Source organism: Oryctolagus cuniculus, chromosome 14 (assembly GCF_051225735.1).
Source record: "Oryctolagus cuniculus isolate XC-2025 breed Fujian yellow rabbit chromosome 14, ASM5122573v1, whole genome shotgun sequence".
NCBI classification, from domain to species: Eukaryota; Metazoa; Chordata; class Mammalia; order Lagomorpha; family Leporidae; genus Oryctolagus; species Oryctolagus cuniculus.
Genome location: NC_142880.1, coordinates 34,431,025 through 34,534,530, shown reverse-complemented (window position 1 = coordinate 34,534,530; position 103,506 = coordinate 34,431,025). Strand labels below are relative to the sequence as shown.

The following is a 103,506-nucleotide window of genomic DNA, read 5'->3' as shown; positions in this document are numbered from 1 at the left end:
CAGAAGATCAGTTTAGCATACATTAAGTAAAGATTTCAACAGTTTGCTCCCACACAGAAACATAAAGTGAAAAATACTGTTTGAATACTAGTGATAGCATTAAATCTCAATGTACAGCACACTAAGGCCAAAGATCCTACATGAGGAGTAAGTGCACAGTGACTCCTGTTGTTGACTTAACAAATTGACACTCTTGTTTATGGCATCAGTAATCACCCTAGGCTCTTGTCATGAGCTGCCAAGGTTATGGAAGCCCCCTGAGTTCACTGACTCTGATCATTTTTAGACAAGGCCATGGTCAAAGTGGAAGTTCTTTCCTCCCTTCAGAGAAAGGTACCTCCTTCTTTGATGACCCATTCTTTCCACTGGGATCTCACTCGTGGAGATCTTTCATTCAGGTTTTTTTTTTATTCCCCAGAGTGTCTTGGCTTTCCATTCCTAAAATACTCTCATGGGCATTTCAGCCAGATCCGCATGCCTTAAGGGCTGATTATGAGGCCAGAGTGCTGTTAGGACATTTGGCATTCTATGGGTCTGCTATGTATCTGACTTCCCATGTTGGATCATTCTCTCCCTTTTTGATTCTATCAGCTAGTATTTGCAGACACTAGTCTTGTTTATGTGATCCCTTTGGCTCTTAGTCCTATCATTATGATCAATTGTGAACAGAAATTGATCACTGGGACTAGTGAGATGGCATTGGTACATGCCACCTTGATGGGATTGAATTGGAATCCCCTGGTATGTTTCTAACTCTACCGTTTGAGGTAATTCAGCTTGAGCATGTCCCGAATTGCACATCTCTTCCCTCTCTTATTCCCACTCTTATATTTAACAGCGATCACTTTTCAATTAAGTTTCAGCACTTAAGAGGAATTGTGTATTGATTACAGTATTCAACCAAAGTATTAAGTAGAAAAAACAAAAAAAATACTAAGAGGGATAACATATTAAGTTGTTCATCAACAGTCAGGGTGAGGGCTGATCAAGTCACTGTTTCTCATAGTGTTCATTTCACTTTAACAGGTTTCCTTTTTGGTGCTCAGTTAGTTGTCACCTATCAAGGAGAACAAGTGGTATTTGTCCCTTTGGGATTGGCTTATTTCACTCAACATAATGTTTTCCAAATTCCTAACAGGGATCACTTTTTAGTGTGTTAATTACAGAGTTCAACCAATGGTACTAGAACAAAAAAAAATACTAAAATGGATAAAGGATTCCATTGTACATTAACCGTCAGGACAAGAGCTGATCAAGTCACTGTTTCTCACCGTGTCCATTTCACTTCAACAAGTTTCCCCTTTGGTGCTCAGTTAGTGTCGCCAATCAGGGAGAACATATGATATTTGTCCCTTTGGGACTGGCTTATTTCACTCAGCATAATGTTTTCCAGATTCCTCCATCTTGTTGAAAATGACCGGATTTTATTGTTTTTGACTGCTGTATAGTATTCTATAGAGTACATGTCCCATAATTTCTTTATCCAGTCTACTGTTGATGGGCCTTTGGGTTGGTTCCAGGTCTTAGCTATTGTGAATTGAGCCACAATAAACATTAATGCGCAGACAGCTTGTTTGTTTTCCAATTTAATTTCCTTTGGGAAAATTGCAAGAAGTGGTATGGCTGGGTTGTATGGTAGGGTTATATTCAGGTTTCTGAGGAGTCTCCAGACTGACTTCCATAGTGGCTTAACCAGTGTGCATTCCCACCAACAGTGGGTTAGTGTCCCTTTTTCCCCACATCCTCGCCAGCATCTATTGTTGGTAGATTTCTGAATGTGAGCCATTCTCACTGGGGTGAGGTGAAACCTCATTGTGGTTTTGATTTGCATTTCCCTGATTGCTAGTGATCCAGAACATGTGTCTTTTGGTCATTTGGATTTTCTCTTTTGAAAAATGTCTATTGACGTCCTTGGCCCATCCCATTTTTTCCTGATTTGAGAAGAAATTCTTTGCTATCTTGATTGGTATTGCATAGAATCTGTAAATTGCTTTTGGGAGAATGGACATTTTGATGATATTGATTCTTCCAATCCATGAGCATGGAAGATTTTTCCATTTCTTGGTATCCTCTTCTATTTCTTTCTTTAAGGTTTTGTAATTTTCATCGTAGAGATCTTGAACGTCCTTGGTTAAGTTTATTCCAAGGTATTTGATTGTTTTTGTAGCTATTGTGAATGGGATTGATCTTAGAAGTGCTTCCTCAGCCATGGCATTGCCTGTGTATACAAAGGCTTTCGATTTTTGTGCATTGATTTTATATCCTGCTTCTTTTCCAAACTCTTCTATGAGTTCCAATAGTCTATTAGTAGAGTTCTTTGGGTCCCCTAAATAAAGAATCATATCATCTGCAAAGAGGGATAGTTTGACTTCTTCCTTCCCAATTTGTATCCCTTTAATTTCTTTTTCTTGCCCAAAAGCTCTGGCTGGAACTTCCAGAACTATATTGAATAGCAGTGGTGAGAGTGGGCATCCCTGTCTGGTGCCAGATCTCAGTGGAAATGCTTCCAACTTTTCCCATTCAATAGGATGTTGGCCGTGGGTTTTTCATAGATTGCCCTGATTGTATTGAGGAATGTTCCTTCCAAACCCAATTTGCTTAGAGTTTTCATCATGAAAGGGTGTTGAATTTTGTCAAATGCTTTCTCTGCATCTATTGAGATAATCATATGGTTTTCCTTTTGCAGTCTGTTAATGTGGTGTATCACATTGATTGTTTTACCCACATTAAACCCTCCCTGCATAGCAGGGATAAATCCCACTTGGTCTGGGTAGATGATCTTTCTGATGTGTTGTTGCATTCTATTGGCGAGAATTTTCTTGAGGATTTTTGCATCTATGTTCATCAGGGATATTGGTCTGTAATTCTCTTTCAATGCTGCATCTTTTTCTGGCTTGGTGATGGTGGATTCATAGAAAGAATTTGGGAGGATTCCCTCTTCTTCAATTGTTCTGAATAGTTTGATCAGAATTGGAGTTAGTTCTTCTTTAAATATCTGGTAGAATTCAGCAGTGAATCCATCAAATCATGGGCTTTTCTTTGTTGGGAGGGCCTTTATTACTGTATCAATTTCTGTCTCAGTTATGGGTCTGTTGAGGTTTTCTATGTCTTCCTGGTTCAATTTAGGTAGGTTGCATGTGTCAGGAATCTATCCATTTCTGATAGGTTTCCCTGTTTGCTGGCATACAAGTCCTTGTAGTAGTTTCTGATGATTCTTTTTATTTCTGTGGTGTCTGTTGTTACATTTCCTTTTTCATCTCTGATTGTATTGATTTGGGTCTTTTCTTTTTTGAGTTCGTTGGGCCAATGGGGTGTCAATTTCGTTTATTTTTTCAAAAACCAGCTCCTCGTTTGGCTGATATTTTGTAATTTTTTTTTGATTCAATCCTGTTGATTTCTTCTCTGATTTTAATTATTTCTCTTCTCCTACTAGATTTGGGTCTGATTGCTGCAGTTTTTCTAGATCCTTGAGGTGCGTTGAAAGCTCATCTATTTGGTGCCTTTCCAATTTCTTGATGTAGGCACCTATTGATATAAACTTTCCTCTTAACACTGCTTTTGCTGCGTCCCATAAGTTTTGGTATGTTGTGCTGTTATCCTCATTTACTTCCAGAAAATTTTTGATTTCTCTTTTAATTTCTTCTATGACCCATTGTTCATTCAGGAGCATGTTGTTCAATCTCCATGTGTTTGCGTATGCTCTAGGGATTCCTGAGTTGCTAATTTCCAACTTCATTCCTTTATGGTCTGAGAAGCTGCATGGTATGATTCTAATTCTTTTGAATTTGCTGAGACTTGCTTTATGGCCTAGTATGTGGTCAATCCTAGAGAAGGTTCCATGTACTGCTGAGAAGAATGTAAATGCTTTCTGTGTAGGATGAAAAGTTCTGTAGATATCTGTTAGATCCATTTGGGCTATAGTGTCGTTTAAATCTACTGTATCCTTGTTGATCTTCTGTCCTGTCAATCTGTCTATTTCTGAGAGTGGAGTATTGAAGTCCCCAGTACTATTGTATTGGGGGTCTAAGTCTCTCTTTAAGTCCCTTAATAAATCTTTTAAATAAACCAGTGCCCTGTAATTAGATGCATATACATTGAAAATAGTTATATCTTCCTGTTTAATACATCCCTTGATCATTATATAGTGCCCCTCTTTGTCTCTCTTAACAGTTTTTGTGGTAAAGTTTATGTTGTCCAACATTAAGATGGCTACGCCCACTCTTTTTTCATTTCTGTTGGCGTGCTATATCTTTTTCCAGCCTTTAACTTTCAGTCTGTATGCATCTTTGTTGGAAAGATGTGTTTCTTGTAAGCAGCAAATAGATGGGTTTTGTTCCTTAACCCAATCAGCCAATCGGTGTCTTTTCACTGGACAGTTCAGGCCATTCACGTTCAAAGTGACTAATGATAAGTGGTAACTTTGCCCTGCCATTTGCCAAAGATAAGTTCTAATATATGCTTTGAATTCCCTGTGATCTTTTGCTGTGAGATTTCTTTCCTTTACCTTCTTTCATATTGATGAGCATGTTTCTGTGTTTCTGTGTGCCACACATCTTAAACATCTTTTGCAGGGCTGGATGAGTGGCAACAAATTCTTTCAATTTGTTTGCTATGGAAAGTCTTTATTTCACCTTCATTCACAAATGAGAGCTTTGCTGGGTATAATATTCTGGACTGGCAGTTTTTTTCTCTTAGTACCTGGGCTATGTCTCGCCATTCCCTTCTAGCTTGTAGGGTTTCTGATGACAAGTCAGCTGTGAGTCTAATTGGAGATCCTCTGAGGGTAATCTGACATTTCTCTCTTGCAAATTTTAGGATCTTTTTCTGTTTCACTGTGGTGAGTTTAATTACACGTGTCATGGTGAGGATCTCTTTTGGTCATGTTTACTGGGGTTTCTATGACCTTCCTGTACTAGGATGTCTCTGTCCTTCTCCAAACTTGGGAAATTTTCTGCAAGTATCTCACTAAAAAGGCATTCTAATCCCTTCTCCGTCTCCATGCTTTCAGGAACTCCTAGAACCCGAATGTTGAGTTTTTTAATAGTATCCTGTAGATTCCCGACAATATTTTTAGATTTCAAATTTCCTCTTCTTTTCTTTTGTTCGATTGTATACTCTCCTCTGCTGTGTCTTCTAAGTCTGATATTCTCTCTTCTGCTTCACCCATTCTGTTTTTAAGGCTCTCTAATGTGTTTGTCATTTCATCTATTGAATTCTTCATTTCATTATGATTTCTCGTCACTATCACAGTTTCATGTTCTACTAGTTGTTTCATTTGATTTTGATTCTTCCCTAATATTTCATTTTCATGAGAAAGATTTTCTATCTTGTCCATTAAGGATTTCTGTAGTTCGAGAATTTGTTTTTGAGAACTTCTTGATGTTCTTATCAATTTTTTGAGATCTGCTTCTTGCATTTCTTCTATCTCATCATCTTCATAATCTTGAATTGGGGTGTCTATTTCATTTGGGGCGTCATAGTGTCTTTCTTGTTCTTGTTACCTCGGTTTTTGCGTTTGTTGTTTGGAATATTGGAGATATTCATTGGTTTCTTCGGTGTGGTGTTTTTTCTTGTTATACTATGACTCTAGATTAAGTGGACTGTCTGCTTTTGATGGAGCCTTAGAGGCTTGAGATGGCTGTGGCCTGAGAGCTCTGTTTGGTTCCTCAGGGTTAAGGGTGTGCCAAAGGTGACACTCCCAGGTTAGGCGTGGTAGATCTCTCTCTCTTTCTTTCTTTTTTTGATTAAAAGGGAAGTAATTCTGCACAGCTGAACAGAATTGGAGGTAGTTAGCAGGTGAATGATATACCCACAGGAGCCAGAGATCAAAAGCTCTTTCCCAAGGACCACACAGGGAATCTGTTCTGCCCTCAGTGTGGGCTCAAATTCTCCTGCAGTCTCCCACTGGGTTGCCAAGGTTACCAAATTGTAGTGTCTCTGGAGAGTACTCACGTGAATTCCGTGAGTTCTCTCCCCCACTGTCTCTTTTTTCACAGTCTCAGTTCAGTAGCACCACACATTCACTAGGTCCTAATCTCCTGTTAATTTGCCCCGCCCAGAGTCAGGTTTTGCTGCTAGGCTCAGGGCCGGTGCAGACCTGAGGTTGCCCTGCTTATGACGTATGTCCAAGATGGCGCCTGCTCTTTGTCTTGCTCGCCTTTGAGAGGTGAGCGGAGAGAGAGAAACTGGTGTCTGTATCAGTCACTTTTTTTTTTCTCTTTCTCTCTCTTCTAGTTAGCCTGGTGAACTTTTCCCCACGGGGTTTCAGGCCTCGTTCCCTCTAGTCTCCTCTTTCCACTTGCCTGCTGGTGTCTCGGGCTATTGAGGTTCGGCTCACCTCGCGTTCCAGCGCTGGTGTGTTGAGTCTGCTGCTGGTGTCCCGAACTGTGGGCTCCCACGCTCTCCACGCAGGTCCACTGTGAATCACTCGTTCCGGAAGAGTTTCTTCTGCTGTTTCTTCCCCTATTCTTCCTTGAATTTGCAGTATCTCCACTTTTATTAAACTGTCTCTCCCCGGACTATCAGTGTGCTCCCTTCCTATTCCGCCATCTTGCTGCTCCTCCAGAAAATGGTTTATTTTTTGAAGTTGAAAGAAGAGGTCAGATCCTCCATCTCCCAAGTCCATACTTGTTTCTACAATTTTATCTTAAGCAGTTATTTTTTATTAAATAAGATTTATTTATTTGAAAGGCAAAGTTACACACACACACACTCACAGGTTGGGGGAGGGAGGTCTTCCACCCACTACCCACTGGTTCATTCACCAAAAGGCCATGATGACTGAGGAGGGACCAGGCTAAAGCCAGGAGCCAAGGGCTTCTTCTGGGTCTCCCACATGGGTTCATGGCCCAAGGACTAGGGCTGTCCTCCACTGTGTTCCCAGGCACATTAGCAGAGATCTGAATGGGAAGTAGAGCATCCAGAAATCAAACTGGAGCCCATGTGTATTGTCTGTCCAGCAGGCTTGCATAACTCACTGTGCCAGTGCTGACCCCATAAAAGCAGCTCTACTTTGCTTTCTTCCTTAACAGAAAGGGATTCACCCATATGCTTGTAAGTTTGGCATGGATTTTCACTCCATCTCCTCCAGCACCCCTTGTATGGAAATGGACTTTGTTGAGGAAAAGGCTTCTCCTGCTCCTCTCCTCCCCAACTCCAATATTTTCTCAAATGACTGCAGAATGTGGGCTGGTGGATAAAAAATCAACTGTGTAACTGGAAAATTTCCCCACTGACCAAGGGAAGTAAAGGTCCTTCTTTTTCTTTTTTCATAAGAATTTTATTTTAAACTTTTTTAAGGTGAACAAGTTTCTTGCATTTCATATATACAGTTTTAGGAGCATAGTGATATTTTCCAGGCTCTCATACTCCTTCTTCCTTCCTTTATGATTCCCTCCTTTAATTTTTAGTTATCTACTCTATTTTACAGTCATGAAATTAACCCTACACTAAAAAAAGATTTCACCAAATATTAAGAAGAATAAAACTGCTTCTCAACAGTAAATGCAAGGGCTGTAAACAACCATCAAATCTGAAACTATCAATTTCATTCATGCAGATTATATTCTTTGGTACTATAATAGTTACCACAAATCAGAGAAAAAATACGACATTTGTCTTTTTGGTGCTGGATTATTTCACTAAGTGTGATGAATTCTAGATGCATTCATTTGATTGCAAAAGACAGGATTTCATTCTTTTATATGGCTGAGGAATGTTCCTACATATATACATACACACATGCACACACACACACACATATATATATATATATATAAATTTCTCTATCTAGTCATCAGTTCATGGACATCCAGGTTGATTGCATATCTTAGCTATGACAAATTGAGCTGCAATGAACATGGGGGTACAGATAACTCTTTCATATGCTGCGTTCATTTTGTTTGGGTAAATTCCCAGGCTAAGGATGGCTGGGTCATATGGTAGATCTATTTTCATCTTGCTGAGGCTTGCCATACCATCTTTGACAATCAATGGCTATACTAGCTTACATTTCCACCAACAGTGGAACACTGTTGGTACATGTGCAAGACTATGAGTCCAGGAAATAAACTTTAGTAGCCTAATGGTGAGAGAGAATAATTATTCCCTCTGGGCGTCATTCCTGCAGATGAATGCCATGGTCACTTGTAAGGAGGGCTCTCATTTTCCTACATGGGAAGGTTTGGAGACACTCAGAAGGGGAATTCTCTGTCTTTTCACAAAAATAACTATGGTAGTCATTCCTCAGATGGCTATGGAATCATATTTTCCTTATCACAGGCCTCACATTGGATGAAGGGTCTCAATAAGCCTTTAAATTAATGTTTCAGGGTAAAATCAGGGACTTATCATTTACATTGAGGAAGGATATGATCCCACCATTGTAGTCCAGGAAAACCCCCACTCATGTAAGGGGGAGTGTTGGAAAGGGGTTGATTCTGTGAGGGTTAATTACAAAATATGAATGTCCTGTCTCTAGTCCAAGGACCCAGTACCCATTGTCTGGAGATAAAGTCACATTCCTTGCTTTCCTGTCCAAATCTTCTCAGCACACTCCCAAGTACTATGCTCATTATGTACCACACTCACTTCCCAGTAATGTTCCCCTGCTTGAAAACTCTCCACAGTCACCACCCACTTCCTTATACATCTCTTATTCTTATAGGTTACAAATCTAAGATCAGAAATATAGAATTGTGGATAAGTTGTATCTCCCTGCAAAGTTATACTCAATGGTCAAATCAAAGGAAAGAGAAAGAACATAAATTACTGCGTGGGAGAGGGACTCAAACTGTTGCATGCTGACTCATGTTGGGATTAGATGAAGTCCAGGAGATAGTCTGCTTTGGACACAGGCCATTCAGACCCTTACTTTATCTTCAGTGCAGGCCAGGTACTCACCAGCTCCTGGAGAAGTCCAGCTATGAACTCATAAATTCCTGAATATCACCCTAACCCTACCACTATCCCTCATATAAACCCTTTATTTTACTTTGTGGGAGTTTGGATGACCTTGCTATCCAACATTCTCCCATCTGTCAGGTCCTGCCCAATTTCACGTATTTTCTCCTGGCTAGTAGCTAGTCCCTTCAATTTCCTGGAGATTTTACTGTGATTGACACCCAGGCTGAAGATCTCACCTTCTAGATCTAGGTTGAGAAGTATGTCTGAGGTTGTCTGTACCCTGGGGTTGATCACAGATTCATTATCTGAAGTTCATGAGAACCTGCATTAAGTAACTCCCATGTCTTTCAGTAGTCTGCTCCCTCTCCCATGTTCACCCAAGCCTCTGTCCACTGTCACCCATTCATCCATTTGTACCTGCATTGTTTTTTGGTTAAGATTTATTTTTGTTTATTCAAAAGACAAAGTTACAAAGAGAGATAGAGACAGAAAGAGAGAGAGTTCTTTCAACTGCTGGTTCACTAAAGTGGCCTCAACGGTCTGAGCTGAGCCAATACAAAGCCAGGAGTCAAGAGATTCTTACAGGTCTCCAATGTAGGTGCAGGGGCCCAAGATCTTGGGCCATCCTCTGCTGATTTCCCAGGCACATTAGCAGGGACCTGAATCTGAAATAGAGCAGCTAGAACTTGAACTGGCACCCATATGGGATCCTGGCACTACAGGCTGGGACTTTAGCCCACTGTGCCACAATGCTGGTCCCTTGTATCTGCATTTTTCTGGGCTTCCTTCCATTCTGAAAACAACAAAAAGAATATTCATTTCAGTACTCACATAGGAGGCAGGGAGGGAGGGGAGAGCAAAGGCAGTTTCTCTTTTGGGCCAGGGTTCCATGATAAATCTGATGAGGGTTTATGAGGTTTTTCTACAAAGTGTGCCTGCAAGAAGATGCAAAATCCCCATAGCCCAAAAGCCCATTTCAAGCTTGTTGTAAGAAAATGGGATTCAGAACAGAGAGGAGACAGGATGTGAACTCACAGCCAAAATGAATTTATTTGCAAAGTAGTCAACTGCCAGCATGCCAAACTGAACACATGGCATACAGTACAGTCCTTAGTGGGCTGGGCCTTAAAAATCTTAGGATGGGCTAAGGGTCCAGAGTGGGGAGGCATGATAGGCAGAATGAGTTTCTCCATACAAGTTTTTAAGCTTTCCAGGAGGTTTTCAATCCTGGAAAAGAATGCAGGGAATGGAGTGGGAACAATACAGAGTGTGTGACTGAACTGGCCTCTTGAAGGGATTTAAGGATAAGCGGTAAATTCCAGATTTCAAAGGATGCAGGGATAAGGGGTAAATTCTGATTTTATCTACTATTGGTCAATGAGCTGGCATGGAAAAGGCTTATGTCCTTGTTCCAGCATAAGCTAACAAAGCTTATGTCCTTGTTCCAGCAATTGTAATACAGGAACTCATTGAGAGAGAGAGAGAGAGAGAGAGAGAGAGAGAGAGAGAGAGAGAGGAGATACTTGGGGAAGAATGACCCTTCTCACCTGCTCTTCTGTGCATCTTCACCACTCTGAAACTAAAAACACAGAAGATCAAAATCACAGAACAGAGGCCCAGCAGGGAATGAGAGGAAATCTCTGTGTGTGATAATGTTCTTACCTGGTTCCAGGTGTTGTTCTAAAATAAAAAAGCAGAATAGTCAGTTTTTGACACAGGCCTGGATAAAAGCTCAAATAATCAGACCAGGGGGAAGCTGAGGGTGATGTTACAGAGGTACTTCAACATTCTTGGGCAACATACCCTTAGAGGGTTCACATAAATGATTATTCTTATCCCTACAAAAGTACCAATAAACAAAATTTGTAAATAATTTTAGGTTGTTCTCAAGCTCTGATTCCTATCCTAAAGTTCCCAAGTATCTAAGAATCAGCTCCTTATTAAAGAATGCTAAGTATAAACCAGCTGATCTCATTGTCTTCCCCATCTTTCTTTCCAACAAGATATGGAAAAGAGTTCAAATTGTGGAACAGGAAGGGATTTAAAGCTAGGAGTGGAAGGTTCCAAATATATCAAGTTACTTACTTAGTTCTCTTAGTTCTTTCAATTCTTTCTGAAGTTTCTCTGAAAAACAAAGAATTTTAAGTGGTTAGAAAAGAAATATGAAAGGTACTGACAAACTTGTCTCCTCACCCTGTTGGGAGTCAGAAGCTCACCTAGATTTCTCCTTTTATGCCCCATTTCCAGTCCCCACACTTAGCCTTTTTCTGAGGCAAAACAAGATAACAGCTTTGCTCACTCTGAAGACAGAGGTGGAATTTTAGGACCCTGTAGAGGTGAGATGGAGGTTATCAAGGAGAAGGTGGCTGGGTGGGGGGATACAGACTATAGTCTGTATCTGGAAAGTGAGTGTTACCACCCAGGAAGAAAATATTGGTCCTTGTGGGTGAAAATTCATTTTAGATGAAATATTATTTTATATTGTTGTCTTCACTATTATTTCTTCTTGTATAAATTCTTTCCAACTATAATGAAACTTTTTTAAAATAAAATCTTAATGCAACATTTAGATATTTCTTATGTAGAAAGGGCCTGGCTGAGCTGATGTTTCCTTGGGGAGTCATTTTAGGTAAACATGGAGGAGAAAAAGGACCATGTTCCTCACAGCCAAGGTGTAAGAACAGTCCCAGAAGAGGTAAGAGTCCCGAATTCTGGTCCTATTGGACAATAAATCAGCCCTGGTCCCAAGCATCTCTTTTTTCTCACTTACCCCGGGATCTGGAGAATGAGATTCTCATCCAAAGTAGAATACAGAATACAGCACAGCAGATAATAATCAGTGCAATGGAGACAAAAAGCCAGGGTGACTGCTGGAAAAAGAGCTCTGAAAAACAGTTTCATAGATCTCCTAAGTGTTTGCTAAAAGTGAAGGAATTTGATTTCTATATAGTCTCTTGTCTCAACATAAAAAGAACTTTTTTCATATAATTTCTTCTACAAGATAAAACTTTGTTTTTCTAAATATGGAATTTATCTTTTTAAATAAGAAGAGGTAGAGTTCTATTTCACTTTCTCCTATATGCAATACTGTCCCAGCATTATTTCTCGAATACTTGCCTTTACTCATTGCTACATGCCATATTACCTCTATGTTAATCAAATTTCTCTCTGGGTTTGGATATGTTTCCTGGCCCTCTGATTAGTGCCACTGTTCACTTGCCTGTCTCTGTGAACAAACTTTTGACTGGTTTAATTATCACAGGAATGTGATATGTCTTGATACATACTCTAAACTGATAATCTCTGAATGTTTTTATTTAGAAGTATCTAAACAATTATTTCCTTAAAATATTTATATATTATACATCAGGGACACAGAAGGAAAGAAGAAAGGAGGGAGGGAAGAAAGGGGGAGAGAGAGAGAGAGAGCGCTCACAGACCATTCACTGGTTCACTCACCAAATGCCCACAACAGCCAGAGCCAAAAAAAAAACCAGGACCTGAGAACACCATTGAAATCTCCCACATACTTGATTTAGTAGGAACAAAATTGTTTGAGACATCACCACTGCCTCCCAGGGTCTGCATTATCAGGAAGCTGCAATCACAAGCTACAGCAAGAATGGAACCAATATAATCTGATATGATGGCAGGCATCTTAACTGCTAGACTAAATGCCTGCTCCTGGACAATTTTTGACCATTTTCTCTGTCACATAAATTTCTAGAATTGACTTGTCAATTCCAATTGATTTCTGGAATGTAGGAATACTCTGATCAGGTTTTATATAGGATTACATTAAATCTGTAGATGAGGGGCAAGCATTGTGGCATAGTGGGTCAAGCCACCACCTGCCATGCTAGCATTACATATGGTCACTGATTGGAGACCTAGATGCTCAAATTTGAACCCAGCTTCCTGGTAATTTACCTCAGAAAGCAGCAGAGTGTGGCCCAAGTGCTTGGATTTCTGTACCTCTGTGGGAGGCCTGGAAGAAATTCTAGGATCCTGACTTTGGCCTGGCACAGTCTGGACTATTGCTTCCATTTGAGGAGTGAACCAGCAGATGGTAGATATCTCTCTATGTCTATGTCTCTCCCTTTCTCTCTGTGGCTCTGCCTTTCAAATAAAAGTAAATCTGTAAATCAATCCTGTATAGTATAATGAAATTAAAATATGAATTTTTGGATATATAAATAAAAAATTTTAAAAAGAAATCACAATTATGAAAAGCTACCTGAAATACAAAGGGGGTATCTCACAAAAAAAAAAACAGAAACAAGTTTTTAATATTTCTTATAAAAATGAATCTGAGTAGTTTCCAAGATGGTGGAATATGGAGGGAACTTATTGCTCTAGCCAAGAAGAAGATAGTTTTAAAAAGTAGAGATAGTGTAGTCTCAGGGAAGAGTTAGTGGCGGAAATGACAGAGGAAACTCTACTGAAATTAGAGGGACAAGGTGGACCAACGTGGAGGGCGTGGGCACCCATGGCTTGGAACTCCTATAGCTGAGAGCCAGCACTGGAAAGTGAGGTGAGACTAGACCACAGCAGCCCAAGCCAATGGCAAAAGAGCAGCAGGAAGAGCCTAGAGGGAACAAGCATTGAAGCCCCATGAGGGAAAGAGTTAGAAATGTGCCAGGGGATTCCAATTCAATCCCATCTAGGTGGCATGTACCAATGCCTTCTCACTAGTCCAAGTGATCAATTTCAGTTCACAATTGATCATAATGATAGGTCTAAGAGTCAAAGGGATCACATAAACAAGACTAATATCTGCTAATACTATCTGATAGAATTAACAAGGAGAGAATGATTCAACATGGGAAGTGGGATACATAGCAGACTCATAGAATGGCAGATGTCCTAAACAGCACTCTGGCCTCAGAATCAGCCCTTAAGGCATTCGGATCTGGCTGAAGAGCCCATGAGAGTAACTTAGGCATGGAAAGCCAAGACACTCTGGCAAAAAAAAAAAAAAAAACCTAAATAAAAGATCTCTGCGAGTGAGATCCCAGTGGAAAGAATGGACCATCCAAAAAGGAGGTACCTTTCTCTGAAGGGAGGAGAGAACTTCCACTTTTGGAGAGAACTTCCACTTTGACTATGACCTTGTCTAAATAAGATCGGAGTTGGCGAACTCAAAATGCCTCCATAGCCTTGGCAACTCATGACAAGAGCCTAGGGTGGTGGCTGGCGCCGTGGATTAAGTGTTGAAAACTAACTGAAATGTGATCCCTGTTAAACATAAGAGTGGGAATAAGAGAGGGAAGAGATGTATAATTTGGGACATGCTCAAGCTGACTTGCCCCAAATGGTAGAGTTAGAAACATACCAGGGGATTCCAATTCAATCCCATCAAGGTGGCATGTACCAAAGCCATCTCACTAGTCCAAGTGATCAATTTCAGTTCACAATTGATCATAATGAAAGGACTAAGAGTCAAAGGGAGCACATAAACAAGTCTAGTACCTGCTAATACTAACCAATAGAATAAATAAAGGGGAGAGTGATCCAACATGGGAAGCGAGATACTCAGCAGACTCATAGAATGGCAGATGTCCTAAACAGCACTCTGGCCTCAGAATCAGCCCTAAAGGCATTCGGATCTGGCTGAAAAGCCCATGAGAGTATTTCAGGCATGGAAAGACAAGACACTCTGGCAAAAGATCTCTGTGAGTGAGATCCCAGTGGAAAGAACAGGTCTTCAAAGAAGGAGGTACCTTTCTCTGAAGGGAGGAGAGAACCTCCACTTTGACTATGACCTTGTCTAAACAAGATAAGAGTCGCAGAACTCAGAGGGCTTCCATAGCCTTGGAAACTCATGACTGGAGCATAGGGAGACTACTGATGCCATAGACAGGAGTGTCAATTGGTAAATTCAACAACAGGAGTCACTGTGCACTTACTTCTCATGTAGGATCTCTGTCCTTAATGTGCTGTGTATTGAGATTTAATGCTATAACGAGTACTCAAACAATATATTTCACTTTGTGTTTCTATGGAGGTGCAAACTGTTGAAATCTTTACTTAATGCATACTAAACTGATCTTCTGTAAAAAAAAAAAGAAATTATCAATTCCCAACTTGACTCTCACTGGGATTAAACATGACATTAGGTCTGATCTGATTTCATCATCATTTAAAAAAATCATCTATTATTTTTCACTTTATGTTTCTGTGTGGGAGCAAACTGTTGAAATCCTTACTTAATGTATACTAAGCTGATCTTCTGTATATTAAGATAATCGAAAATGAGTCTTGATGTGAATGGAAGGGGAGAGGGAGTGTGAAAGGGGAGGGTTGTGGGTGGGAGGGACGGTATGGGGGGGAAGCCATTGTAATCCATAAGCAGTACTTTGGAAATTTATATTCATTAAATAAAAGTTAAAAAAAAATAGGCCTGTGGCACTGGCACCCCGGGTTCTAGTCCCGGTCAGGGTGCCGGATTCTGTCCTGGTTGCTCCTCTTCCAGTCCAGCTCTATGCTGTGACCCAGGAGTACAATGGAGGATGGCCCAAGTCCTTGGGGCCTGCACCTGCATGGGAGACCAACAGAAGCACCTGGCTCCTGGCTCCTGTTTCCTGGCTTCGGATCAGTGCAGTGTGCCGGTCACAGTGCACTGACCACAGCAGCCACTGGGGGGTAAACCAATGGAAAAGGAAGACTTTTCTCTCTGTTTCTCTCTCTCTCACTGTCCCCTCTGCCTGTCAAAAATAAATAAATAAAAAAGAGCCTAGGGTGGTTACTGACCCCATAAACAAGAGTGTCAATTTGCTAAGTCAACAACAGGAGTCACTGTGCACCTACTCCTCATGTAGGATCTCTGTCATTAATGTGTTGTACAATGTGAATTAAAGCTATAATGCAAACTGTTGAAATCTTTACTTAATTTATACTAAATTGATCTTATGTATATAAAGATAATTGAAAATGAATCTTGATGTGAATGGAATTGGAGAGGGAGCAGGAGATGTGAGGGTGTGGGTGGGAAGGAAGTTATGGGGGGAAGCCATTTCAATCCATAAACTACTTTGGAAATTTATATTTATTAAATAAAAGTTAAAAAATAAAAAAATAAAATCAGATATGAAAAAGGTAATGTAACAACAGACTTAACAGAAATAAAAAGAATCATCAGAAATTACTACAAAGAGTTGTATGCCAACAAACTGGGAAACCTAGCAGAAATGGATAGATTTCTGGACACATACACCTGATCTAAATTGAGCAATGAAGACATAGAAAACCTAAACAGACCCATAACTGAGACAGAAATTGAATCAGTAGTAAAGGCCCTTCCAACGAAGAAAAGCCCATGATTAGATGGATTCACTATTGAATTCTACCAGACATTTAAAGAACTATTTCCAATTATTCTCAAGTTATTCAAAAGATTTGAAAGAGAGGGAATCCTCCCAAATTCTTTCTATGAAGCCACCATCACCTTAATTCCTAAACCTGAAAAAGATGCAACAGAGAAAGAGATTTACAGACAAATTTGCCTGATGAACAGACTCTAAAATTCAACAAAATTTTAGCCAATAGAGTCCAAAAACACATCAGCCAACCAGACCAAGTGGGATTTATCCCTGGTATGTAGGGATGTTCAACATTCACAAATAAATCAATGTGATACACCACATTAACAAATGGCAGAAGAAAAACCATATGATTATCTCAATAGATAGAGAGAAAGGATTTGATAAAGTGCAACACCCTGTCATGATGAAAACTCTAAGCATTTTGGATATAGAAAGAACATTCCTCAAAATAATCAAGGCAATTTATGACAAACCCATGGCCAGCATCATTTTGAATGGGAAAAGTTAGAAGCAATCCCCCAGAGGTCTGATATGACACCAGACAGGGATGCCCATTTTCACCACTGCTATTCAATATAGTCCTGGAAGTTTTAGCCAGAGCCATTAGGCAAGAAAAAGTAATCAAAGAGATACAAATTGGGAAGGAAGAGGTCAGACTATCCTCATTTGCGGATGACACGATTCTTTATATGAGGAACCAAATAATTCCACTAAGAGACTAATGGAACTGATAGAGGAGTTGGTAAAGTATCAAGATATAAAATCAATACACAAAAATCAACATAATTTGTATACCCAATTCCATGACTGAGAAAGAACTTCTAAATGAATCTCATTCACAATAGCAACAAAAAATCAAATATCTTAGAATTAACTTAACCAAGGATGTCAAAGAACTCTATGATAAGAATTGCAAAACATTAAAGAAATAGAAGAAGAAATATGGAACAATCTTTCAGGTTGGTGGATTGGAAGAATCGACATCACAAAATGCGCATTCTTCTAAAAGCAGCTGAAGGAACATCTATATGGGAGAGAGGTTGAGGTCAGCTCATGCCCACGGTGGGGCAAGGGGTAAAAGCAATTAACAAATTCAATGTGATACCCATCAAAATACCAAAGACATTCTGCTCAGACCTGGAAAAAATGATGCTGAAATTCATATGGAGGCACAGGAGACCTCAGAAAGCTAAAGCAATCTTATACAACAAAAGCAAAACCAGAAGCATCACAATACCAGATTTCAAGGTATACCTCAGGGCAGTTATAATCAAAACAGTCCAATACTGGTACAAGACAGATAGACCAATGGAACAGAATAGAAACACCAGAGCTCAATCGAAATATCTACAGTCAACTTATATTAGATCAAGGAGCTAAAACCAATTCCTGGAGCAAGGACAGTCTATCCAACAAATGGTGCTGGGGAACCTGGATTTCAATGTGCAGAAGCATGAAGCAAGACCCCTACTTTACACCTTACACAAAAATCCACTCAACGAGATTTAAGATATAAATCTATGACCTGACACCATCAAATTATTAGAGAACATCAGAGGAACCCTGCAACATACTGGCACAGGCAAAGAATTCTTGGTAAAGACCCCAAATCCAAAATTAATAACTGAGATTACATCAGATTGAGAAGTTTCTGTACTGCCAAATAAATAGTCAGGAAAGTGAAGAAAAACCGACAGAATGGGAGAAATTATTTGCAAACTATGGAAATGATAAAGGATTAACATCTAGAATCTACAAAGAGATCAAGAAACTCCACAACAAAACAAAAAATCCACTTAAGAGATGGGCCAAAGACCTCAATAGACATTTTTCAAAAGAGGAAATCCAAATGGCCAACAGACACATGAAAAAATGCTCAGGATCACTAGCAATCAGGGGATTGCAAATCAAAACCACAATGAGGTTTCACCTCACCCCAGTTAGAATGGCTTTCATACTGAATCAACAAATAACAAATGCTGGGGAGGTGTGGGAGAAAAGGTACACTAATCCACTGTTGGTGGGAATGCAAACTGGTAAAGCCACCATGGAAGTCAGTTTGGAGATTCCTCAGAAACTTGAATATAGCCCTACCACATGACCCAGCCATACCACTCCTTGGAATTTACCCAAGGGAAATGAAATCAGCAAATTAAAGAGCTATCTGTGCCTACATGTTTATTGCAGCTCAGTTCACAATAACTAAGACAAAGAATCAATCTAAATGCCCATCAAGAGAAGACTGGATAAAGAAATTATGGGATATGTACTCTATGGAATACTACATAGTGTTAAAAAATGAAATCTGGTCATTTGGAACAAAATGAAAGAAACTGGAAAACATCATACTGAATGAAATAAGTCCATCCCAAAGGGACAAATATATGTTCTTCCTGATCTGTGACAACTAACTAAGCACCTAAAAGGAAACCTCTAGAAACTAAATGGACACCATGAGAAGCAATGACTTGATCAGCCCTTGTCCTGACTGTCGAGGAACAGTGTTCTATTTTATTCTTTTTGCTATTTTCTTTTTCTTATTAATACATTTGGTTGAACTCTTTACTTAACACAGAATTATTCTTAGGTGTTTAAATTCATTTGAAAGTTGATCCCTGTGAAAAATGAGTCTTTAAATAAGAGAAGGAGTAAATGAATAGTTCAGCACACGTTCCCACAAACTTACTTACTTAATAGTAAAGCTAAAAACTTTGCCATGGGACTCTAAATCCAATTATGTTGACAGGTACTAATGCCACCATACTGTGGGGAGCAACTCGGACTAGACTAAGTTACTGGAATTAAGACTTATTCTATGCATCTGCTCTCCCGCAATATGGCGCTGAGAAGGGAGTAAACAACTTCTACACAGCTGCCTCTCGCCAACTTGAGTGATGACCTGCAGGAGCTGATCCTGCTCCTGATTGGAGGAGAGCAGCATACTCGGCATGTGGGTAGCAGAGTTGGGATTGGTGGAAGAGGACTATAAAGGAGGAGAGAGACAACATGCACCAGGAACATCTAAAGGGAACATCCGGATAACATCTGAGCAGCCCCCGAGAGAGCCGGCCGGTGGTGGGCCACTCCTCCACGGAAGTGGGGAAAGTGGCAGGGGGAGCCGCCCTTCCATGGAGGTGGAAGGATTGGCAGCCAACCCGGGAAGAACCAGCAGCAAACCCGGAAAGGGCCGAGCAGACAAAAGAACAGCGCAGGGTCCTGTGTCGTTCCTCCACGAAGAGGGGGAGCGACACCGTACTAAGTAAAGTGATCATTTTAAGTGCATAACTAATCATAAAGATAGGAATAAATGTCAAGGGTTTCACCCATGGGGCTTCAAGCCTCATTCCCTCTAAGCTCTTCCTGCCACTTTTCCACCAGTTGTTCGGGCTACTGCAGATTCACCTCACCTCTCTTTCCAGTGCTGGTGCAGAGGCTTTCGGCAGCTGGAGTCCTGATCCATTGGTGCCCATGCCCTCCACATAGATCCACCGTGTCCCTCTAATTATGGAAGATTTTCCCCTGCCATTTTTTCCCCTAACTCTTCCCTGAGACTACACTATCTCTATTTTTATTAGACTATCTTCTCTTGGACTATCAATATACTCCCTCCGTATTCCACCATCTTAGAACCCTCCTCAGCCATAACTTATCTCATCTATCAGAACTATCAAATTTTAATGAAAGACACTACAGTAAACAGATAAAAGTAGAGATATAGCTCATATGAAAACATTCATTTTGTTCATTTCCTTTCCTCTTTTGCTTTTATTTTCTAAATATAAATTTCATACACACAGCTTTTTGGAATATAGTGGTTCTTCTCCCCCTACCTGCCCTCCCATCCACACTACCATCATACCTCCTATTCCTTCTCCCATCTCATTCTTTATTAAGGTTTATTTTTCATTATCTTTATATACAGAAGGTCAATTCTATACTAAATAAAGTTTTCAACAGGTTACACCCACACAGATACTCATAGTATAAAGTACTGTTTGAAGACTGGTTCTACCATTAATTCTCATAGAACAACTCATTAAGGACAGAGATCTTATGTGGGGAGCAAGTGCACAGTGACTCCTGTTGTTGATTTAACAATTGACACTATTATTTATGATGTCAGTGATCACCTGACTCTCTTGTTTTTTTTTTTTCTTGACAGGCAGAGGGGACAGTGAGAGAGAGAGAGAGACAGAGAGAAAGGTCTTCCTTTTCTGTTGGTTAACTCCCCAACGGCTGCTGCGGCTGGGGTGCTGCGGCCAGCGCACCATGCTGATCCGAAGCCATGAGCCAGTTGCTTCTGTTGGTCTCCCATGCAGATGCAGGGCCCAAGGACTTGGGCATTCTCCACTGCACTCCCAAGCCACAGCAGAGAGCTGGATAGGAAGAGGAGTGACCGGGACAGAATCCAGCGCCCCGACCAGGACCAAAACCAGGGTGCCAGTGCTGCAGGTGGAGGATTAGCCTATTGAGCCATGGCGCCAGCCAATCTGACTCTCATGTAATGAGATGCCAAGGAAGCCTTTTGAGTTCCAAACTCTGACATTATTTAGACAAGGCCATAATCAAAGTGGAAGACATCTCCTCCCTTCAGAGAAAGGTATCTCCCTCTTCTTTCCACCAGGATCACAAACAGAGATTCTTGTAGATCAGTTTTTGCAACAATGTCTTGGCTTTCCATTCCTGAAATGCTCCCATGGGCTTTCTAGCCATATCAAATGCCTTAAGGGCTGATTCTGAGGCTAGAATGCTGTTTAAGGCATTTGTCATTCTTTGAGTCTGCTGTGTGTCCTGCTTCCCAAGTTGGATAATTCCTTTCTTTTTAATTATATCTTGTTATTAGCAGACACTGGTCTTATTTATGTGAACCCTTGACTTTTTTTTTTTTTGGTTTCCTTACTTGTTTTTTTTTTTTTTGGTTTCCTTACTTGTTTTTTTAACTTTTATTTAATGAATATGAATTTCCAAAGTACGACTTATGGATTACAATGGCTTCCCCCCCATACCGTCCCTCCCACCCACAACCCTCCCCTTTCACACTCCCTCTCCCCTTCCATTCACATCAAGACTCATTTTCGATTATCTTAATATACAGAAGATCAGCTTAGTATACATTAAGTAAGGATTTCAACAGTTTGCTCCCACACAGAAACATAAAGTGAAAAATAATAGATGATTTTTTTTAAATGATGATGAAATCAGATCAGACCTATTGTCATATTTAATCCCAGTGAGAGTCTAGTTGGGAATTGATAATTTCTTTTTTTTTTTTTACAGAAGATCAGTTTAGTATGCATTAAGTAAAGATTTCAACAGTTTGCACCCACATAGAAACACAAAGTGAAATATATTGTTTGAGTACTCGTTATAGCATTAAATCTCAATGTACAGCACATTAAGGACAGAGATCCTACATGAGGAGTAAGTGCACAGTGACTCCTGTTGTTGAATTTACCAATTGACACTCCTGTCTATGGCATCAGTAATCTCCCTATGCTCCAGTCATGAGTTTCCAAGGCTATGGAAGCCCTCTGAGTTCTGCGACTCTTATCTTGTTTAGACAAGGTCATAGTCAAAGTGGAGGTTCTCTCCTCCCTTCAGAGAAAGGTACCTCCTTCTTTGAAGACCTGTTCTTTCCACTGGGATCTCACTCACAGAGATTTTTTTGCCAGAGTGTCTTGGCATGTCCCAAATTGTACATCTCTTCCCTCTCTTATCCCCACTCTTATGTTTAACAGGGATCACATTTCAGTTAATTTTCAACACTTAAGAATAACTCTGTATTAATTACAGAATTAAACCAGTCATATAAAGTAGAACAGACAAAAAAACTACTAAGAGGGATAATGTATTAAGTTGTTCATTAACAGTCAGGGCTATGCTGATCAAGTCACCATTTCTCATAGTGTCCATTTCACTTCAGGAGGTTTCCTTTTTGGTGTTCAGTCAGTTGTCACCAATCAGGGAGAACATATGGTATTTGTCCCTTTGGGACTGCCTTACTTCACTCAGCATGATGTTTTCCAGATTCCTCCATTTTATTGCAAATGACTGGATTTCGTTGTTTCTTATTGCAGTATACTATTCTAAAGAGTACATATCCCATAATTTCTTTATCCAGTGTACCGTTGATGGGCATTTAGGTTGGTTCCAGGTCTTGGCTATTGTGAATTGTGCTGCGATAAACATTAGGCTGCATACCGCTTTTTTGTTAGCCAATTTAAACTCCTTTGGGTAAATTCCAAGGAGTGGGATGGCTGGGTCGAATGGTAGGGTTATACTCAGGTTTGTGAGGAATCTCCAGACTGACTTCCATAATGGCTTGACCAGTTTGCATTCCCACCAACAGTGGGTTAGTGTCACTTTTTCCCCACATCCTCGCCAGCATCTGTTGTTGGTAGATTTCTGGATGTGAGCCATTCTAACGGGGGTGAGGTAAAACCTCATTGTGCTTTTGATTTGCATTTCCCTGATTGCTAGTGTCCTTGAACATTTTTTCATGTGCCTGTTGGCCATTTGGATTTCCTCTTTTGAAAAATGTCTATTGAGGTCCTTGGCCCATCTCTTAAGTGGGTTGTTTGTTTTGATGCTGTGGAGTTTCTTGATCTCTTTGTAGATTCTGGCTATTAAGCCTTTATCTGTTGCATAGTTTGCAAATATTTTTTCCCATTCTGTCGGTTGTCTCTTCACTCTCCTGACTGTTTCTTTTGCAGTACAGAAACTTCTCAATTTGATGCAATCCCAATAGTTGATTTTGGCTTTGACTGCCTGTGCCTCCCGGGTCTTTTCCAGAAATTCTTTGCCTGTGCCAATATCTTGAAGGGTTTCTCCAATGTTCTCTAATAACTTGATGGTTTCAGGTCGTAGATTTAGGTCTTTAATCCATGTTGAGTGGATTTCTGTGTAAGGTGTAAGGTAGGGGTCTTGCTTCATGCTTCTGCACGTGGAAATCCAGTTTTCCCAGCACCATTTATTGAATAGACTGTCCTTGCTCCAGGGATTGGTTTTAGATCCTTGATCAAATATAAGTTGGCTGTAGATGTTTGGGTTGATTTCTGGTGTTTCGATTCTGTTCCATTGGTCTATCCATCTGTTTCTATACCAGTAACATGCTGTTTTGATTACAACTGCCCGGTAGTATGTCCTGAAATCTGATATTCTGATGCCTCCGGATTTGTTTTTGTTGTACAAGATTGCTTTAGCTATTCGAGGTCTCCTGTGTCTCCATAGGAATTTCAGCATCATTTTTTCTAGATCTGAGAAGAATGTCTTTGGTATCTTGATTGGGATTGCATTGAATCTATAAATTGCTTTTGGGAGAATGGACATTTTGATGATGTTGATCCTTCCAATCCATGAGCATGGAAGATTTTTCCATTTTTTGGTATCCTCTTCTATTTATTTCTTTCAGATTTTGTAATTCTCATCATAGAGATCTTTAACGTCCTTGGTGAAGTTTATTCCAAGGTATTTGATTGTTTTGTAGCTATTGTGAATGGGATTGATCTTAGCAGTTCTTTCTCAGCCATGGCATTGCTTGTGTATACAAAGGCTGTTGATTTTTGTGCATTGATTTTATATCCTGCCACTTTGCCAAACTCCTCTATGAGTTCCAATAGTCTCTTAGTAGAGTTCTTTGGATCCCCTAAGTAAAGAATCATATCGTCTGCAAAGAGGGATAGTTTGACTTCTTCCTTCTCAATTTGTATTCCTTTGATTTCTTTTTCTTGTCTGATGGCTCTGGCTAAAACTTCCAGAACTATGTCAAATAGCAGTGGTGAGAGTGGGCATCCCTGTCTGGTACCAGATCTCAGTGGAAATGCTTCCAATTTTTCCCCATTCTATAGGATGCTAGCTGTGGGTTTTTTATAAATTGCTTTGATTATATTGAGGAATGTTCCTTCTATACTCAAGTTGCTTAGAGTTTTCATCATGAAACGGTGTTGAATTTTGTCAAATGCTTTCTCTGTATCAATTGAGATAATCATATGGTTTTTCTTTTGCAGTCTGTTAATGTGGTGAATCACATTGATTGATTTGCGAATGTTGAACCATCCCTGCATACCAGGGATGAATGCCATTTGGTCTGGGTGGATGATTTTCCTGATGTGTTGTTGTATTCTATGGCGAGAATTTTATTGAGGATTTTTGTGTCTATGTTCATCAGGGATATTGGTCTGTAATTTTCTTTCAGTGCTGCATCTTTCTCTGGCTTAGGGATTAAGGTGAGGCTGGCTTCATAGAAAGAATTTGGGAGGATTCCCTCTTCTTCGATTGTTCTGAATAGTTTGAGAAGAAATGGGATTAGTTCTTCTTTAAATGTCTGGTAGAATTCAGCAGTGAATCCATCTGGTCCTGGGCTTTTCTTTGTTGGGAGGGCCTTTATTACTGTTTCAATTTCTGTTTCAGTTATGGGTCTATTTAGGTTTTCTATGTCTTCCTGGTTCAATTTTGGTAGATTGCATAGTCCAGGAATCTATCCATTTCTGATAGATTTTCCTGTTTGCTGGCATACAGGTCCTTGTAGTAATTTCTGATGATTCTTTTTATTTCTGTGGTGTCTGTTGTTACGTTTCCTTTTTCATCTCTGATTTTATTGATTTGGGTCTTTTCTCTTTTAGTTAGTTGGGCCAATGGGGTGTCAATTTTGTTTATTTTTTCAAAAAACCAGCTTCTCACTTAGCTGATTTTTTTGTAGTGTTTTTTTTTTTTTTTGGATTCAATCCTGTTAATTTCTTCTCTGGTTTTAATTATTTCTCTTCTCCTACTAGATTTGGGTTTGGTTTGCTGCAGTTTTTCTAGGTCCTTTAGATGCAGTGAAAGCTCATCTATTTGGTGCCTTTCCAATTTCTTGATGTAGGCACCTATTGATATAAACTTTCCTCTTAACACTGCTTTTGCTGCATCCCATAAGTTTTGATATGTTGTGTTGTTGTCTTCATTTACTTCCAGAAAGTTTTCGATTTCTCTTTTGATTTCTTCTATGACCCAGTGTTCATTCAGGAGCATGTTTTTCAGTCTCCATGTGTTTGCATACTTTCTGGGGTTTCCTGAGTTGCTAATTTCCAGCTTCATTCTGCTGTGGTCTGAGAAGCTGCATGGTATGATTCTAATTCTTTTGAATTTGCTGAGACTTGCTTTATGGCCTAGTATGTGATCAATCCTAGAGAAGGTTCCATGCACTGCTGAGAAGAATGTGAAGTCTGTAGATGTAGGATTGAAAGTTCTGTAGATATCTGTTAGATCCATTTGGGCAATAGTGTCAATTAAATCTGCTGTTTCCTTGTTGATCTTCTGTCCGGATGATCTGTCTATTTCTGAGAGTGGAGTATTGAAGTCCCCCAGTACTATTGTATTGGAATGTAAGTCTCCCTTTAAGTCCCTTAACATATCTTTTAAATAGACCAGTGCCCTGTAATTAGGTGCATATACATTTATAATAGTTACATCTTCCTGTTGAATTGAACCCTTAATGATTATATAGTGTCCCTCTTTGTCTCTCTTAACAGTCTTTGTATTAAAGTTTATTTTGTCTGATATTAATATGGCTACACCTGCTTTTTTTTGGTTTCTGTTGCATGGAATATCTTTTTCCAACCTTTCACTTTCAGTCTGCATGATCTTTGTTAGAGAGATGTGTTTCTTGTAGGCAACAAATAGTTGGGTTGTGTTCTTTGAGCCAATCAGCCAAACGGTGTCTTTTAACTGAAGAATTCAGACTATTAATATTTAATGTGATTATTGATACGTAGTGACTTTGCCCTGCCATTTTCCCGGAAATATTTTCTAGTATATGCTTTGAGCTTCCCATGCTCTTTTACTGGTAGGTGTTCTTCCTTTACCTTCTTTCATATTGATGACCGTGTTTCTGTGTTTCTGAGTGTAGCACATCTTTAAGTATCTTTGCAGGGCCGGACGATTGGCCACAAAGTCTTTCAATTTCTGTTTGCTATGAAAGGTCTTTATTTCACCTTCATTCACAAGTGAGAACTTGGCAGGATATAATATTCTGGGCTGGCAATTTTTCTCTCTTAGCACCTGTGCTGTGTCTCGCCATTCCCTCCTAGCCTATAAGGTTTCTGATGAGAAGTCTGCTGTTAGTCTAATTGGAGATCCTCTGAGAGTAATCTGACGTTTCTCTCTTGCACATTTTAGGATCTTTTCTTTATGTTTCACTGTGGTAAGTTTAATTACCACGTGTCGTGGTGAGGATCTCTTTTGGTCGTGTTTATTGGGGGTTCTGTGAGCTTCCTGTACTAGGATGTCTCTGTCCTTCTCCAAACCTGGAAAGTTCTCTGCTAGTATCTCACTAAAAAGGCCTTCTAATCCTTTCTCTCTCTCCATGCCTTCAGGAACTCCTAGAACTCGAATGTTGTTTTTTTTTTTTTAATAGTTTCCTGTAGATTCCCAACAATATTTTTTAGATTTCTAATTTCCTCTTCTTTTCTTTGGTTTGACTGTATGTTTTCCTGTTCTCTATCTTCTAAGTCTGATATTCTCTCTTCTGCTTCACCCATTCTGTTTTTAAGGCTCTCTAATGTGTTTGTCATTTGATCTATTGAGCTCTTCATTTCATTTTGATTTCTCTTCACTATCACACTTTCCTGTTCTACTAGTTTCTGCATTTCATTTGGATTCTTCCTTAAAATTTCATTTTCAAGAGAGAGATTTTCAATCCTGTCCAATAAGGATTTCTGTAGTTCAATGATTTGCTTTTGAAAACTTCTAAATGTTCTTATCATAAATTTTTTGAAATCCGTACCTTGCATTTCTTCTATCTCATCATCTTCATAATCTTGGCTTGGGGTGTTTTGTTTATTTGGAGGCATCATAGTGTCATCGTTGATCTTGTTCCCTTGATTTCTGTGTTTGTTGCTTGGCATAGTTAATTCTTCTTTCGTCCTGTGTGTTTTTTTTTAATTTTTTTTTATTTTATACTATGTCCGTGTTAAGTGGACTGCCTGCTGTTGGAGGAGCCTTGGAGGCTTGAGATGTTTGTGGCCTGAGAACTCTGCTTAGTTCTTCCTGGTTACGGGTGTGCAAAGGTGACACCCTCAGGTTATGCGTGGTAAATCTCTCTTTTTATTTATTTATTTATTTATTTATTTATTTATTTATTTTATTTATTCAGGGGGTAAGTAATACCGCACGGCACCGCTGTGCATAATTGGTGGTATTTAGCTTCTGATCTGTGGCTTCTACCCAAGGAGTCTGTGTAGGCTTCTCCTCTGGACTCCCACTGGGTTGCCTATGCTACTGAATTGTAGTGACTCAGTTCCTTAGCTCTCCCCTGTTGATATGTAAATCCAGAGATGGGGCCTGCTCTTTGTTTCTTGTGAATTCTTCAAGCCTTGCAGTCTTGCAACCTTTGCAAGGTTGGCTGAGAGAGAAACCCCCAAGCTTTTTTTTTTCCTTCTTTCCAGTAGTGAGTCTGCTGCACTTTCCGGCCCCCCTCTAGATTGTGACCCCCATTTCCCCGCCAATGTCTCGGGTTATTGAGCTCACCTCCCCTTCCAACGACGATGTGTGGACTTGGAGCCCTGGACGTCCCAACTCTCCCCGCTGGTGTCTGTGTGACATGCACTCCCCTTCCTGCACTGGTGTGCAGACCCTGTGGCTCCCACGGCTCCCACGGCTCCCGCAGCTCGGCTTCCGCGCAGTGGGCGACCTTGTTCTCCCAGTAGGTCCTCTGATTCACAGCCACTCGATCCAGAAGTGTTTCCTCTGCAATATTTTCCTGGTTGTTTTTTCTGAGGCTACCGTAACTCCCCTTTTATTAAACTAAATTTTCCCAGACTATTGGTGTGCGCCCTCACAATTCCGCCATCTTGGCTCCACCCCCCGGTTGCCTTTCAATTTCCTGACTGTTTCTTTTTCAGTACAGAAACTTCTCAATTTGATGCAATCCCAAATGAGGATTGGCCCTTCCATACCCTGTTTGCTTAGAGTTTTCATCATGAAAGGGTGTTGAATTTTATCAAATGCTTTCTCTGCATCTATTGAGATAATCATATGGCTTTTCTTCTGCAGTCTGTTAATGTGGTCTATCACATTGATTGTTTTACGCACATTAAACCCTCCCTGCATACCAGGGATAAATCCCACTTGGTCTGGGTGGATGATCTTTCTGATGTGTTGTTGCATTCTATTGGCCAGAATTTTATTGAGGATTTTTGCATCTATGTTCATCAGGGATATTGGTCTGTAGTTCTCTTTCAATGCTGCATCTTTTTCTGGCTTAGGAATTAAGGTGATGGTGGCTTCATAGAAAGAATTTGGGAGGATTCCATCTTTTTCGATTGTTCTGAATAGTTTGAGAAGAAATGGGATTAGTTCTTCCTTAAATGTCTGGTAGAATTCAGCCGTGAATCCGTCTGTTCCTGGGCTTTTCTTTGTTGGGAGGGCCTTTATTACTGTTTCAATTTCTGTCTCAGTTATGGGTCTATTTAGGTTTTCTATGTCTTCCTGGTTCAATTTAGGTAGTAGGTTGAATGTGTCCAGGAATCTATCCATTTCTGATAGATTTCCCTGTTTGCTGGCATACAAGTCCTTGTAGTAATTTCTGATGATTCTTTTTATTTCTGTGGTGTCTGTTGTTACGTTTCCTTTTTCATCTCTGATTTTATTGATTTGGGTCTTTTCTTTTTTAGTTAGTTGGGCCAATGGGGTGTCAATTTTGTTTATTTTTTCAAAAAACCAGCTTCTCACTTAGCTGATTTTTTTGTAGTGTTTTTTTTTTTGGATTCAATCCTGTTGATTTCTTCTCTGATATTAATTATTTCTCTTCTCCTACTAGATTTGGGTCTGGTTTGCTGTAGGTTTTCTAGATCCTTGAGATGCAGTGAAAGCTCATCTATTTGGTGCCTTTCCAATTTCTTGATGTAGGCTCCTATTGATATAAACTTTTCTCTTACTGCTTTTGCTGTGTCCCATAAGTTTTGGTATGTTGTGCTGTTATCCTCCTTTACTTCCAGAAAAGTTTTGATTTCTCTTTTAATTTTGTGGGGAGCAACTCGGACTAGACTAAGTTACTCAAATTAAGACTTATTCTATGCATCTGCTCTCCCACAATATGGCGCTGGGAGAGGAGTAAACAACTTCTACACAGCTGCCTCTCGCCAACTTGAGTGATGAGCTGCAGGAGCTGATCTTGCTCCTTATTGGAGGTGAGCAGCGTACTCGGCATGTGGGTAGCAGAGTTGGGATTGGTGGAAGAGGACTATAAAGGAGGAGAGAGACAACATGCACCAGGAACATCTAAAGGGAACATCCGGATAACATCTGAGCAGCCCCCGAGAGAGCCGGCTGGCAGTGTGCCGCTCCCCCGCGGAAGTGGGGAAAGTGGCAGGGGGAACCGCCCCTCCATGGAGGTGGAGGGGTTGCCAGCCAACCCGGGAGGGACCAGCAGCAAACCCGGGAAGGGCCGAGCAGACAAAAGAACATCCCAGGGTCCTGTGTCATTCCTCCGTGAAGAGGGGGAGCGACAAATTTCTTCTATGACCTATTTTTCATTCAGGAGCATGTTGTTTAATCTCCATATGTTTGCATATGCTCTAAGGATTCCTGAGTTGCTAATTTCCAACTTCATTCCTTTATGGTCTGAGAAGCTGCATCGTATGATTCTAATTCTTTTGAATTTGCTGAGACTTACTTTATGGTCTAATATGTGGTTAGTCCTAGAGAAGGTTCCATGTACTGCTGAGAAGAATGTAAATGCTTTCTGTGTAGAATGGTAGAATGAAAAGTTCTGTAGATATCTGTTAGATCCATTTAGGCTATAGTGTCATTTAAATCTACTGTATCCTTGTTGATCTTCTGTCATGTTGATCTGTCTATTTCTGAGAGTGGGGTATTAAAGTCTCCCAGTACTATTGTATTGGGGTCTAAGTCTCCCTTTAAGTCCATTAACAAATCTTTTAAATAAACTGGTGCCCTGTAATTAGGTGCATATACATTGATAATCATTATATCTTCCTGTTGAATTGATCCCTTAATCATTATATAGTGCCCCTCTTCAGTTATAAAGTATAATTTTAAGTGAAAATGGAATATCATGTAATTCTCAGAATTATATCTACAAACTATATTGAAATCTGTTAAAAGCTAATTAAAAATTAAGAGAAAAAAGAAAAAAAGAGATGATCCAAAGAATGAAAATGGGTAAAAATAATGTTTTTGTTGATCATAGTAATACTTTTCTGTTTTTTTTTTTTGACAGGCAGAGTGGACAGTGAGAGAGAGAGAGAGAAAGGTCTTCCTTTTGCCATTGGTTCACCCTCCAATGGCTGCCATGGCCGGTGCATCGTGCTGATCCGAAAGCAGGAGCCAGGTGCTTTTCCTGGTCTCCCGTGGGGTGCAGGACCCAAGCACCTGGGCCATCCTCCACTCCACTCCCAGGCCACAGCAGAGATCTGGCCTGGAAGAGGGGCAACCGGGACAGAATCCAGCACCCCAAATGGGACTAGAACCTGGTGTGCCGGCACCACAAGGCGGAGGATTAGTCTGTTGAGCCATGACGCCAGCCTTTCTTTCTGTTTTAAGAGAGAGATGAAGAGAGGAAGGAGGAAGAAGGTTGGAAGAAAGAATAGGGTGGGAAATATCACTATGTGCCTTAAACTGCATATATGAAATACATGAAATTTATATACCTTAAAATAAATTTTATGAAATACATGAGATTTGTATACCTTAAATAAAATTTTAAAAAATTTGAAACTCTGTACCACGGACTTACTTTTTGATAAGAGAAACATTTAATTCCAATTCTAGGAATTGTAAATAATTCTGTTTCCACCTAATAAAAATTTTTATGATTTCCTTCCAATATTTCATTGACTTTGACTTTCAAAAGTAATAATTAAAATGTAGCAATGTTAAACAATTCTGTAATAGAGGTTCCTTTCCTCTGGACTGTTACAGTAGCATCCACTCAACCCTCCCTGATCCTAGCTCCTACTTACCTCCAATGAATATCCTGGCTTTCACTTCTAGACTCTTGTCAGAGAGTTGGATGGAACATGATATGCTTCCAGAATTTTTTCTGACTGTAAGGAATGTCTCCACATCAAACAGGCCATGCATGTTTCTAATAACTTTTGAGTCTGAAGGTAAATCATTTCCTTCTGAGCCTTTCCATCTCACTATGGGCTGGGATAACCAACCAGAGGACTGACAGTGTAGCTGGATGCCTCCATCAACATATCTCATCACAGAAATGAGAGGAGTTAAAGTCATCTCCATGTCTAGGAAGAAAACAGAAAAGATTAAAAACAAACATCATATCTCAATGCCACAGCTAAACCAAGCCAAGTTCATCAGTTCCTTCAACTTAACTATTCTCTATCTCTGTTTTACACAAAATGTACATTTATAACACTTCTTATAGTCCTTTCATACCCCTTTTATTGAGGTGAGGGGAATATTGGGGTCCAACTGTTTTGGTTTAGAGCTTGGACCCCATCACTGTCCATCATTTCTGAGGAACCTCAGGTAAGTCCCCTTAATTTTTTTTAAGATTGATTTATTGCAAGATGGTGGAATAGGAAGGGAGCACACTGAGAGACTGGGGAGAGACAGTTTAATAAAAGTGGAGATACTGCAGATTCAAGAAAGAGTAGGGGAGGAAACAGCAGAAGAAACTCTTCCGGAATGCGTGATTCACAGTGGACCTGCGTGGAGAGCGTGGGAGCCCACAGTTCGGGACACCAGCAGCAGACTCAACACACCAGCGCTGGAACGCGAGGTGAGCCGAACCTCAATAGCCCGAGACACCGGCAGGCAAGCGGAGAGAGGAGACTAGAGGGAATGACCCCCGGGGGGGAAAAGTTCACCAGGCTAACTAGAAGAGAGAGAGAGAAAGTGACTGGTACGGACACGGGTTTCTCTCTCTCCGCTCACCTCTCAAGGGCGAGCAAGACAAAGAGCAGGCACCATTGTGGACATATGTCATAAGCAGAGCGACCTCAGGTCTGCACCGGCCCTGAGCCTAGCAGAAAAACCTGACTCTGGGCGGTGCGAATTAACAGGAGATTAGGACCTAGTAAATTTGTGGTGCTACTGAACTGAGACTGTGAAAAAAGAGACAGTGGGGGAGAGAACTCACAGAATTCACGTGAGTACTCTCCAGAGACGCTACAAGTCTGTAACTTTGGCAACCCAGTGGGAGACTGAAGGAGAATTTGAGCCCACTCTGAGGGCAGAACAGATTCCCTGTGTGGTCCTTGGGAAAGAGATTCTGATCTCTGGCTCCTGTGGGTATATCATTTGCCTGCTAACTACCTCCAACCTCGTTCAGCTGTGCGGAATTACTTCCCTTTTGAATCAAAAAAAGAAAGAGAGAGATCTACCACGCCTAACCTGGGAGTGTCACCTTTGGCACACCAAACAGACCTCTCAGGCCACACCCATCTCAAGCCTCTAAGGCTCCATCAAAAACAGACAGTCCACTTAATCTAGAGTCATAGTATAACAAGAAAAAGCACCACAGTGAAGAAACCAAATATCTCCAATATGCCAAATAACAAACGCAAAAACCGAGGTAATAAAAACAAGGCAGTCACCATGACGCCCCTAAATGAAAAAGACACCCCAATTCAAGATTATGAAGATGATGAGATAGAAGAAATGCAAGAAGCAGATCTAAAAAAATTGATAAGAACATTAAGAAGTTCTCAAAAACAAATTCTCGAATGAATGAAGGTGAAATAAAGACCTTTAAAAACAAACAGAAATTGAAAGAATTTGTCGACACTTGTCCAGCCCTGCAAAAGATGCTTAAAGATGTATTGCACACAGAAACACAGAAACACAATCATCAATATGAAAGAAGGTAAAGGAAGGAAACCTCACAGCAAAAGATCACAGGGAATTCAAAGCATATATTAGAACTTATCTTTGGCAAATGGCAGGGCAAAGTTACCACTTATCATTAGTCACATTGAACGTTGATGGCCTGAACTGTCCAGTTAAAAGACACCGATTGGCTGATTGGGTTAAGGAACAAAACCCATCTATTTGCTGCTTACAAGAAACACATCTTTCCAAGAAAGATCCATACAGACTGAAAGTGAAAGGCTGGAAAAAGATATAGCATGCCAACAGAAATGAAAAAAGAGCAGGCGTAGCCATCTTAATATTGGACAACATAAACTTTACCACAAAAACCATTAAGAGAGACAAAGAGGGACACTACATAATGATTAAGGGATCAATACAACAAGAAGATATAACAATTATTAATGTATATGCACCTAACTACAGGGCACCGGTTTATCTAAAAGATTTGTTAAGGGACTTAAAGGGAGACTTAGACCCCAATACAATAGTACTGGGGGACTTCAATACTCCACTCTCAGAAGTAGACAGATCAACAGGACACAAGATCAACAAGGAAACAGCAGATTTAATTGACACTATGCCCAAATGGATCTAACAGATATATACAGAACTCTCAATCCTACAGCTAAAGATTTTACATTCTTCTCAGCAGTGCATGGAACCTTCTCTAGGATTGACCACATACTAGGCCATAAAGCAAGTCTCAGCAAATTCAAAAGAATTAGAATCATACCATGCAGATTCTCAGACCATAAAGGAATGAAGTTGGAAATTAACAACTCAGGAATCCCTAGGGCATACGCAAACACATGGAGATTGAACAACATGCTCCTGAATGAACAATGGGTCATAGAAGAAATCAAAAGAGAAATCAAAAACTTTCTGGAAGTAAATGAGGATAACAGCACAACATATCAAAACTTATGAGATGCAGCAAAAGCAGTGTTAAGAGGAAAATTTCTATCAATAGGTGCCTACATCAAGAAATTTGAAAGGCACCAAATAGATGAGCTTTCAATTCACCTCAAGGGTCTAGAAAACCTACAGCAAACCAGACCCAAATCTAGTAGGAGAAGAGTAATAATTAAAATCAGAGGAGAAATCAACAGGATTGAATCCAAAAAAAAATTACAAAAAATCAGCCAAACGAGGAGCTGGTTTTTTGACAAAATAAACAAAATTGACACCCCATTGGCCCAACTAACTAAAAAAAGAAGAGAAAAGACCCAAATCAATAAAATCAGAGATGAAAAAGGAAACATAACAACAGACACCACAGAAATAAAAAGAATCATCAGAAACTACTACAAGGACTTGTATGCCAGCAAACAGGGAAACCTATCAGAAATGGATAGATTCCTGGACACATGCAACCTACCTAAATTGAAACAGGAAGATATAGAAAACCTCAACAGACCCATAACTGAGACAGAAATTGAAACAGTAATAAAGGCCCTCCCAACAAAGAAAAGCCCAGGACCAGATGGATTCACTGCTGAATTCTACCAGACATTTAAAGAAGAACTAATCCCATTTCTTCTCAAACTATTCAGAACAATCGAAAAAGATGGAATCCTCCCAAATTCTTTCTATGAAGCCACCATCACCTTAATTCCTAAGCCAGAAAAAGATGCAGCATTGAAAGAGAACTACAGACCAATATCCCTGATGAACATAGATGCAAAAATCCTCAATAAAATTCTCACCAATAGAATGCAACAACACATCAGAAAGATCATCTACCCAGACCAACTGGGATTTATCCCTGGTATGCAGGGATGGTTTAATGTGCGCAAGACAATCAATGTGATACACCACATTAACAGACTGCAGAAGAAAAACCATATGATTATCTCAATAGACACGGAGAAAGCATTTGATAAAATACAACACCCATTCATGATGAAAACTCTAAGCAAACTGGGTTTGGAAGGAACATTCCTCAATACAATCAGGGCAATCTATGAAAAACCCACAGCCAACATCCTATTGAATGGGGAAAAGTTGGAAGCATTTTCACTGAGATCTGGTACCAGACAGGGATGCCCACTCTCACCACTACTATTCAATATAGTTCTGGAGGTTTTAGCCAGAGCTGTTAGGCAAGAAAAAGAAATTAAAGGGATACAAATAGGGAAGGAAGAACTCAAACTATCCCTCTTTGCAGAAGATATGATTCTTTATTTAGGGGACCCAGAGAACTCTACTAAGAGACTATTGGAACTCATAGAAGGTTTTGGCAAAGTAGCAGGGTATAAAATTAATGCACAAAAATCAACAGCCTTTGTACACAGGCAATGCCATGGCTGAGAAAGAACTTCTAAGATCAATCCCATTCACAATAGCTACAAAAACAATCAAATACCTTGGAATAAACTTAATCAAGGACGTTCAAGATCTCTACGATGAAAATTACAAAACCTTAAAGAAAGAAATAGAAGAGGATACCAAGAAATGCAAAAATTTTCCAAGCTCATGGATTGGAAGAATCAATATCATCAAAATGTCCATTCTCCCAAAAGCAATTTACAGATTCAATGCAATACCAATCAAGATAGCAAAGACCTTCTTCTCAGATCTGGAAAAAATCATGCTGAAATTCATATGGAGACACAGGAGACCTCGAATAGCTAAAGCAATCTTGTACAACAAAAACAAAGCTGGAGGCATCACAATACCAGATTTCAGGACATACTACATGGCAGTTGTAATCAAATCAGCATGGTACTGGTACAGAAACAGATGGATAGACCAATGGAACAGAATTGAAACACCAGAAATCAATCCAAACATCTACAGCCAACTCATATTTGATCAAGGATCCAAAACCAATCCCTGGAGTAAGGACAGTTTATTCAATAAATGGTGCTGGGAGAACTGGATTTCCACATGCAGAATCATGAAGCAAGACCCCTACCTTTCATCTTACACAAAAATCCACTCAACATGGATTAAAGACTTAAATCTATGACCTGATACCATCAAATTATTAGAGAGCATTGGAAAAACCCTGCAAGATATAGGTACCAGCAATGACTTCTTGGAAAACACCCGACAAGCACAGGCAGTCAAAGCCAAAATCAACTATTGGGATTGCATCAAATTGAGAAGTTTCTGTACTGCAAAAGAAACAGTCAGGAAAGTGAAGAGACAACCGACAGAATGGGAAAAAATATTTGCAAACTATGCAACAGATAAAGGCTTAATAGCCAGAATCTACAAAGAGATCAAGAAACTCCACAGAAACAAAACAAACAACCCACTTAAGAGATGGGCCAAGGACCTCAATAGACATTTTTCAAAAGAGGAAATCCAAATGGCCAACAGGCACATGAAAAAATGTTCAAGGACACTAGCAATCAGGGAAATGCAAATCAAAAGCACAATGAGGTTTTACCTCACCCCCGTTAGAATGGCTCACATATAGAAATCTAGAGTTTAGCCATTTTTATTTGGGAAACTTAGGTGAGCACTCTTTACACAGTTAATAACTAATTCATCATTTGTTATTACCTATCTCTCTATTCCAGATATAATTCACCCTTCACATGTTTTTCTATGCCATTTCCCAGGTGTTGACCAGTGCACAAAGTTTATAAATTTTGAGTGAATATATGAATAAAGTGTGTAAGTTCTAAGGAAGAGAGTCCATGTAAGTTGTACACAATCATATCTCTCTTTGCTTCTACGTAAAACCAGACAACAACACAGAAAACAGCCACAGAGGGAACTGTGAAATGGGAAAAGAGAAAGGCAGAATGATTAGAAACTTAGAACTGGAGGTAAAACACAGCAGCTGAGCAGTTTACCATATATCCCACATTCAGCAACAGGAATTGGAGTGGGTTGCCTCACTTCAGATTTTGCACAATACCAAGTAGATCCAGTGGTACTGGCAAATGGAATAAGCAGAAGCCTCACTTCCAAAACCCAAGGGGAGTACCATTTGCACCTTTGAATCTCCCCTCTATTACCTAGAGACATCATAAAGTGGATCAAGAAAGTGAGTTCTGGGGGCTTGCACTCTGGCGTAGTGAGTAAAGTCTCAGCATGCACTGCTGGCATCTGATATGGGCACCAGTACATGTCCCGGCTACTTCACTTCTGATTCACTCTCTGCTATGGCCTGGGAAAGCAGTAGAAGATGACCCAAATCCTTGGGCCCCTGCACCTGTGTGGGAAGACCCATGGGAAGCCCCTGGCTCCTGTATTTGGATGGGCGCAGCTCTGGCTGTTGCAGCCAATTAGGGAGTGAACCAGTAGATGGAAGACCCCCCCCTCTTTCTCTCTCTCTCTCTCTGCCTCTCTTCTCTCTCTGTGTAACTCTTTCAAATAGATAAATAAATATTTTTATTTTTATTTTTTATTTATTTTTTGACAGGCAGAGTGCACAGTGAGAGAGAGAGACAGAGAGAAAGGTCTTCCTTTTGCCGTTGGTTCACCCTCTAATGGCTGCCGCGGCCAGTGCACTGTGGCCGGCGCACCACGCTGATCTGATGGCAGGAGCCAGGTGCTTCTCCTGGTCTCCCATGGGGTGCAGGGCCCAAGTACTTGGGCCATCCTCCACTGCACACCCTGGCCACAGCAGAGGCTGGCCTGGAAGAGGGGCAACTGGAACAGAATCCGGCACCCCGACTGGGACTAGAACCCAGTGTGCCGGCGCCACAAGGTGGAGGATTAGCCTAGTGAGCCGCGGTGCCAGCTAAATATTTTTTTCAAAGTGAGTTCTATTCCTACAGGTAACACTACAAATGATGTCAGGAACCTCAGGGTTAGAAAATTAGTCAAACATACAAAATAATCAACAAAATTCTGAAGATAAATTATCTTTGGAACTACAACAGATGAAACTAGACTATAACCTGAGAATAAAAAATAAACATCTAATGAAAGAAAAATTTTAATTAAAATCCATAATTTTCTAAGATAATAGTCAAAATGTCCACATTTCATTAAAAATCACTCATCATACTGAAAAACTAGAAAATATCAACTTTATCAAGAATAGACAGTCAACTGCTAGCAAAACTAAGATGAATCAGATGTTGGAATTATATGACAAATGATATCAAATAACTATCATAAAATGCTCTAATAAATATTGTTTTCTTTTTAAACAAGAAAAAAATAGAATTGGTTATAAAAAGATGTTACAAAAAAGAACCAGATATATTATATAACTAAAAAATGTATTGAATGGGATTAGTAATTGTGTGGAGATGACATAGGCTAGAATCAATAAAAATGAGTATAGAACAATAGAATTAATTGATTCTTAAAAACAAGGAAAATACTTTTTAAAAAGTTATACCCTTGGGACTGACAATACACAGAACTCAACTCAAGGAGCCAAATTGTGGTACAGTGGTTTGAGCCGCTGCTTGTGATGACAGGATCCCATATTGGCATGCCAGTTTGAATCTTGACTGCTACACTTCTGATCTACCTTCTTGCTAATATGCCTGAGAAGGCAGTAGAGCATGGTCCAGATATTTGATCTGCTGCCACCCAAGTGGAAGGGCACAATGGAGTTTCTGGCTCCTGGTTTTGGCTTGGCCAAGATCTGCTGTTGATGTTCTTTGAGGAATTAACCAGTAGAAGGAATATATCTCTCTATGTATCTTGCTGTTTGTCACTCCATGTTTCAAGCAACTGGATGAAGCATGGATTACTATTTAGCCTTAAAAAAGGAATGAAATTGCACAATTTGATGAACCTAGAAGACACTCTGTGTTAAGTAAAATAATTCATGTCCACAAAGCACATTCAGCCTAATCTTACTTATACATGGAATCTAAAATTCCTGAACTTATAAGAGCAGGGGAATTAAGCTGTGTCTCTTTGTGAGTGAATTATTTCACTTAACACAGAGTTGTTGAAGTGAAATGGACACTATGAGAAACAATGACTTGATCAGTCTTTGTCCTGACTGTCGAGGGACAACTTACGAATCTATTCCTTTTAGTATTTTTTGTTCTACTTAATACCATTGGTTGAACTCTCTTTAATTATCACACAATTATTCTTAGGTGTTTAAATTTAACTGAAAAGTGATCTCTGTTAAATATAAGAGTAGGAATAAGAGAGGGAGAAAATGTACAGTTCGGCACCTGCTCAATCGGACTTACCCCTAATGGGAGAGCTAGGGGATTCCAATTCAATCCCATCAAGGTGGCATGTACCAATGCCATGTCACTAGTCAAAGTGATCAGTTTAAGTTCATAATTGATCATAATGGTAGGATTAAGAGTCAAAGGGATCTCATAAATCAGACTAGTGTCTGCTAATACTAACTGATAGAATTAAGAAGGAGAGAACAATCCAACATGGGAAGCGGGATACACAGCAGACACATAGAATGGCAGATGTCCTAAACAGCACTCTGGCCTCAGAATCAGCCCTTAAGCATTCGGATCTGGCTAAAAAGCCCATGAGACTATTTCAGGCATGGAAAGCCAAGACACTGTGGAAAAAAATGAACTAAATCAAAGATCTCTGTGATTGAAATCCCAGTGGAAAGAACGGGCCATCAAAAAAGGAGGTACCTTTCTTGGAAGGGAGGAGAGAACTTCTACTTTGACTATGACATTGTCTAAATAAGATCGGAGTTGGTGAACTCAAGAGGCGTCCATAGCCTTGGCAGCTCATGACAAGAGCCTAGGGTGATTACTGATGTCATAAATAAGAGTGTCAATTGTTAATCAACAACAGGAGTCACTGTGCACTTACTCCCCATGTAGGATCTCTGTCCATAATGTGTTGTACTATGTGAACTGACGGCATAACTAGTACTCAAATAGTACTTTATACTTTGTGTTTCTGTGTGGGTGCAAACTGTTGAAATCTTTACTTAGTATATACTAAATTGATCTTCTGTGTATAAAGATAATAGAAAATGAATCTTAATGTGAATGGGTTGGGAGAGCGAGTGGGATATGGGATGGTTGTGGGTGGCAGGATGGTTATGGGGGGAAAAACCTGCTGTAATCCAAAAGTCGTACTTTGGAAATTTAAATTTATTAAATAAAAGTTAAAAATTACTAAAATGGATTTTGTGCTATAATCTTACACATAGGTAATGGGATAATCATGTATTAGCTTGATTTAATGACTTTATTGTACTCACATGTAAAAAGCCATGCTGTTCACCAAATATATGTACAATTAATTTGTAAAATAAAACAATTATTTAAAATATGATGAAGAAAATAGTGGCAAAAAATTTTCCCTAATGGGGAAAGATGTTAACATTCATGTACATAAAGCTCACAGCTTGCCAATGATATTTAATCTTAAGAAGAATTTTCCATACAAATAGAAGTCCAGAAAATCTATCACTAGAGCTTTCTTACAATAAATGGTAAAGAAGTTCTTCAAGATGAACTAGAGGAGGAGGCAAGAAGGCGGAATAGGAAGGGAGCACACTGATAGTCCGGGGAGAGACAGTTTAATAAAAGTGGAGATACTGCAGATTCAAGAAAGAGTAGGGGAGGAAACAGCAGAAGAAACTCTTCCGGAATGCGTGATTCACAGTGGACCTGCGTGGAGAGCGTGGGAGCCCACAATTCGGGACACCAGCGGCAGACTCAACACACCAGCGCTGGAACGCGAGGTGAGCCGAACCTCAATAGCCCGAGACACCGGCAGGCAAGCGGAGAGAGGAGACTAGAGGGAACGACCCCCGGGGGGGGGAAAAGTTCACCAGGCTAACTGGAAGAGAGAGAGAGAAAAAAAAGGTGACTGGTACGGACACGGGTTTCTCTCTCTCCGCTCACCTCTGAAGGGCGAGCAAAACAAAGAGCAGGCGCCATCTTGGACATATGTCATAAGCAGAGCGACCTCAGGTCTGCACCGGCCCTGAGCCTAGCAGAAAAACCTGACTCTGGGCGGTGCGAATTAACAGGAGATTAGGACCTAGTAAATTTGTGGTGCTACTGAACTGAGACTGTGAAAAAAGAGACAGTGGGGGAGAGAACTCACGGAATTCACGTGAGTACTCTCCAGAGACGCTACAATTCTGTAACTTTGGCAACCCAGTGGGAGACTGAAGGAGAATTTGAGCCCACCCTGAGGGCAGAACAGATTCCCTGTGTGGTCCTTGGGAAAGAGATTCTGATCTCTGGCTCCTGTGGGTATATCATTTGCCTGCTAACTACCTCCAACCTCGTTCAGCTGTGCGGAATTACTTCCCTTTTGAATCAAAAAAAGAAAGAAAGAGAGAGATCTACCACGCCTAACCTGGGAGTGTCACCTTTGGCACACCAAACAGAGCTCTCAGGCCACATCCATCTCAAGCCTCTAAGGCTCCATCAAAAACAGTCCACTTAATCTAGAGTCATAGTATAACAAGAAAAAGCACCACAGTGAAGAAACCAAATATCTCCAATATGCCAAATAACAAACGCAAAAACCGAGGTAATAAAAACAAGGCAGTCACCATGACGCCCCTAAATGAAAAAGACACCCCAATTCAAGATTATGAAGATGATGAGATAGAAGAAATGCAAGAAGCAGATCTAAAAAAATTGATAAGCACATTAAGAAGTTCTCAAAAACAAATTCTTGAACTACAGAAATCCTTAATGGACAAGATAGAAAATCTCTCTCGTGAAAATGAAATATTAAGGAGGAATCAAATGAAACGAAACAACTAGTACAACAGGAAACGGTGATAGTGACGAGAAATCATAATGAAGTGAAGAATTCAATAGATCAAATGAAAAACACAATAGAGACTCTTACGAACAGAATGGGTGAAGCAGAAGAGAGAATATCGGACTTAGAAGACAGAGAACAGGAAAGGATACAGTCAGACCAAAGAAAAGAAGAGGAAATTAGAAATCTAAAGCATATTGTCAGGAATCTTCAGGATACTATTAAAAAGCCCAACATTCGGGTTCTAGGAGTTCCTGTAGGCATGGAGAGGGAGAAAGGATTAGAAGGCCTTTTTAGTGAGATATGAGCAGAAAATTTCCCAGGTTTGGAGAAGGACAGAGAAATCCTAGTACAGGAAGCTCACAGAACCCCTAATAAGCATGACCAAAAGAGATCCTCACCACGACACGTTGTAATTAAACTCTCCACAGTGAAACATAAATAAAAGATCCTAAAATGTGCAAGAGAGAAACGTCAGATTACTCTCAGAGGATCTCCAATCAGACTCACAGCTGACTTCTCATCAGAAAACCTACAAGCTAGGAGGGAATGGCGAGATATAGCCCAGGTACTAAGAGAGAAAAATTGCCAGCCCAGAATATTATATCCTGCAAAGCTCTCATTTGTGAATGAAGGTGAAATAAAGACTTTTCACAACAAACAGAAATTGAAAGAATTTGTCGCCTCTCATCCAGCCCTGCAAAAGATGCTTAAAGATGTGTTACACACAGAAACACAGAAACACAATCATCAATATGAAAGAAGGTTAAGGAAGGAAAGCTCACAGCAAAAGATCACAGGGAACTCAAAGCATATATTAGAACTTATCTTTGGCAAATGCAGGGCAAAGTTACCACTTATCATTAGTCACATTGAACGTTGATGGCCTGAACTGTCCAGTTAAAAGACACCGATTGGCTGATTGGGTTAAGGAACAAAACCCATCTATTTGCTGCTTACAAGAAACACATCTTTCCAAGAAAGATCCATACAGACTGAAAGTGAAAGGCTGGAAAAAGATATAGCATGCCAACAGAAATGAAAAAAGAGCAGGCGTAGCCATCTTAATATTGGACAACATAAACTTTACCACAAAAACCATTAAGAGAGACAAAGAGGGACACTACATAATGATTAAGGGATCAATTCAACAGGAAGATATAACAATTATCAATGTATATGCACCTAACTACGGGGCACTGGTTTATCTAAAAGATTTGTTAAGGGACTTAAAGGGAGACATAGACCCCAATACAATAGTACTGGGGGACTTCAATACTCCACTCTCAGAAATAGACGGATTCACAGGACAGAAGATCAACAAGGATACAGTAGATTTAAATGACACTATAGCCCAAATGGATCTAACAGATATCTATAGAACTTTCAATCACAGCTAAAGATTTTACATTCTCCTCAGCAGTACATGGAACCTTCTCTAGGATTGACCACATACTAGGCCATAAAGCAAGTCTCAGCAAATTCAAAAGAATTAGAATCATACCATCCAGATTCTCAGACCATAAAGGAATGAAGTTGGAAATAAACAACTCAGGAATCCCTAGAGCATACGCAAACACATGGAGATTGAACAACATGCTCCTGAATGAACAATGGGTCATAGAAGAAATCAAAAGAGAAATCAAAAACTTTCTGGAAGTAAATGAGGATAACAGCACAACATACCAAAACTTATGGGACGCAGCAAAAGCAGTGTTAAGAGGAAAGTTTATATCAATAGGTGCCTACATCAAGAAATTGGAAAGGCACCAAATAGATGAGCTTTCAACGCATCTCAAGGGTCTAGAAAAAATGCAGGAAACCGGACCCAAATCTAGTAGGAGAAGAGAAATAATTAAAATCAGAGAAGAAATCAACAGGATTGAATAAAAAAAAATTACAAAATATCAGCCAAACGAGGAGCTGGTTTTTTGAAAAAATAAACAAAATTGACACTCCACTGGCCCAATTAACTAAAAAAAGAAGAGAAAGAAGAGAAAAGACCCAAATCAATAAAATCAGAGATGAAAAAGGAAACATAACAACAGACACCACAGAAATAAAAAGAATCATCAGAAATTACTACAAGGACTTGTATGCCAGCAAACAGGGAAACCTATCAGAAATGGATAGATTCCTGGACACATTCAAGCTACTACCTATATTGAACCAGGAAGACATAGAGAACCTCAACAGACCCATAACTGAGACAGAAATTGAAACGGTAATAAAGGCCCTCCCAACAAAGAAAAGGACAGGACCACATGGATTCACTGCTGAATTCTACCAGACATTTAAAGAAGAACTAACTCCAATTCTTCTCAAACTATTCAGAACAATCGAAGAAGAGGGAGTCCTCCCAAATTCTTTCTATGAAGCCAGCATCACCTTAATTCCTAAGCCGGAAAAAGATGCAGCACTGAAAGAGAATTACAGACCAATATCCCTGATGAACATAGATGCAAAAATCCTCAATAAAATTCTCACCAATAAATGCAACAACACATCAGAAAGATCATCCATGCGGACCAAGTGGGATTTATCCCTGGTATGCAGGGATGGTTTAATGTGCGCAAGACAATCAATGTGATACACCACATTAACAGACTGCAGAAGAAAAACCATATGATTATCTCAATAGATGCAGAGAAAGCATTTGATAAAATACAACACCCGTTCATGATGAAAACTCTAAGCAAACTGGGTTTGGAAGGAACATTCCTCAATACAATCAAAGCAATCTATGAAAAACCCATGGCCAACATCCTATTGAATGGGGAAAAGTTGGAAGCATTTCCACTGAGATCTGGTACCAGACAGGGATGCCCACTCTCACCACTGCTATTCAATATAGTTCTGGAGGTTTTAGCCAGAGCTGTTAGGCAAGAAAAAGAAATTAAAGGGATACAAATAGGGAAGGAAGAACTCAAACTATCCCTCTTTGCAGAAGATATGATTCTTTATTTAGGGGACCCAGAGAACTCTACTAAGAGACTATTGGAACTCATAGAAGGTTTTGGCAAAGTAGCAGGGTATAAAATTAATGCACAAAAATCAACAGCCTTTGTACACAGGCAATGCCATGGCTGAGAAAGAACTTCTAAGATCAATCCCATTCACAATAGCTACAAAAACAATCAAATACCTTGGAATAAACTTAACCAAGGACGTTCAAGATCTCTATGATGAAAGTTACAAAACCTTAAAGAAAGAAATAGAAGAGGATACCAAGAAATGCAAAAATTTTCCAAGCTCATGGATTGGAAGAATCAATATCATCAAAATGTCCATTCTCCCAAAAGCAATTTACAGATTCAATGCAATACCAATCAAGATAGCAAAGACCTTCTTCTCAGATCTGGAAAAAATCATGCTGAAATTCATATGGAGACACAGGAGACCTCGAATAGCTAAAGCAATCTTGTACAACAAAAATGAAGCTGGAGGCATCACAATACCAGATTTGAGGACATACTACATGGCAGTTGTAATCAAATCAGCATGGTACTGGTACAGAAACAGATGGATAGACCAATGGAACAGAATTGAAACACCAGAAATCAACCCAAACATCTACAGCCAACTCATATTTGATCAAGGATCCAAAACCAATCCCTGGAGTAAGGACCGTCTATTCAATAAATGGTGCTGGGTAAATTGGATTTCCACATGCAGAATCATGAAGCAAGACCCCTACCTTTCACCTTACACAAAAATCCACTCAACATGGATTAAAGACCTAAATCTACGACCTGACACCATCAAATTATTAGAGAGCATTGGAAAAACCCTGCAAGATATAGGTACCAGCAATGAATTCTTGGAAAACACCCCAGAAGCAGAGGCAGTCAAAGCCAAAATTAACATTTGGGATTGCATCAAATTGAGAAGTTTCTGTACTGCAAAAGAAACAGTCAGGAAAGTGAAGAGACAACCGACAGAATGGGAAAAAATATTTGCAAACTACGCAACTGATAAAGGGTTGATAACCAGAATCTACAAAGAAATCAAGAAACTCCACAGCATCAAAACAAACAACCCACTTAAGAGATGGGCCAAGGACCTCAATAGACATTTTTCAAAAGAGGAAATCCAAATGACCAACAGACACATGAAAAAATGTTCAAGATCACTAGCAATCAGGGAAATGCAAATCAAAAGCACAATGAGGTTCCACCTCACCCCAGTTATAATGGCTCACATTGAGAAATCTACCAACAATAGATGCTGGCGAGGATGTGGGGAAAAAGGGACACTAACACACTGTTGGTGGGAATGCACACTGGTTAAGCCACTATGGAAGTCAGTCTGGAGATTCCTCACAAACCTGAAGATAACCCTGCCACTCAACCCAGCCATCCCACTACTTGGAATTTACCCAAAGGAAATTAAATTGGCAAACAAAAAAGCTGTCTCCATTTCAATGTTTATTGCAGCTCAATTCACAATAGCTAAGACCTGGAACCAACCCAAATGCACATCAACAGTAGACTGGATGAAGAAATTATGGGACATGTACTCTATAGAATACTATACAGCAGTCAAAAACAACGAAACCCGGTCATTTCAACAAGAGGGAGGAAATTTAAAACATCATGCTGAGTGAATTAAGCCAGTCCCAAAGGGACAAATATCATATGTTCTCCCTGATTGGCGACAACTGAGCACCAAAGGGGAAACTTGTTGAAGTGAAATGGACACTGTGAGAAACAGTGACTTGATCAGCTCTTGTCCTGACAGTTGATGTACAATGTAATACTTTATCCATTTTAGTATTTTTTTTTTGTTCTAGTACCATTGGTTGAACTCTGTAATTAACACACAATTATTCTTAGGTGTTTAAATTTTAACTGAAAAGTGATCCTTGTTAGGAATTTGGAAAACATTATGTTGAGTGAAATAAGCCAATCCCAAAGGGACAAATACCACTTGTTCTCCTTGATAGGTGACAACTAACTGAGCACCAAGAAGGAAACCTGTTAAAGTGAAATGAACACTATGAGAAACGGTGACTTGATCAGCCCTCACCCTGACTGTTGATGAGCAACTTGATATGTTATCCCTCTTAGTATTTTTTTTTGTTTGTTCTACTTAATACTTTTGGTTGAATACTGTAATCAATACACAATTCTTCTTAAGTGCTGAAACTTAACTGAAAAGTGGTTGCTGTTAAATGTAAGAGTGGGAATAAGAGAGGGAAGAGATGAGCAAATCGGGACATGCTCAAGCTGACTTACCTCAAACAGTAGAGTTAGAAACATACCAGGGGATTCGAATTCAAACCCATTGAGGTGGCATGTACCAATGCCATCTCACTAGTCCCAGTGATCAATTTCTGTTCACAATTGATCATAATGATAGGACTAAGAACCAAAGGGATCACATAAACAAGAATAGTGTCTGCAAATACTAGCTGACAGAATCAAAAAGGGAGAGAATGATCCAACATGGGAAGTGAGATACACAGCAGACCCATAGAATGCCAAATGTCCTAACAGCACTCTGGCTCATAATCAGCCCTTAAGGCATGCGGATCCGGCTGAAATGCCCATGAGAGTGTGGGGAGCAATCCGGACTGGACTAAGTTACTGGAATTAAGACTTATTCTATGCATCTGCTCTCCCACAATATGGCGCTGGGAGAGAAGTAAACAGCTTCTACACAGCTGCCTCCAGTTCAGCTAATAAACTGTAGGACTTGCTACTGATTGGAGGAGAGCAGCGTACTCGGCGTGTGGGCAGCTGAGTTGGGATTGGCGGAGGAGGACTATAAAGGAGGAGAGAGACGGCATTCACCAGGAACATCTAAGGGGAACATCTAGCTGAAGGAACACCTGTGCAGCCCCCGAGACGAGCCGGCCGGCGGTGTGCCGCTCCCCTGCGGAAGTGGGGAATGTGGCCAGGGGGAACTGCCCTTCCACGGAGGTGGAAGGGATAGTAGCCAACCCGGGAAGAACCAGCAGCAAACCCGGGGAGGGCCGAGCAGACGAAAGAACAGCGCAGGGTCCTGTGTCGTTCCTCCACGAAGAGGGGGAGCGACAGAGAGTATTTTAGGAATGGAAACCCAAGACACTCTGGGGGAACAAAAAACCTAAATGAAAAATCTCCGTGAGTGAGATCCCAGTTGAAAGAATGGGTCATCAAAGAAGGAGGTACCTTCCTCTGAAGGGAGGAGAGAACTTCCACTTTGACCATGGCCTTGTCTAAAAATGATCAGAGTCAGTGAACTCAGGGGGCTTCCATAGCCTTGGCAGCTCATGAAAAGAGCCTAGGGTGATTACTGATGCCAAAAACAAGAGTTTCAATTTGTTAAGTCAACAACAGGAGTCACTGTGCACTTACTCCCCATGTAGGATCTTTGTCCTTAGTGTGCTGTACATTGAGATTTAAAGCTATAACTAGTACTCAAACAGTATTTTTCACTTTATGTATCTGTGTGGGAGCAAACTGTTGAAATCTTTACTTAATGTATGCTAAACTGATCTTCTGTATATAAAGAGAATCAAAAATGAATCTTGATATGAATGGAAGGGGAGAGGGAGTGGGTAATTGGAGGGTTGTGGGTTGGAGGGACGTTATGGGGGGGAAGCCATTGTAACCAATATTCTGTACTTTGGAAATTTATAGTCATTAAATAAAAGTTAAAAAAAGATGAACTAAAAGCTGCTAATTAACAACAGGAAAACACTTGAAAGTATAAAATTCACTGCTAAAGGTAAATATGTTGTCAAATTCAGAATACTCTAATTCTGGATTGGTAGTGTATAAGTAGTTTATAAATGTAGTAAAAAAACACCAAAAGAGAAAAATGTTGCTATATTAACTTACTGATGACAGATAATCTAAAAAGGTGTAAACAGCTCTCTGTGCTGGACTCCAGACTTGGGAGCCTGCAGTTGCTGCCATATCCCACCAGACTGCATCCAAGGAAATGATGTTAAAGAATTCTTTGCCAGAGCCAGAATGGAAACTACAGGCTCCTAAAGATACATACGGAGAATGAGCAAATTGTTATTGGCCCAAGGCCTCAATATTCAGACTGCAGGGTTAAGGATTATAAACCTTTTTCTCCACCCAAAGAAACATTTTATTTAAGGAATACAAACTTCATGCACTTTGTAAGTACAACTTTAGAAATATAGTGATTCTTCCCAGCATATGTGATTTCCCACCACATGCTCACCCCTCCTCCTTCTCCCATTCTCAATCCCATTCTCCACTAAGAGCCAATTTTAATTAACTTTACACAGAGAAGACCAACTCTATACTAAGTAAAGAATTCAACAAGTCACACGAAAAATAAAAACTGTTCCTCAACAGTCAAGGGCTGTTTGAAGTCATTGTATCTTGAAGTTAATTTCATTTCTTTCTTTTAGAAACTTAATTAATGTTAAAGAAGCATGCAAGAATGATGCATCTTTTGCAAGCACGTAGACATAATTATAATACAACTATTTCAGGACAGAGGTCCTGTGTGGGAAGTTAGTGCACAGTGACTCCTGTTTTTAATATAACAATATGACATCAGTGACCACCCAAGGCCCTTGACATGAGCTACCTAGGCTATGGAAGCTTTTTGAATCCACAAACTCCATCGGTTTTTAGACAAGGCCATTAGCAAAGTAGAAATTGTCTGCTTTCAGAGAAAAGTACCTCCTTTGATGACCACTTCTTTTCACTGGGGTTTCACCCACCAAGGTCCTACATGTAGGATTTTTTTTTGCCACAGTGTCTTGGCTTTCCATGCCTGAAATGCTCTCATGGACATTTCAACAAGACCAGAATGCTTTAAGGGCTGATTCTGAGGTCAGAATGCTATTTAAATTGATTGTCATTCTATGAGTCTGCTGTATGGATTGCTTCCCATTTGGTGCACTCACTCTTTTTTAATTCTATCTATTATTACCAAACACTTAGTCCCATTTATATGATCACATTAACTCTTATCCTATCTATATGATCACTTTAAAACTTAATCCTATTCCTAGGATAATGCTAACACTGAAGATGGCATTTTTACCACCAGCTTAAGGGGGTTTGGGGTCTCATGGCAAATTTTTAAACTGTACACTTAGAAATTAGTCCATATTATGTATTCCATCATTTTTGTTTGTTGATTTCTGTATGAAAGCCATTCTAACTGGGGTAAGATGAAAACTCATTGTGGTTTTGATTTGCATTTCCTGAAAGCTAGTGAACATGAGCATTTTTTCATGTGTCTGTTGGCTACTTGGATTACCTCTTTTGAAAAATATCTATTTAAGTCCTTTCCCCATCTCATAAGTGGTTGTTTTGTTGTTGTGGAGTTTCTTGATTTCTTTATATATTCTGGTTATTAATCATTTTTAATTTCATAGTTTACAAATAAAATGTAAATTTTTTCTGAATATGAGAAGAATGTCCTTGGTATGTAATTGGTATTGCAATGAATCTGTAAATTGCTATTGGAAGTATGGACATTTTGATGATATTGAATCTTCCAATTCATGAACATGGATGATTTTTCCATTTTTTGGAAACTTTCCCATTCTTTCAGTTGCCTCTTCACATTCCTGAGTATTTCTTTTGCAGTACAAGAGCTTCTCAATTTGATGTAATCCCATTTGTTCATTTTGTCTTTGGCTGCCTGTGCCTCAGGGGTCTTTTCCAAAAAGTCTTTGCCTATGCTAATAGCCTGCAGGCTTTCCCCAATGGCCTGTAATAATTTGATGGTATCAGCTCATAGATTTAGGTCTTTAATCCCTTTTGAGTGGATTTTGGCATAAGGTGTAAGTTAGGGTCTTTCTTCATACTTCTGCATGTGGAAATCCAGTTTTCCCAGAACCATTGGTTGAAGACACTGTCCTTGCTCCAGAGTTTTAGCTCCTTTGTCAAAGATAAGTTGGTTGTAGATGCTTAGATTGATTTGATTTCTAACATTTCTATTCTGTTATTAACTGCCTTGTAGTATGTCTTGAAATCTGGTATTGTGATTCCCCCAGCTTTGTTTTTGTTGTCTAACATTGCTTTAACTATTTGGGGGACTCCTGTGTTTTCATATGAATTTCAGCCTCATTTTTTCTGAATATGAGAAGAATGTCCTTGGTATGTAATTGGTATTACAATGAATCTGTAAATTGCTATTGGAAGTATGGACATTTTGATGATATTGAATCTTCCAATTCATGAACATGGATGATTTTTCCATTTTTTAGTATCTTCTTCTATTTCTTTCTTTAATGTTCTTTAATGTTTTGCAATTCTCATAATAAAAATCTATGTCATCCTTGCTTAAATTTATTCCAAGGTATTTGATTTTTTGGTAGCTATTGTGAATGTGATTCATCTTAGAAGTCTTTCTCAATCATGGTATTGTCTGTGTATACAAAGGCTGTTGATTTATGTGTATTGATCTTATATCTTGCTAATTTATCAAACTCTTCTATGAGTTACATTAGTCTCTTAGTGGAGTTATTTGGTTCCTCTGTATAAAGAATCATGTCATCTGCAAATAGGGATAGTTTGACTTCTTCCTTCCCAATTTGTATCCCTTTGATTATTCTTTCTTGCCTAATGGCTCTGGCTAAAACTTCCAGTACTATATTGAATAACAATGGTGAAAGTGGGCATCCCTGTCTGGTAGAAGATCTCAGTGGGAACGCTTCCAACTGTTACAGTGGATTAGTTCTGAGAGGAGGAATGAGAGGGACAAGAGGTGTGGAGTCACCACACAGACCCCAGGAATCATGTGAAAGCGGGCCAGAGGCGAGAAGCCTGCAAACTCATTTATTTCAGTTGGTACAGCAGCTTATATAGCCAAGGCAGCCAATCCAGTCAAGGGGTGGTCTATGCCCTAACCAATCACAGCCTGTTGCCAGTCAGACTCCATTGTCATGTGCTTTCTGAAGCCATCCAATTACAGCCTGTTGCCAGGAAGTTTCTGTTGCCAGCAGCCATCTTGGCATGGCCTTCTCATTTGACCACATCCAACTTTTCCCCATTCAAAATGATGCTGCCCATTGGTTTGTCATAAATTGCCTTGATTGAGGAATGTCCCTTCTATACCCAAAATGCTTAGAATTTTCATCATGACAGGGTGTTGAATTTTATCAAATGCTTTCTCTGCATCTATTAAGATAAACATACAGTTTTTGTTTCTCAGTTTTTTAATGTGATGCATCATTGATTTGAAAATGTTGAACCATCTCTGCATACCAGGGATCAATCCCACTTGTTCCACATGAGTGATCTTTTGGATGTGTTGTTGGAATGATTGGCTAGAATTTTATTGAGGATTTTTGCATATATATTCATCACGGAACTTGTTCTGTAGTACTCTTTCTCTTTTGCATCTTTTCAGGTTTAGAAATTAAGGTGATGCTGGCTTCATAGAAAGAATTTGGGAGGATTCCCCCCCCTTAAATCGTTTTGGGTAGCTTAAGATGAATTGGTGTTATTTCTTTATTAAACATCTGGTAGAATTCAGCAGTGAAGCCATCTGGTCCTGGGCATGTCTGTTTTGAGAGGGTCCTTATTACTGATTCAATTTCCATATTGGTTATGGGTCTGTTTAGATTTTCTGTGTTCTTGGATCTATTTAGGTAAATTGTATGTGTCCAGGATGTATCCATTTCTTCTGAGTTTCCCAGTTTGTTGGCATACAGCTATTTGTTGTAATTTCTGATGATTCTTTTTATGTCTATGGTTTCTGTTGTTACATTTCCTTTTTCATCTCTAATTTTATTAATTTGGGTCATCTTTTTCCTTTTTTTGGTTAGACGGGCCAATGGTGTTTCAATTTTGTTTATTTTCCAAAAATCCAGCTCTTTGTTTTGCTGATATTTTGTATTTTTTATTTCAATTTTGATTATTTCAACTCTAATTTTAATTATATCTTTTCTCCTACTAGTTTTGGATTGGCTTGCTGTTTTTTCCTAGATATTTGAGATGCATTGATAGCTTATTTATTTGGTGCCTTTCCAATTTTTTGATGTAGGCACCAATTGTTATAAACTTTCCTCTTAACACTGTTTTTGCTGTATCCCATAAATTTGATATGTTGCATTGTCATTTTGTTTCAAGAAATTTATTTGATTTCTCTTTTGATTTCTTCTATGACCCACTGTTCATACAGGAGCATGTAGTTCAGTCTCCATGTGTTTCCATATGTTCTAGAGATTCCTGAGTTGCTGATTTCCAGCTTCATTGCATTGTGGTCAGAAAAGATGCTTAGTAAGATTTCAAGTTTTTTGATTTGCTGAGACTTGTTTTATGGCCTAGCATAAGATCAATCCTAGAGAAGGTTCCATCATCTGTTGAGAAGAATGTGTATACTGTGGCTTGGGATGGAAAGTTGTGAAGATAAATGTTAGACTCATTTGTTATATAGTGTCAATTAATTCTGTGTTTTCCTTACTGATTTTCTATCTGGTTCTTATGTCCATTGCTGAAATTCGGGTATTGAATTCACCCATTTCTAATGTATTGAGTGTATGTCTCCCTTTAGATGCCTTAACATTTGTATTAAATAACCTGGTGCCCTGTAATTAGGTGCATATACATTTATAATCATTACGTTTTCCTTTTGAATTGATCTCTTTTTTTTAACTTTTATTTAATGAATATAAATTTCCTAAGTACAGCTTATGGATTTCAATGGCTTCCCCCCCCCCATTAACATCCCTCCCACCCTCAACCCTCCCCTTTCCCACTCCCTCTCCCCTTCCATTCACACCAAGATTCATTTTCGATTCTCTTTATATACAGAAGATCAGTTTAGCATACATTAAGTAAAGATTTCAACAGTTTGCTCCCACACAGAAACATAAAGTGAAAAATACTGTTTGAGTACTAGTTATAGCATTAAATCTCAATGTACAGCACACTAAGGACAAAGATCCTACATGAGGAGTAAGTGCACAGTGACTCCTGTTGTTGACTTAACAAATTGACACTCTTGTTTTTGGCATCAGTAATCACCCTAGGCTCTTGTCATGAGTTGCCAAGGCTATGGAAGCCCCCTGAGTTCACCAACTCTGATCATATTTAGACAAGGCCGTGGTCAAAGTGGAAGTTCTCTCCTCCCTTCAGAGAAAGGTACCTCTTAATAATTACATAGTGCCCTTCTTTGTCTCTATTAAGAGTTTTTGTATTAAAGTCTACTTTGTCTGATATTAGGATGGTTATACCAGATCTTTTTTGGTTTCTGTTAGGATGGAATAATTTTTCCATCTTTTTACTTTAAGTCTGCATACATCTTTGTTAGTGAGATGTGTATCTTGTAAGCAGCAAAAAGATGGGTTTTGTTTTTTAATACATTCAGCCAGTCTGTGTCTTTTAACTGGAGAGTTCAGGCCATTTTCATTCAAGGTGACTACTAATAAGTAAGGACTTTGCCCTGCAAATTTTCCATAAATATTCCTGCTATTTTCTCTGGATTACACTTTTACTGAGAGATTTTCTAACTTCCTCTTTCATAGCGATGACCATGTTTCTATTTTTCTGTGTTCAGCACATCCTTAAGCATCTTTTGCAAGGCTGAATGGGTGGTCACAAATTCTTTAAATTTCTTTTTGTTATGGAAGGTCTTTATTTCACTTTCATTCATAAATGAGAGCTTTTCAGGGTACAGTATTCTGGGTTGACTTTTTTTTTTAATTTGGAATATCTCTCATCATTCTCTCTTAGTCTGTAGAGTTTCTGATGAGAAGCCAGCTGTAAATCGAATTGAAGATTCTCTGAAAGTAATCTGGCATTTCTCTCTTGCACATTTTAGAATCTTTCCTTTATGTTTTTTTCCTGTGGAAATTTTGATTACAATATGTCATGGTGATGATCTTTCTGCAAATCTCTATTAGGAGTTGTATGTGCTTCCTGTACTTGGATGTCCCTTTCTTTCTCCAAATTAGGGACATTTTCTGTTATTATTTCACTAAAATGTCCTTCTAATCCTTTCTCTCTTTTCACACCTTTAGGTACTTTCAGAACCTGTATGTTGGTAGTATCCTATATATTCCCAATAGTGTTTTTTAGTTTTCTAATTTCTTCTTGTTGTTTTTGGTCTGACTGTATAATTTCTTGTGATCTGTCTCGAAGTCACATATTCATTCTTCTGCTTCACTGATTCTGCTGTTAAGGCTTTCCACTACATTTTTATTTTTTCTATTGAATTCTTCATTTCCAATATTTCATTTTGATTTTTCCTTATGGTCTCTATTTTGTTGGTGAAATTTTCTAGTCATGTACTGATTTCATTAGTTTGTGCATTTGCTTCTTATTACTTCTAAGGAATCCTATGACCAATTTTTGAATTTCATTTGTGGCATTTTTTTCAGTATCTTCATCTTCACAATGTAATAATGAATTGTTGTGTTCTTTTGGAGGTGTCATGCTGTCTAATTCTTGAATTGGTGTGTTTGTTATTCGGCATTTGTGTAGATACTCACTGGTTTCTTTGTTTTTTTTTTTTTTTTCACTCTGGTGGCTTTTATCTTTGTACCGTACCTCTGTGGATTAGTGGAGTGTCTGTTTTCATTGAATACCTAGAGGCATGTGTTGAGTATGGCCAGGGATCCCTGTTCAGTTCTTCAGGGTTTAGGGTGTGTCTAAGGTGACACACCCAGGTTGGGCATGATAAATCTCCTTTTTTTTAACCAGAGGGGAGGTTTCCTCTGCTCTGTTGGCATAGACTCAGCTTATTTTCTCTCCTCAATAGAGATCAGTGTCGGTGCTAGCCCAGTGGGTATAATAAGTCCTCTGCTCTGCCACATGAACCAAGCAAAGGATATGTACAGTCTTCAGTGTAAGCACATATCCCCCAGCAGTGTCCCTCACTTGGTGACATTGGAGCCCTGAGCATGTGGAGCATCCCACAGTGATTGCCCAAAGTTGTAGCCACAGCCTGAGACCTCCTATGTAGCTTCAGTATTTTCAAAGTCCTGTCACACAAGCCTTCCACAATACAAGCACCCATGCCCCTGTCAGTTCTTTCCAGACTCAGGCATCTCTGCTAGGCTTATTGCCAGGCATAGACATGACCTGGAACAGTTGTTATGTATGTCCAAAATGGTGCCTGCTCTCTATCAATTTGTTTCAGGGTGACATTGTGTGGTGATCTGGGAGAGAGAAAAAATGTCCCCCTTTTTTTCTCTCCTCTCGTTTGGCAAGTACACTATCCCCCTATAGGGCTCCAAGTTGGGTCCCCTCCAGACTCTTCCTGAAGCTTTATCAACAGTGGCTTGGCTGCTGCAGTATGGACTTATCTCACTCTTCTACACTGGTGCAGAGGCTCTCAGCTGCTAGGGTCCTAAGTTGTGCATGTCCACACCCTCCACATAGGTCAAGTGTCCCTCTGATTTGCATGGAATTTCCCCTGCCATTTTCTCCCTAACACTTCTCTGAGACTGCACTGTCTCCACTTTTTTTAAAACTATCTTCTCCTAGATTAGAGCAGTAAGCTCCCTCCCTACTCTGCCATCTTAATCCAATCAGAACCTCTTGTTTTGCCTCTGTTGGAAGACCAACAGCTATTCTACATATTATTGAGGTTAGATTCTCAGAATGCCCAGGGCATGTGGAAGATATTCCATTGTATGAGCTCCAAATCATTCTCACGTTCATCAAAATTATATATAGCAACAAAAGCAACTCCACATTAAAGATGAAGTATTTGGAACAGTGAAAGATTTATTCTTACATGGATACAAAAAATATTTGCTATTACAGTCTTCTCATGTTTCATTGACTGCAGCTGAGGAAGAGTTACAGCAGATTAAAATCAATGAGATACAGACCGTGTCTAAACAAGATAAGAGTCGGAGAACTCAAGGGGCTTCCATAGCCTTGGAAACTCATGACTGGTGCATAGGGAGATTACTGATGCCATAAACAGGAGTGTCAATTTGTAAAGTCAACAACAGGAGTTACTGTGCACTTACTCCTCATGTAGGATCTCTGTCCTTAATGTGCTGTACATTGAGGCTTAATGCTATAACGAGTACTCAAACAGTATATTTCACTTTGTGTTTCTATGGGGGTGCAAACGATTGAAATCTTTACTTAATGTACACTAAACTGATCTTCTGTAAAAAAAAAAAAGAAAGAAATTATCAATTCCCTAATTTACTCTCACTGGGATTAAACATGACAATAGGTCTGATCTGATTTCATCATCATTAAAAAAATCATCTATTATTTTTCACTTTATGTTTCTGTGTGGGAGCAAACTGTTGAAATCCTTACTTAAGGTATACTAAGCTGATCTTCTGTATATTAAGATAATCGAAAATGAATCTTGATGTGAATGGAAGGGGAGAGGGAGTGGGAAAGGGGAGGGTTGTGGGTGGGAGGGACGGTATGGGGGGGAAGCCATTGTAACCCATGAGTCGTACTTTGGAAATTTATATTCATTAAATAAAAGATAAAAAAAATCAATGAGATACAAATTGATGTAGGTGTGAACACTAAGCATCAAACACTACAAGGAGTAGTATTTATTATTTCTTGAAAAGTTTCCAGGCTTTGGGAAAAGCTGAAATAAGACAGCTCAACTATGTCCAGTTGGAAATAGATATAAAAATAAAATTATAATTTTGGCCAACAGAAGAAATGTGAACTAAACGATTTGCCAAACAGGATTTCAAAGGATTCAGTACACGATCATTTCTTTCTGTATAAGCATTCCCATGAAGGAGACTATTCAGAGTCCATAGTTTTATTTGTTCAGTACCTAGGCACACATGCAGTATAAGAGAATGGATGCTGAATTCCAGTTGCAAGAACCCTCTGCTGAAAATTGTAGAAAGACAACTACAAATAGATGTAATATGAAAGATGGAGATAGACAGTTGGGATAAGCTGACTGCAGATTTCCTTTTATGAAGAAGTGCACCCCAAGCAGCACCCACACAAGCAGAGTTTTGTAAAAACCAACAGGTTCTACAGGAAAAAGAAGAATCCAAAGTCTAATTAGGGGTCTAACTGAGGAATCGAAAGACTAATTAGGTTTCCAGCTGAAATGGAAACCACTGCCAATTAATATTGCTGCATTAAACATTGCAATACTCATTTTTCAAAAGTTTAATGTTTACTACACGAGAAGCAAAATCATTTCATGTTGCTACACATTAGGGGAAAATTGTGCTTTTGGGAAAATTGTGCCTTTTAAAAATAGCATTTTTTCACTTTGGTGCATTTTTTAAACTTTTATTTAATGAATATAAATTTCCTAAGTACAGCTTATGGATTACAAGGGCTTCCCGCCCATAACTTCCCTCCCACCCACAACCCTCCACTTTCCTTCTCCCTCCAGACTTCAATTCACATCAAGATTCATTTTCAATTCTCTTCATATACAGATGATCAGTTTAGCATATATTAAGTAAAGATTTCAACAGTTTGCTCCCACACAGAAACACAAAGTGAAAAATACTGTTTGAGTACTCATTATAGCATTAAATCACACTGTACAGCACATTAAGGACAGAGATCCTACATGAGGAGTAAGTGCACAGTGAATCCTGTTGTTGACTTAACAAATTGACACTCTTATTTATGGCATCAGTAATCACCCTAGGCTCTTGTCATGAGGTTCCAAGGCTATGGAAGCCTTTTGAGTTCACCGACTCTGATCATATTTAGACAAGGCCATAGTCAAAGTGGAAGTTCTCTCCTCCCTTCAGAGGAAGGTACCTCCTTCTTTGATGACTTATTCTTTTCGCTGTGATCTCACACATAGAGATCTTTCATTTAGTTTTTTTTTTTTTTTTTGCCAGAGTGTTTTGGCTGTCCATGCCTGTAATACTCTCATGGACTTTTCAGCTGGATCCGCGTGCCTTAAGGGCTGATTCTGAGGCCAGAGTGCTGTTTAGGACATCTGCCATTCTATGGGTCTGCTGAGTATCTCACTTCCATGTTGGATCGTTCTCTCCCTTTTTATTCTATCAGCTTGTATTTGCGGACACCAGTCTTGTTTATGTATTCCTTTTGGCTCTTAGTCCCATCATTATTATCAATTGTGAACAGAAATTGATCACTTTGACTAGTGAAATGGCATTGGTACATGCCACCTTGATGGGATTGAATTGGAATCCCCTGGTATGTTTCTAACTCTACCGTTTGAGGTAAGTCAGCTTGAGCATGTCCCAAATTGCACATCTCTTCCCTCTCTTATTCCCACTCTTATTTTTAACAGCAATCACTTTTCAGTTAAGTTTCAACACTTGAGAATAACTGTGCATTGAGTACAGTATTCAACCGAAAGTATTAAGTAGAACAAACAAAAAAATACTAAGAGATACAACGTATTAAGTTGTTCATTAACAGGGCATGGGCTGATCAAGTCACCATTTCTCATAGTGTTCATTTCACTTTAACAGGTTTCCTTTTTGGTTTTCAGTTGTCACCGATCAGGAGAACATATGGTATTTGTCCCTTTGGGACTGGCTTATTTCACTCAGCATATGCTTTCAAAATTCCTAACAGGGATCACTTTTCAGTTAAAATTTAAACACCTAAGAATAAAAATTTGTGAATTACAGAGTACAACCAATAGTATTCAGTAGAGCAAAAAAATACTAAAAGGGATAAAGTATTACATTGTACATCTACAGTCAGGACAAGAGCTGATCAAGTCACTGTTTCTCATAGTGTCCATTTCACTTCAACAAGTTTCCGATTTGATAATCAGTTAGTTGTTGCCGATCAGGGAGAACATATGATATTTGTCCCTTTGGGACTGGCTTAATTCACTCAGCATGATGTTTTCCAAATTCCTCCATCTTGTTGCAAATGACCGGGTTTCATTGTTTTTGACTGCTGTATAGTATTCTATAGAGTACATGTCCCATAATTTCTTTGTCCAGTCTACTGTTGATGGGCATTTAGGTTGGTTCCAGGTTTAAGCTATTGTGAATTGAGCTGCAATAAACATTAAGGTGCAGACAGCTTTTTTGTTTGCCAATTTAAATTCCTTTGGGTAAATTCCAAGGAGTGGGATGGCTGGGTTGAACGGTAGGGTTATATTCAGGTTTGTGAGGAATCTCCAGACTGACTTCCATAGTGGCTTGACCAGTTTGCATTCCCACCAACAGTGGGTTAGTGTCCCTTTTTCCCCACATCCTCACCAGCATCTATTTTTGATAGATTCTGAATGTCAGCCATTCTAACCGGGGTGAGGTGAAACCTCATTGTGCCTTTGATTTGCATTTCCCTAATTGCTAGTGATCTTGAACATTTTTTCATGTGTCTGTTGGTCATTTGGATTTCCTCTTTTGAAAAATGTCTATTGAGGTCCTTGGCCCATCTCTTAAGTGGGTTGTTTGTTTTGATGCTGTGGAGTTTCTTGATTTCTTTGTAGATTCTGGTTATCAACCTTTTATCTGTTGCATAGTTTGCAAATATATTTTCCCATTCTGTCGGTTGCCTCTTCACTTTCCTGACTGTTTCTTTTGCAGTACAGAAACTTCTCAATTTGATGCAATCCCAAATGTTAAATTTGGCTTTGACTGCCTGTGCTTCTGGGGTGTTTTCCAAGAAGTCATTGCTGGTACCTATATCTTGCAGGGTTTTTCCAATGCTCTCTAATAATTTGATGGTGTCAGGTCGTAGATTTAGGTCTTTAATCCATGTTGAGTGGATTTTTGTGTAAGGTGAAAGGTAGGAGTCTTGCTTCATGATTCTGCATGTGGAAATCCAGTTTTCCCAGCATCATTTATTGAATAGACTGTCCTTACTCCAGGGATTGGTTTTGGATCCTTGATCAAATATGAGTTGGCTGTAGATGTTTGGATTGATTTCTGGTGTTTCAATCTGTTCCATTGGTCTATCCATCTGTTTCTGTTCCAGTACCATGCTGATTTGATTACAACTGCCATGTAGTATGTCCTCAAATCTGGTATTGTGATGCCTCCAACTTTGTTTTTGTTGTACAAGATTGCTTTAGCTATTCGAGGTCTCCTGTGTCTCCATATGAATTTCAGCATGATTTTTTCCAGATCTGACAAGAAGGTCTTTGCTATCTTGATTGGTATTGCATTGAATCTGTAAATTGCTTTTGGGAGAATGGACATTTTGATGATATTGATTCTTCCAATCCATGAGCATGGAAGATTTTTCTATTTTTTGGTATCCTCTTCTATTTCTTTCTTTAAGATTTTGTAATTCTCATCGTAGAGATCTTTAACGTCCTTGATTAAGTTTATTCCAAGGTATTTTATTTTTTGGTAACTATTGTGATTTGGATTGATCTTAGAAGTTCTTTCTCAGCAGTGGTATTGCCTGTGTATACAAAGGCTGTTGATTTGTGCATTGATTTTATATCCTGCTACTTTTCCAAACTCTTCTATGAGTTCCAATAGTCTCTTAGTAGTGTTCTTTGGGTCCCCTAAGTAAAGAATCATCTCATATGCAAAGAGGGATAGTTTGACTTCTCCCCATTCAGTAGTATGTTGGCCGTGGGTTTTTCATAAATTGCCCTGTAGTTAGGTGCATATACATTGATAATTGTTATATCTTCCTGTTTAATTCATCCCTTGATCATTATATTGTGCCCCTCTTTGTCTCTCTTAACAGTTTTTGTGGTAAAGTTCATGTTTTCCGATATTAAGATGGCTATGCCCGCTCTTTTTTCATTTCTGTTGGCATGCTATATCTTTTTCCAGCCTTTCACTTTCAGTCTGTATGGATCTTTATTGGAAAGATGTGTTTCTTGTAGGCAGCAAATAGATGTGTTTGTTCCTTAACCCAATTAGCCAATCGGTGTCTTTTAACTGGACAGTTCAGGCCATTAACATTCAATGTGACTAATGATAAGTGGTAACTTTGCCCTGCCATTTGCCAAAGATATTTTCTGATATATGTTTTGAACTTCCTGTGATCTTTTGGTGTGAGAATTCCTTCCTTTACCTTCTTTCATATTGATGATTGTGTTTCTGTGTTTCTGTGTGTAACACATCTTTAAGCATCTTTTGCAGGGCTGGACGAGTGGCAACAAATTCTTTCAATTTCTGTTTGTTGTGAAAGGTCTTTATTTCACCTTCATTCACAAATGAGAGCTTTGCAGGATATAATATTCTGGGCTGGCAGTTTTTCTCTCTTAGCACCTGGGCTATATCTCGCCATTCCCTCCTAGCTTGTAGGGTTTCTGATGAGAAGTCAGCTGTAAGTCTGATTGGAGATCCTCTGAGAGTAATCTGACGTTTCTCTCTTGCACATTTTAGGATCTTTTCTTTATGTTTCACTGTGGTAAGTTTAATTACAATGTGTCGTGGTGAGGATCTCTTTTGGTCATGCTTATTAGGGGTTCTATGAGCTTCCTGTACTAGGATTTCTCTGTCCTTCTCCAAACCTGGGAAATTTTCTGATAATATCTCACTAAAAAGGCCTTCTAATCCTTTCTCTCTCTCCATGCCTTCAGGAACTCCTAGAACCCGAATGTTGGGTTTTTTAATAGTATCCTAAAGATTCCCAACAATATTTTTTAGATTTCAAATTTCCTCTTCTTTTCTTTTGTTTGATTGTATACTCTCCTCTGCTCTGTCTTCTACGTCTGATATTCTCTCTTCTGCTTCACCCATTCTGTTTTTAAGGCTCTCTAATGTGTTTTTCATTTGATCTATTGAATTCTTCATTTCATTATGATTTCTTGTCACTATCACAGTTTTGTTTTCTACTAGTTGTTTCATTTCATTTTGATTCTTCCTTAATATTTCATTTTCACGAGAAAGATTTTCTATCTTGTCCATTAAGGATTTCTGTAGTTCGAGAATTTGTTTTTGAGAACTTCTTGATGTTCTTATCAATTTTTTGAGATCTGCTTCTTGCATTTCTTCTATCTCATCATCTTCATAATCTTGAATTGGGGTGTCTATTTTATTTGGGGGCATCATAGTGTCTTCCTTGCTCTTGTTACCTCGGCTTTTGCGTTTGTTTGGCATATGGGAGATATTCTTTGTTTTTTTTTTTTTTTTTCTCGTTATACTGTGACTCTAGATTAAGAGGTCTGTCTGCTTTTGATGGATCCTTAGAGTCTGTGATGGGTGTGGCCAGAGAGCTCTGGTTCTACAGGGTTAAGGGTGTGCCAAAGGTGATTCACCCTGATTGTTCTCTTGCTCACTCTCGCGCTCTCTCTTTCTCTCTCTCTCTCTCTGTCTTTTTTTTTTACTCAGTTGCAAAGTAATTCCACACAGCTGAGTGGAATTGAGAGTAGCTGATGTATGAAATCTGGCCCCTTTGGGTATTCGTTTGCTTACCAGAGTCAGGTTTTTCTGCTTGGCTAATGAGAGACACCTGCTTTACATATGCAAAATGGCACGGACTGCTTTACTTATGTAAAATGGCACCTGCCCTTTGTCTTGCTCGGCTTTGTAAGGTGAGTGGAGAGAGAGGCTAAATGTCCATGCCAGTTCCCTTTATTTATTCAATTTTTTCTCTCCTCCAGCCAGCCTGGTGAACTTTCTCCAATGGGGTTTCAGGCCTTGTTCTTTGCAGGCTCTTTCTGCCTTTCCCCGCCAATGTCTTGGGTTACCAACAGAGAGGTTTTTGTCTCACCTCCCCTTCCAGTGCTGGCACGCAGACTCTGCAGCTCAGGTGGGTCCAGTGGCCCTGGCGGCTCCTGTGGCTCAGCTTCCACGCGGTGGGCGACCTTGCTGTTCCTGTAGGTCCTCCAAGTCACCACTTTGGTGCATTTTTTTAACATTAATGCTATAAAAGACTTGCAATAACTATGCAACAGATAAAGGGATAATAACCAGGATCTACAAAGAGATCAAGAAACTCCACAAAAACAAAACAAACAACCTACTTAAGAGATGGGCCAAGGACCTCAATAGACATTTTTCAAAAGAGGAAATCCAAATGACCAACAGACACATGAAAAAATGTTCAAGATCACTAGCAATTAGGGAAATGCAAATCAAAAGCACAATGAGGTTTCACCCACCCCCGTTAGAATGGCTCACATACAGAAATCTACCAACAACAGATGCTGGCGAGAATGTGGGGAAAAAGGGACACTAACCCACTGTTGGTGGGAATGCAAACTGGTCAAGCCACTATGGAAGTCAGTCTGGAGATTCCTCACAAACCTGAATATAACCCTACCGTTCGACCCAGCCCTCCCACTCCTTGGAATTTACCCAAAGGAATTTAAATTGGCAAACAAAAAAGCTGTCTGTACCTTAATGTTTATTGCAGCACAATTCACAATAGCCAAGACCTGGAACCAACCTAAATGCCCATCAACGGTACACTGGATAAAGAAATTATGGGATATGTACTCTTTAGAATACTATATCGCAGTAAGAAACAACGAAATCCAGTCATTTGCAACAAAATGGAGGAATCTGGAACACATCATGCTGAGTGAAATAAGCCAGTCCCAAAGGGACAAATACCATATGTTCTTCCTGATCGGTGAGAACTGACTGAACACCAAAAAGGAAACCTGTAGAAGTGAAATGGACACTATGCATAGCCCTATTTGTTAATGAACAACTTAATACATTATCCCTCTTAGTAGTTTTTTTGTCTGTTCTACTTAATACTATTGGTTTAATTCTGTAATTAATACACAGTTATTCTTAAGTGTTGAAATTTAACTGAAATGTGACCCCTGTTAAACATAAGAGGGGGAATAAGAGAGGGAAGAGATGTACAATTTGGGACATGCTCAAGCTGACTTGCCCCAAATGGTAGAGTTAAAAACATGCCAGGGGATTCCAATCCAATCCCATCAAGGTGGCATGTACCAATGCCATCTCACTAGTCCAAGTGATCAATTTCAGTTCACAATTGATATAATGAAAGGACTAAGAGTCAAAGGGAGCACATAAACAAGTCTAGTACCTGCTAATACTAACCGATAGAATAAATAAAGGGGAGAGTGATCCAACATGGGAAGCGAGATACTCAGCAGACTCAAAGAATGGCAGATGTCCTAAACAGCACTCTGGCCTCAGAATCAGCCCTAAAGGCATTCGGATCTGGCTGAAAAGCCCATGAGAGTATTTCAGGCATGGAAAGCCAAGACACTCTGGCAAAAAAAAAAAAAAAAAAAAAAAAAAAAAAAAAAAAAAAAAAAAAAAAAAAAAAAAAAAAACACCTAAATGAAAGATCTCTGTGAGTGAGATCCCAGTGGAAAGAACAGGTCTTCAAAGAAGGAGGTACCTTTCTCTGAAGGGAGGAGAGAACCTCCACTTTGACTATGACCTTGTCTAAATAAGATAAGAGTCGGAGAACTCAAAAGGCTTCCATAGCCTTGGAAACTCATGACTGGAGCATAGGGAGATTACTGATGCCATAAACAGGAGTGTCAATTTGTTAAGTCAACAACAGGAGTCACTGTGCACTTACTCCTCATGTAGGAACTCTGTCCTTCATGTGCTGTACATTGAGGCTTAATGCTATAATGAGTACTCAAACAGTATATTTCACTTTGTGTTTCTATGGGGGTGCAAACTGTTGAAATCTTTACTTAATGTATACTAAATTGATCTTCTGTAAAAAAAAAAAAAAGAAATTATCAATTCCCAACTTGACTCTCACTGGGATTAAACATGACAGTAGGTCTGATCTGATTTCATCATCATTTAAAAAATCATCTATTATTTTTCACTTTATGTTTCTGTGTGGGAGCAAACTGTTGAAATCTTTACTTAATGTATGCTAAACTGATCTTCTGTATATTAAGAGAATCGAAAATCAGTCTTGATGTGAATGGAAGGGGAGAGGGAGTGGGAAGGGGGAGGGTTGCGGGTGAGAGGGATGGTATGGGGGGGGGGAAGCCATTATAATCCATAAGCTGTACTTTGGAAATTTACATTCATTAAATAAAAGTTAAAAAAACAGTATTTTACACTTTGTGTTTCTGTGTGAGTGCAAACTGTTGAAGGCTTTACTTAATACATGCTAAATTGATCTTCTGTATATAAAGATAATTGAAAGTGAATCTTGATGTGAATGGAAGGGGAGAAGGAGCGGGAAAGGGGAGGTTTGTGGGTGGGAGGGAAATTATGGGGGGAAAAAGCCATTTTAAACCATAAGCTGTACTTTGGAAATTTATATTCATTAAATAAAAGTTTAAAAAAAGATATATCCTTCATCTACTTTCATAAAAAAGGTACAAAATACAAAAATCAACAGAGAAAAATTAAACTGAATTAATTTTTTTCACATTTATACATGTGAAAAATATGAAATAAAAATTATCATGAATGTTTAAAAATCTAAATATAAGTTAAAACTATAAATCACTTTTAAGAAAACATTGAGAGAAATTCATGACTTTGGATTTAGCAATTATTTCTTACATATGGTACCAAAAGCACAATCAAGGAACAAATAATAAATTAGACTTTTGAAACTATAAGAAATTATGTATCCAAAGACACTATGAAGAAAGCAAAACTAATGTAATGGTCAAAAGTATTTGCAATTCAGACATCTGATATGGTTGAAATCTGTAGTGTGTAAAGTACTCCTGCAAATTAACAAGGAACAATCCCGTTTATAACAAGGAACAATCCCATTTAAAAATGGGCAAAGTTCTTCAAAGATATTTCTCCAAGAAGTTATGGAAATGCCCAGAAAATACATGAAAGGTGCTTAATATTACTATTAACAGAGTAAATCAAATCAAATACACAATGAGATACCCCTTCACAACCATTAAAATGCCTATTACCAAAACCAAACAGAAAATAGTAGGTTTTAGCAAATGTGGGGGAAATCGAATCCTTGTAAACTGTTGGTGGGGATGCTGCTTTAAATAACAATATTCTGGTTCCTCAAAAAACTAAATGGAATCATTATATGATCTAGAAATTCCAATTCTTTGTAATTACCAAAACATTGAGAGCCGAGAATTGGACAGATATTTCTATACGAGTGTTCATAGTAGCATTATCCACACTAGCAAAAGATGGAAACAACTCGAATGACTATTAATGAATGAGTTGATGAATAAAAGTTCTTATATAATACTAAAGGATCATATTAAGCCTTCAAAAGTAATAAAATTCTGAGGCAGACATTTGGCACAGTGGTTATGACACAGCTTGGGACTCCTGCATTCCATCTGGGACTTACTGGGTTTTAGTCACAGCTTTACTTGAAATTTCAGCTTTCTGCTGCTGCACACCCTGGGAGGCAGCAGTGATAGCTCAAGTAGTTGGATACCTATCACCCATGTGGGAGGGATGGACTAAGTTCCTGGATCCTGGCTTTGGCCTCTCCCAGGCCCTGTTTTTGGGAGCATTTTGGCAATAAACCAACAAGTGGAAGATGTCTTTCTATGTCTCTTTCTTTTATGTGCGTTTACTTTTCAAACAAAATGGAAAAAATACATAAATAAACTTAAAAATTTTAAAAAGTAACTGAATTCTGTTATATGCTTCAGTATGGATGGGCCTTGGAAACTTTATGCTAGGGGAAACAACTTAGACATAGAAGAACAAATATTACATTATTCCACTTATATGAGGTATCTATAATACTCAATTCACAAAGTTGGAAAACAAAATATTGATTACCACAGAGATGGCTAAAGAAAAAAAGGGTATCTTTTAGTGGTTTAGATTGTAAAATGTTCTAGGTATTGATAGTAGTGATGATAATAGTGCAACATGATTGTAGTTAATGCCATTTATTATACACTTTAAAAGAATGAAGATGGAGCAGTTTGTTACCTTTATTTTACCATAATAAAAAAGAGCTATCAAATTATAATAACTCATTCAGGAGCTTGAATACAAGCTGATAAGTGAAAGGACCCAACTAACAACACTACAGATTGTATATGGTATTCCATTAATTGATATTCTGTAAAGACAATTATTTGGAGACAGAAAAGGACCAGTGATATTCAGAGGCTTGAGATTTGGGGCAGGGATGAATAGATAGATTTTTAGGTCAATGACATTGTTTAAAATTCATAGAATACAGGCCGGCGCCATGGCTCACTAGGCTAATCCTCCACCTTCTGGCGCCGGCACCCCAGGTTCTAGTCCCGGTCGGGGCGCCGGATTCTGTCCCGGTTGCCCCTCTTTCAGGCCAGCTCTCTGCTGTGGCCAGGGAGTGCAGTGGAGGATGGCCCAAGTGCTTGGGCCCTGCACCCCACGGCAGACCAGGAGAAGTACCTGGCTCCTGCCATCGGATCAGCGTGGTGCGCCGGCCGCAGCGGCCATTGGAGGGTGAACCAACGGCAAAAGGAAGACCTTTCTCTCTGTCTCTCTCCCACTGTCCACTCTGCCTGTCAAAAAAAATTCATAGAATACAAAACATAAACTGAATCCAATGATTGCAATAGTAATAGTAATGTACCAACATGGACTCTTCAGTTGTAATAAATTTACAACAACGATGCAAGAAGTTAACAATAAAGGGGAAACAGAAGAAGTGAATGAGGGATGTATTGGTTTTCTGTTATTATAATGAAATACCTGAGACTGGGTACCTTATATAGAAAATAGGAGTATTTAGCTCACAATTCTAGAGGTTCAAGAGCATGGCACAAATATTCACAAGTGGGTGTCATTACAATGGCAGGAGTGTGAGAGAGGGAGAGACCACTTGATGGAATCTGAAGCAGGGGATGGGGATGCCATGAGAATATTAATCCTTTCCAAGTATAGTATGTGGTGCTAATAAGTTTCCATTAGGCACCACCTCTTAAAAGTCCTATCACTTCTTGATATCACCACACTTTCAACTCATTAATCTTAGGGAGACACATTAATAGCCAAACAATAGTATTGGGTACAGCAGAATTATATATTTTGAGTTTGCTGGTAAATACAAAACCTCTCAAAAAAATAAAAATTATAAGCAATGTACTAGTGCACTCCCTGAAAATACTCTTGGAGTCCTAACTTCCAATGTAATAGCATTAAGGACGTGGTCTTTGGGAGGTTGAATACATATTACCGGGTATAGTGCTTTAACAAAGGGAATCCCAGGGAGTTTTCTTAGTGCCTTGTGAAGTTACAAAAAGAACTGCGCAGGCTGCAATCTGGATGAGGACCTTCACCAGAATGTTACCATGCTGGTATACTTATTGTCTCCTGAAAAGTGAGGAATAAATTTCTTTTCTTTATTAACTATCCATTTTATGGTATTTTGTTCTTGCCCAAATTAAGCCACTATAATAAAAAACAAATCAAATATATATATTTGTAGCTTCCAGAAACCACATTTATGGACATTTATCAGAACAATTAACACTTTTGTCCATGCAAAAATATGTACATTATTATATTCAGCAATAAAAAAGAATAAACTTATACAAGCAATGATATGAATGGAAATTAAGGTCATTACACAAAGTTAAAAACCCAATCTCAAAAGGTCATATGTATGCTTTTATATAATTGTACAACATTATTTAATTGTTAAAATTTAAGTTATGGAAAGCAGATTAATGATTTCCAGGATTTAACTAGGGTGGTGGGACAGATGAGGATGGGCATGAATATAAAATGGTAGCAGAGGAAGATTTTTATGGTGGTGGGACAGCTCAATGTTGTGATAGTGGTTTTGCATAAATTTATGTACATAATAAAATGGCATAGCACTACACATATAACATGTAACAAGTTGGCAATGTCTTCTAAGCAAATATCTAAAATTAAAAAAACCTTCACTTTCTAGGGTCCAGCACTGTGGCACAGTGGGTTAACTCCCTGGCCTGAAGTGCCAGCATCCCATATGGGTGCCGGTTTGAGATCTGGCTGCTCTACTCTCTATACAGCTCTCTGCTATGGCCTGGGAAGGCAGTAGAAAGTGGCCCAAGTCCTTGGGTCCCTGAGCCCATGTGGGAGACCCAGAGGAGGCTCCTGGCTCCTGGCTTCAGATCAGAGCAGCTCCGGCCATTGCGGCCAATTGGGATTGAACCATCAGATGGAAGGCCTTTCTCTCTCTGCCTCTCCTCTCTCTGTGACTCTGACTTTCAAGCGAATAAATAAATATTAAAAAAAAAAAACTGCCGGCCCCACGGCTCACTAGGCTAATCCTCCGCCTGTGGCGCCGGCACACCGGGTTCTAGTCTCGGTTGGGGTGCTGGTTCTGTCCCGGTTGCTCCTCTTCCAGTCCAGCTCTCTGCTGTGGCCTGGGATAGCAGTGGAGGATTGCCCAAGTGGTTGGGCCCTGTACCTGCATGGGAGACCAGGAGGAAGCACCTGGCTTCTGGCTTCAGATTGGCACAGCGCACCAGCAGTGGTAGCCATTTGGGGGGTGAACCAATGGAAGGAAGACCTTTCTCTCTGTCTGTCTCTCTCACTGTCTAACTCTTCCTGTCAAAAAAAAAAAAAAAACTCACTTTCGAAAAATTCTTTATAAAGTTCAGGATAGTACTATGAGACAACTAGGTCATAAGTCATTTGAAATTAGCAACTGACCTGACACCTCTAGCTCCCAGGTGGCCTCATCTTCATAAGTCTGAGAGCTGAACCAGCATCCATACAAGCCAGCATCTGAGGGAATGACTTTCTTTAGCCTCAGTAACACTTGCCCATTTACAATGCCGTCCTTCACCAACTCAGTTCTTCTTTGATAGTCTGGCATCTGCTTATTTTCCTGGTCTTTTCCATGCTGGTAGAGGTGGACTATGGCAGAGAACCGTTGCTTGAAGAACCGCACTTCCATGAACTCTGCATTTGTCTCAGGAGAGAGAGAGCAGGAGAACACTGTGTCCTGCCCCACGAAGGCCTTGACACGGTTTTCTGGCCCAATCACCTGCCATTGGCCTGTAGGAGGAAGCACAACAAATAGCAGAGCAAAACCCTTGTCAGTGTGTCCTGCTTAGGGCTGCAATAAACTGCTGATGTATGAGGTTGTATAGTCGTTATGATCTTTATCAAACCCAGTGGCTTGCACTTGATAGAACATCAATTACTTTACTCATCCTTACAAACACCTCTAGAAGTGTGTCTTATTAATATTCCCGTTTTCCAGATGAGAAAACTGTCTCAGAGACACTTTATTTTCCAGAAGGCACTTTCCAAATGGAGATTCTCTGGCCAGACTGGATTCTATATCTACATTCTCTCCTCTCTGTCCCTATGCTTTACTACAAACTTAAAACAGCCTCTTTTCTATTTCCTTTGTTTAAAACCAAAGAACTACCCTTTTCCCAATAACTCGAGGGGGATGGATGACATTATCAATCTCCAGTTTGAGGCAATTTGCTTAGGTGTCCTTCAAACATATGATTAGGTTTTGTAAATATTACATTAGTGTAATATAGGAGTAAATATCTCAGACCACAGATTAAACATGTAATTATGCTTCCTTAATTTTTTTTTAATTTCTATGCTTCCTTAATTTTTTATCTACTTTTTCTACTAAAGTTGGAAAGACATGACCCAACCTTGCGATGAATAGATTCTGTGATTTTTATTTCAGAGATCTGTGTTCTTTCGAGCATTCATGTTTGGTGTATCTTTTCTATAACAAGTACCTTTTATCTACACTTATATAATGTTTTTCCACTTTAAGATTTCTGGTCTTGGATAGCACTTGATTTTATACCTTATCAACATATTCTGTTTTTATTTCTTTCATATTGCTTGGTACATATTTGACCTCATTTGCATTTTAGAAATTTCCTCATCATTGATTTTCTAATGTGATGAGAATTTTCTCTATGCATCTCTCCTGCATTATTCTCAACTCCATGGAGGATAGGACCTACCTCTTTTGCTCAGCATAATATCTCCTATGTCCAGCACAAAGTATTGGCTCCAGAAACAATGGTTACATGTTTGACTCCTGGACTGCATTTTCTTCTCTCACTTCCTCACCTATTTAATGGTCACTTTAGTAATTTTCCTGATGTAAAAACACAATTAGCATTTTAAGGCCTGCTACCTTCAATGTATATGTATACATTCTCTTGGGAAATGTCTTTTGGTGAATTCACATGTTCTTATTTACTAATTTATGCATGAAAGTATGTGTGTACATATGGCGCACTGCATGTAAATTGAAGGTAAAATGGGTCCAAATAAATGTAAAACATTTACCATCATTTTTTTACTTTAAATTTTTATAAATCTTTCTGAAATGTATTCCATAATTCTTTTTTAAAAGAGTTTTTGTGGGGCTGGCACTGTGGTATAGTGTATAAAGCCACTGCCTACAGTGCTGCTGTCCCATATGGATGCCAGTTCGAGTCCCAGAAGCTCCACTTCCAATCCAGCTCTCTGCTATGGTCTGCAAAAGCAGTGCAAGATGGCCTCCAAGTCCTTGGGTCCCTGTGCCCACATCAGAGACCCAGAAAATCTCCTGGCTCCTGGCTTCAGATCAGCACAGCTCTGGCTGTTAACAGCCAATTGGGGAGCGGACCAGTGGATGGAAGACCTCTCTCTCTCTGACTCTCCTCTCTGTGTAACTCTGACATTCAAATAAATAGACAAATCTTCTTTTAAAAAAGATTTCTTGTTTATTTAAGTGATACAGTAACAGACAAGGAGGGAGAGACAGAGAGAAATCTCTTCCTTCTGCTGGCTTACTTCCCAAATGGCTGCAACAGCCAGAAAGGAACTGATCCAAAACCAGGATCCAAGAGCTTGTTCTTCTCCCACGTGGGTGCAGGGGCCCAAGCACTTGGGCCATTTTCCAGACCTTCCCAAGCCACACAGAGCTGGATAGGAAGAAGAGCAGCTGGGACATGTATGAGGGAGGCTTAACCTAATATGCTTCAGTGCTGGCCCCTCCACGATTCTTTTCATGTCTGAATTAAATCACTTTTATTTTGCTAATTTATAAACTTAATTTATACAATCAAATCTGTATAATTTGTTGATTCTAAAAATGACTTAAATGCTCTAGAAAATTACCATTGTTCACAATGCCCACCAAGAAGCAAGACTTTGCAGAGTATTTCCCTGTATTTTTATTTGATGTGGATAAAGAGAACAAAGAACAGCAAGTCTAGCTTTCTTCATTTAGGCACATATGTCAAGGAGTAAAGGCTGGTAGGAAGTTTCTGCATTTGATCAGTGCTTGTTTCTTCACAATATAACTTCAATTCAAAGTTACTGTCCTTCATTTTCTCATTGATTTGGGAAAGGAGGTAGAGGAGGAGATTGCCAAGATCTGGCACCTGAATGCAGTGCCACTCATTTTCCAAGTACAGCACAGCATTCCTACTAGGTTTTCTTTGGTCAGTAGTGAACTATGTGTGGCAGTAAAGTTAATTGATATTAATAATAAGTACTACTGATGGTGATTTAAGACCTATAATTATGGTCATTATTTTATTAGAGCTTTCCAAGAGCTCTGAGATAGCTGCAATTTCTATTTTGGAGGGAAAGAAATAGTGCTACATGTGCTGTGGACCCTGCAGAACTACAGGACAGACACCCATTGTGTGTGATCTGCCACTTGCAGCACTTCCCCCAGCCTGATCGTTACCAATTAACCTCCTGCCTTGGATTCTCCTTCATGCATGACCCATACCAGCTGCCATTCACCTGCCTTACCCAAACCAGAAAAACCACCTGGACACAGTTGCATATCTGGCTGTGTCTCAGCCTGGGAGCGAAGAACAAGGCTGCCCAAGTTTTCCCAACAAGGAGTTACCCAAGAACTCAGACTATGCACTGTGTAATTGACTCAGACTTTCACCTCATCCCATCTCAGTCACCACTGAAGCTCCCAATCTCTGGGTTGATAGCCCCATCCTTCACAGGCTTATTTCACAGTCTTTTATATACACCCTCTTACATGGGTTTATATTATATATAAATACCTATTATATGATTTTTATTTTATTAATTTTATTAAAATGCAGTATTTGGATGTTGTGGGGGTCAGTATAATATTTCAACACGTGCACACAGCATTAACTAATTAAATGACCAATCATCATCTCCAACTCCCCTCACCCCACATTCTACTGTGTTGAGGCTATTTGCTCCTATCCTCCAATTCTTCGTGTGATATACAATTCATTACTATGAAAAGGAGGCAGTTACTAAATGAAATCTGACTTTTCAGAATAAACTGATCAGCTGTTGACCTGAAGAAGCAGATGCTTCAGAACTGCTTCTCAACTCACAACTCCACCTGAGTCCCCCTACATAGCAATTGGTGCTTCTTCTGCCCACTGAAAGCTCCACCTCAGAAACCTGACCTTTGAGCTGTAACCCTCCTTCCTACTCTTTGGGACTGAGTTAGGGCAGGACAGCCTAGAAGTACCAAGATTTTAACCATCCTGAGGATACATCATAACCAGTGGGGAACAGCATGCAGTAAGTGAGCACCAAACATCTTTTAGGTCTTACTGAGATTATTCTGAGCCATTGTATACAGAATTCCTCAAAAAAATTTCTCAGATTATCTCAATGAGACTGAATCCCAGTTGCCCTCAGCATTAACCTACCCTTTAACAACTCTCTATGGCATTCCTACCTTTGTGCTTCACTCTCCTCAACTTGTTCTGGGCTACTATACTAGTGTCTCTAGTGCCTGAGTTCTTCCCACTGCCCCATGTCTCCCATAGCCCTTTGTATTGGTAAATACCAGGCTCGGGTTAGGAGAAGCTGGAAGAATACAAATAACAAATCTGCCCAACTCCATTGCAGTACAATGATTGCAGGTAACGAATTCAATCTGTTGGTCTTCAAAAGCATATAGAGAGAAATTGTTCTGGATAGCTTACCTGACCCCAGCTCGAGAAGACTGAAAAACAATATCAGCACAAGGGCCACATACGGATTCCAGTGCAGTGATTTCATGCCATGGAAACAGATGACAGCAGGGATGGATTGGATAATTTAGTGAGAGAGAAGGAATGAGAACAGCTGTCCCAAGTGCAGGAGCCAAGGAGAAGATCCGGGTGAGCTGATGGCAAACTGTGCTGTCCTCATAGTCTTCCGGACATAGAAATGGCTGTGTGCTTGGAGTATCAAGACTCTGGTCTTTCAGTCACTACATTTATTGCCAGACCATCAAGGAAACAGAAAGAATGTTGAGGGGACTTTGTCCTGGGTGGCGGCAGAACAAGGGAGGTTGATTTAGCAGAAGATTGTAATCATTCGAAAGGTGAGGTGTTCCACGAGCTGCTGTGGTAGTCCTGCTCATTCTTTTCCTGTTTTGAGTTGAGAGACAGGACTCTGATTGTGAGACTAGACAGGGAAGAACTTTATAAAATGAAACAGTCTTAGTGTCAAGGAACTCAAGATGTTGAGGAAGATATCAGTTCAGGTTCAGGTAAGGGGAAAGACAAAGAATCAATCAGTCAGTCACTCATTAGAAACTCTAAGCAAGACATCCACAATTAGAGATTTTTTTTTTGGACAGGCAGAGTTAGTGAGAGAGAGAGAGACAGAGATAAAGGTCTTCCTTTTCCGTTGGTTCACCCCTCAAATGGCCACTACAGCCGGCATGCTGCACCAAAGCCAGGAGCCAGGAGTTTCCTCCTGGTCTCCCATGCAGGTGCAGGGCCCAAGCACTTGGGCCATCCTCCACTGCCTTCCCAGGCCACAGCAGAGAGATGACCTGGAAGAGGAGCAACCGGGACAGAACCGGCGCCCCAACCAGGACTAGAACCCGGTGTGCCGGCACCACAGGTGGAGGATTAGCCTAGTGAGCCGCGGCGCCGGCCCACAATTAGAGATTATGCAGTCTTTTCAAGCTTATGGAAACGCACAGGGATTGATCACTTACTAGATCAGAAGCTAAATTTTTCACCACAATTCTACCAATAAAAAGAACACATTTTCTTACTACAAGGCAATTAAAAACAAAAACAATTTAAAAATACAAAACCTTATATGTTAAGAAATCATAAACAACTCAGTTTTAAATAACTCAAAATAAATGGTAATAAAAACCACAAAGTGGAGTAAGTATAAAAATAAGAAAATAACATATTTGGCTAAAATCCAAACACTGGAAATGATAATATTTGACAGGATTGCAGAGAAACAGGATTCTCATTTATTGCTAATGGAAATGCAAATACTCTTAGTCTTTGGAAATATGTTCAGCAATTTTATACAAAGTTAAACATGTTTTTTTATTTTACTTAAATTACTTGAAAACTTATCTACACTCAAAAGCTAACACAAAATGTTTAGAGCTGATTTAACCATAACTGACAATAATTGGAAGAACTAACATGTCCTTCAATAAAGCAAATTAGTACATTGATACACTTAACTATGTTCAGTGACAAGAAGAAATTATCCATTAAACCACAAAATGACATAATGGAAACCTAAATGTATGCAATATCTTGAAAAAGTAATAGAAAATGTGTATTATGAAAAAATTTCATGTATTTGACAATTTTCACAAAAAAATAAGATTTTAATTTCATTTTTCACATGGAATTTTTGAAGTATCCTCATATATTGTTAAGTGAAAGCAGCTGGAATGAAAACACCCTGTACAACTTTAACACGAAAACTGTTAAAAGAGGCAAAGAAGGATACTATGTAATGATCAAGGAATCAATTCAACAAGAATATGTGACTATAATAACTATATGTGAACCCAATTACAGGACACCTGGCTATTTAAAAGAAATGTTAATAGCTCTAAAGGGAGGCATATATTCCAATACAATAGTAACAGGGGGCTTCAACACTTCACTTTCATCAGCAGAAACATCTACAAGACAGAAAATCAACAACAACAAAAAAAAAGGGAGAGCTTCCAGGATGGCAAAGGAGGGAAGGACCTTATTTAGAAGAAGATAGTTTAAAAAAAGTAGAGAGAGTGCAGTCTCAGGGAAGAGTTAGGAAGAAAATGGCAGAGGAAACTCTACCCAAATTAGAGGGACACAGTGGACCTATGTGGAGAGCATAGATACCCACAACTCTAGACCCCAGCAACCAAGAGCCTACCCATCAGTGTTGGTGAATGAGGTGAGATCAGACTGCAGCAGCCCAAGCCACTACCAAAAAATCTACAGGAAGAGCCTAGAGGGAACTCAGCTTGGAGATCTGTGGGGTACAGTGTACCTGCCAAACTAGAGAAAGAAAAAAAAAAAGGGAGGAACACATTTCTCTCTCCCTGATCACCTTACAATGGTGTCCTATAACAAGCTGATAGAATGGATGCCATTTTGGATAGACATAACAGCTGCACCAGCTCATGCCCATGCCCAGCAACCAGCCAAGTTAGTGGAGACACCTAACTCTGGTGGGGAGGACTAACAGGGGCTCTGTTCCTGTGATTGTGGGAAGGTTGTGTGCCAGGACTGCGAAAAAAACCTGAGACTGTGTGGGAGGATTCACAGTGTGGCTGGGACATGGGGAAGTCACAGTGGGAGACTTTAAACACTCAGGGCTGGGGAATCTGAACTTTCACTGAGGACTGCACAGATCCTTTGTGTGGTCATTGGGACTGACCAGATGAATATTAAACCCACTGGGGCTAGCACTCTGGCTCTGGTCTCCTTTGAGAAGAGAAGCTCAGCTGAACAGAATTAGCCTCATTTATGATTAAAATAAAAAGAGGAGATTTATTGTACCAACCTGGGTGTGTCACTTTAGAAAGGCCTTTCACCCTAGAGAACAGAACAGAGCTCCCTGGCCACACCCACCACGTGTCTGTAGATATTCACTGAAAGCAGATATTCCACTTAACGACAGAGTCATAGTACAAAGATAAAACCTGGGGCCAGCACAGTGGCACAGTGGGTTAACGCCCTGGCCTGAAGCACCGGCATCCCATATGGGTGCCGGTTCGAAACCCTGCTGCTTCACTTCCAATCTAGCTCTCTGCTATAGCCTGAGAAAGCAGTAGAGGATGGCCCAAGTCCTTGTGCCCCAGTACCCAAGTGGGAGACCTGGAAAAATCTCCTGGCTTCTGGTTTCGGATCAGTGCAGCTCCGGCCATCGCGGCCAATTGGGGAATGAACCAGCAGATGAAAGACCTCTCTCTCTGCCTCTCCTTCTTTCTCTGTGTAACTCTTTCAAAAAAATTAATTAATTAAAAAAAGCCTTATGGGATACAGCAAAAGCAGTGTTAAGACGAAGGTTTATAGCAATTGCTGCCTATATCAACAAATTGGAAAGGCACCAAATAAATGAGCTATCAATACATCTCAAGGATCTAGAAAAATGACAGCAAACCAAGCCCAAAGCTAGTAGGAGAAATGAAATAATTAAAATTACAGAAGAAAGCAACAGAATGGAAACAAAAAACTACAAAAGATCAGCAAAACAAAGAGCTGGTTTGATTTTTTGAAAAAGTTAACAAATTTGACACATATTGACCAGAAAACCAAAATGGGAAAGAGTAGATTGAAATCAATAAAATTATAGATGAAAAAGGAAATGTAACAATAGACAACACAGAAATAAAAGAATCATCAGAAATTACTACAAAAAGCTGTATGCCAACACACTGGGAAACTTAGAAGTGGATAGATTCTTGGATGCATACAACCTACCTAAATTGAGCCATGAAAGATATAGAAAACCTAAACAGACCCATAACCATGACAGAAATTGAATCAGTAATAAAGACCCTCCCAACAAAAAAAAAGCCCAGACTAGATGGCTAGTTAGTTGAAATTTACCTTTGTGTCATCTACAAAATCAGGGGTTGTAGAGTAAATTGTGAAAGCAAATCAATCTGCAGGCCAAGGTTTAAAGGGAATAAACCAGTTTCAAACAAACACTTAAGCATTTCACAATCAGCTATTTACATGTAAGCAATTAATGCCACACTTACAAATCATTCTTACATTTTCATTAAAACACAGTCCCCAAGGGCTGGAATGAGGACTATAAATTGTCTACACTTGAAAACAAGCATACCCCACTGCTCACCCTCATGAGCCCAGCTTGTCCCTTGTGTGGGGTATTCTGATGTCTTGGGAACTCAGAGTGACCCCTCAGAGTATTCGAGCAGGTCACATTGTGTGTCCACAGAAGAGAAAGTCATGTTTGTGATGTAATTTAAGTGATCGCTGTGGTTTGCATGATGAATGTCCTCCCATAGGCCCTTATGTCAGAGGCTGGCCCCCCGAGTGGTACTCCTGGTGGCTGGTGGGTCCTAGCTGCAGGGAGGAGTCCCTAAATCACTGGGTGCATGCTCTCCAGCGTAGCTGCCCCAAGAGGACTGTTCTCAAACCTGAGTGTGGGCCTGGGCTTACCATGTGGTCCTCCCCCTACCCCCTGTGTGTTTTACCATCTACCGCAGGCCCTTGGCAGACCTCTGGTCTCTGAACCTGCAAGGCTGTAGCTGAAGGTCCTCTTTTCTACCAGTTAGCTGCTCAGGTGCTCTGCTGGCAAAAAAGGAAGAAAACCGCAGCCTGTGTGTACCCCACCCCACCCGAGCCCTGAGCTAGCTATGCCCAGCCACAAAGAGGGGCAGCCCAGGAATACCTTGGTACTGGCTGCAGCTAGCATGAAGGCCTCTGCTGCTCTCTGAGAGTGTCCCAGCCCTTGCTGGCCTTTAACTCTCACTCCAGAAATAGCTCTGATGTGGGATCTGGGTGCCAAACTCTGCTCTGTTGATTCACAGTCGGTAACTGCAGGCTCTGAGCCCTCGCCTTGGCTGGGTTCACCATTGGCTTCATCCTTGTTAAATCTTTTGTCCTCACTTCTTCCATTCCTGATCTAGCTGGCACCTGCTATGCTCTCTCCAGGCCCATTTTCTACCTCTGTTTTCTTTTCCCAAGGAGTGCTTGCACAACCTGAGAAGCTCACCCTGAAGACATAGGACACGATCACAGGAAACATAGGGAGACTGAGTTAGACTCTAGGAAACTCCCAGGGAGCTCAGAGTCCCCCACCCATCATGAAGGTTGTGTGCAGGTGCACAATCCTGGACACGCATGGCTGCTGAGTGATGGTGGTGATGGGTGTGACCACCTAGGGGCCTGGCCTCCTACAAGGGGTGGGAAGAGGTGCACTGTTTGGGGTCAATGCCAACTGCAGTGTGTGATGGCTTGAGGAAGCCATGTCTGGTGTGAAGCAGGCCCCTCATTCTCAGACGCCCCTGGGTCCCATGATAATGGGGGATGTTTCTCTGTGTTCCAGGAATATTTCTGATCATGATTGACTCTGAGCTCTCGAAGCCTATGCCCATGGGCAGGAGCATGGCACGCAGCTGTGCATTACATAACTTGGAGCTACTCTACTTGTGTTCTTTATGCTGTCCATGGCCTATCACTTTCTTGGGGGGCAGACACAGTTGGAGGCCTCATTTTCACCTTTGTAATAAAATACACTAAGAACTTGTTTTCTGTGATGATGAGATGTCCCAAACTACTCAAAAGATGATATCTATTTTCCTAAAAATTATAAGGCTGGTCAAGGAGAAGAAGGAAATTCTTGCCAGCGCTGTGGCTCAATAGGCTAATCCTCCACCATGCGGCGCCGGCACCCCGGGTTCTAGTCCCGGTCGGAGCGCTGGATTCTGTCCCGGTTGCCCCTCTTCCAGGCCAGCCCTCTGCTATGGCCCGGGAGTGCATGGAGGATGGCCCAAGTCCTTGGGCCCTGCACCCCATGGGAGACCAGGAGAAGCACCTGGCTCCTGGCTTCGGATCAGCGCGATGCGCCGGCCGCACCACGCTGGCCACGGTGGCCATTGGAGGGTGAACCATCGGCAAAAAGGAAGACCTTTCTCTCTGTCTCTTTCTCTCTCACTGTCCACTCTGCCTGTCCCAAAAAAAAAAGAAAAAAGGAAGGAAATTCTAGGTCCAAGTGGCTTCGGTGAGCATTGCCATGTAATGTTGGCAGTTTGGGATTTTATTTAATTCTTGATTAAAGCTTGTATTGATTTCCCTGAGAGGTAGAATCTATCAAGGGGCACACGGAAGCAAGAAAAACATAAAAAGACTCAGCTACAGAAGACCGTGCTTTATTTTAAAATTTGAGGATCCTGTCACTCTGAACAATGCAGGTATGTCTGTGGGGCTGGGTGTGCAGAGTGAGTCCCTCAGGGTGCTAGTTCAAGGGCATCAGGCTGGAGAAATGCTTTGTGGCAGTCATGAGAGTTTCTCCTTTGCCATCAGATTGGTCATATCCAGACCACTGTAAACCATATACACCTCTTCCTCTCCCTACCCCAGATGCCCTGCCTACTGGCCTTGTCCTGTGCTCAGAGTTGGAGCTGAATTGGAGTCTCCTGCTGGAATGTTCCCCGCCCCCCCAACTCTGGGTAGTGTAGGAAACTCTGAAGGAAATATATGGTTTCTTTTAAAGTTAGACAGGGGCCCTGAGCTCTCCAAGTCATCCAGGCTTCCATGTTCTCTTTGCTTCTCCCCTGCAGACTTGAACAAGATGCCTGCTCTCTTGTGTGTTGATTCTGGGGGACAGCATGGGGGTATCCCCTTAGGACAGAACTGGTGAACAGAGAGGGCTAGCTCTGGGTCCTTCCCACTCACAGGTAAGGTATGTGCTGCACAGGGGACTCTGACCCAGCCCTGCTGACAGCACTGAGGGGAGACCCCCTGGGCTGCTCCACCAGCAAGGAAGCTGAGCCTGAGGTCCTTAAAGATGTGCTCCAAGGGGCCAGCCACATGGCACAATAGGTAAATCTGCCACCCCATATGAGCCCTGGAGAATCCCAGTTGCACTGCTTCTGATCCAGCTCTCTGCTACTGTGCCTAGGAAAATGGCAGAGGATCACCCAGGTGCTTGGGCCCTTGCCACCCATGTGGGAGACCAGGATGAATCTCCTGGCTCATGGCTGAGCTTGGTCCAGCCCTGGGTGTTGCAGCCATTTGGGAAGTTAACCAACAGACAGAAGGGCTCTCTCTTGATCTATGTCTTTCCTCTCTCTGTAACTCTGACTTTCAAATATATAAAAAATATTTAAAGCAAACAAAAATAAACAAATTGACAAATCATTGGCCCAACTAACCAAAAAAGAGAAGACCCACATCAATAAAATTAGATTTGAAAAAGGAAATGTAACCACAGAAACCACATAAATAAAAAGAATCATCAGAAATTATTAAAAAGAGCTGTATGCCAAAAAACCGGGAAACCTAGAAGAAACGGAGTGGTTCCTAGACACATACAATGTACCTAAACTGAGCAATGAAGACAGAAAACCTAAAGAGACCCATTACCAACAGAAATTAAATCAGTAATAAGACCCTCCAAACATAGAAATCCCAGGAACAGATGGGTTCACTGCTGAATTCTACCAGACATTTCAAGAACTAACTCCAATTCTTCTCAAAATATTCAAAACAATTGAAAGAGAGGGAATCTGTCCAAATTCTTTCTACGAGGCCAGCATCACCTTAATTCACCATCAAATTATTAGAGAAGATTGGAGAAAACCTGCAAGATATAGGCACAGGCAAAGACTTCCTAGAAAAGACCCCAGAGGCACAGGCAGTCAAAGCCAGAATTAACAATTGGGATTACATCAAATTGAGAAGTTTCTGTACTACAAAAAAACAGTCAGAAAATTGAAGATGCAACTGACAGAATGGGAGAAAATATTTGCAAATTATGCAACTGATAAAGGATTAATAACCAGAATCTACAAAGAGATCAAGAAACTCCAAAACAACAAAACAAACAACCCACTCAAGAGATGGGCCAAGGACCTCAATAGACATTTTTCAAAAGAGGAAATCCAAATGGCCAACAGACACATGAAAAAATGTTCAGAATCACTAGCAATCAGGGAAATGCAAATCAAAACCACAATGATGTGGGGATGTGGGGAAAAAGGGACACAAATCCACTGTTGGTGGGAATGCAAACTGGTAAAGCCACTGTGGAAGACACTTTGGAGATGCTTCAGAAACCTGAATATAGCGCTACTAGACAACGCAGCAATCCCAGTTCTTAGAATTTACCCAAAGGAAATGGGATCTGGAGTCCCATGGCAAGTTTCTAGCTATACCAGTAGGGGTAAGTCCGAGTGAGCGTGTCCCGAACTGTACATCTCCACCTTCTCTTATTCTCAGTCTTATTTTTAACAGGGATCAATTTTCAGTTAAACTTATAACACCTAAGAATAATTGTGTGTTAATTAATGAGTTCAACTAATGGTATTAAGTAGAACAAGAAAATGCTAAAAAGAATAAAGTAGTAAGCTGTTCCTCGACAGTCAGGACAAGGGCTGATCAAGTCATTGTTTCTCAGTAGTGTCAGTTTCACTTTTACAAGTTTCTTTTTAGGTGCTTAGTTAATTGTCATAGATCAGGAAGAACATATGATATTTGTCCCTTTGGGACTGGCTTATTTCACAACATGATGTGCTCCAGATTCCTCCATTTGAGGAATGACAGGATTTCATTTTTTTACTGCTGTATTCTATAGAGTACATGTCCCATAATTTCTTTATCCAGTCTACTGTTGATGGGCATTTAGGTTGATTCCATGTCTTAGCTATTGTGAATTGAGCAGCAGTAAACATTGAAATGCAGATAGCTCATTTATTTATTTCTTTTAATTTTTGGGGGGTAAATTCTGAGGAGAGGGATGGCTGGGTCATGTGGTAGGGCTATATTCAGGTTTCTGAGGAATCTCCAAAGTGTCTATCATAGTGGCTTTATCAGTTTGCATTCCCACCAACAGTGGATTAGTGTGCCTTTTTCCTCATATCCTCGCCAGCATCTGTTGTTAGTTGATTTCTGTATGTGAGCCATTCTAACCGGGGTGAGGGGAAGCCTCATTGCGGTTTTGATTTGCATTTCCCTGATGGCTAGTGATCCTGAACATTTTTCCATGTGTCTATTGGCCGTATGGATTTCCTCTTTTGAAAAATGTCTGTTTAAGACCTTTGCCTATCTCTTAACTGTGTTGTTTGTTTTGTTGTTTAGGGTTTCTTGATTTCTTTATATATTCTGGTTATTAATCCTTTTCAATTGCATAGTTTGCAAATATTGTCTCCCATTATGTCATTTGCCTCTTCATTTTCCTGAGCATTTCTTTTGCAGTACAGAAACTTCTCAATTTGATGTAATCACATTTGTTAATTTGGGCTTTGACTACCTGTGCTTCTGGGGTCTTTTCCACAAACTTTTTGCCTGCGACAATGTCTTGCAGGATTTCCCAAATGTTCTCTAATAATTTGATTGTGTTGGTTTATAGATTTAATTCTTTAATCCATTTTGAGTGGATTTTTGTGTAAGGTGAAAGGTAAGGGTCTTCATCCCTCTGCATGTGGAAATCCAGTTTTCCCAGCACCATTTGTTGAAGAGACTGTTCTTGGACCAGTGATTGTTTTTAGCTTCTTAATGAAATATAAGATGATTGGATTGATTTCTGGTGTTTCTATTCTGTTCCATTGATCTGTCCATCTGTTTTTGTACCAGTACAAGGCTGTTTTGATTTTAAATGCCTTGTAGTATGACTTGAAATCTGGTATTGTGATGCCTCCAGCTGTGTATTTGTTGTATAAGAAGGCTTGAGCTATTTGACGTCTCCCATGTTTCCATATGAATTTCAGCATTGTTTTTTCTAGATCTGGGAAGAATATCTTTGGTATTTTGATTGCTATAGTATTGAATCTGTAATTGCTTTTGGAATAATGGACGTTTTGTGAAATTGATCCAATTCATGAACGTGGAAAATTTTTGCATTTTTTGTATCTTATTCTATTTCTTTCTTTACTGCTTTGTAATTCTTGTCATAGAGATATTTGCCATCTTTGGTTAAATTTATTCCAAGATATCTGTATTTTTTTAGCTATTGTGAATGGGATTTACCTTAGATGTTCTTTCTTAGATGTAGCATTGCCTGTGTATAAAATGACTGTTGATTTCTGTGTATTGATTTTATATACTGGTATTTCACCAAACTCTTCTATGAGTTCCAATAGTCTCTTGGTGGAGTCTTTTGGATCCCTATATATAGAATCATGAAATCTGCAAATATGGATAGTTTGACTTCCTCCTTCGCAATTTGTATCCCTTTGATTTCTTTTTCTTGCCTGATTGCTCTGGATAAAACTTCCAGGAATATATTGAATAGAAATGGTGAGAGTAGACATCCTTGTCTGGTTCTGGATCTCAACAGAAATGCTTCCAACTTTTCCTCATTCAATAGCATGCTGTCTGCGGGATTTTCATAAATTGTCTTGATTGTGTTGATGAATGTTCCTTCTATACCCAAAATTCCTAGAGTTTTCATTATGACAGGGTATTGTATTTTATCAAATGCTTTCTCTGCATCTATTGAGATAAACATACGGTTTCTTTTATTCAGTTTGTTAATGTGATGTGTCATATTAATTGATTTGAGAATGTTGAACTATCCCTGCATACCAGGGATAAATTCCACTTGGTCTGGGTGGATGACCTTTTGGATGTATTGTTTGATAATCTGATAGAATTTTGTAAGGATTTTTGCATCAATGTTCATCAAGGATATTGGTCTGTAATTCTTTCTCTGCTGCATCTTTTTCAGGTTTAGGAGTTAAGGTGATGCTAGTCTCATAGAAAGAATTTGGGAGGATTCCCTGTCTTTCAATTGTTTTGAACAGTTTGAGAAGAATTGGAGTTAGTTCTTCTTTAAATGTCTGGTAGAATTCAGCAGTGAATCCATCTGGTCCCGGGCTTTTCTTTGTTGGGAGGGCCTTTATTACTAATTCAATTTATGACACAGTTATGGGTCTGTTTAGGTTTTCTATGTCTTCATAGTTCAATTTAGGTAGATTATATGTGTCCAGGAATCTATCCATTTCTTCTAGATTTTCCAGTTTGGTGGCATACAATTCTTTGTAGTAATTTCCGATGACTCTTTTTATTTCTGTGGTGTCTGTGATACATTTCCTTTTTCATCTCTAATTTTATGTATTTGGGTCTTCTCTCCTTTTTTGGGTTAGTGGGCCAATTGTGCGTCAATTTTGTTTATTTTTAAAAAAACCAGCCCTTCATTTTGTTGATCTTTGTATTTTTTAATTCAATTCTGATTATTTCTTCTCTAATTTTAATTATTTCTCTTCTCCTACTAGTTTTGGGTCTGGTTTGCTCCAGTTTTTCTAGATCCTTGAGATGCACTGATAGCTTATTTATTTGGTATCTTTCCAATTTCTTGATTTAGGCACCTATTGCTATAATCTTTCCTCTCAACACTGCTTTTGCTGTATCCCGTAAGTTTTGAAATGTTGTGTAGTTATATTCATTTGCTTCCAGAAAATTTTTGATTTATCTTTTGATTTCTTCTATGACCCAGTGTTCATTCAGGAGTGTTCAGTCTCTACGTGTTTGCATATGCTCAAGGGATTCCTGAGTTGCTAATTTCCAGCTTCATTCCACTGTTGTCTGAGAAGCTGCCTGGTATGATTCAAATTCTTTTGAATTTGCTGAGACTTGCTTTATGGCCTAGTATGTGGTCAATCCTAGAGAAGGTTCCATGTACTGCTGAGAAGAATGTGTATTCTTCAAGTGTAGGATGAAAAGTTCTGTAAATATCTGTTAGATCCATTTGGTCTAGAGTGTCAATTAAACCTGCAGTTTCCTTGTTGATTTTCTGCCGGTTGATCTGTCCGTTGCTGAAAGTAGAGTATTGAAGTCCCCCAATACTATTGTATTGGAGTCTAAGTCTCCCTTTAAGCATCTTAACATATATTTTGAAGAAACCGGTGCCCTGTAATTAGGTGCATATACATTGATAATTGTTATATCTTCCTGTTGAATTGATCCCCTTAATCATTATATAGTGCCCCTCTTTATCTCTTTTAACAGTTTTGTGTTAAAGTCTATTTTGTGTGATATTAATATGGCTATGCTAGCTAGCTCTTTTTTGGTTTCTGTTGGCATGGAATATCTTTTTCCAACCTTTCACTTTCAGTCTGCATGCACTTTTGTTGGAAAGATGTGTTTCTAGTAAGCAGCAAATAGATGGGTTTTGTTTTTTAACCTATTCAGCCAGTCTTTTAACTGGAGAGCTGAGACCATTTACATAGAATGTGATTACTGATGAGTAGTGACTTTGCCTTGCCATTTTTCCAAAAATATTTCTAATATATAGTTTTAACTTCCTGTGATCTTTTACTGAGAGATTTTCTTCCTTTACCTTCTTTTGTATTGATGACCATGTTTCTGTGTTTCTCTGTGTAACACATCTTTGAGCATCTTTTACAGGGCTGGATGAGTGGTGACAAATTCTTTCCATTTCTGTTTGCTACAAAAGGTCTTTATTTCACCTTCATTCACAAATGAGAGCTTTGCAGGATATAAATTTTTGGGATGGCAGTTTTTTTCTCTTAGTACTTGGGCTATAACTCGCCATTCCCTCCTAGCCTGTAGGGTTTCTGATGAGAGGTCTAATCCAAGATCCTCTGAGAGTAATCTGGCATTTCTCTCTTGCACATTTTTGAAACTTTTCTTTATGTTTCACTGTGGTGAGTTTGATTACAATGTGTTGTGGCAAGGATCTCTTCTGGTCATATCTATTGGGAGTTCTGTGTGCTTCCTGTACTTGAATGTCTCTTTCTTTCTCCAAACCCAGGAAGTTTTCTGCTAGTATCTCAAAAAGGCCTTCTAATCCTTTCTCTCTCTCCATGCCTTCAGGAACTCCTAGAACCCAAATGTTAGGTTTTTAATAGTATCCTGTAGATTCCCAACAATATTTTTTAGAATTCTAATTTCCTCTTCTTGTCTTTGGTTTGACTATATACTTTCCTGTGCTCTGTCTTCTAAGTCTGATATTCTCTCTTCTGCCTCACTGATTCTGTTTTTAGGCTCTCAACTGATTTATTTGTTCTATTGAATTCTTCATTTCATCTTGATTTCTCTTCAAAATCTCAATTTCAAGTTCTACTGAATTCTTCATTTCATTTTGATTCCTCCTTAAAATTTCATTTTCATGAGTGATATTTTCTTTCATGTCCTGAATAGATTTCAGTAGTTCATGCATTTGCTTTTGAGTACTTCTAAGCATTCTTATCATCAATTTTTTGAGTTCCATTTCCTGCATTTCTTCCATCTGTCTTCATAATCTTGTATTGAAGTGTCATGTTCTTTTGGGAGCATTATGTTGTCTTCCTTATTCTTGTTTCTTGGATTGTTGCATTTCTTGTTCGGCATTTGTGGAGGTACTCATTGGTTTCTTCTTTTTTCTGCTTGGCTGCTTTTATAATTGCACTATAACTTTGTAGATAAGTGGACTGCCTGCTTTCAGTGAATCTAGAGACTTTGGTGGGTGTGGTCAGAGTGCTCTGTTTAGTTCTTCAGGGTTAAGTGTGTGCCTAAGGTGATACACCCAGGTTTGGTGTGGTAAATCTTCTCTCCCTCTTTTTTGTTAATCAGAGGGGAAGTAATTCTGTTCAGCTGAGTTCTTCTCCTTGATGGCAATCAGTGCCTGAGTGCTAGCCCCAGTGAGTACAATATTCGTATGCTCTGTCCCAAGGAATACACAAAGGATCTGCGCAGATCCTTTTTTTCCCACAGTCCCAGTTCAGAAGCTCCACACCATCACTAGGTCTTAGCCTCCTTCCCCACCAGAGTCAGATTTCTCCGCTTGAGTGACTGCCAGGTGCAGACATGAGCTGGACAGCTGTTACCTATGTCCAAAATGGTGCCTGCTCTATTGGCTTATATTCCTTTGTAAGGTGACTGGGGAGAGAGAATCGTGTCTGCACCATCCCTTTTATTTTTTCTCTCCTCTAGTTAGGCTGGTGTACTTTTCCCCACAGGGCTTCAACCCCCATTCCCTCTAGGCTCTTCCTGCTGCTTTTCTGCCAGTGTCTCGAGCTACTGTGCTCTCATCTCACCTCACTTTCCCGCACTGGTGTGGAGGCTCTCAGCTGCTGGAGTTCCGAGCTGTGGGCACCCATGCCCTCCACGTAGGTCCACTGTGTCCCTCTAATTATGGAAAAATTTCCTCTGCTGATTTTTCCTAACTCTTCCCTGAGACTACACTATCACAATTTTTATTAAACTATCTTCTCCTGGACTAGATCAATAAGCTCCCTCTTCCTTCTGCCAGCTTGGAATCTCCCCACTATATTTTCTTTTATTATTTGTGCTTCTGGGGTCTTACCCAAGAATACTTGGCCTATTCAATGTCTTGCAGTACTTCCCCTGTACAAGAACTGTTTTCCTCTAATAATTTCATAGTTTCAGGTCTTACGTTCAGATCCTTGATCCATTGTGTGTCAATTTTTGTATAGTGTATACTACTCAAACAGTACTCTATACTTTGTGTGTCTTTGTGGGTATAGTCTGTTGAAATCTTTACTTAGTATATAGTAAGTTGATCTTCTGTATATAAAGAAATGAATCATGATGAAGAATTGGATGGGAGAGGGAGTGGGAGTTGGGATGGTTGTGGGTGGGAGGGAAGTTATGGGGGAAAAAGCTGCTATAACTCAAAAGTTGTACTTTGGAAATTTATATTTATTAAATAAAAGTTGAAAGGAAAAAAAATTAAGGACGTCTATTTAACAAAACCAGTGAGAGGACAAATGCTGGGGTGGGTGAGGGGTGAAGTCTATGGATTATTTAGAAATGCATTGTTTAATTTCCAAATACTTAGAATCTTCCAGATATCATTGTTATTATTTCTACTTTGGTTTTATTTTTGTTGGACACCATAGTGTTTATATATTTGCAATTCTCTTTAATTTTTAAGGTTTGTTTATGTCCAGGATATTGTTCCCATATGCTTTTGAGAGTAACATATATTCTCTTACTGATGTCTGAATTTTCTAGAGATGGGAATTAAGTCAATTGCTTGATAATTTTGTTCAATTCTTCTACAACTCTGCAAGTTTTTCTAAAAGCACGCTAATGCCCCTTTGTGATTCAAGCATCCTTGAATGACCACTGATTTTCTTTATCAATATTATTTTGTTTTAGTTTTCTAGAGTTTTATATAAATGTAATAACAGAATACAGTTCTCGACTTCTTTTCATAATTTTCCCATGTAAGGATTAAATACTATAGGCAGACTAAAAGGAAGAATATTCTGTATATAAAGATAACTGAAAATGAATCTTGATGTGAATGGAATGGGAGAGGGAGTGAGAGAAGGGAGGGTTGTGGGTGGGAGGGAAGTTATGGGGCGGCGGGAACCACTGTAATCCAAAAACTGTACTTTGGAAATTTATATTCATTAAATAAAAGTTTAAAAAGGAAGAATAATCTTTTTTGTATCCTTAGAAGAGCAAAACAAGCATTATAGAAAATATAGATATTTATTACTGAAAGAAATCAGGACTGGCTTCACAATAAAGAGGAAAGAGATTTTCTTGGGATGCCAAAATTTGGGGGAAGGAACAGAGATGAAACTGATTCCTTTCAAAATGTGAAATTGCAGAACAAAAGTAAAAGAAGCAGTAACTGGAACAGATTCAGATATATTTATGTAATTGCTTCAGTTCTTAGCCAAACTGATTGAGTTTTGTCAAAATACCTTAGGATCTGAGACCGAAGTGTGCAATTCCTCGAGTGCCTTGCTGAGGCTGTAGGTAAGCCTTTACCAACATCTACTCCTCATAAGCCCATCTGTCCTTTTTTATTTTTTTAACTTTTACTCACAGGCTGTAATGAGGTGCTCCCACCACTCCAAAAGAAACAATAGCACAGAAGACCAGTACTGAGCACGTCCTTCAATAGCCACAGGATTAGATCCTGGAATTTCATGCCTTAATGAGGCATCCCTTGCCTTCCTCTTGGGCTGGTGTTAGAGAAGGGTGCCTGAGAACAGTAAGGAAACCAGGGTGGTATCCGTGGAGCCTAGTGGGAAGTTACGTAGTCATGAAGAGCCCCTTCCCACCTTGGATGTCAAGGAAGTAGAGTGGGGAACCTGGACTTATTCCTGACAGTAATGAGCCAGCACTTTCTGCTGTTTCTCTGTCTTTATCATCATCTGATTGAGTAACATGAACTAGATTGTGCCCATCCTCCAAACCAACTTCAATTAGTTGTTTTTAACTTTCACTTTTAAAATGTTCAAATATATAAAGCAAAATATGATGAACTTAGATCATCACTAGCTTCAAAGATTACCAACTCCTGGCCATCTCATGCCATCTAAATTCCCACCTACATCCCCTCAAACATCCACATACTTTTGAAGCAAATTTGAATTATTTCACCCCTAAATACTTCATGGATAACTTTAGAGTTATTTAAAAAATAATTAGCCACAATTCTGTTGTCCGTTGTTTAAAATAATAATAACACTTCTTATTATCCAGCAGCCATTGTTCTCATTTCCACACTTGTATACACAAATATTTAGCTTGTGTTTAACCAGCATCCAAATCAATTTCGAACCTAATAACTAATTGCATTATCTCTTAAGTGTCTTTACAACTTTTTGTTGAAGAGTCGTTTTTTGGTAATTTCCCACCATGATGCCAGCTAAATATCTTTAACATGTTCCTCAGTTTCTTTATTTCCTTGGATTTAGAGGCTTTATGGATTCAGGGATTTTGTTTGCTTGTTTGTATGTTTGCTTTTGTTGTATCTACAGCCATTCATTCATTATGGGTGACAATGTTATCTTAACCCCAACACTTACCTCACTGATTATCAGGAAAGTTTCATAAGAGCGCCTCAAAATATTTGATTGTATTCAGATATGGGAAAAATGCTTGATTTTTCTCCACTTTCTGTTTTCCTAGTTTTAAAATAATGAGGCGATTCCTTAGCACCCTCCATAGGATTGACAATGCGGTTATTAGGAGTTTTCAGCGCCATTCGGGGTTTGTGGATTTAAACGTATTAGGTGTGTTGCGGTCCACTGCAAATACTTGTCTTCTTGAAACAGGCTCACTGGGAGCCTCTGTGCTCTGTGGATCAGGCCCGGTTCCTCTCCATACCCAGAATCAGTCATTTCTCCAAGAATCCGTAGTTCTTTTGCGTGAAGAACCACGTTTATATGTCGTCATTTCTACAAGGCCTAACTCAGAAAGTGGCGGCCTACATCTTTTGACGACTTCAGTCCTTTTCTAACTACGCACAGCCATCCCGAATTCGCGGTTTAATTAGGAGCAATCCTCACTGAGAGAAACTACCAGAGATCCAACCTGCATAGTGTAGAAGACAGCAGGGCAACCAAACCAGGGAGCCTCGGTCCACTCACTCTCCTAGCACCCAATGTGAACTGTGACGGAGGTGCTCTTGTGCTTTATGCCATGGCAACCCGTTTGCCTTGCTCCACATTCGCAGGGCCGGGAGCGCGGGTCTGGGTGCAGGTCCATGGTAGGGGTCGCGCGCCAGCCCTCCTGAATTTACTAGAGGGTACAGGGAGGGAACAGCTGGCGAGGGAGGGTGAAGGGCTGAAGAGGGTAGGGCTCTGGCTTGTCCTCCGGGACATAACAGAGCCTTCCGTGATGCCTGTGATCTTTGCTGGTTGGAGTGGGCCCAGCTGGAAGCTTCTTTGCAAGTCCTGGAGGCCAGCAGTGATAGGACTGGAGCCAGGCAGGAAGAGAACCTGGCATTTCAGGCCTGCTTTAGCTGGTCCTAGAGAAATTTCCCAGTGACAGCATGGAGTGTCAACATTTTAACTTAAAAATAATAATTTATTTGAAAAATACAGTGACAGAGAAAGAGGGAGAGAAAGAGATCTTCCACCTGCAGGTTCACTCCCCAAATGGCCCTGATACCCTGGCCCATGGAAACCAGGAACCTGAAACTCTGTCCAGGTCTCCTATGTAGGTGCAGGGGCCCAAGCACTTAGACCATTTTCCTCTGCCTTCCCAGGTTCATTAGCAGAGAGCTGGATGGGTAGTGAAGACAATCCTCCAACCCTACTCTGATAACTGCATTGCAATTTCCCTTCTTCAGCTCAGATTTTTAAAGTTTTATTCCTGAAAGGTTATAGGATTAGGTAGGGCTAAAGCACAGGAGAGATTTTTGAATTTTGCCTTCTTTGGGTGATGCATCTGAAGAAGAGATCAATCTTGCTGATGCTGTAACAGGTCCTTTAGCAGGCTAGGGAGCACTGGTTACCTGCAGTCTCAGATTGCACCTCCCACCCGCTCCCACCACCAAGCTTCTGTTCTCCCAACATTTTCTTACTTCTGCAGTTTTAACATTTTCTCCAACGTTTTGTCTTGTTTTTTTTTTTTTTCACCTGAGTCTGCACCTTTGAGATTAGTGGTGTAATTCCTAACAAAGTCATGTGTTGACCCAACCTGTGTTGCCAGTCCAGTTCTGGTTGTCCTAGAGATTAAATGAGACCATCTGTGATGTAGTAGGTGCTTAGCTGACGTTCGTTGCAGTTAGTGGGGATGTTGTGTACAATCTTCCCTGTTTCTAGGTCTTACCTGGCCTCAAGCTAGAGTCTAGATGTAAGATTCTGAATCTTGTTCTTATCTGACTCACAGCTTGACATAGAGCCATTTTAGTTCTTTGCCTAAATGACTTAAAGTAGATCCAACTCCTCCCCTCCCACAAGGGACTTCCCTTCCCCCTGCTTTCTTCTCCAACCAAGCAGTCCACAGAGAGGAAGGCCAGCCAAGTTTGAAAAGCCAGTGCCAGGGGCTCACTACCCAACACCCTCCCCACCACGGCCCTCGGCTTCCTCTACTATAAGCTCCAGCCTGTAAAGGGGCTCTGCTCTCTGCCATGTGTTTGCCCAGTGTGCTCTCTGCAGTGAGCCCCTCTCAGGTTTATTCTCTAAATAAGCCTGTCTGGTTGGAGTCCCTATTCTATCTCCTCTTTGTGCTGCTCTCCTATCCTTACATAGCTGATATATCAACATAAGTGTTAATTTAATAATTTATGGTGAGAAAACATGTGTCAAAGGCTGAACTATTTCCATAGAGAAGCTTGTAGATAGTCCTTTTGATTTTCCTTGGTAATTGGGAAACTGAATTAGTTGTCTGATGGTCATATTGGTTCTTCCTGCATAACCACACACAGGAATAAGGAGAGATTTGTTTGTAAAGGAAATGAAAAGCAAGCAAACAAAAAAGTCAAAATCACATCACTTTGAAGCAACTGATCAACACTTTGAATTTCTTTCTAGATTTTTGCCCATTTAGAATACTATTTAGCTACACCATTTGAAGTAAATTTAGCCTTTTATCTTGTTCTTTTAAACATATATGTTCTATCTTTAACTATCATGCTTGCTATCTCCCTCTTTTCTACAGTCCAGGATTCTCAGAGGCTAACAATTCTTTGGGAAGTTTATAACAAATGCATTCTTAGGCACTACCCAGAGCTGTTAAAACATTTTTGGAGGATGGAGTCCTAGGGTGATTGGTTTTTATGCCTCAGTTGAGCACTGGAGAAGAGTTAGTGCAATAACTAGGGACCATTAGGAATATTTTTTTATTGGAAGAAACAAAAGACTGACTAAATGGCTAGAACAAAAAAGACACTTAATTTTTGTCCTTGTCAAAAGAATGGACATGGGTAGGTCAGGTCTGCTGCAGCAGACCAGCAGCATCAATAGAGATACAAGATTACCCACGTATTAATGAGGAGTCTCCAGAGAAACAAAACAAATAACATATATGGAAGTCAGCGGGAGGGGGAGAGAGAGAGATGTGGGAAACAGAGACAGAGATGATAAGGAATTCGTTCATAAGGTTATGAAGACCAGTGAATTCCAAGATCTGCACAGAGAGTCAGTAATCAGAGACTCAGGACAGCCAGTGATGTAGTGGTTATCTGGAGGCTGGTAGGCTTGAGACCCAGGAAGAGGGTACATTTCAGTTCCTAGTTCCAAGACTGTCAGGCAAGAAGAACATTCTTGCATGAATGTGGGGTGTGTGTAAGCCTTTTTATTTTTTTTAGGCCTTCAGCTTATGGGATGGGGCCATCCACTTTAGGGAGGGCAATCTGCTTGATGCAGTCTACTGATTTAAATGTTAATCTCATCTAGAAACACCCTCACAGAAACCCAGAATTAGGTTTTACCAAATACCTGTGATCCCTGTGACCCAAAATTATGCATAAAGTTGGTTAGCATACCTCAACTTCCTAACCTGCTCTCATCATCCCCAGCATGCCTGTGGATCTCCCTGTGTGTTGCTTCATAATTATAAGACTAAAGGAACTCCAGGTATCCAGGAACCTAAGCAGGAAGAAGAGGGAAGAGGCAGTGCCAATCAATTCTTATACCCTAATTTTCTTTTTTCTATTTAAAACAAACTCCTAAAATCTACAGTAGAGTTCTCTACACATCTCAATAGCCCAAACTGATCACCTTTGACTAAACTGGCTTCCTATGACTCCAAGGGCCAAAGAAGATGTGCATCTGGAAAAGGAGAATGAGGGTCATTGTGCTTAGTGGTCTTACACCCATTATGATTGGTATGGGTATATTTCTGCCTCTTACAATCTGGGGCTGTGTTCACCAAGAAGAGAGTTAGGAATGTCCACTGGAGAGGCAAATAATAACATCAGCCACAGTTCCAAGAAAATCCTGATCCAGGTCTACACTCTTGGCTTCTTTGGGAGTTTGGGGTGTTTATTAACTCAACAATATTTGAAGATAGTTTCTGGGCTTATTATCTCAAAAGTTGCTTCTCTTTATTATGCCTGACATTTAATACTTTAATTGTCAGATGTTACCCTTCTTCCTCCTGTTTCTCTGTTTCATGGGGTTGGGGGAGGATATTTTGCTCTGGACTCCATGTATAGCTGAACTGAAATTTCTCAAGGTAGAAGAAAGAGGTCCTGGAACCAAGCATCAGCTTTAGTGGCTCTGTGGCTCTGTCCCAATATCAGGGGCAAACTACTCAGCTCAGAGCATGTCTCTTCCTTGCTTTAGTCATAAACCTCACCCTGGTCCTAGCAAGTGTCCTAGATATGTTTATATGTGATGCCTGTGCCTCCTGCCAGTCTCACATGCCACCTTTTTGCTCTGCTGCTGCTGCTTTTTTCTCTCAGATTTATTTATGTGAAAGAGTTACAGAGAGAGGAGAGAGAGAGAGAGAGAGAGAGAATCTTACATCCCACTGATTCACTTCCCAGATGGCTACAATAGCTGGGGCTGGGGCTGGGCCAGGCTGAAGTCAGGAGCCAAGAGTTTCACCAACATCTCCTACATGGGTAGCAAAGTTTCAAGTACTTGGACAATCTTCTGCTATTTTTTCTAGGCCAGTAGTTGGACTGGAAGTGCAGCAGCCAGGACTCAAACCAGTATTTCATACTCAGTGACTTTACCTGCTATGCCACAGTGCTGGCTGCCATAGGCCATCTTCTTGTTTTGTCTTGGACTGTTCCACAGGCCATCTCTATGGAATACAGATGATGATGTATTCACAATTCAACTCTTTAATCAGATAGTACACTATACTTCACAAGCTGAGAGTTTGGGATTCTAACAAAAGATGAAGTTCAGCTGTAATTCTTGGCCCCTTCCCCTATTTGATTTGTCGTCAAGTCCTGTGTATTGAACTCTTCCCCACCCCAACTCCATCCCCTGCCATCCATCCACACCATCAATTGCTACCATCAATTCATCAATATACACTCACTCTAGTTCACTTCACTCTCAGCATGACCAAGGCCTTCCCTGAGCCACAGCTTGTATCCCTCTCTTGCTACTGCACTCAAGGATAGACGGTGTCAGCGTCCTTTTTTTGGGAAGCCATTACTAACCACCTCCCCCTATTCCTCAGCTTGCTACTACTTTATTGTTACACTTAGTATACCATATTATAGTCACTCTAAAAGATAGAAGTGTTTGTAACCTGGCTTAAAGTTTTATGAATACTTCAGTAATTAAAATTTCTTGCATATGACAATAACAGGTCAATGTAAATAAATATAATGTGGTCCATAATAGGCTCTTTTCTATCTATATATTGATATGAGAAAATTAGGTAGCTCAAGTCAATGGGAAAGGTAAATAACCAGTAAGTGATAATAGTTCAACAAGTTCTTTGCCAAGGAGGGAAATTCATTTGCTAATCTAAGTTCTAGGAGGATTGTGGTTGCTTTAAAACTTGTCCAGGATTCTTTCCTACTGCTTTTTTAGGCCAGCGCCGTGGCTCAATAGGCTAATCCTCTGCCTTGCGGCACCGGCACACTGGGTTCTAGTCCCGGTCAGGGCGCTAGATTCTGTCCCGGTTGCCCCTCTTCTAGGCCAGCTCTCTGCTGTGGCCCGGGAGTGCAGTGGAGGATGGCCCAAGTGCTTGGGCCCTGCACCCCATGGGAGACCAGGAGAAGCACCTGGCTCCTGCCATCGGATCAGCACGGTGTGCCGGCCGCGGCGGCCATTGGAGGGTGAACCAATGGCAAAAGGAAGACCTTTCTCTCTGTCTCTCTTTCTCACTGTCCACTCTGCCTGTCAAAAAAAATTGTCCAGGATTCTTTCCTACTGCTTTTTTAAAGAGATGGTTCCCCTCCTCTTTACTGTGGGCTACACTTAGTGATTTGCTTCTAACAAATGGCATACAGAGGAAGTGGGAGTGCAACTTCATAGACAGGGCATAAAAAGCACAGCGACTCTGTCTTGCCATATCTAAGGTCACTTGCCTATCTAGTGCCACAGGAAACTCAGAATCCAACATGGACTCAAAAATACCATGGAGAAAGGCACCAATATGCCAAGAACTCACCTTCCAAATTAGGGAAGCAAAGGAAAGCTATTTGGTTCTCAGTTTCCCCAAGGTTTCATAAAGCTGTGAGTTATATGTAAACAGCAAGAAGTCAAATTACTTTAAAAAAAATTCCCTTTCCCTGACAAGTTGGAAGAGGCCTTCCTGCATCCTTGTGACCTCTAGAGTTAGATCCCAAGTGGTCTGTGAAAAACAGCTACAGAACAGCTTCTCCAGGGGAAAAAAAGCCAGCTGGACTTGGTTTTGCATGTTCTAAAGATGTTTTTAGTACACAGCATTTTAAAAATGTCAAAGATACAAACTTCAAGTCTGCCCACCTATGTATGCTTGGGTGGTTTGTTTAACCTCTCCATTTCTCCATCTGTGTGATGGGGATATATACAGTTCCTTCATTACAAAATTGTTGAGAAGATTCAATACATGACTATACATTAAGCACTTAAAACAATGCTTGGTGCAAAATAAGCTCCATAAAAGTGGTCACCATTGTTGACTGGAATTTAATACGCAGCTTTCAGCCAGGACTTCTAAGAAAAAGCACTCCTCCTTTTGTATAGGACCCAGAAATAAGAACCATAGGAAAGCTGCTTGTTCCCGCCAGATCTTTTCCAGGGATTGTGAGTTGGCCTTTCAGAGTTGCTGGTGACATATTTTCCCTTCTGTATCAATAGTAGGCACACAGATCTTACAAACCCATGTAAAGTTTCCATGTGTGAAAAGAAGTCATGGCCATACCAAATAAATGAGCTTTCAATGCATCTAAAGGAACTAGAAAAACTGCAGCATTTGGGTCTGGTTGACCCAAATCTAGTAGGAGAAGAGAAATAATTAAAATCAGAGAAGAAATCAACAGGATTGAATCAAGAAAAACATTCCAAAAAATCAGCCAAATGAGGAGCTGGTTTGTTTGAAAAATTTAAAAAAATTGACACACCATTGGCCCAACTAACTAAAAAAAGAAGAGAAAAGACCCAAATCAATAAAATCAGAGATGAAAAAGGAAACATAACAACAGACACCACAGAAATAAAATGAATCATCAGAAATTACTACAAGGACTTGTATGCCAGCAAACAGGGAAACCTATCAGAAATGGATAGATTCCTGGACACATGCAGCCTACCTAAATTGAACCAGGAAGACATAGAAAACCTCAACAAACCCATAACTGAGACATAAATTGAAACAGTAATAAAGGCCCTCCCAACAAAGAAAAGGACAGGACCAGATGGATTCACTGCTGAATTCTACCAGACATTTAAAGAAGAACTAACTCCAATTCTTCTCAAACTATTCAGAACAATCGAAAAAGAGGGAATCCTCCCAAATTCTTTCTATGAAGCCAGCATCACCTTAATCCCTAAGCCTGAGAAAGATGCGGCATTGAAAGAGAATTACAGGCTGCTGTTAAAGTCCCAGCCGAGGGCGGAGCCAAGATGGCGGAATAGTGAAGGCACGCACCGATAGTCCGGGAAAATTTAGTTTAATAAAAGGGGAGATACGGTAGCCTCAGAAAAAAGAACCAGGAAAATATTGCAGAGGAAACCCTTCTGGATTGAGGGGTCATGAATCGGAGGACCTACTGGGAGAACAAGGTCGCCCACCGCGCGGAAGCCGAGCCGCGGGACCGAGCTGCGCAAGCCGAGCCGCGGGACCGAGCCGCTGGAACGCGAGGTGAGCCGAACCTCAATAGCCCGAGACACCGGCAGGCAAGCGGAGAGAGGAGACTAGGGGGAACGACCCCCGGGGGGTGGGGAACTTCACCAGGCTAACTGGAAGAGAGAGAGGGAAAAAAAAAAAAGGTGACTGGCACGGACACGGGTTTCTCTCTCTCCGCTCACCTCTCAAGGGCGAGCAAGACAAAGAGCAGGCACCATTGTGGACATATGTCATAAGCAGAGCGACCTCAGGTCTGCACCGGCCCTGAGCCTAGCAGAAAAACCTGACTCTGGGCGGGGCGAATTAACAGGAGATTAGGACCTAGTAAATTTGTGGTGCTACTGAACTGAGACTGTGAAAAAAGAGACGGTGGGGGAGAGAACTCACGGAATTCACGTGAGCACTCTCCAGAGACGCTATAATTCCGTAACTTTGGCAACCCAGTTGGAGACTGAAGGAGAATTTGAGCCCACTCTGAGGGCTGAACAGATTCCCTGTGTGGTCCTTGGGAAAGAGCTTCTGATCTCTGGCTCCTGTGGGTATATCATTTGCCTGCTAACTACCTCCAACTTCGTTCAGCTGTGCAGAATAACTTCCCTTTTGAATCAAAAAAAAAAAAAAAAAAAGAAAGAGAGAGAGAGAGAGAGGTTTACCTGGGAGTGTCACCTTTGGCACACCAAACAGAGCTCTCAGGCCACACCCATCTCAAGCCCTAAGGCTCCATCAAAAACAGATAGTCCACTTAATCTAGAGTCATAGTATAACAAGAAAAAGCACCACAGTGAAGAAACCAAATATCTCCAATATGCCAAATAACAAACGCAAAAACCAAGGTAATAAAAACAAGGAAGTCACCATGACGCCCCCAAATGAAAAAGACACCCCAATTCAAGATTATGAAGATGATGAGATAGAAGAAATGCAAGAAGCAGATCTCAAAAAATTGATAAGAACATTAAGAAGTTCTCAAAAACAAATTCTTGAACTACAGAAATCTCTCGTGAAAATGAAATATTAAGGAGGAATCAAAATGAAACGAAACAACTAGCACAACAGGAAACTGGGATAGTGACTGAAGTGAAGAATTCAATAGATCAAATGAAAAACACAATAGAGAGCCTTACAAACAGAATGGGTGAAGCAGAAGAGAGAATATCGGACTTAGAAGACAGAGAACAGGAAAGGATACAGTCAGACCAAAGAAAAGAAGAGGAAATTAGGATTCTAAAACATATTGTCGGGAATCTTCAGGATACTATTAAAAAACCCAACATTCGGGTTCTAGGAGTTCCTGAAGGCATGGAGAGGGAGAAAGGATTAGAAGGCCTTTTTAGTGAGATATTAGCAGAAAATTTCCCAGGTTTGGAGAAGGACAGAGAAATCCTAGTACAGGAAGCCCACAGAACCCCTAATAAACACGACCAAAAGAGATCCTCACCACGACACGTTGTAATTAAACTCTCCACAGTGAAACATAAATAAAAGATCCTAAAATATGCAAGAGAGAAACGTCAGATTACTCTCAGAGGATCTCCAATCAGACTCACAGCTCACTTCTCATCAGAAACTCTACAAGCTAGGAGGGAATGGCGAGATATAGCCCAGGTACTAAGAGAGAACAACTGCCAGCCCAGAATATTATATCCTGCAAAGCTATCATTTGTGAATGAAGGTGAAATAAAGACTTTTCATAGCAAACAGAAATTGAAAGAATTTGTTGCCACTCGTCCAGCCCTGCAAAAGATGCTTAAAGATGTGTTACACACAGAAACAAAGAAACACGGTCATCAATATGAAAGAAGGTAAAGGAAGGAAACCAAGGAAGGAAAGCTCACAGCAAAAGATCACAGGGAATTCAAAGCATATATTAGAACTTATCTTTGGCAAATGGCAGGGCAAAGTTACCACTTATCATTAGTCACATTGAACGTGAATGGCCTGAACTGTCCACTTAAAAGACACCGATTGGCTGATTGGGTTAAGAAACAAAACCCATCTATTTGCTGCTTACAAGAAACTCATCTTTCCAACAAAGATCCATACAGACTGAAAATGAAAGGCTGGAAAAAGATATAGCATGCCAACAGAAATGAAAAAAGAGCAGGCGTAGCCATCTTAATTTCAGACAACATAAACTTTACCACAAAAACCGTTAAGAGAGACAAAGAGGGACACTATATAATGATTAAGGGATCAATTCAACAGGAAGATATAACAATTATCAATGTATATGCACCTAACTACAGGGCACCGGTTTATCTAAAAGATTTGTTAACGGACTTAAAGGGAGACTTAGACCCCAATACAATAGTACTGGGGGACTTCAATACTCCACTCTCAGAAATAGACAGATCAATAGGACAGAAGATCAACAAGGATACAGTAGATATAAATGACACTATAGCCCAAATGGATCTAACAGATATATACAGAACTTTCAATCCTACAGCTAAAGATTTTACATTCTTCTCAGCAGTACATGGAACCTTCTCTAGGATTGACCACATACTAGGCCATAAAGCAAGTCTCAGCAAATTCAAAAGAATTAGAATCATACCATGCAGATTCTCAGACCATAAAGGAATGAAGTTGGAAATTAGCAACTCAGGAATCCCTAGAGCATATGCAAACACATGGAGATTGAACAACATGCTACTGAATGAACAATGGGTCATAGAAGAAATCAAAAGAGAAATCAAAATTTTTCTGGAAGTAAATGAGGATAACAGCACAACATACCAAAACTTATGGGACGCAGCAAAAGCAGTGTTAAGAGGAAAGTTTATATCAATAGGTGCCTACATCAAGAAATTGGAAAGGCACCAAATAGATGAGCTTTCAATTCACCTCAAGGATCTAGAAAACCTACAGCAAACCAGACCCAAATCTAGTAGGAGAAGAGAAATAATTAAAATCAGAGAAGAAATCAACAGGATTGAATCAAGAAAAACATTCCAAAAAATCAGCCAAATGAGGAGCTGGTTTGTTTGAAAAATTTAAAAAAATTGACACACCATTGGCCCAACTAACTTACAAAAGAAGAGAAAAGACCCAAATCAATAAAATCAGAGATGAAAAAGGCAACGTAACAACAGACACCACAGAAATAAAATGAATCATCAGAAATTACTATAAGGTCTTGTATGCCAGCAAACAGGGAAACCTATCAGAAATGGATAGATTCCTGGACACATGCAACCTACCTAAATTGAACCAGGAAGACATAGAAAACCTAAACAGACCCATAACTGAGACAGAAATTGAAACAGTAATAAAGGCCCTCCCAACAAAGAAAAGGACAGGACCAGATGGATTCACTGCTGAATTCTACCAGACATTTAAAGAAGAACTAACTCCAATTCTTCTCAAACTATTCAGAACAATCGAAGAAGAGGGAATCCTCCCAAATTCTTTCTATGAAGCCAGCATCACCTTAATTCCTAAGCCGGAAAAAGATGCAGCACTGAAAGAGAATTACAGACCAATATCCCTGATGAACATAGATGCAAAAATCCTCAAGAAAATTCTCGCCAATAGAATGCAACAACACATCAGAAAGATCATCCACCCAGACCAAGTGGGATTTATCCCTGGTATGCAGGGATGGTTTAATGTGCGCAAGACAATCAATGTGATACACCACATTAACAGACTGCAGAAGAAAAACCATATGATTATCTCAATAGATGCCGAGAAAGCATTTGATAAAATACAACACCCGTTCATGATGAAAACTCTAAGCAAACTGGGTATGGAAGGAACATTCCTCAATACAATCAAAGCAATCTATGAAAAACCCACGGCCAACATCCTATTGAATGGGGAAAAGTTGGAAGCATTTCCACTGAGATCTGGTACCAGACAGGGATGTCCACTCTCACCACTGCTATTCAATATAGTTCTGGAGGTTCTAGCCAGAGCTATTAGGCAAGACAAAGAAATTAAAGGGATACAAATTGGGAAGGAAGAACTCAAACTATCCCTCTTTGCAGATGACATGATTCTTTATTTAGGGGACCCAAAGAACTCTACTAAGAGACTATTGGAACTCATAGAAGAGTTTGGCAAAGTAGCAGGGTATAAAATCAATGCACAAAAATCAACAGCCTTTGTATACACAGACAATGCCATGGCTGAGGAAGAACTTCTAAGATCAATCCCATTCAGAATAGCTACAAAAACAATCAAATACCTTGGAATAAACTTAACCAAGGACGTTCAAGATCTCTACGATGAGAATTACAAAACCTTAAAGAAAGAAATAGAAGAGGATACCAAGAAATGGAAAAATCTTCCATGCTCATGGATTGGAAGAATCAATATCATCAAAATGTCCATTCTCCCAAAAGCAATTTATAGATTCAATGCAATACCAATCAAGATACCGAAGACCTTCTTCTCAGATCTGGAAAAATTGGTGCTGAAATTTATATGGAGGCACAAGAGACCTCGAATAGCTAAAGCAATCTTGTACAACAAAAACAAAGCTGGAGGCATCACAATACCAGATTTCAGGACATACTACCGGGCAGTTGTAATCAAAACAGCATGGTACTGGTACAGAAACAGATGGATAGACCAATGGAACAGAATTGAAACACCAGAAATCAACCCAAACATCTACAGCCAACTTATATTTGATCAAGGATCTAAAACCAATTCCTGGAGCAAGGACAGTCTATTCAATAAATGGTGCTGGGAAAACTGGATTTCCACGTGCAGAAGCATGAAGCAAGACCCC

The 103,506-nt window shown here is 39.9% G+C and overlaps 1 protein-coding gene and 1 pseudogene across 1 annotated transcript; one reads left to right on the top strand and one right to left on the bottom strand.

Annotated features, from left to right (window-relative positions):
• Positions 1-9,330: 9,330 nt before the first annotated feature.
• LOC100353853 (butyrophilin-like protein 3) lies at positions 9,331-74,783 on the bottom strand. The gene is made up of 8 exons (XM_051853905.3): positions 74,355-74,783; positions 70,087-70,434; positions 31,190-31,471; positions 11,675-11,788; positions 10,990-11,028; positions 10,567-10,584; positions 10,452-10,483; positions 9,331-9,697 (listed from the first exon to the last, which is right to left on the bottom strand). Exons 1-7 carry the CDS (start codon positions 74,428-74,430, stop codon positions 10,470-10,472), a joined length of 891 nt encoding a protein of 296 aa, XP_051709865.2. The 5' UTR covers positions 74,431-74,783; the 3' UTR covers positions 9,331-9,697; positions 10,452-10,469.
• LOC138845236 (twinfilin-1-like) lies at positions 36,824-57,778 on the top strand (annotated as a pseudogene).
• Positions 74,784-103,506: the final 28,723 nt, after the last annotated feature.

Bases quoted from the DNA above. Each gene is read 5' to 3' on its own strand.
- LOC100353853 (XM_051853905.3), bottom strand. From the start codon at position 74,430: ATGAAATCACTGCACTGGAATCCGTATGTGGCCCTTGTGCTGATATTG. The intron at 70,435-74,354 runs GTAAGCTATCCA...TTCCTCCTACAG, and splicing joins TCTTCTCGAGCTGGGGTCAG to GCCAATGGCAGGTGATTGGG. The intron at 11,789-31,189 runs GTAAGTAGGAGC...ACTGTTTTTCAG, and splicing joins AGCCAGGATATTCATTGGAG to AGCTCTTTTTCCAGCAGTCA.